This window comes from Malaclemys terrapin, chromosome 3 (genome assembly GCF_027887155.1).
Source record: "Malaclemys terrapin pileata isolate rMalTer1 chromosome 3, rMalTer1.hap1, whole genome shotgun sequence".
NCBI lineage: Eukaryota > Metazoa > Chordata > Testudines > Emydidae > Malaclemys > Malaclemys terrapin.
Genome location: NC_071507.1, coordinates 81,300,184 through 81,418,869, shown reverse-complemented (window position 1 = coordinate 81,418,869; position 118,686 = coordinate 81,300,184). Strand labels below are relative to the sequence as shown.

The window sequence follows — 118,686 nt, the reverse complement described above, 5'->3', positions numbered from 1 at the left end:
TAGTCATTCCCAGGGGCTTTCACTTTGCTTGAAAGTATTAGCGAGACCACATCTGTGTCTTGCACTGCTGATTCATGGAATCAGGAATGCAACAATCCTTCCTTAGCCTACATCCACACTTGGAGCTAGGGGTGTGATTCCTAGCTCATTAAGAAATACGCTAGCTCAATGAGAGCTAAAAATGGTAGCATAGCTACCATAGCATGGACAGCAGCAAGTGGCAGCACAGGCTAACCACCCTGCGTATGTGCCCCCAGGGTCCAGGCAGGTTTGTACTCAGGGCAGCTAGCCTGGGCCATTGTTGCCCATGCTTATTTAGCTAGCGTGAGTATGTCTCTGGAAGCTGGGAATCACAGCCCTAGATCCAAGTGCAGATGCAGTCTTGGTTTCAATCTGTATACTGGATTGACCACAGCAGAGAAGTTATAACATGAAAGACACTCTGCTGTAAACAAAATTATTGCAATCTTAAATGCTTTTCTGAAAAGACTGAAAAACTGGCGAGTGAGCTCCCAAGTGGGTAAACGTTTACAACTAATGATTTTTTTTTTTTAACATTGCACTAGCTTTCACAGTACTACTCAAACACTCTGTATTTACTAAATGTTATAGTTAGTGTGAGGAATCAAGCCTAGCACCTCACTCATTTAATCCAGTAAGTTTTCACAAGGTGGAACTCAATGTATATGTTCAAACTTATTGAAAACAAGAACAGTGACCAGGACCACCACTGACTCCTGCATACTGGAATATTGATGAATTTATCTAGTGCAGTGGTTCTCAACCTTTCCAGACTACTGTACCCCCTTTTTAGGAGTCTGATTTGTCTTGCATGCCCCAAGTTTCAACTCACTTAAAAACTACTTGCTTACAAAATCGGACATAAAAATACAAAGGTGGCACAGCACACTAGAACTGAAAAACTGCTTACTTTCTCATTTTGTCTGTATGAAATTTTAGTTTGTACTGACTTTGCTAGTGCTTTTTATGTAGCCTGTTGTAAAACTAGGCAAATGTCTAGGTGAGTTGATGTACCCACCTGGGAGACCTCTGTGTACCCTCAGGGGTATGCATACCCCTTGTTGAGAATTGCTGGTCTAGTGAAGCCACTTGATTGGAAAGACTAATGCTGATCAACCCTATATCTCACTTGTGTATTCTTTGAAAATACATTTGGAAACCGAAGTTGCAGGTAAAACTTTTTTTTAATTATAGGATGCAGTAATTGCAATATTTATTATTGACCCAGACCAACATCCATAGAAGCCAACTGACAAATTCTTATGAACTAAAATTAGCTTTGCATTGGGTTGGGTTATCATAAGTGAGTTTGGAAATGAATAATCATTTTAAACGTGGACCAGCATCCAAAGAACTATAAAATGTTAACCCTAACAAGTGAGAAGATAATTCTTTGTTATATTTGCTTTCTAGTTGATATAGAAATATTCTAAATTATACCTATCACTTATTAAATTAACAGAACTTACCTTAAAGCACTACTAAAATATCTGATTTTGTGACTACGGAAAGCCAAATCTTGAAAAATCCACTCACTCCTGATTCTTTTCCAGGCTAGTGCCATCAACATCTTTAGAAGCTAGTTTTTGTTTAAAATTTCCAGGCCCTACCAGTTGGGAAGAGAACCTTCCAAATTCTGCAGACAGGTGTATCTCCATATTATTATTATTATTATTATTATAACTGTCTCATAGAACTGGAAGGTCATCAAGTCCAGCCCCCCGCCTTCACTAGCAGGACCAAGTACTGATTTTGCCCCAGATCCTAAGTGGCCTCTTCAAGGATTGAACTCACAACCCTGGGTTTAGCAGCCAATGCTCAAACCACTGAGCTATGCCTCCCCCCTCTCCCTCCAGTTGAAGTGCCTCTGCTGATGCTCAGAGCTTCCCAAGCTGCTGCAGAGTGAGAACACTAAACAGTCTTATCAGCTCCACTGATGCTATTCAGCAGGTAAGTCAGTTGCTCCTTGGGAAAGCTCTGAGCAGCAACAGGTGACAAATGGAGCTACTTCTGAGATAGGAAAATCCAAAAGTGAAGAGTTTAGGACATGTGTGGTTGTGGAGACATTCCCAACACAGCAGTCACATGATATTGTGGAGGTGATTGGTGGGCTTCAGACTTTGGTCTAATTAGTTGGAGGCAGATGTGAAAGATGAGCCCCTGAGCAGGGTCCAAGGAAAACAGTGTTAGGAATCCCTGCACCTTTCTCTCTTTCCAAGCAGGAGGGAGAACTGGCTTCTCACCTCAATACTGGTTTCTGGCTAACAGGTTTACTTCTCTAGCTATCAGGTAAGATTTTCAAGCCCTGTATGGATGAGGATGGGCAGGAGAGATAAATGGCATAAATTAGAAGAGTAGCACAGATTTTGGAGAAAGAGCAAGTTATATGGGCTACAGAGCGAAGGGGGAACACTGAAACCAATCCAACAAAGAATGTCATGATAGAACAGAGGAGGAAGAAAGTGGATTGATAAGTTTTTTTTTCATCCTGAGTAGTAGGCTTACTACTCTTACTAACAACTGCAAAGTTAGCTCACAAAGAGTAAAACTGGCAGCTGTAAACTGAAGGGTAATTCAATCTATTACATGCTGTCAGTCAAACATTTGATCTACTGTGCAGCATTCTTTCTGGTTTTTCCATTTATCAAACCAAACCCATATCCTAACCAGTGAATGCATGGGTTGCACCAATTTCATCAGGAAACACAATCACTTTTCAAATCCCAGCAGTACTGTCTGAAGGCAGCAAACATTCAACATTTTGATAGTTAACTTTTGTTAAATTCTTTTAATAAGACAAATGTCCCCACAATACAAGTAAATCAGACTGGTTACAACTTAGATTACATAATGCAGATTTAATTGACAAGTATTCTGAATTAGTCTTTCCGTAATTGAAGTGTCTCCTCCTTAATACCATCTTTTGTGACAATGGAGATCTTAAGTGCATCTCCAGTGTATACATCTCTCTCAGCTGCAGAAATAAAGACATCTTTAACTAGTTGCATAGCCTTTTCCAGGGACAAAGGTACATGCTCCACATTTTGCATATTCTTGAAGCCAACCTAGGAAAGAAAGTGACATTGGATTACTTTGTTTCACAGGTTTTTAAAAATTCAAGTAAAGAGAAATTGTAAAATTAGTTTAGTCAGACATCAGAATTGCCAGGCTTAAGTGTGAACAGAAATTCTAAAACAGATCAATCTCTTCCGAACACCCAAACACTTGCAAAGGGATTTGGTTCAACAATTTAAACTTTAATGTAAGGCTGCTCAAAAGCTGGTGCAGTGTGTGCGCGCGCGCGCGCTAGTAATTCTATTATACCTACTGAGTAGAGAGCTGGAAATTGAGCTCAGGATAAGGCAAGCATATTTTTTCTCATCTCCAACGAATATACAGTAGTTTTATAAAAACCACAATGAACATTCAAACCGAACCAGTTCGTACAGAGGCTTCCCATTCTAGCACTGCTCAAGAGAACTATCACACTCACAGCATTATATGCTGGTCATCCAATAGGACACAAATCTGTTTACACATTGCTTTGCAGTACTCTAAGAACATTAAGAATTTGCACAAGTGTGAAGATTCAAGTTTCTAAAGGTTGTCCAAGACTTTCACTTTGTTACATTTACCCTTAACAGCACAGTGCATGGAAAGAACCACAATTCCACAGCCTAACTATGTTACAGCCCTATTACATAGGAGCCATGGTAAAATCGTTCGGAAGGAATGACACAGAGGTTACCAAGATGCAAAATAAATATTTTTTGACCAAATAAATATCAAGACTACTTTACCTGGTTGTCAAGTAGGGGCTGTAGCATGGCACTTGCTGAACCACCAGCTTTGAAGGCATCTCTCTGGTATGAACCTACTGGGTCAAAGCTATACACTGCTCCCTTCCCTTGAAAAGAAAAAAGTTTATATTAAATCTACATGCCAGAAAGTTATTTTCTTAATGATATACAAGATCTACTGCAAAAACACTACATATACTAGTTTTCAAGCCATCCTGAGACAAGATTAATAACTTGACCTCTGAAGAAAAAGTTATTAGATGTTTGAGGATAAAGACCATCTTGGATTCTTGGTCAAAGCCATAGAATAGAAGATCCTAATGGTATTGTGGCTGGAGCTCAATTAAATAATTGGAAAAGCTTAAAAGCCAGAGATAAGAGCATGCTTCTGAGGTGCTAAAAGTGTCAGTTACCTTCCAAGTTTTATTAAACTGCTACTTTTGTATAATCCATATCTCCAAAGGTTTTGATTTGAAACAGTGTATTTGTTAATTTCACAGGCCATTCTGAAAAGGAATATGCTGCTGGAACAGCTCTGCCTACCAATAATGATAAAGGATCTGAAGGTAAAGTTAGCATTAAGATGTGAGTTGGTAAAACATTTCATCACTAAAAATATTTCATCTTTAAACTAGATGTATATGCTTGGCCCCCAAAACAGGCAAAGTCCTGTGAACAATGGCAATCCATGCCATTGGCATTCCAGTGTTCTGCACTGTTGCTTTTCCAAACAGCCTGAAATACAAGCAGTGTATTCCAATCCACCTTAAAATATTAAACATGAAAAGACAGAAAGGTAGAAGTCTTTTTAGCAAAGATGTTATTTCAGCTGTTTATAAGTCATTTGAAAAAGTAGGATTTAGCCATCTTTAGATTTTGGAGTTCATACACACTCAGACTCTTCAGAGACTGACGCAGGTATATATCAAGATGTTGGTGAAAACTATAAGATTGGTCATATAAACTGTGCATTAGATTACCTACTAAAAGGGATTATAATACTTACCAAAACTAATTTTATAAAGTGCTGAGATACTCAAAAAAAAAATTGTAAGTGAAGAACAACGTTATTTCACGTAAGAGAATCAAGCATACAAGCTTCTTCAAACTGTACCACCAGTCTGCTTCAGCTGAAATGATTGCCCTTCACCTGCAGAAATCAGCCGCCTCTCCCTTTGCTCTCCACAAGCAAGTCTAAGTCTTTACCTTCTTCATCGAGCCCACCAATGATGTTGTAAACGTAGTACGGAAAGAAGCGCCGAGAATACAGGATTGTAGACAGCATCGCTGCAATAGCCCCAGTAGTCATGGTCTTGTTATTGGAATGCTTGTACATCTGCAAGCACAGAAAAAGGTGGGTTAAACAATAATATTAGAATAGTAAGTGGACATAACCACTGTTTTTATAACAAGTAAATTTCAAACTAGAAGAAAAGAGTGCATAGCAGGAGTATAATTCAAATACATTTAATGATTATGAAAATTCAATTAGTAATCTAAAAACAAACTATCGTGTTTAAATGTGTGTGTACATATTGGGTTTCTTAAAGTAGTTTAGGCACAAAATGTAGGTTTCATACAGAAGTTTTTTATAAAACAGATGTCATCTGGTCACCAACACTAAAATATTAAAATTGGTTTTTTTTAAAATATGCCTTTACTCTTCACAATTTGTGTGTTCTAAGTGCCTTTGCATTTTACTCAGTTTGGACAGTAAATACATATAAGTATTTCTAGTTCTTTCACTAGCAGTGCTACAATGTTTGGGGTATAAACACTTTAGGGGAATGTTTGAAACAAAACAGCTACCTGTACTTTGTTACATTTTTATTTCAGTTCCTCCACCTGGTCTAATTATTGCTCTCTTCTCTAATATTTTAATAAGGGTTTATTACTTTCATTTATACATACTAATATCAAATTTAGCTACCTTTAGTCTTGCTTCGATAATTTTAGTCAATGTAAGGCAATCTCCATGAAAACCACTGCATCCAATGACTGTTTGATCTGTTCTGTAAAATGCAAAATTTGATAATATTTCAATGCTATCAACTACACCAGTTTCTTACATTGACAAACAACACTAGGAAAGTACAGAATGTATTCTTAGCATTTTTTAATGCAATGCATCAGCGGGTAACAATGATCAGCTAACTCTCTATAGACTATTAGCAAGTGATTTGCAAATCAATATCGCTCTATATTCCAGTTTGGGAACCACTTATCTAGCAGTTAAGTGCAAGACTGTGAGAAAGGAGAAATAGATTCTATTCCCAGTCCTGTCAGCTAATTTTGTAATACCATGGATATGTGATTTAACCTCTGTGCCTCAAATTGCCAATCTAAGATTGGAACAACAGGATTTACACACCTTACAGGGCTATTGAGAGGTTTAATTAACATTTTATAAAGTGCTTTGAGATCACTGATTGAAAGAGCTATAGAAATGCAAATCAACATATTAAACTTTTATATAAAAGAGGGTCAATAGTCATTTCAAGCCTAACTATTTACAAACTATACCATCTAAAAATTGACAATATATTTTATTCAAAGCTGTTAAGTGTTTAACTTTAACAACCTAAAGTGAAAGCTTTTTCTCTTACTACAAGACTACATCAATGATCAGCAGCCACCATATTTCAGCAGACCGAGATGGTACCAAGGTAACTCACCTCTGGACACTACCAAGAAGTTACTGATATGCTAAGGGGTTAGCCAGGAGAAACTTGAACTCATGTGAACTGTCAAAGAAGACAGAGGATTTGCATCTGTAGCTGGTGGCAGTTTGGAGTGTAAGTGAGGCATTTGCCACATTTAAAAGCATATAATGATAAACTTCTTAAAGGGGACACTATCCAGGTACACTGAAGGAAATATAGGAGGAATGTGAAAGAAGATTGATAAAGGAATTGCTGACATTAACTGCTGATTTCTGCTAGGGAGCTCTTTGAAGTGCCACATGGTCTACTGAAATAATAATGGACTATTGACATTCCTGATATACAGCCACCAAAGGAAACACTTTGGCACCCCAACTACTGGGTGTCAGGAACAGGCAAAGCTATTCACAACAGCAACTCTAAATGCTGCTACAATTAGCTACACACTCTTAGGGGTGCCCATCAAAAAAAGCAGATCTACTTACCTTGTGTTTAGGAAATCAAAAACATCAGGTGTCAGTGAAATTCAAGCAGCAAAACACAAACTAAGACACTTGATCTCATTTACAGCATCACAACAGAGCCCAAATTAAACCCTTACAAACTTGCATCTTGTCTTACTGGAATTTTTTCTAGGACAGCAAATGAAAATTCTGGTCATTCAATCTCCCCAAGATGCCATACTACAAGATTAAAACTTACAGTTTATAGCATTTTGGACTGTCCCGGCTGTGAATTGCATAACCTTCACTCAGTCGCGTGTCTGAGGCAACAATAGAAAAGTCTTCTCCAGCAATTGCCAACACCGTTCTTAAAGAAAACAAAGACTAATGTATAATCATGATTTCTAACAAATACTCACTGAGGTGATAGGGAAATGTAACTAGTGCATGTTCTCAAACTGATTTGAGAAGCTTTGTCACAACAATGGAGCTTCTTTCAGTCTTTAAGCAATTATGCTTCCTACTAGATGTCATACTGTCCAGGACTCAAGATTTCCAGAAGGTTTTTTTAAAAAAGATAAAAAAAAAAAATGCATTCATTCATCGTAAGTGGCTGCTTCATGTCTATATACTTTGGGTGGTGGTGGGGGTTATCTGTGTAAATTCAGTCACAATCAAATTTATAGACAACACGGAGAAGGACAGCACACAAGTAGGATGGCAAAAACTTTATAGGGACCTGTGCAAAGAGGCTGAGGATGAGTGGAGTATCGATCCTGATGAGGTTCAACAAGGACAAGTGCAGAGTCCTGCACTTAGGACGGAAGAATCCCATGTACTGCTACAGACTAGGGACTGAATGGCTAGGAAGCAGTTCTCCAGAAAAGGACCTAGGGGTTACAGTGGACGAGAAGCTGGATATGAGCCAACAGTGTGCCCTTGTTGCCAAGAAGGCTAACAGCATTTTGGACTGTATAAGTAGGGGCATTGCCAGCAGATTGAGGGATATGATCATTCCCCTCTATTCGACATCAGTGAGGCCTCATCTGGAGTAGTGTGTCCAGTTTTGGGCCCCACACTACAAGGAGGATGTGGGAAAATTGGAAAGAGTCCAGCGGAGGGCAACAAAAATGATTAGCGGGCTGGAGCACATGACTTATGAGGAGAGGTTGAGGGAACTGGGATTGTTTAGTTTGCAGAAGAGAAGAATGAGAGGGGATTTGATAGCTGCTTTCAACTACCTGAAAGGGGGTTCCAAAGAGGATGGATCTAGACTGTTCTCTGTGGTACCAGATGACAGAACAAGGAGTAATGGTCTCAAGTTGCAGTGGGGGAAGTTTAGGTTGGATATATTAGGAACAACTTTTTCACTAGGAGAGTGGTGAAGCACTGGAATGGGTTCCCTAGGGAGGTGGTGGAATCTCCTTCCTTAGGGGTTTTTAAGGTCAGGCTTGACAAAGTCCTGGCTGGGATGATTTAGTTGGGAATTGGTCCTGCTTTGAGCAGGGGGTTGGACTAGATGACCTCCTGAGTCCCTCCCACCCCTGATATTCTATGATTCTACAGGTAAAATCTTACACAAAGGAAGTGAAAACAGCTCAGACATATATGATGGGAAGATGCAACTAAGCACCAATATCTTCACATTTGAGAGTTTCATTTTCATCTTGTCTTAATACTATCCTAGTTTTTTCAAATAACCAACTGCAGTAGTTGCCACAAGTAAGTTGCAGAATCAGAAGACTGGAATAGGTGGTGGGAAACCCAAGGATCTGTTTTTAGAAGTGGTCCAACATTATGAAAAATTCTGTGAACCAACGAACTAGTGTACCTGTGTGCCCAGATCCCACAGTCACCTAAGAAAAGTGTCAGAGTAGCAGCCGTGTTAGTCTGTATCCGCAAAAAGAACAGGAGTACTTGTGGCACCTTAGAGACTAACAAATTTATTAGAGCATAAGCTTTCGTGGGCTACAGCCCATTTCTTCGGATGCATATAGAATGGAACATATACTGAGGAGATATATATACAGTGTATATATACTGTATATATATATATATATATATATCAATATATGTTCCATTCTATATGCATCCGAAGAAGTGGGCTGTAGCCCACGAAAGCTTATGCTCTAATAAATTTGTTAGTCTCTAAGGAGCCACAAGTATTCCTGTTCTTTTTAAGAAAAGTGTATTGATAAAATGTCTAATCCACTGATAACAGTTATCCCCAGGTAGCTTTCAACACAGTGGTTACAACTTTTATAGGATGATGTTGCCACTGTGCTTTCTGAACAATGAAAGGTGGTTTACCTTAAGAATATTGAGGATAACAGAGTCTAAAATGCACATGTTCTAGAAAAGCAGCATGCATCCGAAGAAGTGGATATTCACCCACGAAAGCTAATGCTCCAATACGTCTGTTAATCTATAAGGTGCCACAGGACTCTTTACTGCTTTTACAGATCCAGACTAACAGGGCTACCCCTTTGATACATGTTCTAGAAAGAAAGGGATAATCTGCCAGGATAATTTGTCATTACAATTTCAGAGAAGGGGGATGAGATTACAAATGCAAGCCAGGAGATTATTACACCTTACTTTAGATTTAAATTAGAGCCTTTTGTTGGATGATCCCTTCCAAGTGTAATGGTGCTTCTAAAAAGTTGGACACAACACGGGCATTTTTCATCAGACTAAATGCTGCCTTTTAACGTCCCTTTGCCATGAAAGCCGCTGCACTACCCAGCTCCAATATAGAAAAGCAGTTTCCAAAGCTCCTTTCCTCAACATCAGTCTTTCAAACAACATTCAAGTGCACGGACGGCATTCGTACGCTACCCAGAGATGTGGGGGCAGGTGCTCAACTATTCGTGAAAACAGTAAACTACACGCTGCCACTGAGACATTACAGCCACGAGTCCTCTTTACATGAGGGTCTTTTCATTACGTTGTTCGCCTCCCTTCTCTGCAGGCAAAGGGGGCCCCTGCAGTGTAAAGGAGCAAGAGAGGAGACAAAACCCCACACTGAGCAGCTCAGCGCGGGGAAGCTGCTGCGGGGCTCCGAAGGCACCAGGGTTTCTGTGAATTCCCCCGCGGGCTGGTTCGCGGCCAGGCTGCGGGAAGCAGCAGCGGGAGGAAGCTCGGGTCTAACGTGCGGGGAACGGGAGCGGGGGCTGTGACCCGGACGTGGCCCCCGCGCCTTGGTCCCCGATCCCGGCGCCGCGCTCGCAGGCCGGGCCTGGGGCAGGGACAGAGCGCGGGGCGCCCGCCGGGCTCGGGGATCTACCGGGGACAGAAAGTGAAAGCGACGGGTCCAGCAGCGCCGCGAGCGCCCGGAGGGGCAGAGGCGGGATCGCGGGGCTGAGGGTCCCGGGGGCGGGAGCCCGGCTCTTTACCCTCCGTTGAAGGTGTAGGGGGAGAACCGGTGCTGCACGGGGGCGCCGAGCTGGTGCCCCATCCCGGGCCTGGGCTCCGCGTAGCCGGCTGTAGACAACATCCTGGCGCGGGTTGGGAGCCGGTTCGCTGCTGCTGTCTCACGGTAAAATGGCGGCGCCGGAAGCGGAATTCCTCCCCTTACTAACGGAGTCCGCTCTAGGCTCACGCTGGCCTGGTCTCCACTGCTCCGTGCTCTGCGTTCTCCCGGCGCCGGCAGCGCCGCCTGCAGGCTGGAGGAGTGAACGCCGCGCGCCCGGCCTGCAAGGTTCGGCGTCTGCAATGAATGCTCCCCAGTAGAGGGTGGGCAGAGGCGCGTTGCCTGCACCGAGCCAAGGGTCTCCTCACATGACGTCCCAGAGTCTCAGCATGACACAGGCCGAGTCCGGAAGAAAATGAACTGGCACAACTTGAAGAGCAGCTGCCCAGACATTCAGCCAGCCCCAGCGCTGCCCTCTAAGGCCCTCGTCCTTTCACTGAGCTGATTTGGTTGAGGGAAAGTTTGTTTGGGCAACAGCTCCTCAGTCAGGTGGCATGCTGGAGTTAAAGGGCCCATGGCTGCTGAGAGGGAATGTGGTCAGATATGGGACAGCTGAGGAGAACGCCTGCTTCCTCCTCTCAAAAACAAAAAGCCACCCCGTGTTTAGGAAAGTAAAAGCTTTCAGGGTTAAATCCTAGAAAGAACAGGAGTGTCATGATGTGGTTTCACACTGCTCATCCCATGCTTTTAAGTAGGACAACTGCACCTATGTGATATTGCTGCCTGCCTATATATTTGATACACTCTCTTCTCAAAATCCTGTTGCACCCCCAATTAAGTAAACAAGCATCTCATCAGTCACTATCTCCCCCTGCATAGAACACACAGCCACTAAAGTCACTAGCATTAAGTTATCCTTTTCCTGTTGGGTGCACAGCCCAACACTCACCCAAGCACTCCCAGTCTGCTGCTCAGGAGGTCCAGCCAGGATAAGCCCCTCCCGTGTTGACTCAGAGTCGCCTGCCCGGGGGAGGGCTGCCACGCACCTCCTCCCTCCACAGGCACAGCAGCTGTTCGCTGTTGACGGCGGGGAGAAGGCTGGGGGGAGTCCTCCTCTCTGACCCCCCAGGGCAGCCTGTCTGCTGCACCCCAAACTCCTCATCTCTGGCCCAGTACCACGCCCCCTTCCACACCCCAACTCCCTGGCCCAGCCCAGAACCCGCACCCAGCACTCCAAACCGCATCCCGTACTCCCTCCCAGAGCCTTAGGCAGGTGTGGGGAGGGAGGCAGGACTTGGACCCCTTCCGGGCACCACCAAAAATTATACAAACCTGCCTCCCCTGTTCTTCATTACTGTGGCAACAAAACCTAACTGCACTGACTGTTGGCTCACACCTCAATTAGAAAAGACAACATTATTACTTGTGTAGCTAGGTAAAACAACTTCAACATTTTTTGCAAGGAAGTATAGTTGACTATCAGGCCTTGCTGGATAAATTTGGCATGGTTACCAGTGTGGTGCACCCCAGCAAAATGCCAATATAACACATTTCAAGACCAAATTGCTCCCCGCAGTGGACAGACTATCACAAGTCTATTTTGAGTAGACTTGTTCCAAACAAGCCATCTCCTGTAGGGACACCATGAGGCATAAAATATGGACAAAACTAATGTTGTTAAAAATAAATTTAATCTAATCTTGGACCACAAACACCGGAACACCCTAATCATAGTTGTACAGCTATTGTATGACATAAGAGTTGAGGACTAAGTGCCCTAACTCTGCATTCCACTACCATAATATATATAGATTTCTTTTAAATTGAAACTGAACTCTGAATTTCCTGGGTTTGTAGTGCTTGCTCTTTGGATAATTACAACATCCTGATAATGTTTTTTACTCTTAATTTTTACTTAATTTATGTACTTTCAACCTTAATTTTATATTTACTTAGCTTTTTTCTGGAGATTTATGAATTGGCATGTGTGAATAAGACTAATGAACATTAGTTTCTAGCTTTAATAACATAAAAATTACTCTATAGACCCATCATTATTTTCTGAAATTTGTATTTGCTTGAAAAAAGACTAGGGAGTGTGTGGTGGGGAGGCAGAAAGTTAATGCAGCTAAAGGAGGATAAACATGGGATTATATATCTATTTCAGAGGGGAAAGGTCTGTCTAGGTGGGGAGGAAAGGCCAACTGGATAAAAGCCATCAGGAAGCATGGCGTTAGCTAGGTGCTGTAAGGGATATCCAACCAAGGTTTTTAAGACAGTGACAATGAATCATGACCAGTCTGTGGATTAGAGGAAAAGCAACCACCCAAAACAGCATCAGTTGGATCAGTTTACACTCAGGATGAAACCTGTATTTACATGATCCTTAAATTGAAAACAAAAATAGTCTCGAGTGTTGAGTTTCCACAGTAAGGCACTGCTCTGAAAATTGCTCAGCACGTGCAGTAACTGGAGGCAGCCTGGAGTGCAGATAATTTTGAAAAGGAGCATAAAAGTGAAATCTTTGGTGAGTTTAAACACAAAAAGGAAGCTTACAAGAAGTGGAAACTTGGACAGATGACTAGGGAGGAGTATAAAAATATTGCTCGAGCATGCAGGGGTGTAATCAGGAAGGCCAAAACACAACTGGAGTTGCAGCTAGCAAGGGATGTGAAGGGTAACAAGAAGGGTTTCTACAGGTATGTTAGTAACAAGAAAAAGGTCAGGGAAAGTGTGAGACTCTTACTGAATGGGGGAGGCAACTTAGTGACAGATGATGTGGAAAAAGATGAAGTACTCAATGCTTTTTTTGCCTCGGTCTTCACAGACAACACAGAATGGGGAGGAGGTGAGCAGCCCTCAGTGGTGAAAGAACAAGTTAAGGACTATTTAGAAAAGCTGGATATGCACAAGTCCATGGGTCCAGATCTAATGCATTGGAGGGTGCTGAGGGAATTGGCTGATGTGATTGTAGAGCCATTGGCCACTATCTTTGAAAACTTGTGGCAATCGGGGGAAGTCCCGGACGATTGGAAAAAGGCAAATATAGTGCTCATCTTTTAAAAAAGGAAGAAGGAGAACCCGGGGAACTACAGACTGGTCAGCCTCACCTCAGTCCTTGGAATAAGCATGGAGCAGGTTCTCAAGGAAACCATTTTGAAGCACTTGGAGGAGAGGAAGGTGATCAGAAACAGTCAACATGGATTCACCAAGGGCAAGTAATACTTGACCAACCTGACAGCCTTTTATGATGAAAAAACTGGCTCTGTGGATATGGGGAAAGCAGTGGACGTGATATAACTTGACTTTAGCAACGCTTTTGATACGGTCTCCCACAGTATTCTTGCCAGGGAGTTAAAAAAGTATGGATTGGATGAATGGACTATAAGGTGGATAGAAATCTGGCTAGATTGTTGGGCTCAGCGGGTAGTGATCAACAGCTCGACGTCTAGTTGGCAGCCGGTATTAAGCAGAGTACCCCAGGGATCGGGCCGGTTTTGTTCAACATCATTATTAATGATCTGGATGATGGGATGGATTGCACTCTCAGCAATTTCACAGATGACACTAAGGTGGGGGGAGAGGTAGATATGCTGGAGGGTAGGGATAGAGTCCAGAGGGACCTAGACAAATTGGAGAATTGGGCCAAAAGAAATCTGATGAGGTTCAACAAGGACAAGTGCAGAGTCCTGCACTTAGGACGGAAGAATCCCATGCAGCGCTACAGGCTGGGGACTGACTGGCTAAGCAGCAGTTCTGCAGAAAAGGACCTGGGGATGAGAAGCTGGATATGAGTCAGCAGTGTGCCCTTGTTGCCAAGAAGGCTAATGGCATATTGGGCTGCATTAGTAGGAGCATTGCCAGCAGATCGAGGGAAGTGATTATCCCCCTCTATTTGGCACTGGTGAGGCCACATCTGGAATATTGCATCCAGTTTTGGGCCCCCCACTACAGAAAGGATGAGGACAAATTGGAAAGAGTCCAATGGAGGGCAACAAAAATGATTGAGGGGCTGAGACACATGACTTACGAGGAGCGGCTGAGAGAATTGGGCTTGTTTAGTCTGCAGAAGAGAAGAGTGAGGGGGGATTTGATAGCAGTCTTCAACTACCTGAAAGGGGGTTCCAAAGAGGATGGAGCTCGGCTGTTCTCAGTGGTGGCAGATGACAGAACAAGAAGCAATGGTCTCAAGTTGCAGTGGGGGAAGTCTAGGTTGGGTATTAGGAAACACTATTTCACTAGGAGGGTGGTGAAGCACTGGAATGCGTTACCTAGGGAGGTGGTGGAATCTCCATCCTTAAGAGGTTTTAAGGCCTGGCTTGACAAAGCCATGGCTGGGATGATTTAGTTGAGGTTGGTCCTACTTTGAGCAGGGGGTTGGACTAGATGAGCTCCTGAGGTCTCTTCCAATGCTAATCTTCTATGATAGGACACTTTATTGCATGCTACCCTGCTGGAGGGCCTGTACGGAGTAGTGTGGCATCAAGGACTGTGATTTTTATTGTTTCCCCCCTCCTTTATAGAGCCATTTATAGAGACAAAAGAGCACTGACTGAGGCTTTTCTTCTACTTAGGGTGACCAGATGAGAGGAACAAAATATCGAGACATTGTGGGGGTGGGAGGGGAGGTCTGCGGGTGGAGAAAAAAAAAAAAGCCGAGTGCTGCCGGCAGAGCGAAATATCGGGACAAATTGCGTCCCGACCAGAGATTGGTTGGGACGCAGGACAAACACTGAAAAATCAGGACGGTCCCGATTTTATTGGGACGTCTGGTCACCCTACTTCTACTCCATTCAGGAACCAAATCTAAAGAAGTCCAGATTGTCGCATTATTTTGGCTCCCCCCCATAAGATTGCCATCTGTCCAGGTTTTCCCAGGATTGTGGCTGTCCCAGGGGCTCTGTAGGGTTCCCAGGACACGCTGCCCCCTGCCCGGTTTCATGGCTAAGGACACGGCGGGGGCTGCAGTCGCTGGGGGCGGGGCTGCGTCCCGGGGCTGTTTGCAGCGGAGGGTTTTCGCGCTGGGTTCTGTGGCAATAAACAGCGCCCAAGTGCAGCGGCCCCCGCGCGGCGAGATCGGGGCCTCTCCCCGGGCTTTTTGCTTTATCCGCCCTCCCACCAGCTTCGCCCTCATTCAAGATGGCCACCATGGACAAGCGCAAGGGGAGCTACTGGCGGAAGTGACGCATTATGCGCGCGCCGGAGCAGGGCGCGGGGGCGGGCTGCAGCAGGTGGGGTCGGCGCCGCCGCCGGGTCTGTGCAGCGGCTGGAGGGAGCCGGAGCGGCAGGTACCGAACCCCCCACCCCGGGCAGAGCCGGCGGGGCGCGTGTCTGGCGGAGCCTGGGCAGCGCTGCGGGAGGCGGGTGTGTTTCTCCCCCTGCCCCGGGCAGGGTCCCGCAGCCGCCGCCTGGCGCGAGGGCCCCGTTCCCAGCCAGACTCCGCGTCCCGAGCCTGTCCCCATTGCCCCGGCTTCCTCCGGGTCGGGCCCGGGCAGCGCCCGCTTCTCCCGCCGGGCTGCACCGGCCACGCTTCGTGCGGGGCGGCCCGGGCCCAGGCGCGGCCCCTTCCCGCCGCCTGGGAGCGAGCCCGGCCGTGCCGCGCGGAGGCCGAGGTCAGACAGTCAGAAATGGGGTCCCAGCCCCGAGCTGAGCGCGGCCTTTCTGGGGCTTTCCTCGCACAGGCTTGTCGGAGAAGTGCCGTCTTGTAAAACCCGTCGTGTGCAGAAAAGAGAAGCTGCGCTTCTTTCTGTACGGCTGTTACCCGGCCCTTCCCTGGTGCTCTGGCCTTCCTGAGCCTTTTGGCGTGGCTAGGAGGGATGGAGACGGGGGGGGGGGGGGTGTGACACTGATGAATTCAATGTCGTCCCGATAAACCAATCACTGTAGTATGTTGGCAACAGTAATTCTGATTTGGCCCGTGCCACAGACTCCCTTGGTGTGATGTTGGGCGAGTCACTAAACTGCCTTGTCTCTTTCCCCATCTGCATAATGGGAACAATGCAGTATTGGAAAATCAGCCTCACCCAGCAGCCTGAGGAGGAGGTTAGTTATTTGTTATCCAAATAATATATCCTGGGGTGTTCATGCTTGCCCTTATAGCAAAAGGGAGGGCAAAGCAGGTTTCATTAGTTTTGCAAGGTTGGGGTAACACAATTCAGTATATTATTAGGTTATTATGAAGCTTATTGTTAAGTGCTTTGAAGATGAAAAACGGTATGCAATTGCTAAGTATTATTACAGAGCCAAACCTCCCGTTGAAGTTAGTGGGTTATTCTTCTATGAGAAGTATTGGTTCAGGCTCTCTGCAAGTACATAAGTTCCATTCATGTTTAAACTGCTTCTCTTCGTATGCATTATTTTGTGTTCATGCATAGTAGTACTAAGGGGGGGAAGCTCAGTGGCGCTGAAGGCACGGTATCCTCAGAAGTCCCCTTGCCTGTGGAATTTGTTGCTCGCACAAATGTAGCTGAACTCAAAACAGGCCATATTTACACTGTGTTGCAAGACATTGGTCTAGTCTTTTTACTAACTGTGGGTCAAGGAATCCCTGGTTTAAAAAACAAAAAGCAGCTGAACAGGTTTTCTTCAAACTTTCGAAACACTTACCTCAGGGCTAGAAATGAGTCGGATTTCAGCCCAACAGGTAATTGTTTTAGGAAGCTGAAAGTTATTAGAAGTGTTTGATAGGGGCTATCCTATTTTAAGCTTCTAACTGCCTTGTTGTTAGTGCAGCACTGCCATTTGGGAAAATCAGAAGATTGCTGTGTGGATTAAAAAGAGATGCATATATGTCAATTGGAAAACCCCAATTTTTTTCTAACTTTTTTTCTCCTCTGTATGGTGCATGTAATTCTTTGGTGAAATGTCTCCGTGCTTCATTTTTTTTGGTCTGGAGTTGGCAAAGGAGACCTTTTTCTTTCTGATTTTAATGTTTTGCTGTTAAATCATTTCTAGCAGCTCAGGCTTCAAGAACAATCCCACAACAACAAATGAATGTACAAGCACAAGGACTAGAAATCTTGGTATCAAGCTAGTGAAGTTCCTGTAGAGTAACAAAATAATTTTAAAAACATTGGTGCCATTTCAAAAAAATCAGACCAAACTCTACCCTCAGTTGTACTAGGGCACTCTGACTGAAATCAGTTGAGTTGAACTGGTGCAGTTGAGAGTAGATTTGGGTCTGCTGTGTTTTGGAAGCACTACTCGATATATGATGAGCTATAAATATCAAATTCACTTTATTTAGTATCTTGGTAAAATTTGTGCAATATTTGAGTATCTCATATTAATTTTAATGCTAAGATGTAATCTTTTAGTGGAATATTAAGACACAATTTTAATATTATATGAATAAATCTACAAACAGATTTCTACTACATTATGTTTAAGGCTTAAGTAAAACATATTAAGTGTGTTTTGGTGGCAAAGTTTGGAATCGTTATAACTAAAGGCTTGGCCCTGTGAACACTTAGGGCATGTCTACATTAGAAATGCTACAGTGGCGCAGCTGCACTGCTGTAGTATATACACCAACTACAGCAATGGAAGGGGTTTTTCCATCGCTAGTAAATCCATCTCTCCAAGAGGCAGTAGGCAGGTTGATGGAAGAATTCTCCCGGTGACCTACTGCTTTCTACATCAGGGATAGGTGTAGAAAAGGGGAACTGTGTCTTGGGTGTGAATTTTTCAGACCCCTGAGCAATATAGCTAGGTCAACCTAACTTTCTAGTGTAGACCAGCCGTTAGGCATGTGTGTAGTCCCACTGAATCCAATGGGTCTGTTCATGTGAGTAAAGTCACACACATACATAAGTTCTTGGTGGGAGTGAAGTTTCAAAGGCAGCATAATGTGCACAAAGAACTATATTTAAGGACTGCTATGTTACATGGCAGCTGGATGTAATCATACAAGTTGTTTTAAACATATGGTTATCAAGAGACTACTTTTTCCCTTTCAGGTTTTGGACTGTATTTTAGACTTACTACACAGACTTTTCTGGAGCTGATGTTTTCATAAATCTTCAAGAGTGGCTGAGAAACTAGTTGCTGGAATGCTTTAGGGGGAAAAAACCCATGAGGGTGTGGAATTACTTTTATTGAATTGGTGGAATTATTTCTATCCCGACCAAAGACGTAATTGGAATCATGGATCAGAACAACAGCTTACCACCCTACGCCCAGGGGTTAGCATCCCCTCAGGTAAAAAAAAAAACAAATTATTTCAAATTTACTCATGAGATGAATTTCTTTGTAAAAGAGATTTCAGTGTCTTGAGTAACAATATGGATGCTTATGGATATGAAAGATTGTTTAGAATCTAGCAATATGAATGTGCTTATTTGCTAGAGAAGGGTCTAATATTTGTTGCTTTTGGAACTACGTTATATGATAACAGGTACTAGGATAAAAAGTAGTTGTAATCTCTGGAGTATTGTCCTCCATTTCACCTTCAAACATGTAAATTATATTTTTTTGTTTTAAATTAAACTACAATTTCATTGCAATTGGGTTTTTAACAGTATTCTCATTTTCAAGATGTTGAAGTACAATTATTCTACAAATACCAAATTTTCTTGTGTGAATTGCTTATCTAAAACAGAAGAATATTAATAGGACACTAAAAAAAACCAAAACAATTGACAATTAACTAATTTTTAAAAAAAGTCCACTTTGTGGTAAAGCCCTCTTTCATGTGCGCACACACGAGAAATTTCTTCAGGGTTTTTCTACTGCCCTGTTAATGTTTATAAGGATCTTTTCAGTATGGAAGAAACATTCATTCTTTGATGTAATTCCATTGACTTTAACGTAAACGTGTTATGTAATGGAAAGGGTGAAACTGATTATTCAGATACAGTGTAAGCAAATTAAATAGATATATTTTTGTAAACTTAAGGTTTACATGAATGGAGATTTCAGAAATATATAAATATATGGAATTCTCATTCTTTATTCTTGTTTAGATTTAAGTAAAACAAATGTTAAGTCCATTTTAGTGGCAAAATTTGAAATAATTGAGCCTGGAGTGCCCATCACCCCCAAATATCACTGCAGTTGGCACCCCAATTAGTTTCCTTGCTCAGACAACTGAGCATTAACTTGACATGAGCCTGAACTCCCTTTTAATTTCTGGAGGTTCTCTCCAGGTCACATTTTGAAGCATACCTGCAAGGTGCTATGAGGAAGCTGCCACTGCTAATGCTGTATCTCTTCTTTTTATAAAAGGACAACTTCAGTCTCCAGGGCTTTTAAGTAGGCATTTTCCGCAAGTGCCAAATTCACTGAGTTTGTTTCCTTTTTTGAAGTGAGCTATTAGACGTTAGCATATTCTTCAGCTATTAGACGTTAGCATATTCTTCAGGAAAACAAAGCTCCGGAGTATATACTGAAGAGAATAATCCTTCACTAGCTAGTGGAGAGGAGTACTGGACGGGATAATTTAATGGAGATAAAAATAGTTCTAAGTACTGTGCAGTAAAATGAGCTTCTAAGGCCTGGCCTACACTACAGAATTAGGTGGACGCAAGGCAGCTTATGTCGACCTAACTGTGTAAGTGTCTACAGTAAAATTTCGCTCCCGCTGACGTGACTGCCCTGCTAGGCTGACTTAATACTCCACCTCATGAGAGGCATAGAATCAATGTTGATGTAGCTAGGTCGACGCAGTGTCAGTGTAGACACTGTGTTGCTTACAACGACTGTTACTGCCTTTCAGAAGCTGTCCCATAATGCCTCACACTGACTGTACAATCAGTACAAGTGCTCCTGGTGAGGATGCTCACTGCTGACACAAGGAGTGTAGTGTGGACAAGCAAAAGTGATTTAATTATTGCGGCAGTGGTATGCCAGCATATATTAGGTTGACATAATTTTGCAGCGTAGACATGTCCCAAGAGTATTAATTTTTAACAAATCCCCACTCTAGCTGGAAATGTACAAACCACCATTCTTGTTCTTAACCTCATGCAACAAATGTTTGATTTTTCTCATAAAAGTAAATGGACTCGACTGACCTCAAACTTTATTCTTTATACTCTCTTCTTTAGGGTGCCATGACTCCTGGAATTCCAATTTTTAGCCCAATGATGCCCTATGGCACTGGACTGACACCACAGCCTGTCCAAAGCAGCAACAGTCTATCTCTTCTGGAGGAACAGCAGAGGCAGCAGCAGCAAGCAGCACAACAGTCCACATCACAGCAAGCAACACAGGGAACATCCAGTCAAACGCCACAGCTCTTCCATTCACAGACTCTTACTACAGCTCCTTTACCAGGAACCACGCCACTCTATCCCTCTCCAATGACTCCTATGACCCCAATAACGCCTGCAACACCTGCATCTGAGAGCTCCGGGATTGTGCCACAGCTGCAGTGAGTGTACTTGGTATATTTTTTATTATACAGTCTCTCCCTCCCATACAATGAGCCTTTAAAGATTTAGTGACTTATATGATTTAAAACTTCTGTTAGCGTGGTGGTTCAGTAGTAGAAGTGGGACTTCTTGCTGATCTTTGTTAGCCATATATCTAATATGCACTGGGTTGGGCTGCTTAATGTCATCCTATGTCATTTGCAGAAAAGGACCTAGGGGTTACAGTGGACAAGAAGCTTGATATGAGTTGACAATGTGCCCTTGTTGCCAAGAAGGCTAACGGCATTTTGGGCTGTATAAGTAGGGGCATTGCCAGCAAATCGAGGGATGTGATCATTCCCCTCTATTCGACATTGGTGAGGCTTCATCTGGAGTGCTGTGTCCAGTTTTGGGCCCCACACTACAAGAAGGATGTGGAAAAATTGGAAAGAGTCCAGCAGAGGGCAACAAAAATGATTAAGGGGCTGGAGCACATGACTTATGAGGAGAGGCTGAGGGAACTGGGATTGTTTAGTCTTCAGAAGAGCAGAATGAGGGGGGATTTGATAGTTGCTTTCAACTACCTGAAAGGGGGTTCCAAAGAGGATGGAGCTAGCCTGTTCTCAGTGGTACCAGATGACAGAACAAGGAGTAATGGTCTCAAATTCCAGTGTGGGAGGTTTAGGTTGGATATTAGGAAAATCTTTTTCACTCGGAGGGTGGTGAAGCACTGGAATGGGTTCCCTAGGGAGGTGGTGGAATCTCCTTCCTTAGAGGTTTTTAAGGTCAGGCTTGACAAAGCCCTGGCTGGGATGATTTAGTTGGGGATTGATCCTGCTTTGAGCAGGGGGTTGGACTAGATGACCTCCTGAGGTCCCTTCCAACCCTGATATTCTATTATTCTATGTCTTCATGTGGTAGCTTTATAATACTGTAACTGTTTTTGGCTATATGCAGTTTCAAAAGTCCAAGAAACCGGGAGTGAAATGTAATCTGAATTGACAATCTAATATGTCAAAATACATATAACCGTTAAATATATTCTCAGCTGTAACCTATTGAATGCTTGCATATTGTGACTGTTTTTAAAATAACCTCTGTTTCCTGGTTATACTAGTTTATTAATGAGGCTTATTAAAATTGAAAATGTAAATCTAAAGTGGAAAGGGAATTAAAAGAGGAAAAAACCCTGTTAGTCAACTATAGATGGAATTGTCCCTAATATCTTGTCTTATTTTCTAGTTGACTACTGAGTATGAGTTTATGTTCAGGGAAGAAAAATTTAGAATTAGTTCAAGGTATTGGGTCTGAAAATCTTTTTTCACTGTACTTTGCAATAAAGGGAAAACACTAATTAAAGTCTTTATTTAATGGCAATTTATAGAAAAAGTGCCAGTGGGCATTTTGTACTCAAAACAACCTTATTTTTGAGTGCAGATGACATTATAATATGCTGTGATATAAATTCAACTTGGCTCTCTAAATTTAACAAAAATCCTGTGTTTTTAACTGTTGAGAGAGAGAAGAGAACCTTGTGATACCTGGGGAAAATGGAGAGAACTTTAATATACTTCAGTTTGATCGTTGCTACCACCCCTGTGCTAAAATAATATTTGGTGTAAATCCATCACAGTCAATAGCGTTCCCATAGGTGTATCTGACCCAATCAAACATGCTTGAACAGCAAAATCTCAGTATCAAGTCATGTACAGTTTAAAAAAAGAGAGATCCCAGGAATCCTTCATTAAATCTAGCCTTACCAACTAATCTCTCTAACTTGTCTTCAGGAATATTGTGTCCACTGTGAATCTTGGTTGCAAACTTGACCTAAAAACCATTGCGCTTCGAGCCCGAAATGCTGAATACAATCCCAAGGTAAGAGATGTATTAGATTTGAATGGGGGACAGACTTTTCACTAGCCATCAATGAAACAAGTTTAAGTGTAGTCTACACTTAAAAACTTTGCTCGTAGAGCTATACTGACAAAACCCACCTATTGTTGTTGATGTTTATATGAGGGAAAAAAGACGTTATAAAAAGAGCTTGCCAGTACAGCTTATATTGGTTCAGGAAGTGAAATAGGTTGTACTGGAAAAAGCGTTTTTATACTGGTATATCTGTGACTACACTGGGGCTTTTCCTGGTATAGAAACATCACCCGCTCCTCCCTCCTTCCCCCCCACCCCCAAAATTTACACCCCCAACCAACATTGCTAGATTGGCAAAAGCTTCTTGTGTAGACCTGTCTGTAGTAGTTTAAACAGTGCTTCCTGCTCTCAGGGGTTCCTATGTCTCCACCCCCTACTTCTTTACCATCTCCATCCTCAAGTGTAATTGTAGAGTCAAATGTATTTGTTTCCATTGTGAGTCTGTGTAGTTCAAAGCCAAGAGCCATGGCTTTTTAGAGCGTCTACACCAGCCGTTCTCAAATTGTGGGTTTTGGGGCCAAAGCCCCACTACCTGGGACGGAAGCTGAAGCCCGAGCCCCACTGCCCAGGGTTGAAGCGAAAGCCTGAGGGTTTCAGACCTGGGTGGTAGGGCTCAGGTTACAGGCCCTCTGCCTGGGGCTGAAGCGCTTGGGCTTTGCGCGCCCCCCCCCCCTTGGGCTTGGGCTTCAGTCCCTCCTCCTGGGGTCATGTAATAACTTTTGTTGTCATAAGGGGGTCGCAGTGCAATGAAGTTTGAGAACCCCTGCTCTACACTATGAATTGACAATGTTTGAGCACAGTTGTTAACATGGCTGGCAACCAGTCCCTCCCAAGCTTCACTTCTCTTTTTGGTTCCGTGATATTCAACTGAGATTTGCATTATAGTAGCAGTCAAAGGAGCAAATCAGGGCTCCGTGGTGCTAGGTGCTATGCGAACCCATAAGAAGACAGGTGTGTCAGTTTCAGGGCAACTGCACCTGTATATTCCCCCCCCCCCCCCCCCCCCCAATATGGTCCGCCAAGGGCACTGATTTACAGGTTTCCAGTGCCCAGCCATCAGGCCTTCTGGGCAGAGACCGACATCTCACTGCATTCTGACCAGGGTTTTTAAGACTGCACAGCTCCCTGATTTACACTGATATCCCAGCAAGCCAGACTGCCTACACGCAAGCACTGGCCTTTTTGCTGTCTCTTTGATGGGTATGACCAATGTATTGCCCGCAGTTATAGTTTGCCCCACAGCTCCTACTATGCTAGTACATTTATTCTTAAGGAAAAAACATTTACAGAGAAAACATAACAATAAAAGAACTAAAATACATGCTAAAAAGCTTACCAGAGGTCACTGCCTAACCTAGGGCTCTAGTATGTTTTAGTCCTTCAGAACCCACAACTGGGTTTTCCACATAGTTACAAGTTCATCTGTCTTAGATCCTGAGCCAGAAAGCAGACTGGGCAGACCAGCTGTTCCTTATACAGATCAGGCCTTTGATACTGGCCTTTTGCAACAAGTGATCAGCCCCATTCCTCATGGCATAGCTTCAGAAGGCTGGGTTTTTGCATAACTGGCACTGGGGAATTTGCATTAACCTCTCCGTCGGGATTCCCTAGGAAATCTATTTAACGCTTATTGTCCCAAATGTCCATACTTGTCTGGCATATTTTCAATAGTGTTTTAAACTCCCTGGTCTCACATCTGTCACATCTTTCCCCCAGAGAGGTTACATACAATCCCAGCCCACAGTAATGAATAAACTTAATACAATAAGGTCAATCAAGGATGTTTCAGGAAATTGCTGTATCTGTTACAACAAGGTCCCTGCTCTGAAGGCCTTGTCTTCACTAGTGTGAGGTAGGGAGTGTGTCTAAAAATGTTTATTAGCTAATACACAAGAATGGCCATACTAGGTCAGACCGTTGGTCCATCTAGCCCAGTATTTTGTCTTCCAACAGTGGCCAGTGCCAGATGCATACACAACCCATCTGAGGATGTAGCTCAGAGGTAGAGCGCCTGCTTTGCATGTATGAGGCCCTGGGTTCAATCCCCAGCATCTCCAAATTCTCTTTTCGGAGGGATGGATAGCTCAGTGGTTTGAGCATTGGCCTGCTAAACCCAGAGTTGTGAGTTCAATCCTTGAGGGGGCCATTTAAGGATCTGGGGCAAAAATCTGTCTGGAGATTGGTCCTGCTTTGAGCAGGGGGGTGGACTAGATGACCTCCTGAGGTCCCTTCCAACCCTGACATTCTATCTTTGGAGGGAATGAACAGAACAGGGCAATTATCAGGTGATCCATTCCCTGTCATCCAATCTTAGCTTCTGGCAGTCAGAGGCTTAGGGACATCCAGAGCATGGGGTTGCATCCCTGACCATCTTGACTATTGATGTATCCTCCATGAACTTGTCTAGTTCTTCTGTGAACCCAGTTATAGTTTTGGCCTTCACAACATCTCCTAGCAAGAAGTTCCATAACTTGACTGTGTTGTGTGAAGTACTGCCTGATGTTAGTTTTAAACATGATGCCCATTCATTTCTTTGAGTGACCCCTTGTTCTTATGTTATGTGAAGGGGTAAATAACACTTCCTTATTCACTGTCTTCATGCCATTCATGATTTTGTAGACCCCTCTCTAAACTGAACAGTCCCAGTCCTCTTAATCTCTCCTTATATGGAAGTTGTTCCTAATAATTTTTCTTCCCTTCTCTGTACCGTTTCCAATTTTAGTATCTTTTTTTTTAAGATAGGGCACCCAAAACTGCATGCTCTGTGTGTCTATATATATATATATATATATATATATAGACACACACACATACATACATATATATATACAGAGAGAGAGAGAGGGAGGATGATATTTTCTGTCTCATTAGCTATCTTTCCTAATGGTTCCTAACATTCGGTTAGCTCTTTTAACATGTGTTAACAGGGCAATTAGTATTCTACCATGTTAGCTGGTAGGGGTCAATCATAGGCACTTTCCTATAGTTTACCCTCTACCAAATAACTCAGGTTAAAATACAAATTTCCCTGTTTACACTAGGGAGTTGGTGTGTGTATGTACACTCCTTCTTTCCTAATGTATACATATCTGAAGGATATACAGTCTTAATTAAAGATAGTACATGTGAGTGATTTTAACAAACCGCAAGAGGGAGGGAGGCTGATGGGACAAGAGTAACCTTAAAGACCAGGTTACTCAAGTTATATACACACTTGGGTAAGAAAGTGTCTATAATGGTGTGGTGGAAACTCTCTCTCTCTCCACATTCTAAGCTGCTGGAAAGTGGGTGTTGCTGTTCCTGGACAATGATCGGGAGTTCCATCTTCCATATCATTCCGGGGAGAATACATGTCTGTACTTTAATCCTTCTGTTCCATCTATCTGCTGGAGAAGAAGCAATGCTTTTTCTGTGCTTCACTGCCACCCCAGGGACTTACGGATGTGCAGGGTTCTGCCCCTCCCTCAGCATGGAGTGGGACGGTCTCAGTTACTTCACCTTCCCTCCAATCTCCATTTTTGGGCCTTCTTACTTAGTAGTTCCAGTGTCCTTCTGAGCTGATGTTCAGAGGTGTCTGATGAAGCAGCAAAACTATGGCAGTATCCTGATTTTTTTTTTTTTTTTTTTTTGGTCCATTTTGCTCTTGTCCACAAGATTCTGAATATCCGCAGTAAAAGTTGGTGGCTGTAGTTTACTTTCTCTTTTCTACAGCTTGGGAAGCTCTGAACAGCAAGTAGAGGACCTGGAGCTGTCCTTTAACTGAATCAGGAAAATATAATTGTTCATCTTTTGTACTCATTTCTTGTTAGGAAGGTTCTTTGCAACTACTTTAAAAAAAAAATTCATATGAAAGCTTAAATGTTGCAGAATTGATGTCTCTTGCCTTGGGCAAAAGTTCCTACTTGGTAGGAAGCAACTTGGCAGGGTGTGTGCGGATTTTTTTTTTTTTTTTAAGGCCCTGGACAAGGAAAGTGCTAGTTTAAATTCTAGTCATAGAACAATAAAAGCACACATTTATGTAAATTTGAGATGGTAGCCATAGTTGTACTATAGCTTATTTCCATAAAGGCAAAAACATTAGTTACACAACCACATGTGAGTGGGATGTGACTTCAGCAAGAGTAGTTTTGGGCAACAGCAGGATGCTTGTGGTTTTTAAGGTAGGTAAGCTATGTAAAGTTTGAACTCGGTAATCAAGACGAATCATCAGATTCCCTAGCTGGGAGAAAGTTCAGGGTGTAACAAATCCCTCTATCATCAAAACAATCTTTATCAAACTTTATTGTTTAATCTAATCTAAAAACCTTTTAAGGAATTTATAGTATCTCTAACTTTCAAGCCATTCATCTGCATTTACAAGGAAGTATAGTGTGGTTGTAGGATAATAGCTCCACATTAGATTGGGCGAATGATGGTTTTAAATTGAGTTGGGATATTAGCATGAGCAATAGGCCCAAGGTATGTGACCAAAAAGAATGAGCTCAGGAGAAAGAAGAGTTATGTTGTGACCCTTCAAAATAAGGGTGTTATCTTATTTAAGGTTTGGGTTGAAGTAATAGAAATAAAACACAGTTAATTGGGTACCAGGTGCAGTAAATAATTGGCTATATAAGAAACTGCTTCATTTGGCCTTAGCTAAGTTCTGATCATTGGCAGTGACATCACTTGTTTGTTAAAGGGTATAAAAAAGTAAACTCTTAAAGCGGTTCATATGTTAATACCTGCCTGATCAAGTTGGAGGTGACCAATATGGATCTAAGCACCCCCAGTTTAGTCCATTAGTAAGTACCTTGATCAAATGTTTTGTTACTGCTTGGATGTAGTAAATTGCTTAATATTTAGGCATTTTAGGCATGTTTAGAGTAATTGTATAAATACCATTTGGCCTTTAGATTTAATAAAGGAATTTATGGCTAAATTAATGTTGTGGTAATACTCTGCATAAATAATAATTAAGCAGTGGTGTTGGAAATAATTTTCCTAATAATTTTATTAAGGTTTACCACAAGTCAGTTTCCACACAAGCATTCCTTTATTAAATCCAAAGGCCAAATGATGCTGGTTACAACCAAAATACAAACATAAGCATATCTACACACCCATATTCTATACCCTACCACAATGCAGTTAAGTGTTGTCTAATATACTCACAATCGGATCACACCTGGGAGTCCCTTCCTTTCATGGCATGGTTCCAGAGGGTTAAGGAAAAGCTCTGACAAAACATCTAGAAAGCCTTGCTTTTTTTATACATTATAACCAACAACTGACAGAATTGCTGGTTATTAGGCCTTAGCTGAAGTCAGCTGAAGCAGTTGAGGGCTTCACTCTGCTTTTATTCAGGGTTATTTCCCTTATCTCACTTTCCCATATTTTTCCCAACTACTGGACTAAGCATTTCTAACCAATTATTTACTGCACCTGGTGCCCAGTTAACCATGTTTTCTGTTTTTCCCAAATGTTGAATAAAATAATGCTGGTAATTTGCGAAGGGTCAATACAAGTTTAACGCAAACAATCCTTCTGATGAGTTCATTCTTTTTGGTCACATGCTTTAGGCCTGTTGCTCATGCCAATATCCAAACACAATTTAAAATCATAGTTCACTCAAATGTGGGCCTAAATTCCTACACATGGAGATTAGAGCCCAGAACTATGACTATTGATGCTACTGGTGTATGTTTGCAGTAATTCAGTTGACTTCCATTGACAAGAATTGGTTTCTACCCATAACATAACCAACATTCTGAAGTTGGACGATCCTTCAGTTTCCCTGTTTTAGTTTCTCATCAGTAAAATACAGATGTAAGAGTTGTGTACCTTGTAAGGGTGTTGAGGCTTAAAGGACAAAATCCAACGTCTGTCTGGAAATTATTGGTTGTTACAAGCAATGTTAGGTATAACTGAAAGATTGCAGAGAGCCTGTTCTTTTTTCACATAATTTACGTGGTACATTTAACAACACACTGTGTTCCCTTTTTATAGTAAGATTTCCTCTCTTGTTTGTATCGATCTTTCACACACTAAAATAAACGTTTTAATAAAAAAAGGAAAATGTGATTATAAAACCACATTTTTGCGGGGTTGGGGGTGTGTGTCAGGCATAGTATTTAAAGCTACTTTTCATTCATTTTTAAAAATTGTTTAGATCTAAAGTTGACAGCTTTCAGAATTTAAGAAGGCTGTGTAAGTGGAAAGTTGGTTAATACTGTTTAAAATTTGGTTATGCATTTATTTGTATAGAATTCTTCCAGCAATAATATCACTAACAGCTTCAAGTTATGCATTTCAGCGTTTTGCTGCTGTCATCATGAGAATAAGAGAACCACGTACTACTGCACTTATATTCAGCTCTGGAAAAATGGTGTGCACAGGGGCGAAAAGGTTTGTGTAACTGTAACTTGTAACTGCTCATTAATCAGCTTGTAATTCAGGATCAGTTGACCATTCCAGTCTACAGTGTTTGCTGGCACTGAATATATCTTGACATACAAGCAAGCTGGCAGCCCAGACACTTCTTTCCAAATAACTGATTAAATTAGAACAACATTTTTGGTGCATGTGCCATAGTCCGAATGGGGTGCAGCCTTTAGAAACTTCTGTGGTTTCACCTATTCTCATTAAAACAAAACTCTCATTTTAAAAATGGAATGTTACAGGCACAGAATTGTAGGTGTGCACTAATGCCTCTTGAGAAATGTCCGACTGGGTGGAGGAGAGTGAGAATAGGAGAGCGATTTGACTTCTCAGTAATTTCCCTCATCCATCCCAAATCAATCACAATGACCCTCACAGATTCCCATGTTCAGAGAGACACCCCTCCTCCTGGAGCTTGTCAGTGCTTCTGCACTGGCCAAAGGGGATCCTGTAGAGCAGTGGTTCTCAAACCTTTGTACTGATGACCCCTTTCACATAGCAAGCCTCTGAGTGCGACCCCCGCTTATACATTAAAAACACTTTATATATTTAACACCATTATAAATGCTAGAGGCAAAGTGGGGTTTGGGGTGGAGGCTGACAGCTCACGACCCCTCATGTAATAAACTTGCAACCCCCCTGAGGGGTCCCGACCCCCAGTTTGAGAACCCTTCTGTAGTGAAGTAAGATATGCTCTTTCCATATGCAATCTGGGCAGAGCATGATACCTGAACAGTGTTTCCAGTGCTACCCTCTGATTTTTCCATTAGTATGAATGCATGGCTTAACAAAACGCATGATGCATTAAATCCAAGCAATGAGGGTATTATATTTTTTCACCAGCCAATAACTAAGACACACTATGTAATACTGATAGCTAAGTGACTTCCTAGAGAGAGTATTAGGGTTCTTCATGGAATAAGAAAGCATTGAAAGTATTTTTATAACTTTCAAATGACAATGCACATATTGTTGAATATAAAATTCCATTAAAAGGAAAAGCCTAGTTTAGGGATTTTCTTCAGCTTTTTCTTTAAACTACTTGACTTTAATGTTTAGCTTTAACAATATGGTTTACCTCTATTGTGTTTTGATGAATGTCTAGCTAGAGATATGCAGTGTTGTGGTAGCTGTGTCATTACCAGATTAGAGAAACAAGGTGGGTGAGGTAATATCTGTTATTGGACCAACTTCTGTTGGTAAGGGAGACAAGCTTTCGAACTTACACAGAGCTCTCTTTATTGGACAAAAGTCCAATTAAAAGATATTAACCTCACCCACCTTGTTTCTCTAGTTAGAAATATAACATATACCCATTTTTACTGTAAAAACTAAAGACTGAAGGAATTTAATTTACTAAGTCAAATCACTGCTTGGATAAGGCATATATGTGTTGTCCAACTTTTGTAACTGGCTGCCTTTCATTTCAAGAGATCAAACGTTTGGGCTCTACTACTAATGACCGAGGGCATCTTTTTAGTTTGAATTTTTTACCCAAATTTAATTTTAATGAAGCATTTTTTACTATTGACTTTAAATCATGTTTAAAATCATTTAAATCTTGAATGAAAACAATCCATCCTGTCTGGTTTCTACACTGACTGATCACTGATGTATGTGATTTTAGGCACTTAACCAGTGCCTCAGATTCCCCATTTGTAAAACTATCATATTTGCCTTATAGAGCAGCAGGGGGTTAATGTGCTGAGCACTTGATGGTGAAGAGTTCTATTAGGGTTTATATTTATTTGCTTATATCCGAGATACTCAGACTGAGGCTCGCGAGCCACAAGAGGCTCTTTAATGTGTCTCCTGTGGCTCTTTGCAGCACATGATATTAAAACAGGGTGTGATTTAATTAACCACCAGTCAGGCTGCTTTTACTATGTTAACCAATTGTAGTTGATAAAATAAGTCATTTTGATGTGAGAATAATATATATGTATATAAAAACTAAATATTTCCCTTCATACTGTTTAAATATTAATATATAGTAAATGAAACCATGAATTCACCCTACTGTGGCTCTTTTGGGTAATCTTGATAGCTAATTTGGCTCCTCAAGCACTGAGGTCTGAGTACCATTGGCTTATATAATGCTCATCACTGCTTCTGGATGCTTTACAGAGATTTAAAAATACCGTATATACTCTATCATAAGCTGGTTCATTTATAAGCTGACCCCCCCGCGGCCTCCCCCCCCCCCCCAAGATGGATAAGTAAAAATGGAAAATTTTTATAACCCTTTCATAAGCCGACCCTATAATTCAGGGGTCAGCCGCTGGTGGGCCGAGATGGTTTAACCTTGATCGTCCGCAGCCACAGAGGTAAACCTAAGTAAACAAAGTGTCCCGGCACGCCAGCTGCTTACCCTGACAGGCTGGGACAGCAACTGGTGGGGAAATTTTTTTGGGAGGGAGAAGCTCGGAGTCAGGGAAGTAACCCCTGTGACTACTCCCCACATGACCCCACCCCTAGCCCGGGACCTCCACACTCTCCCCATCCCATCCCTTCCCACCGTATCTGGGAAGGATGTCTCTGGTCTGGCTGGAGCTGCTCCGGCAGGCTAGGCAGCGTGGCCAGTCTGCTCCGGCGGGCCAGATCAGGCGGCGCAGCCACAGCATGGTCCAGCAGGCTGGGTCGGGCAGCACGGCCGCAGCGTGCTCTGGCGGGCTGGGCAGCGCGGCCACAGCCTGCTCTGGGGGGCAGGGCTGAGCGGCGCGGTGGGGCTGCAGCCTGCCAGTCCCGGAGCTGCAGTTGCTTCGGAAGCTGGGGGGAGAGCAGCATGGCCAGAAGCAGGAGACTCTGGCCCTGCCTCTTCCCTTTTGGCTGTGCTGCCTCTCCTTGCTCCCTCTGTTGGGGGGAGGGGCTGTGTCCCACCTCTCCCTCTCTATACCCGCTCATAAGTCGACCCCCTTCTCTGGTGCTTCCCTTTTTTACTAAAAAAAATTTGTCTTATGAATGAGTATATATGGTAATTAAAATAGACCTAGACCCAGTGGCCAAGAAAGAAGCTTTATTCTGTGAAAAGAAGAGCAAAGAACAACCATCCAGAAAGGAAGAGCTAGTAAAAAGGAGGACAAAATAATCAGACTAATGAAGTCAATTGTCTGGTTTTACTAGGCCTTGTAGACTACGGGTGGGTGGGGAGAACAGGACTCTGGCGGCATACTGAGAGGGATTTGTACAGAGTGAATACTTTTATTGTTAATTACATAAACTATAAAGACCAAAGTGTAAAATAATTGTTTTGAGGCTTCTGAAAGGATATTAACAAGATAGAAAGCAATGTTAGTAGTTGCTAACAATGTATACAAGCATTTTGACATACAACTTTACAACTCCTCATTCCCTTCAGTTTTTCCACATATATATATTTATTTGCTTTTTAAAGCTGGTCATTTCAGTGATACTTACATGAGGGAATACAATAAATGTCTTTTCTCCCTTCAGCGAAGAGCAGTCCAGATTGGCAGCAAGGAAATATGCCAGAGTTGTTCAAAAATTGGGCTTTCCAGCAAAATTCTTGGATTTTAAGATTCAGAACATGGTGGGAAGCTGTGATGTGAAATTTCCTATCAGATTAGAGGGATTGGTACTTACACATCAACAGTTTAGCAGGTAAATAAAACAGCTTAATATGATTCATTATTGCTGAATACTTGATCTAGTGATTTCAAAGGGTGTACTGTATTGGTTAGATTGGGCGTATCCTACATCTTCATTCTTCTTGTTCCTTTGCCTCTGGTTTTGTCAGCCAGATGCTAATCCACCACAAATGCCTTCCCCACTAAATCTTTGTGGAGCCCCTTCCTGGTCAGTAAGTTTTGCAGTATTGTACGTGGAAACACAGGCAGGTGGAGCTGCCTGCAACCATGCAATTCTGCAGGGAAGTTGTCAAGCACAAAATGACCTCAAATGAACGAAACAGAAAAGACTGGTATATCGTAACATTCAGTATTGAAAGGGCAGTAAGAATAGCAACATGTAAAATTATCTGACTAATTTAAACAACAAAACACTGAAACCTTTTATTCACTGTATGTGTTTTTGTCCAAAATAGATGAAAGAACATGTTTAAACAGATATTGGGTCATTTTATCTGAGCCAACATGGGAAATCATGGACACTTAAAATACTAGCTTAGAAACTGAGACATAAGTTAAGCAATTAAACTTAAGTCATTTAATATTTAGGCTTGCACTTCTTCTAGCTAATTCCTTGTGAGTATGTTTAACTCTTGGATACCTCTGGTTTTCAGGCATCAGTTACTAGTGCTAAATTATGCCAGGAAAAGCCAATTCTTAAACACCCTTCCCAAAAAAAGGTGGAGGTGGGATAGCTGTTTTCTGTTGCTAAACATGAGAAGAGGGAATCTGATCAACTAATGTCAATTTCAGATTAGTTTGTTTGTTTGCTTGACCTTCTCTCTCTTTCCTTTCAGTTATGAGCCAGAGTTGTTTCCTGGCTTAATCTACCGAATGATCAAGCCAAGAATTGTCCTGCTTATTTTTGTTTCTGGAAAGGTGGTTTTAACTGGTAAGTAACCAAGCCAACAATATTGATGCTTTTAACAGTCTAGGGTTAGGCTACAACACCAGGAGCATACATCTTTCTTACTAAGGGTGTCTTTAGAATGCTAAACTACACTAAATGAAACTTCAGAATTTAAAACCTTTCCAAATCAGAGAAGCATATTATTTACTACTCAGTTTGTTGGCATGGTGGACATGCTGAGAGCAAAAATGGGTTATACACTATCCTTATTTTTACACTGTTATAAAAGCCTTTCTTCTGAATAAAATATGAAGTTATAACTCATGTTTACATAAGGAAATGCCTACAGGAAATCTCTAAACTACAAATATTCAACCCTCAGGTATAAATACAGTTTTACTCTATTGGAAGTGTGAAACTGTATTCATCATATGAAGTACGTGATAATAGAAAACAAGCCAACAAAAATGGTAAATCTAAAGCAATCCCAATAGTGTAGGGAAAGAGGGCAAACAGGGAAGAGAGTGTGAGAGATTGGGAGCTGCCTCATGTGTCCAGTATTTGGATAAAAACTAATAACTAATTGTGAAACATAAGTATGTGTTAACTTTCAGAAAATGTACTTTCTAATTTTTCTCTGTTTCTAGGCGCTAAAGTCAGAGCAGAAATTTATGAAGCATTTGAAAATATATATCCTATTTTAAAGGGATTCAGAAAGACAACGTAACAGTTTTTACATACTTTCAAAGAAATTTTTGGGGTACATTTCAAAAGGTATTGAGTATGGATGGCACAGTAGTAACAAGAGATGGACTTTCAGTTACAAACTGCAACACCAAGACTTGGGAGTGTTTTCCAGTTAGTGCCTACTTCCCTGATACTCATGGGAAACTGTTATTTTTATGGATTATGTCTACTGAGTTACGGTGAATTGCTTTATTGAGCTGTTCTTGGAGCAACTCTTTCAAGTTTTATTTATATTTTAGCTTTTGATTAATTTTAATGTCAGTTCTTTTAGGCACCCACAAATTGGTAAGTTGGTTTGAGACAAATGCAACCATGCCACCCCAAATGTATAAACCACTTCAATTGCTGTGTTTTAACTTTTTCATAAATGTTTTTTATAATCTTACTTCAAAAGTTACAATTTTAAAAGTTTTTTTTTTTTCCATTTGTAGAAATTTTTTTCCCCCCCCGCCAGACATTCCCTCTTTCCAGTGTTCAGCAGGACAGAATAAATTTATTAATGAAAATGGCTGGCTGTATATATTCCCCTTTTTTGGGAAACGAATGTCACGTTTTTTCAGCTATATATGTATATTAAATACTGTTTATAAAACTATGGGAAGACCCTTAATGACTTTTAAAAAGTAACCCTGCTTGACCTTTGCTGCTGTTAATGTGGTAAGTGCATGCTGTAGAAATATGTAATGTACTGAATACTTGAGTCTCTTTTATATAACTTTCTTAATAACAAGCCAGTATTAAAGCAGTGCATTTGCCATGTGATTTTTTTGACCCTATTTTCTCAAAATAGTGATTCCACCCCCAAAATCTGGTTTGGTTATAAGCAGTTGGGTATTTTAGACACCAGTATTAACATTCTGATTTCACTGGGTTTCTTGAATATTTTTTACTTTGACAGAATCTTCTCTTCTGCCTAGTGTTAAAGACTTTTAGTATGAAGTCACTAATCAGTTTAGGTCCATGTTCTGTTTCATCTGAATGACACAATATTTGTGCAGACCAAATATATAGCTAATGCTTGGCTGAAAATGTGAATTGAAATCTTGCTTTAAGTGGTGACGGTAAAGAGATTCTGCTAAATTCAGGCCTAAAATCTTACCTCTTCAATAGACCTGATCTGCTAAAGTCTTGTGTAATGTCACAATAGAGCCTTTGTTGTGACATTTTTCTAAGTACTTTGTCTTCCAGTGCAGTCTCAAAGCCCTCATGTCCCAAATTTCAGCATATAAATAATGAAACTTCCCTTTGCACTGCAGCTGGAGTTCAACAAGCTGAGGGCTGAAGTTAGGAAGATCCCAGCCTCTTCAGAGCAGAGATGGCTCAGTGTAATTGTGGTGGTGATAACCCTTCCAAGCTTTCTGGGTGCCTTCAAATGTTTAAAGATAAAATAGACAGGACACAAGAATGAGAGGCCTGGCTGAATTCATGGTTGCTCAGCTTAATTAAGGGCCAACTTTTTAAACTAGATAACTGTGAAAACTGCTCTTTCCATATAAGTCCAGACAAAATGAAAAAATTGTGAGGCTGCAGTTGTAAAGACAACAACCATGTGGGAAATCTAAACTTAAGGTTGGCCATGTCTCTTTCACTCCTCCCTTCCCCCTCAAAGTGTTGTATACTATCTTTTATAAGATTTAAATAACTTTAATTTTCAAATATATTTTGAGAATGGTGGACAACCAACCACTGCCTTTATTAAAATTTTTTGTTTGGGGGTTTGTTTACTTAAGTGACAAGCACTATTTTAACTGCACATTTTAAGATGCATTTCAGTGGAGCTATGGACTTTTCCATTATTAATGTTTGGACCTGTAATTCCCAACTGCTATGTCTCCTTCAGTGGATGCTGTAGTGTAGTCAGAACTCTAATTCTGGTGCAATTCAAGAATGACAGATTGGAGAGGGTTCAGAGAAGAGCCCTGATAAAGGATTAGAAAACATGCCTTATAGTGATAAACAGAGAGAGCTCCTTGGGTCTAACTTAACAAAGAGATGGTTAAGGGGTGATTTGATTACAGGTTGTAAGTACCTACCTGGGCAACAAACACTTAATAAGGGAATTTAGCTAAGAAAGGTATAACATGGTCCAATGGCTAGAACTTGAAGCTAGCCAACTTCAGCCTGGAAATAAGGTGTACATTTTTAATGGTGAGTAATTTACCCTGGGTTGTGGTGGAGTCTTCACTACCCATTTTTAAAACAAGACTGGATAGGAAAGATCTGATATGGTCTATGGGAGGACAGATTTGTGAGATGATCATAATGGTCCCAGCTGGCCTTGGAATCTCTAAATATGGTTGTGAACTTGAGCAATTTTCATAAAATTAATCTTCCTGACCGATTTTGCTAATAGATGTCAGCTTTGGTAGGATTGCAAGGTTGCTGGTGAAATTGTACCAGAACTTGAAGTTTCTAAACACCAGTATGTTGTAAAGTAACTGACCCAATCTTACCCTGTTCAAGCTGGTCTTATGTTCAGTTCTGATGTCTAGAAAAAGTTAGCATAAAACACTCCATGTATATTATACAATCATGAAATTCTTCTCTAACTTGAAGAGGATATAAAAATACAATCCCATCTGGCACCGATCAAGCTCTTCTAAGTAAAGCTGGGGGTAGGATAGGATTGTGCACGAGACAGAAGTAGATATGAAACTGTCAAATACCTCTTTTGTATATATGGGTGCTATGAGTCAAGGTACTGTGGAGGGAAAGTTGTTCTGAACTAACATATGCCAGATGTAGTAGAGTTGGGATTCAGTTTCTTTTAAATAACCAATTAAACACACACTTGAATAGGGGAAAACTATTTTTGCCTCAGAAAAACATTGCTGTGAATGTAGTTTGTCTTAAGACAGTGGAGAAACTACATTTGCATCAGACCATTAAGCATGCTCGCTCTCTCTCTCAAAACTAGAAATGCAAATCATCTTTTTAAAGCCACTAACAGGTGGGGTAATTTTTCAATTTACTTTGACAGCAAATTCAGTAATTACACTCTGCAACAGTAGCTTATCTTCACCATAATGGAAGTTTTCTGGATTTGATGTAAAAATAGGCAAATAAAGAGGAATTTAACTGCCAAAGCTAAAATACTAACTTAATGTGGCTTCCAACTCTGTAAAGTGCTATCACTATTAAATATTCTTGAAAAACTGTACAAACATGTCATTTAATTTATATTGTAAGTAAGAGCCCCCCTTCCACAATGCTATGCACAGAATGTAACCTTTGGGTAGGGACTAAGTTTCCCTCATAGAATAGAGCCAGGATTAGAGTAAGATTTCCATGCCACTGTTCAACCAGCTGGACTCTAGCCCCTGCAGCAGTAAATGCAAATTACTGTTTCTTGGCCTCATTTCTCATTCCATAGGCAATTCTATAAAGTACACTGTCAAACACTGAGTGATAAAGTACATTAACTCAGGTGGCAGTTTACCAAGTAAATGATGCAGTAAGTGATTGGGTTTCAGATACTAATCACACTCTGCTTATCTCCATTGTTAAGAAAATGCTGAGACATCACTGATTTAAAGGAAACAATGTCTGAACAAGCCTACAATTGACTATAAAAGACAATTTACTGAATCTAGAAGTGTTAGAGTGAAACTAAAAATAGCATTTTTTTTTAAAAAAGCAAAGAAACAATTGCATTGTCACTGCACAAGAAAGTGAACCTTTCATCATTTGGTTTCACTATCCATGATGTAGGAAAACTTAAATGCTCAAGCTCATGTGTACTGGTGACATACACACACACACACACACACAATTTCAACTGTGTCAGTTTTAATGACTTAGCTATAATTTAATTACAATATACACATTAAAGGTGATACAACTCTAGGCTAGTTCCTCAGTATGAAATAATAGTTCATTTACCTTTTTTCCTTTATGCAATGTGTAACACTTCAGTACATGTGTATAAACTCAATTCATTTCTTTACAGAAACTAAAAATAAATTTATAGTAGTTAAGTAGAGTCTGCAGTAATGTCCTGCTTCCAGATGAACTCCTCCATATATCCATTTGCTTGGTTACAGTTTTCAGCACATGTGTAGACTACCAGCGTTCCCCAGTCAATACTTTCTCCTAGGCTATCAACCTTCAGGTGGTTCAGGAGTTGTGGCATAACCTTAGGAACAAGACATGATTTGTAAGACAGGTCAAGAACATGGCTCTGGCTGTTTTGTTTTGGAGTGGAAGAAGAGATATGGTGGTTGATGCACAGTTTGAAATGTGACCTCCAGTAAAAGTATAAATGAATTTTAAATCAATTTCTTTACGTTTGCTAACCTGGGCTGTTCTCTTGTGCTACTTATCTTTCATGGGTTTCAGAAGGCCTCCACTCCTACATGTCAACACACATCTCTCAGGGATGGTCTAGATATACTTAATCCTGACTGAGCAGGAGGGGGGTGGGTGGAGGGATGACCTCTTAAAGTCCCTTCCAGCCCTACATTTCTGTGATTAATAGATTTCCCATCTTTGAATGATGTCTGGTGCAAGAGTGCCACCTTTTAGTCTGAGGATGGAAAAACCATGATCAAGCTATTACAGATATGCAAGGAGACCTAATTAACTAGAACATCCATTAATATTTTATGATTAGAGCAGATTAAATTTTCCAAAGATATTATTTTGTTGGAAAATGCTAATTCAATAATCAAAACATTCAACTGCAATGTTCTGATTTGGTCAAAACTTTCGATGGAAGTCAGACAAGGTACTCTGCTTGCTTAGGAGCCTGCGTTTCCCACATGGCACCTCACCAGGCACACTGCAGCAGAGCAGAGACTGGAAATGTTCAAAAACAAAAATCCATTTTAGTTCTTCCAAAAGTGTTTTTTTTTTTTTTTTTTTTTAAGTTTGTAAGGGATTTAAACTAAACCAAATAAAGCCACTCTCATACCAAAATAAGCATGTCCACACAGAAAGTTACAGATGTACAGTAATTTCTGCTTGTGAGCAAGCCCTCTATGGCCAGCAAAAATTTGCTATTATCCAGCAATTGCTAAGCAAAAGGAAGGTTTGGGAGGCAGGGAAGGAAGTGCCGGGACATGCCTTCTCTGGCTGCAAACCTTCCTCAGGAAAGGGAGGCTGCAGCCCAAACATCAGGGCCTTCAGACTCATGGAGCTGAACAGTATCTTTCCCTGGGCTCTCTACGGGTTGCAGCTCAGCATTTCCTTATGCACAGCCCCCTGCAGAGCACAGCCCAATGAGGGCAGTAAGAGGTCCCAGGCAGCTCCAGAATGCAGGCTGCAAACTCTCCTCCAGCTACTGCTCTGCCCACACCCCCCATCTCCACGTGTATGTGAAGGCAGGTAGGCCAGGCGCAGCCCCCGAAAGAAACACTAGGACAGGCTAGCACCAGCCACAGGTAGGCTTGCGGGACTCCCAAAGGTGGCCTGTCCCAACACTTTCTGTCCCAGCTGCAAGCTCACAAAACTGCCTGCAGATGGGGCCTTCCTCAAAAAAAAAAAAAAAAAGTTTCAAGCAAGCAGCCTGCCATTGCTAATAATTTCATTAACATTGATACTAATGGAAAGGGATTGATTCCCAGCAATATGTTGCCACTAACTGGGAGCTGCTAATATCAGGATTGCTTTTAAGTGGAATCTACTATATAATTATACCAATTTAAGTGGTAAAACTTTCCTGTGTAGACAAGTCCTAAGGTACTGTAGCAAGGCAAAGTATAATATAGATAGAATTAATGTAATGACATGAACTGGTGAAATGAAAGGACTTTCCACTTCCATCCTGCAGCCCAGCATTCAGTTAAGATTTCTTCAGAATGTTTACCAAGTGACACTGTTTTAAATGGAATGTCAAGCTTCTTATCTTGTACATTAAAGATTTTGATAAAAACCAGTTATACTCCGTGAATAACCTTGTGTATTTCAGTACCAGGAAAGAATTTGTTTTTCATTCCAGCATTCCCTCACATTTGGGTTCTACTGCAAACAGGAACCATATTCCCACCACACCGAATCTGCATGTAGAGGCAGCACTTGGTAGTAACTGACAGGAAGAGATTTTCCCCAACAGGTGACTGGGCACATCAGCTACAATGAAACCTAACACTAGATTCCCCTTTCCCTCAGTTCATTTTTTCTACTGTCAGCAATGTGGCAGAACACTCCCTCACACAAACTCTCCCCTCTTCCACAAGGAAGGTTGGGGGAGCATGAGCTGTTTGAACTTCATGGTGAGGTCGTCCGGAACTGGAAGTCTAGCAGTCCACATTAGAACATTTTTCTCTTTAAACAATGAAGTAGTGTCAAACAATTCTGAAAGAGTCCCCCTTCACCCATTACTTTTTTCCATAGAATTCCACATTTAGAAGACATTCACATGACCCTCAACTGGATAGAAAAAGTGTACTATTTTGTTGGCTACAAACAGATCAGGAGGAAAAAAGTGCTATTTACTGCGTGATAAAAATCTCATAAGGAAGGACTGTCACACTAGTAATTGAGGCTTCTACACTTTAGCACAGCTATTCTGTGAACTCAAATATAACTCCTTTCGCTCTAGCCATTGGCTAAACACTACTATTTCAGACTTAAAATAGGTTTTTAATCATACACCAAAAATATATCCTTGGACCAATTCACGTACTTGGAATTCAAACATCCTTTGAGCACCACATGAACAATTTGGAATATCTTTCATCTGAGGAATGTTTTCACCTGAGATCCATATGGGACCTTCTCCTCCTCGACAGTATCTGAGAATCTGAAATTGAATAGAAGTATCAAGTAACTGACAGTCTTTTCAGTTGTATAATTAATAACCAATCACAGATAGCTATGTTTAAATAGACACTGATCAAGGTTATTCCCCCCCACACACACACGCACACACTAAAACTTGTTAGCAAAGTCCACTGTAATTGGGTATAGGTTTTCTTAAATAAATAAACAAAGAAAAGACTTTTATATGGTTTGACTGCTAGAGGAAACAAAATGCCAGAATTTCCCCAAGCCCTCTAGCATTGGTCCAGCAACAAACAGTAATACTTTGCATTTCCATAACAGATAATCTCAAAGCCCTATAACAACAATTTTAGACTCAAAGCTTTGTTTGGGAGTAGGGGAAGTAGACTGATTCATCCAAGATAACAAAGGAAATCTGTAGCAGGTACACCTCTACCCTGATATAACGCTGTCCTCGGGAGCCAAAAAATCTTACTGCATTATAGGTGAAACCGCATTACATCGAACTTGCTTTGATCGGCCGGAGCACGCAGCCCCGCCCCCCTGGAGCGCTGCTTTACCACGTTATATCCGAATCCGTGTTATATCGGGACACATTATATCGGGGTAGAGGTGTACCAGAACAGAACCTAGGTCTCCCAATTCACAGTTCTGTCTCTAACAATAAGACCCCCCCCGTCCCCTCCCCCCGACTCTCATGCTTGAGTGATAGTGATGCAGTTTCACCTTGCAACTTGGACACAGGTTAGAAGGAAAAAAGAAAAACAGGAAGGGAACCTGCAGGGGATGGGGAAAAAGATGATGCTACTCTGCTTGCTTTCTCCCTTTCCACAGAAGGGCAGCAGATCCCCCTCTCCCTGGAGCTCCCAGCTCCACTCAACCCTCCCACCTTAGCTAAATTTCTACTTACCTTGGGTAAGTAGATTTTTCAAAGCCCTAGACGAGTATCTTAATTTGTCAAGCTTTAACAAAGCTGGTCAGCCTCTGTTGTACTTAGACACCTTGCGATAATATCAGGTAGGTCTTGTATCTGGGGACTTTTATTCTATGTTGGTGGGCATGTGGACTGGATGATCTAGTGAAACTTCTCTCCATCTTTGACCTCAGCTATTTAAGACATTTGTGCTAAAGAGGCACAATTGATAGAGAAACAATCAGGATGCTATGTAAGCATCAAGGCTGCAATATATGCTCCAAAAATAAAGCAGGCATCCACCTTTTGACCATTAGGTGATTAGTACTTTAAAAGATATTTTTCCTTTTACCTGTTCTGGCTCTGCAGCTATTCGATTTTTAAACTTTTGGAAAATCTTGTCTTCTCGAGTCTCATGTTTTGCCATTGCCTCCAATACCTCCTCATCTAGTGACTCAAAACCTTCACCTAAGGGGGAAAAAAGGCAACACAGGGTGACATAGTATGGCCAAAGTTAAAGCTTACAATAGAATATTTGTGTTTCTACCGTCCTCTAAAATCAGTTCAAACATCCAGTTCAGGAAAGCAAACTGCAAAATCAGAGACAAGCTTCAGCCTGTTTGGAGGGTCAACAGATTTAGCCAGTTGTGTGACCCATTAGTTCTGTACTATTTTAGGCATACATTTAAATATTAGAGCATTAGAGAGAAGTATGCAAGGAAGACAGGCAGAATTCATCTAGGAAAGTGTGTGTCTGAAACACGGAGCACAAAACTAATGTATTTTCTGAATTTGACACTAAAAAAAGACCAATAAAGTATGCACATGTGGGAGTCAGTAAATTTACAACTTCAAAAATTTAACAATTGAAAAGACCTATGTGTTCGCGTCCCTTATACAATGCTCATCACTCATGCTCAGTGTGGCTGTACCATTCTGTATCTTTACTAAGCCCCACCCACAAAGTTTTAGACAATGTTAAATTACAAGTTTAAAAATGGGCAGCATTTTGTCTCATCACAAACTTCAAACCATGCTATATCTGAATTCAAGTCCAGTTAAGTGGGTATAGTTTCACATGATTCACTCACCCTTCACGTAAAGGATCTAGGATTTCCTGTTTTCCATTCAGAGTTAAGGATACTCCTGGGGGAATTCTGCACCAACAAATTAAAAATTCTGTACTATGTTTTACAATTCTGCAAATTTTATTTGCTAATTTAACACTATATAATCACACCAGTTTCAATTATTTTAGAAATTTATTTCAAAATACTTGTCAGCAACTACGTCTGTAACAATACAGACAACCTCCCCCCTCCAGGAGTAGAGAGTTAAAGAAACCCCTACGACAACACAGTTCCTGTTTCTTTGCCTCCTAACCCCCAGAGCCCAGCCACAAGGTGCCCCCCAGCCCAGATACTTGCACTACCTCCTCCCCTAGAGCCCAGCCACAGCCCAGACACTCGCACTCCCTAGGGCCCAGAGTCTAGTTGCAGGGTGCCCCCCAGCCCAGACACACCCCTACCCTCCCAGAGCCCAGGGATCTAGAGGGAGAAACAGCCTGATCCTGGGCTTGTGTGGAATTTCCTGCATGCCGCCTCCTTCCTTTAGCACATGTGGGGAACTGTAGCTGCCCAGAACCCTCCAACTTTGTCCCCTTCTCCCCCACACCACAGTGTCTTCTATTTGTGAGCTGGCCTCTGATGGATCCAGCGACCCCTAGTGGTGGCCAGCAGCTCTGCAGCCCACTTCCGTGGGGGGAGGGTACGGGGGGGAGGGAGAAGAGAGGAAATTCTGCGCAGAACATTAATTCCCCCAGGAGTATATGGAGAGTTACCAAACCCATTTTCAAAACAGCTTTCTTCTAGCACAGGCCGGATTTTAGGTACAGCTGGGTAAGTAATTTTAAAAAGCTATTAACTACAAGTTGTCTCCAAAAGTAAACCTAGAGACTAAGAGAAGTCTTCAAGAAATTCCCCTACCAAACCAGAACACTGGCACAGTGCTATGAATCTAGTCACTAGTTACCTCATTAGCATGCTTTCAATAAAATTTAAAAATGGTAATTTAAATGAATTATATTACTTTTACACGCATCATAAAGCACATGCACATGGTGATGAACTGTAGTTAACAGAAGCAGTAGCTACAATGGGTTTTTTCCATTTTCTTCAATGATTTGTAGACTAATCCTTTGTAATATGTAGTTTATAGTTAACACTTGATTTAAAATCACTGAATATTTCAATTTGTGAAGTAACATACAATGCATATAGAAAACTCTCTTGGAAGCCCATTTTATTTCTTACTTGCACTGCCTGCAGCCTCCAGTTCGTCATGTTTCTCCAAGTTCTTTTGTGTATCTGCATCTGTTTGACTGTCACCAGGCGTTTCCATTTCCTCAGGTTCTATTACAATTTCATACTCTGGAAAAAGGAACTTGTGATCTGGAATTGCAGTGTCCAGCTGATCTGCAATACACAAGAAAACTACTGTTTTTATCATTTCACTGCTTGATGCTATACTTCATGTTCTCTCCTGCTTGAAACTGCACTGTCGTCTTTAAATAGCCATCTGGGAGGAATTGGTAATAAGGTTAAAAGGTCTGGGATTTCCTCCCCCCCCGCCATGCAGAGTGCAGCACGGCTGATTGGGTGCCTAGGCCTGATTGAGCCGCTCCCATTGGCCTCCAGTAGCCAGAGCCCCTCCCCTGCTCCCCCCCCTCAGTACTCTGCAGGAGAGGGGCTGTGCAGCCCAACAGTGTTTTGCCTCCACGTGGAGCCAGCGTCAGACTGGTATGGGCATGGTAAGGAGAGTCCCAGGGGGCAGTCAGAGAGAGGGTTGGATGGGTCCGGAGTTCTGGGGGTCCTGTCAGGGGGCGGGGAGTGGTTGGATGGGGCATGGGAGTCCCAGGGGTCTGTCTGGAGGCGGGGGTGTGAATAAGGATTGGGGCACCCAGAGGACAGGTAGGGTCCTAGGGGAGCAGTTAGGGTGTGGGGGGGGTCTCAGGAGGGGACAGTCAGGGGACAAGGAGCAGGGAGGCTTAGGTGGGGGTGGGGTCCTGAGGGGCAGTTAGGGACGGGGGGGTTGGGGGTGAGGCGGGGCCTCCCTCCCCCTTTTTTGATTGTTGAGGCAGGACCAAGTAATCCTAGACTAGGTTTACCCTATTTCAGCACAGGGGGCTGGACTTGCCCTGTCGAGTTCCCTTTCAGCCCTACATTTCTAGGATTCTATTCATGCCTTCTTTATAAGCCATAAAGCAGCACAAGGCACAGACTTATTTTCTTTCCTTTGCAAGTCATTAAACCACCAACCAAGACATTTTGACGAGTTGAAAAAAGTTTAGTTTTTGTTACTTCTGCAACAATAATACTGACTTCTTGAACAGTTCTAAATTATTTTGTTTGCAGTACCAGTATTACTACTATTTTGCATATTTTCTTTAACAAATACAATTTATGCAAGACCAAGCAATTAAAAAAAAAATCTTTAGCTGAATTTGTTTGTCTTTGTTTGCAGTGTTGTTTATCATCGTCATACTCTAAATCATTTATTACAATTAAATGAACCAATTCAGATCTCAGATAAGCCATGCTCTATTGTTACACCCAGGTTTCACAAAGCTCCCTTTCCACATTACAAATGCTTATAACTGCAAGGATGTTTTCTGGACCACCAACCATGCCCACAGGTCACCGTGCAAAGCAGGCAGCCATTGTCGGCTGTAGCAGACAAAACCACTGCTAACTCCAGAGTTCAGATCTAAGGAACAGGTTTATTTCAGCATGGATACAAAGTGCCATATCCTAGTGATCTGCTGAGGTACATGTTGCCAGTGACTTGGCTGAGTATACACAGACAAGGTTGTGAAAGGCAAAGACTTCAGTCTGCATACACATTTTTATACCCATGCCACCCTACTTTCTATCACCACCCTTCTTCTTCAAATCACTACATAATAATGATTAACAATATCTATGACCAAATATAAGATTACGCATTACACACTAGATTATATAATGAGTTTATCTTAATATTTAACAGGGACTTCGTTGTTTATCCTGATTATATTTGGCGGGGGAAATTGTGACCCCCTCATTGTTACTTCTTCATTGTTCTGTACTCAAATATCAGGAACATTTCAAGAAGCGAAATAACAGGATGTTTAGCAAGCCAAAAACATTGTTTTGCATTCCTTTCCCCAAAAAGGGTTATTCCAAGGTCTAATGAACCGAACTAAACCAGGCCTATATTCATACTGATTATGCACTTGCTTATATAGATTACTAACTACTGTGTGATATAGATGTATAGACATGATTCATTAAATACACTTAGACCCTTACCATTTTATATGAGGTAAGTTCACCTAATGACTCATCTCTTACATTAACAATCACTTCCCAACACGTGAATGCAGTTCAATTTTGGACTGCAGAAGGAACTTAACCCTTGTGTTTTAACCATGAAATAGTTGAAGCCACAGACACCCCATTATCATTGAATTTGTCCTACAAATTCAATCAAAATTTAGCATTCTCTTTATACTAAAACAACACAGCCTTTGATTTTTCATAATTGTTTACGGAGTTTTATGGCATAATAAAGATGTGGATATTATCTTCTAGTCAATTTAGAAGGAAATACAGATTAGTGTTATTTCTCCTGTGCAATGTACTATCTCTAGCAAAAGGAACAAGAATAATGGTTGACTCTTCCCCACTAGATTAAGAATGTAAGTAACTCTTGTTGGACTTGCATCATACTTTTGTTCCATACTGCACTACATTTTAAGAAGAAGTTCTCTTTAAAATATAAAAGGTGAAAAAAGAAAACAAGCAGCAGCAGCATTGCTTTATCTTCCAGACAGAATCTTCCCAGGTTTATTTTAAATTCCACTTAACTCACCTGACTGCGCACAAGATAGTTTGTGTCCCAATTTCCAATCTACAGTCTGATGATCTTTACTACAGTAATGGGCCCTGTGACATTTGGAACATGCCTTTGGCCCTAAACACCCACAGACTCTGCATAGATGAGCTCCACATTGAAGCTGCAGGCCCACAGGGGGATGCCCTTCAGGAGGGGGCGTTTCAGGTGGTGGATCATAGGAATAGGTGTCATTCTTTCTCGGAAGCTGGTTCCTAAAAACTTGAAAGAAACACAGGAGTGAAGGGAGCAAACGCCATTTGTCCATTGAGCAGCAGCACAGGGCAGTTCCCAAAAGTCCTACGAGTGATGGTTTGGGTTATTCTTTTTTTGCACAGTGGTAGCACCTAGGAAACCTACCAAGGGCCCAGGCCCCCCGTGTTAGGCGCTGTACAAAGGCACACAGACGTTACCCCAAAGAGTTTACACATCACTAAGGGGGAATCATCTGTGGAGGAAGCGGTGGGGGGGGGGGGGAAGGAATTGGCGCCCCGCGTGGAGGAGGCTGTGGGGGGAGGGGCAGGCACCGGGCGGGGGGTCTCAGCCCGGGGCTGTGGTGGCGCGGAGCGGGACGGGGGCGGGTCTCTCACCTCGCAGCGGCCCCTGGGCCCCGGGCCGGTAGCAGGCGGGCCCGCGGCAGCAGAACACGAAGAGGCCGCGGTGGAAGGCGTCGGGGCGGCCGGGGAGCGGCGCGTAGAGCTGCAGCAGGAAGGCGCAGGGCCGCCCGCACCGTCCGCAGCGCAGCTCGGCGGGGCCCGGCAGCCCGGACTCGCCCAGCCACGCCGGCCGCCCCCCCACCTTGCTGGGGAACTGGGCGCTGCTCAGGCGCCACGGGGCCGCCTCCTCCGCGAACCCCAGCTCCACGCGCGACCCCATGAGTGCAGCCAGCACAACACGCGTGCACCGGAAGTGCGCGGTGCCAAAAGTTGTCCGACCAGCTCTTATACCGGAAGTGCGCGCTGTTGCAATTAGCACGGCCCCCTGTCAAGCTCCGGAAGCGCGGGCCGAGGCGGAGCTGCTCGGTCGTGTCCGGCAGCGCGTTCCCCAGGCTCGGGGGAAGCTCGTGTTGTTTCTTTGCTCCAGAATCAGACTCGACCGCGGAGCCGCCTCGCCCCCTAATCCCGCCCATGGAAGCCATCATTAAAGCAAGCTGTGCCCCAGGAAGGGGGAGGGGTTGTTGCTGTTGGCCCCGACCCAGCTCCTGGCAGAGGAGGGCTGATTTGAGGGGGCCTCAAAGAAAAACAGTTTAGACAGTTTAGAACCCCTGTCCTATCGCAACTTCCATGTACACATCCTACACCTTTTACACGTTAGTTATCTGCTACATACGTGGATGTTTAGGCAATTCGTTTTACATGTACCATGCTCTTCATTTAAATAAAACCTCTTAAAACTACAAGCTCCACTCCCCCAGTGACACGCAGTTAACTCAAGGGTAGCAGTCAGCTGATAAACAACACCTGTAGCAGAGAAAATTTTAGATACAGAGATATAGTAAAACTCACTACGCACACAAAAATTAAACACTCAAGTTAGGAAATGCCAGAATTAAAGTGGCTAGTGCCTTTCCCCCCCTAATTTGAGTGTTTTTGCAGCATTACTGTTCGGGGGGGGGGGGGGGGGGAGGTAATTCCCTAGGGTTTTAAAAAAAAATATTTGATCAGTCAATCATCATATTGACACCCCAAATGGTCATCAGCTGGGTTAGAACGCACTGAGCTAAAGGAGCATTGTCATCCTCTCTGTGGACCAGTCCTAGAGAGGGATGAGACACTTTAGCAGTGAGTTGCACAGATGTTTACTGACAGCGGAAGAACAGTCAGACTCAGAATCTTGGTTACATTCTAGGCTTTTTGTCCCAATCTACTCCCCTGCTCCTGGTCCACCTCTTGTCCCCTCTGAATTCAAATAAGGGGCCTTCCTCCTTTACACTGCCAGGCCCAGTAAGGAGAGGAAATCTCTATCCTTTCCGTTCTGGTGCCTAGACCCAGAACCAATGTGGCCCAGAGCAGCCCAGAATGTTTAGGGAACTTAAAGAAACTGTAGCAAGTCTGTTTTGAGCACATATGAACAGATTTTTTTTTCAAAAGCTTAAAACTAAGCCAAATTTAGGCAGATTTTCATGGGACAGCAAGACACATCCCTGATACAAACGCCATCTTAACAGGTGGTGGTGGTGGTACCAGAATATACGTATCTATTTATACAGTATACACACAGATCACACAGTAGTTGAGAAGAGCAGTAACACTGACAAAATGCATTTATAAAGCCTCATTCACAAAGAAACAACAAGGCATTGCAGAATAAGTATTGATACCAATATTTTAACAATTGAAAACAGCGCAAACTGCTTTAAACTCAGTTTTAAATGCTAAGGCAGATTTTGTGCAGAAGCTAAATTCTTGGTAGTCCCAGCTACACATAAAAATAAATACAAATCAAGTTATAAAACAAGTGATAAAGAGAGAAGCAGGATTTTGGCAGTTACAGGACATTTATTCTATGAAAGAAGAGCACAATGGCAATAACATAGATATGACAACCAGCAACATTTTTGTCTAAATATTATGTTTAATGTTAAGTCTTTAGTTCTCAATTATAGTTTCACATTGATGAAATAACCTATTTGAAACAAAACATTTCCTTGTAACAAAACTAAAAAAGTATTTAAAGTAGATGTTTCTGTGCATTTTTTTCCTTAAATATGTATCCAAAAAGATGATTAAATTTAGTTTAAAAAGGAACACAGTAAGCATCAGTACTGACAAAGTTCAGTACTAGTAATGAAAATATTCCAATTGAACAACCTTTGCCCGCCATCTAGTATAATACATATGAAAATTCCCAAATGGAAAAGGCAAGATGTATACTTCTGTACCTAACCATACTCCAGCTGAGTACTTGTCAGTGTTCTTTGCGGATTATAGTGCACACAGTCAAGTCATTCAAAGCCTTTTAATTAATATTAAAGTCTTGCAGTCACAAGTTTCCTTATTGGTATCCGAGAATCTAAGGATGAAAGAGAAGCACATACATTGATTAGAAGGCTACATCCAATGAAAGCTGGAGTTAATCATGCAAGCAAGAACACTTTAAAAACAGCTTATTTTTCATTCAGATCTCACATCAGTATTTTTACTGCATATATTGTAATGCGATACCAGACAATGTGACTTTCAATGAGAATTAGGTATATAACTGTTCTTTGTGACTTTGAACATCTCCCCATAAATACATGTTTAACTAGTATACCAATAAGAAATACACTTACCAAACATTTCTGCTGTTTTATTGAGTGCCTCTTTGTTTACAGTGTAAGTAAATCCATTGGTCCTAGATAAGGAAAAACAAAAACAAAAAACAGTAATAAGGCCGGTTATTCTTTTGGGATGGGAAAATCAATTTTACCCGTATAATCAGCTCTAAAAGGTCTGCTGACACATCACAGATGCTCTTTGAAAAAGCCATACTACAGAGGGATAGGTATGCTTCTAGACCATATTTTTTCTCCTGTATTTCCCTTCCCCTGTTGTTTTATTATATGAGTTTTAACTACCCATCTGAAATCAAGTTAGATCTTGAGCTAGTGTAAATCATCATACCCTGTTTCCCCGAAAATAAGACAGTGTCTTATATTAATTTTTGCTCCCAAAGATGCGCTAGGTCTTATTTTCAGGGGATGTCTTATTTTTCAGAAATGAAAAATGCCTTATTATCGGTGGATGCCTTATTATCGGGGAGGTCTTATTATCGGGGAGATGCCTTATGTTACAACGAGAGGCAAAACTGTAAGTAGGCCTTATTTTCAGAGGATGTCTTATTTTCGGGGAAACAGGGTAGCACCACTGACTTCCGTGGAGCTACACCAATTTACCTCAGCTGAGGATGTGCCTCATAAAAGTTTATTTTTGTAACATATCAGAGGGGTAGCCATGTTGGTCTGGATCTGTAAAAAGCAACAAAGAGTCCTGTGGCACCTTATAGACTAACAAATGTATTGGAGCATAAGCTTTCATGGGGGAATACCTACTTCGTCAGACGTCTTGCGTTTCTATTCACCTACGAAAGCTTATCTTCCAATACATTTGTTAGTCTATAAGGTGCCACAGGACTCTTTGTTGTTATTTTTGTAACATCACAGCTAGGTGCTGTGGAAAGGCTGATACCACAATAGCAACAGTACCTCGCACTGATGTATTCAAAGTGCTCTACTAGTCTTAACTAATTCATCCTTAGCACCCCAGTGATGTAGGAAAGCATCCCTATTTTACACTAGCGTTCCCACCAGTAGTTTGTTGGCAGTCTTGATTGAAATCTGAGTGTTTGAGCTAGAAGGTCACCCAATCAAAGAACTAAGATAGCACACAACTAAGATCGCAGAACAAAGACCGGATTATTCACAATAAATTGGATACATCATTTGGTCAACTGTGACTAGTATGCAAGTTTGTAAAAACGTGTCTATTAACAGACTATTCATAAAAGGGAAAAGGGCTAAATTTGCCAGGTAATCTGCTCACTGCAAACTGTTTGCCCTACTAACACCATAGGAAGATCCATAATATATTTGGAATTTATAAAATATGAACACATTTATGTGTATACACACACTATTTTTTATAGCATTAGCTGATTTCATATTTTATCAGTTAACCCTAGTATTTATTCATAATTAGAAATGTTAGACAGTGTAGCTTAAATTCATGTAACTTGCAATGCTAAAGCAAAAGTCAACACTATGGTACAGTCAGAATGAGCCGTTTACTACATTGCCTGTATACAACAGTAATTTGTGTCTCCATTTTAATAAAAAGGAGATTAAAAAAACCTAGCTATTTTAAAGTGTGTTACAAACAATCTACGCAAACAGAGCAGAATCCTGTTTATCCAAAGGTCTTGGAGGAAAACACTTCAAACCTCAAGATAAAAAAGCAATGGGGTCAAAAGATTTAGAAGCCAGCTAGTGAACTTTGTAAATTCTGTATTTCAGATCCCATAATACTAATATAGAATGAAGAGATGCCATATTTGGGGAACTGGCGCATACAAAGAAGGTGCCAACTTTGTGACTCAGTATGACAGTGGGGGGTATCCCTCTACCTCGATATAACGCTGTTCTCGGGAACCAAAAAATCTTACCACATTATAGGTGAAACCGCATTATATTGAACTTGCTTTGATCCACTGGAGTGTGCAGCCCTGCCCCCCCGGAGCACTGCTTTACCGCGTTATATCCAAATTCGTTTTATATCGGGTCTTGTTATATCGGGGTAGAGGTGTATATAATCAAACTTTAGTTGGCTCAAGTTCAGAAAAATCAGGGTTGTAATATATTGTTTAGTATTTTATAGTTCAACCATTAAGATATCAGATAAAAGAGTCCGATGGTTCTATACGTGAATTATGATATACTAACAGAAGTATCTCCAATGTATAATCACTCATTGCAATTGATAATTACATTAGATCTCATCCTTGGATCTAGTCAGACTCATAATGACAATACATTGTCTGCATTTACCTTCCAACTTTTGTGTCCAGACCCCAGCAAAATACTTTTACTAATAATATTCTTGCAAACCCAAGGGCCTCTTCTATTACTTACGTTTTCATCCTCTTCACTATATCTAGGCGCACAAAAGCTGCCAGGGCATTTTTCTGCAAGTCAGAAGACAAGACTTCATAACACTGAGTGCTTCCTACAGAGAAAGCATAGGGGGCAATTAAAAGTCCATTAATCACTCAAACTATTACATACGTAAGGTATCACAGCACCAACACCACCACACAAAGCAAACGTACCTGTCTCAAGAAGCTGAAAAGCAAAGTTACGGATTCCAAGTATAAACTGCTTTTCGGTAAAGGCCTCTTTTGTTTCTTTTGAAAGATATCTGCTGATTATCTAAAAAATAAAATTTAAAAAAGTGTTCAAGCTTTTCCTCTTATTCTGTAACTTTAATTGGTCTTTAATTACAAGCAAATATTTTTAAAGGAATAACATATCCTCCTAATAATCAATTTGGAAGATATATTTTTAGTAGGCTGACAAATATAACATTATGCAAAGCATTAGAAAATTTTAATATTATTTGGGTAATCATAACAAGAATCTTAGTATATAAAACAAGACTGAATAATAAATCATATTAGAAACTGGTTTATGGTCCTTGTCTTTGAAAAAGTTGCCTCATTGTCAAAAGTGACATTCCTTTTCAGCAACATCCCTTTCACAGATGGGGAAAGTGAGATACCAAAGTCAAGTAACCTGTCCTAGGTCAACAGTGAGTCAGTGGAAGAGCCATCAATAGACGAACAAGCATGTGGACAAGGGGGATCCAGTGGATATAGTGTATTTAGATTTTCAGAAAGCCTTTGACAAGGAACCTCACCAAAGGCTCTTAAGCAAAGTAAGCAGTCATGGGATAAGAGGGAAGGTTCTCTCATGGATTCGTAACTGGTTAAAAGATAGGAAACAAAGGGTAGGAATAAATGGCCAGTTTTCAGAATGGAGAGAGGTAAATAGCAGTGTCACCCAGGGGTCTGTACTGGACTCAGTCCTATTTAACATATTCATAAATGATCTGGAAAAAGGGGTAAACAGTGAGGTGGCAAAATTTGCAGATGAAACAAAACTACTCAAGATAGTTAAGTCCCAGGCAGACTGCAAAGAGCTACAAAAAGATCTCAAACTGGGTGACTGGGCAACAAAATGGCAGATGAAATTCAATGTTGATAAATGCAAAGTAATGCACATTGGAAAACATAATCCCAACTATACATATAAAATGATGGGGTCTAAATTAGCTTCAACTACTCAAGAAAGATCTTGGAGTCATTGTGGAGAGTTCTCTAAAAACATCCACTTAATGTGCAGCGGCAGTCAAAAAAGCAAACAGAATGTTGGGAATCATTAAGAAAGGGATAGATAATAAGACATAAAATATCATATTGCCTATCTATAAATCCATGATACGCCCAGATCTTGAATGCTGCGTGCAGATGTTGTCGCCCCATCTCAAAAAAGATATATTGGAATTGGAAAAGGTTCAGAAAAGGGCAACAAAAATGATTAGGCGTATGGAACGGCTGACGTATGAGGAGAGATTAATAAGACTGGGACTTTTCAGCTTGAAAAAGAGACGACTAAGAGGGGATATGATAGAGGTCTATAAAATCATGATGGGGTGGAGAAAGTAAATAAGGAAGTGTTATTTACTCCTCCTCATAACACAAGAACTAGGGGCCACCAAATGAAATTAATAGGCAGCAGGTTTAAAACAAACAAAAGGAAGTATTTTTTCACACAATGCACAGTCAACCTGTGAAACTCCTTGTCAGAGGATGCTGTGAAGGCCAAGACTATAACAGGGTTCAAAAAAGAACTAGATAAATTCATGGAGGATAGGTCCATCAATGGCGTCCTGAGCCTGTTTGCCAGAAGCTGGGGATGGGCGACAGGGGATGGATCACTTGATGATTACCTGCTCTGTTCATTCCCTCTGGGGCACCTGGCATTGGCCACTGTCAGAAGACAGGATACTGGGCTAGATGGACCTTTGGTCTGACCCAATATAACCATTCTTATGTTCTTATGACCCTGGCCACTATGATCTAGCCAATAACTGACACGGTTTCACAGTGGTGGGAATTTGCTATCCTCTTCTAGCATATTTATTTTATTTAAGAAGTGTAAAGAGTTATTTTGTTTTGGTAGGCTTCGTGGGACGGGAGTAGAATTAAAATAGACATTGACAGGGCAAAGAATTCCCACGCAGGCTTTGGCCAAACATACAACCAACTTCTGCAGTTTGCATACTATCCACTTACATATGCTAAAGAAGTCTTCCTTCTAAGGACTGACAATTAGCCCATTGACAACAGATTCCCTGAGGGAATGATTTGCAAGGGAGGGGGCTAGAGCCAAGGGAACCACGGAGCCTACCCTTCCTCTTTTGGCTGAAAACTTTCTCATTTATTTTTGACTTGGGTGCTATTTGCGCTGGGACCTAAACAGGACAAGGTGTTTGTTGCTCTGGATTGCTCTTCTTAAATAAACTGCACTTCACAGGGCCAGAACACCAACCCTCACATGCAGATTCACTTATATAAAAGATACCACAGCTCCAACTAGCCTGTCACAAGAACCTTAGCACTAAGTTAATTACCCTGTAATTTTTTTTAAAATCTGTGTCAGGAGAGGGAACCAATCTCTTCACATCATTAGATAAAACTTACTACTGCTATGTATCTTCTCCCTTCCACTCCCACCCATACTAACACTTAGTGTTTCTACCATAGAAGAACCATGACTCATGCCATTCCCCATAGAACTTGTGAGTGGGGGGACAGGAGAGAGTAGGTGCGAACTTTGTGAAGAATCGTGTACCTGGTAACCTTCCATAAAAGGCCTGAACAGAGCTGCCAAAAAAACTGCTACAGAATTTCCTCTCTCTGTAACTAAGATTTCCTGGGGAGTCACTTGAATTACATCACATTTTGTAAGCAGAAAACATCCTTCTTCAAAGTCCTGTGGGGCAAAGGAAAAACAGTGTAACTGGTACTTTTCCCAACTAGGACAAGTGCAGCTAAGTCTCCTCATGAAAATAAAGCATACAGCTACCTTCAGGCTGCCACTGAAGTTTCTGAAAGAAGTTTTCTAGACACTCTCAGGTATACCAAGAATCAATTTCTGAACAGGTATTGAGTTCATATTTTCACCAAGTTTATATTCTCAAACTGGGAGGCCTCATAATATAATGGCCTCTCTATCTTCACAGGAAGGCCTCTGGGACCTTGTCTTGTCTAGGAAAGAAGTTGGCATTACATTAGCCTATATCACTTCATCCAGGACTTTGCCCCAGTATGACGGGAGTTAGCTGGTCGTGATCAACCCTAGGCTCTCCGCTAGCAACAATGACAACCATCTAACATAAAACATGTTAAAAGCTCTCTAAAGTAGGGACCATGCCATGGCTGAAGTGGAGTTAGTTATCATAAGGTAAAACGAAATTTCTTTTCCTACTTAAGATAAGGGGGAGATTTTCAAAGACATAAACAACATTTAGGCACCTAATTCCTATTGAAAGTCGCACTGTTAAACAATAATAGAATACCATTTATTTAAGAATATTTGGATGTTTTCTACATTTTCAAATACATTAATTTCAATTACAACAGACTACCAAAGTGTACAGTGCTCATTTTATATTTATTACAAACATTTGCACTCTAAAAAACAAAGAGAAATAGTATTTTTCAATTTCCCCATTACAAGTACTATAGTGCAATCTCTTTATCATGAAAGTGCAACTTACAAATGTAGAATTATGTACAAAAAATAACTGCATTCAAAAATAAAACAATGTAAAACATTAGAGCCCACAAGTCCACTCAGTCCTACTTCAGCCAATCACTCAGACAAACAAGTTTGGTTACAATTGGCAGGAGATAATGCTGCCCATTTCTTGTTTACAATGTCACCTGAAAGTGAGAACAGGCGTTCACACAGCACTGTTGTAGCCGGCGTCGCAAGATATTTACGTGCCAGATGCGCTAAAGATTCATACGTCCCTTCATGCTTCAACACCATTCCAGAGAATGTACATCCATGCTGATGATGTGTTCTGCTCAATAACGATCCAAAGCAGAGCGGACTGACATGTTCATTTTCATCATCTGAGTCAGATGACATCAGCAGAAGGCTGATTTTTCTTTTCTGGTGTTTCGGGTTCTGTAGTTTCCGCATCTGAATGTTGCTCTTTTAAGACTTCTGAAAGCATGCTCCACACCTCGTCCCTCTCAGATTTTGGACAGCACTTTAGATTCTTAAACTTTGGGTTTAGTGCTGTAGCCATTTTTAGAAATCTCACATTGGTAAGTTCTTTGCGTTTTGTCAAATCTGCTGTGAAAGTGTTCTTAAAACGAACATGTGCTGGGTCATCATCCTAGACTGTTATAACATGAAATATATGGCAGAATGTGGGTAAATCAGAACAGGAGACATACAATTCTCCCGCAAGGAGTTCAGTCACAAATTAAATTAACGTGTTTTTTTTTTTAAACGAGCATCATCAGCATGGAAGCACGTCCTCTGGAATGGTGGCCAAAGCATGAAGGGGCACAGGAATGTTTAGCATATCTGGAACGTAAATACTGTACCTTGCAATGCCAGCTACAAAAGTGCCATGCAAACGCTTGTTCTCACTTTCAAGCAACATTGTAAATAAGAAGCAGGCAGCAGTATCTCCCGTCAATGTAAACAAACTTGTTTGTCTTAGCGATTGGCTGAACAAGCAGGACTGAGTGGACTTGTAGGCTCTAAAGCAGGGATCGGCAACCTTTGGAACGCGGCCCATCAGAGAAATCCGCTGGCAGGCCTGGACGGTTTGGTTACCTGTAGCGTCCGCAGGTTCAGCCGTTCCAGGCCAATGGGGGCTGCGGGAATGTGCTAGCTGCTGCTTCCTGCAGCCCCCATTGTCTTGGAATGGCAAACCATGGCCAGTGGGAGCTGCGATCGGCCGAACGCTGCAGGTAAACAAACCGTCCCGGCCCGCCAGCGGATTTCTCTGACGGACTGCGAGACAAAGGTTGCCGATCCCTGCTCTAAAGTTTTATATTATTTTGTTTGTGAGTGCAGTTATGTAACAAAAGAAAAATCTACATTTGTAAGTTACACTTTCACGATAAAGAGATTGCACTACAGTACATGTATGAGGTGAGTTGAAAAATACTATTTCTTTTATCATTTTTACAGTGAAAATATTTGTAAAAATATAAAGTGAGCACTGTATACTGTTTTCTGTGCTGTAACAGAAATCAATATATTTGAAAATGTAGAAAAACATCCAAAAATATTTAATAAATTTCAATTGGTATTCTATTGTTTAACAGTGTGATTAATCGCAATTAATTTTTTTTAATTGCAATTAATTTTTTGGGGTTAATCACGTGAGTTAACTGTGATTAATTGACAGCACAAAATCTGAGTTCTCCAATATATACAAATTTTAGGATTTCTTTCACTGTATTAACAGAATTTTTAGAAATTTAAGACTACTTTCTCTTTTTTCTATGTCAAAATATATTCACACTTCTACACCCTTTGTAAAACTATTCTAGGGGACTTACAAATGTAGTTAGGAATTAAACTTCCTGAAGACTTTTGAAGTGAGAACACCTCAGATCTGCACTCTAAAATCCAAAGCATTTTTGACACACCATATATCGAAAGGATTGAAGGGACTGTAAGAGCGGTTCTTTGTAGTTCCACCATAATTAAGCTTTTCGACAACCAAATACACAACACTTTTAATCTGTGTTTCCAGTATAAACACTTCCTTCAAGTTTGGTGCCATGGTGTGTGTTTTTTGTTTTGTTTTATTTTATTTTAAGAAAACATTACTTGAACCTTTAAGTTAACATATGCAGTCACATAAGCAACCTGGAAGGGTTTCTTTTTTGTATTGAAAAGCTGTGGCTATTTTAAAATAGTACAAATGCAATATAATAATTTGTTACTTTTGTCTAAAGTGTTTACGTAACTTATTTTTTGATTAAAATAAAACTTGGGCAGCTATTTGGGCCCAATCCCTGAACTATTAAATATCAAAACTTCCATTCACTTTAATTTCAGTGGGAGCAGCAAACATATAGCATCACCTAATTCTTCTTGGTATGTTTTCTTTTGAACTAGAAGTCTCAGAAGACATTACATTAAGTTGTATTTACACTATTGCATACTTTATGTACTGTATATAGTTACACAAAAGGGCCAGTCATGACCACATTGAAAGGGCAATAACTAGTTTTCTTAACAATGACTTTTTAAAATTCAGTAATATGCACTGTATTTATGCAAAATGCATGAATCAATGTTGTGCACCATGATAATAAAGACATAGTAGTAAAACATTAAAATAGTGAATATAATTTCTGCAGAGAACAGAGCACTCATTCTATTGTACACCACAATGACTAGTCTACCACAACAGCTTTTTAGAAGTGAGTGAAATATACTAGAATTCCTGGGAGCATTTATGTAGGCAAATGCTGCCACTGCACGCTGGAATTTAACCAGAGCATCAGGATTAACACAATTTACTCTCATGAAAAACAAAGCAACCCCCACCCCCCACCCACCACAGTTTCTTTCACAATCCACAAGAGGTCAGGACAGTAGTTTTACATCTCACCTGAAAGAGTGTTCTTTCAGCAGCACAAGCCCTTTAATGCTATATGGAGAAACTGCTGCAAATCTTACTCATGGTAGAACTTGGCATTCACTGAGTGACCTACACTTGGTTTTCCTTTGAGACGTTCTTCCCAACTCCTGGTTAGATGAAATCTGACAAATCTCAGGCTCAAAGAATTTGCCACAAAACTAAAGCTAATCCATCATGTACCCTTATTTATTTACACAGGATGATTTACCTTCAGTGCAATGCCAGGGAAGAAGATGAACTCATCAAAAAAAATGTCTCGCAAGAAGTTGAAGCAGCTATAGATTTCCTCTGGATGGGGGAGGGGGAGGGGGGGGGAGGAAGAAATAAGGTTAAGGATATAACATTGTTCATTTAAGTCATCTGTAAAATAAGGGGGGGAAAAGCCTTCAGTGTAAGAGGAAACTTCTAACAGGGCACTATTAGCACAAATGTTTGGACAAAAAAAAATATGAGCATGTACACAGAGACTGATTCAACTTGAAATAGTATAATCTATATACTTTATGCAACTAATCTTAAAAAAGGGAAAAAGTTGGTTGTTTTTGTGCAATCTCCTGAACATACAGGAAATACTGTAGATGTTTAAAATTAATCTTTGCCAAAACAAACATTTTCTGTTTAAAAAAAAAGTTATCGCAAGTACTAAACAAGGGAAAAATACTGACTGCTACAATATTTCACTGACACAAGCAAGGAGATGGAGAGAGCTTTACAACTAACTGCACTCTATGGGGAATAAATCTAGGATGTGCTAGAGTATCTGTACATACACTCAAAACACCTGAACAGTCAGAGCAAGGCCACATCCATACTAAACTATTCCACAACCCTATTAAATAGCATTCAGACCCTACTAAAGGAAGTATCTTGTTTCAAATACTGTTCCATATACCACAACTGGTGTGGAAAACTATTTACACTGTTTGCAGTAGTTGATCCTCCCAGGCAAACTCCAAATGCAAATCAGAATGCCAACAAGAGAAAGGCCTGCAGGGTATCTACTTTCAGGTCAGTAATATGTTGCAGATCAGTATAAATAATGTCAGGAATCATGAGAGTCACATTACCTTGTCCTGTGACTTAATACATTGCAAAAAGATCTGCTATGGTTCCTGGAGGAATGCTGTAACATGGCTGTGAAAACGGATTAGCTTTGTGCTAGTGTGAACAGGGCATTAAAAAAGCTGCAAAAAAATAAAAATCTGATGCCAGTGGGCCTCACTCTGAATGTTGGTGTAAGTATTCAATTTGATTAGCATCCCGTGACATCAGCAGGCACTCCAGGTGCCCAACACGTTTGAAAGTCAGGTCAAGCTCCTTTATAATACGTTAATATTATGAAGTTACCTTTTCTGAAACTTTGCGTCATCTGCAATGCTACTGCCACCAGAGATGGGCGCACAAACACATTTAGCAACTGGTTCCTGTAGGCTCCGCACATGAGGATGGAGAGGGCCTGTTTAAAAACAAGATCCTCTGTAGCTCCATCCTCCATTCCCACGTCATTTAAAACCACTTGGCCATTGACAAGGCTCACAATGTTGGAGTGCAGGGCAAGGCTGGACGTGACTGCTTTCTTGGCACATAGATTATCTAGTAAAAAGACATAACACTCAGGCAAATGCTAAAGGAAAAAGTAAGTGCAGAATGTATAATATTACATTATATTTTGCAACCTAGAATAATTTACACCTCTAGGAACACTTAGAAAACTATTCCAGGATGATCCATGTTGGAAAGAGGCAGAAAAAAGCATAGGGTGAGGTGGAGAGAATAATTTCAGACATTCCTGGAACTACAACCTAGACCTTATCATTAGGGTCCTACCAAATTCACGGTTCATTTTGGTCAATTTCACAGTCATAGGATTTTAAAAATAATAAATGTCATGATTTCAGCTATTTAAATCTGAAATTTCAGTGTTTAATTTTAGGGATCCTGACCCAAAAAGGAATTGTGGGTGGGTCACAAGGTTATTGTGTGGGGGAGGGTTGGTTGTGGTATTGCCGCTTTTACACTTCTGTGTTATACCAATAGAATAAAAACCAGCAGGATTTTATTAAGAGGGATAAGGCAAAGATGCCACATTTATTGTAAATATACTGATAAAGCAAAAGATAAAAGTAAACAACGTTGTTTGACTACTTATTTTTTATACATACACACATACATACATTATATATATATGACTATATATAGAGAGAGAGATTTATTTACACAATTATTTATTTAAGTTTTGTATAAGTGTTATAGTTACCAGCCTAGAAGTTGCTCATGCCAAGTTACTGGCCAGGTATCTTGGTCATGAGGATGGAGCCGAGTTTGTGTCAGGTGCACCTGATGCTCCTGGAGGTTGGCAGCAGAACCAGAGACTCAAAGTTATTAGTCTTTAGAGTTTATTTTTATAGGAATTAATTTCTATGTTAGTTTATGGGGAGCTGTTTTATTTTACTGTTGCTGACTTAATTAGCAGATGGCACACATTTTTGTTTAAAGTGGCACATTTTTGGTGGCTTCACACTGTTTAAAGTTTGTGGTTTTTATTTTTTCAGGTGATGGGGTGGGTTCCAGTTTACCCTTCGGGGGTTTCTGGTTATTTACTTGACACATTTTTCGGCCGATGGATACTTTTTTTTTAGGCTGGCACCTTTTTAAACATTTATGTATATTAAGCATTTATTAGCATACATTCCATCCCTTAACCATGTTTTAATTTACTGTTTTCACCACTGTTAGGGTGTGTGCTAATTTATTTGAGACTTTCGGCCCTTTAATTACAGAGGGTGGGGGTCTGTCCTAGGAGCAGTTGAATGAAGTGAATTTTAAAGTATGGGGGCCAAATTATGAGGGGGTTACTGTTGGATTTTAAAGTATGGGGGCCAAATTATGAGGGGGTTATTGTTTCTTGGGGGAATCACTGTTAGTACCTTTTTTAATATCCCTGAGTACGGTTATCCAGCCAGTTATGCACCCACCTTATAGTAGCCCCATCTAATTTGTATTTGCCTAGTTTATCGATAAGAATATCATGCGAGACCGTATCAAATGCCTTACTAAAGTCTAGGTATACCACATCCCCAAGCAGCTAGTGGCTTATCTGCTGCTTCAACGTGTCTTGTCCTAACTTTGCCAGTGCACTAAAGTTGCCCAACAGGGTGAGAAGTGGTGAGGCAGATAGGTTGTTTTGCAATCCTCTAATATAGTTTTCTTACACACTGGTACATTTCAACAATAGATAAATAAGCCCAATGTATTAGAAACAGCTAGTACGACAACACAGAAACAACTAGGAGCTAAAGTTGGGGTGGGGTTGGGAAAGAGCTACGTGGTTTATATAGACTACAAACCACAGACTTTGATGGAGTGTCCAAACTGGTTTTTACAAAAGGTGCTAACGACTTCAAATTAATAACTCAAAGTAAAAAAAACCCAAATGTATAATCATACCCAGGGCTTGTCTATGCTATGGGGGACTATACCAGCATAGCTACATCACCCCGGCTATGCTGGCGTAACCTTGTAGCAGAGATGGAGCCTACACTGACGGAAGGGGTTTCTCTGTTGCTGTAGGAACACCATCTCTTGGAGCAACAGCAGCTACATTGATGGAAGCATTCTTCCATCAACCTAGCTGCGTCTACACTGGGGGTTAGATTAGCATAGCTACATCACTCTGGGATGAGGATTTTTCATACCCCTGAGAGAGACAGCTATGTCAACCTAAAATTTAAGCATAAACCATGCCCCATAAAGTGGCCAGCACAAAATAGTGGAATCTGCTCTATCATCAGTCCTTTGTCTTGCATTTTGACAATATAGGCTGCTTATTTGAGCAGTAAATGATTCTGCCATTTAGTTTTACAGAACATGGGGGGGCCAAAGAGACCTCTACTAGCTGACACGGTCTAGGGGATGAGTACCATGAGCCAAGCTAATGTACCGCTACTGGCTGCAGGCACATCTCTGTGGCCCCTGGGTGGGGGAAAGAGAGGGAGGTGGCTCTGTCCACTGCCCCCACCCCCAGCAGCATCCCCACAGCTCCCATTGGCCGGTTCCCATCCAATGGGAGCTGCGGGGGCGGAGCTTGTGGGCATGGGCAGCACACAGAGACACACTGTCCCTCTCCCCACCAGGGGTGCGCAGAGACGTGCCAGCTTGCAGGAGCAGCGTGGGGCTATGGCAGGCAAGCAGGCAGCCTGCCTGAGCCCTGCTGCACCGCTGGACAGGAACCACCTGTGGTAAGCACCTCCCGGCTGGAGCCTGCACCTCACACCTCCTCCTGTACCACAACCCCTTGCCCCAGGTCAGAATCCCCTCTTGTACCAAACTCCCTCCCAGAGCCCACACCCCTCATCCGCTCCTGTACCCCAACACTCTGCCCCAGCCTGGAGTCCCCTCCTGCACCCAAAATCCCTCCCAGAAAGAAACTAATATAACAGCTATTCTAAGGTAAGAAGTAGGCTATTTTGAATTAACTTAATTATATTCTACATGTTTTAAGACTGAAATGTAACCACAGAACGGCTTTATGTTAATTAAAAGGCAAATTTAGTATAGTGTTAATAGCCTCAATGCTATAATTGTAATAACTTTGTTTTAAATTAGGAAAAAGACTTGTATATGGGGGCCCCACAAAATCTAATAGCCCCAGGCCCACAGGAGAGTTAATCCGGCCCTGCCTGCGGTGTGTAAAAATATTCCCCCTTTTGATTATGTACAAATGAGCATTAGAGTAAAGACCTGCTTGGACTATAGTTTATATTTGAGAGATTTTAAAGGGAAAACTGTCGTCTTAATAATATAGCGTAAACGAAGTTTTTTATGTATGTTACTACTTATACACTGAAGCACAAGACTGGATTATCCTCATCTTTTTGGCTTGCATAGCTCTCCATATGAAGTAACATGAGCCACTTTAAAGAGAGGTTAAATATAAAGAATGCTTAATTTAAAGAACTGGGCAGGGGAGCAGACCCTGAGGCAGGCGTAAACGTTCTCAAACTATGGAATAGGAGAAAAAAAATCAAAATCAAAGCTGTAATGTGATTTTCTGTGCACGTGTTTGGGAGGGTTCTTGATTACAGGGGCAGTTTACATTACACTCGATATCAAACTTTAGACTCAGTACTATACTGAGCTCCTGTTGCAGCTCAGATAACGTGCTGTGACCTGTGCTTTCAAAAGTTAGAGTTTGGATAAAGAAACAATATTAGGCAAATCTCAGCACTATTTTAATATAATATACTGGAGTTTCTCCCTCTTTACCCCTTCACACTCAAAAAAGTAGCACATCTGTTCTGTCTCCACATGACTGGATTTTCAGTCAAAATCTCTTGATCAGGACTAAAACCCCTACGCTTGGCTTTTAGTACTACTTCAACATAAATAAAACTCACTTCACAGTGTAACTTTCCTAAGAAAAAGGAATATAACTTTCTCCGCGTACCAGGCCACTCGAGGAATCCTCCAAAAGCCTGTGTTAAGCCTTTCAGCCAAAGTGTCTTTTCAACCAGAAGTTCAAAATCTATGGCTGGCAAATTCTGGAGCAGGACAGAAGCAATTAATACCCAGGGGCTCAGAACCATGTTTTCTATCTGTAGAAGCTCCATTTTGTAGGCTACATCAGTGACAAAGTCCTGGATATCCTCAGATAGCCTTTGGGGAAGATGCCTGAAAGGAAAAGTCCAAATGACAATATATATTACAAGCAAGAAGCAGCTCTACATCCTAGGATATAATTTATATCCTAATCCCATTAGTCCTGTACTGTACCCATATATGTATGTTCTCTCACGTAGATACTCTTCTGCCCATTTTACCCACAGTATAGCACCTAACACATTTGGGCAATTATGCAAGTACACGACACCTAAATTATGAAGCAAGGCCTCCAGATATAAGCAAGAATTATGTTAACTGATTACAAAAAATAATTCAAAACCTCCCACTTTATTGAAAAGATTCCAAAAATACTATACAATGTGAAAATATATTGCTAATGCAGATTATTTGTTTGCATTATAGCAAAGAAATATCACACCTGCCAGGATAAAGCAGCTCAGAAGGAGGGGACCTTTCTGGACTCTATGTCCAGCTTAGGGAGAATGGTTGTTTTTGTGGATTTATGCAATATAAACAGATATTTGCAACTCCATGGGAAAAGGTAAATTTTGCAGCTATTAACGTGGTTACATACTTGAATTATGTATGGGGCTTTGATTTTGGGTATTAAACAACGGTAAACTCTTCACTCTCTCCAGAATGCTCTATTGCATAAACACTCTCTCACACACTTAACTCCTTAACTACATTACACTCCCATCACACCATCTCTTTTAGACACTCTAAATGATTGGAAGCCAAAGTTGGTTTGTAAAGAGAATGTAGTAAATTTCCAGAGTCGGCCTGAGGTTCTTTCTGCCCCATGCAAAGTAGAAAAATCTTTCCTCCTTACAGCTGTAGTGTCTGCTTTCCCTGTGTGTGGTAGAGAGAGACATGGATGAATATGAGCTGGAGGAAGCAGAGTCCAGACAAGACAGAGGTGATGATAGCATGCAGGGGGAAAAGCATCTAGATGGTCAGAATAGCAACTGTATTCCCTACTATTGTGGGGATTCATCCATTCTTTGCCCAAGAGGTGCTTTTAAATATCCAATTTCACATGGATTTTTAGGAGAAGTGGGCAGCTAAACACTGAAATCCAGGGTGGATGAGAATTGATTTTAATTTTTTTTAATTGGATTTTTTTTAAATTTAAGTAAGTTTCTTTTCAAAAATAATTTATTTAATATTAAAATTATTAATGCCTAAATTTATTATAATCTCTTAAAACACTGAAACAGAAAATGGATATGCTGAATCCATGAGCCTCATCAAAACGTTTGAGTTAAAGTCTGCTTTTCCGATATAAAGAGAATCAGGGCGGGAAAAAAATCTAACTTTTGAAGTCAAGCGTTATAAATAGGTCATGTACTATATTAAAGGCTTGATCCTGTGGGGGATGCAGGGGCTGTACTTCTGAGTGCAAGAGACTGGCAAAGTGATCACCGGCATTGTGACCCAGGGCCTCTGATTCCAGGAGGCACCATCACATATCTCGACAGGATCATCCATTGAGCTCACCTGGGTGGTCTCATATTTCTTGTTTTATAGCTTCTCTCTACCTGAGCTCTGATTGGCTCAGTTCTCAATTTAAAGACAGTCACATCACTGAACTGGGAGAAGTCACTAGCTAACTACCCGGAACCAGAGTTTATCGCAGTGCTAAACCAGCAATTGACAGCAGTAGCTGCTTCCACAGGCACAGAAAGAATATTTTCTTCATTTGCGCTAATTCATTCAAAGTTGAGAAAAATCGATTGGCAGTTCAAAAAGCAGGAAAACTTGTCTCTCTCTTCCTGTCTATGAATAAAAATTAAGATGAAGGGGATGAGATCTACTAGTTTTAAAAGACTGGAGGACAGTGTAAGTAACTTAGGACACTGTCTAATTTTCAAGCAACTTAGGCAAGTAGGAACTTAAGCTCCAGTCACTTCCACTTAGGCATATTTGAAAGTTTTCCCAGGCTGACCTGAAATAATTAGTTTAATTCACAGACCACAGTTAATCTTTCTGTTTAATAAATCATTTAGTTTTACATGTGCTATATGTTTTGATAAGAAGTTTATGTACCCAAAATCTTACATACTAAAAATAGACAATTAAGTATCTGAAAATATTAAGCCATATAAAATTGTATATAATTATAGTGTATAGTAGCAAAAAGATGTTCCAAACCTAACCTAAACACTCTATTTAGTTGTAAATCAACATGTTTTAATGGTTATATCAACCAATGAAAATGCACGTTTAAAAAAAAAAGTCACTGAAGTATAAATGGAAAAGTTGATTAACATCAATGGATTTAAATCAAGGCTCTCCACTTAGTGATTTAAATCAATCCACCGTGCTTACATCTGCATCCAGAAATGCAGTTGTGATTCTCTCTCCAGTGCAGAATTTTCCACACTTACAAATGCCACTGGGACCTCTAGTTTAGAATATTGCAACATGCTTTATGTGGGGCTCTCCTTGAAGGCCACTTGGAAGATACAGTTGATGCAGATTGCCGCTGCCAGTCTATTTGGAGGTGCCAGACACAAGGAACACAGTACCCCAGTTCAAAGACTGCACTGGATTCCTAATTGCTCTAGGATACAGTATTGATCTCACTCTATAAACAGGAATCCCTACATACCATAGTGCTCTGGTACAAGGGCATATAGGGAGGGTTGAACCTGCTGCCACTCCAATTCCTTCTCAGCCACGGAAGTCAAACATGAGACTCTGAGGTAGAAGGGAAGGAGAGTGGGGAGTGGAGCACCCAAAGAGAGACCCACATCTCAAAGATCTCCAGTTACTGTCCAAGGTAAGTAACCTCTCCTCCTTCCTAAGCAGTAGCAGCACAGAGGAGGGTGCTGAGAAGGTGGATTCAGTACAAATCACAGAACAGCATCATCAAAAGCTGCGTCAGCTCTGGAAGCAGTCACAAGAGTGTAGTGTTGGGAGAATGTGTGTACTGAAGCTCAGGTGACTGCCCTGCAGATGGCTTGGATAGATGTGTTTCTCAGCAGGGCTACAGAGATAAATTGAGCCCTGGTGGAGCGAGCTACAACTCTTGGAGGGCGGCTTTGTCACAGGTTAAGATGCATCCTGCAGCCCCTTTGGATAGTGTTTGAATGCAAATTTCCTGTCCTTTCACACATTCTACAATTGAGATAAAAAAAACTGAGTAATGCCCTAAAAGGACCTAATCCTGTCTAGGAAAAAGGCAAGAGTTCTTCTTATATCCAGTGTATGAAGGCTCATTTCTTCTCTTGAAGAGTGAGGCTTGGGATAAACACACCAGTAGGTGAATCTCCTGGCTGATGTGGAATTCTGAGGAAACCTTAGGGAGGACGAGGGTGTGGACATAGTGTTACCTTGTCACAGAAGAACACCATGTGCGGCAGGTCAGCCATCAAGACTCCATACACCCCTGCCCTCCTGGCTGAGAAATGAGGTTTTATGAGACAGATGGAGGAGGGAACAGTTCACCTGACAGGTTCAAAAAGGGGGTTTCCTCAGTACACTGAGGACTAAGTTAACATCCCAGGACATCCCAGGATGGAGTTGGTTCTTTAACTGGAGGGAAGAGGTTGAAGATACCTTTGAAAAGCCTCATCATAGCTGGGTGGGTGAAGACTGAAAACCCGTCAATGGGAGAGGGGGAGTCAGAGGATAAGCATATAGCAGTACGCAAGGCCAAGAAATGAATAGGGAATCTCCCATTGAGTTGCGGCTGTACCCTCTTCTTGAACAGAATCAGCTGCACTTTGCATTGGATTGAGTTGCAAAGAGAACTATCTGTGGATGGCCCCAGGTAAGACATATCTTCGAATACCTCATTGTTCAACTCCCACTTGTGATCGATGCTGAAGTGTCTGTTAGAGACTCTGCCACTGTGGTCTGTAGCACTGGTAAATAAACCGCTGAGATCTGTATGCGGTGCAATATGCACCACTTCCATAGTTTTATGGATTCAGTGGATAATTATCAGGGTCTTGCTCCCGTCGATTGATAATACATTGCTGCTCTGTTGCCCAGAATTATTCTAATTGAGTGGCCCCTGATGTGTGGAAACAACTGCTAGCAAATGCAACAAACCGCTCTGAGCTCTAGTACATTGATATGAAGGATAACCTCCTGAGGGGTCCACTTGGCATGATTTATGAAGTTTTGAAAGTGTGTGCCCCATGCTGTCAGGGAAGTGTCTGTGGTGATGATCCTTGAAGGAGTGGACTGTCAGAAGTGAACTCCTATGCACGCTTTCCACCAGTTTAGAGAATTGAGGTATGGGCATCTGCTTGTATAGGTTGTGTCTGTTGGGTGTGTAAATGGTTGAGCACCAGAACTGAAGACACCTGGAGTGCAGTCTTGCTAAGGATGTTACAAATGTACTAGCTGCCATATGGCTCAGAACTCAAGGACAAGTTCTTGCTGTGGTTTGTGGGCTCTGTTGTACTGTTCAGATGAGGCTGGATATAGTGTTGAATCTGCTCCTCGGCAGGTAAGCTCTGGCAGTACAGGAGTCTGTAGTGGTCCTGACTGAGTCTATTCATTGAGTGGATGAGAGAGTAGCCTTTTCCGCATTGAGGGGAAGGCCCAATCAGTGGAACAGAGATTGTGTCCTACTGGTTGCTGTCTGAGCTTTGAGGAATAATGATCTTTCAGGAGCCAATCATGCAGGTAGAGAAAAATGATTACTCCTATCTGACAAAGATGAGCTGTGGGGGCAGATAAGACTTTGGTACATACTCCTGGAACGGTGAAAAAGCTGAAATGTAGGATGTGATACCGACAGTGGTCTCTGCCCACCACAAAGCATAGGATATGTCTCGGTGAAGGATACATGGCTAAATGGAAATAAGCATCCTGGTGGTCAAGGGAGACAAACCAATCCCACAGGCCCACAGAAGGAATGATCACTGCTAGGGTCACCATTCTGTAATGCTGCGTGTGGACAAAGGTGATGAGTGTACTGACATCCAGAATTGATCTCCACCCCATTTTTCTTTGGGACCAGAAATCACATTGAATCCTTTCCCAACAAAGTCCGGTGGGACAGGTTTGATCGGCCCCAGTGTTCGGGGGATTGTACCTCCTGCCTCAGAAGACTCTTATGAGAGGAGTCCATGAAGAAGGGGAGGGAGGAGGCAAGGGAGCAAAAAAGTTGAACTGGATGGAGTACCTGTAGATACAACTTCCAAGATCCATCTGTCCGAGATGACGAGCTCCCAGGAAGACAGAAAATGACAGAGATGGTCCCCCATCAGAGTGAAGAGGAGATATGAGCAATGTAGAATGTGGAGCAGGAGCAAGATGATGACCCTCAACCAGTAGGTCAAGATGGTCATTTTGAGGATGTCACTGACTGGGAGGTCACAGAAGATGACGCTTTCCTAGTGAATGGGGGACCCAGTTGTTCTTGTGAGTTGGTAATGTAGCTGATGACAGCATTGAGTCATCTGTGATCTACTTTACTTTCCCTTTGCTGTAGGTGTACAGATGGCAAGAGGTCCTAGCATTGCCCAGGAGTCCTTAAAAGAGTGAAGGGAGCCATCTGTGGTATCACTGAATCACTTGTGTCCCTCAAAGGGAACGTCCTTGATAGTGTTTTATACCTCTCGAAGCAGATCAGAGGACTGCAGCCAAGAAGCTTGGTGCATGAACTGGCGTAGCCATGGATCAAGCAGCTGTGTTGGCAGCATTAAGTGAGGCCTGGGGAGATACCTTGGAAATTGTCTGGCCTTGTTATGAGGGCTTGAAATTGTTCCCTCTGATCCTGTGGCACATATTCAATAAAAGATGAGCATTTGAAATAGTTTGTAAAAATTGGACTTCACCTTCAGGGCTTGGTAATTGCCTACTCTGAACTGCAGCATGGCAGAAGAGTAGCTTTTTTGTCCCAAAAGATCAAGTCTTTTTAGTTTTTTATTGGAAGGCATAGAACGGAACTGGTGTTTTCTGTTCTACTCATTGACGGGTGCAGGATGGGAGAAGAGACATGCCCATCCTTTGAGTGCTATGCAGTATTTTTTATCTGCCCATTTACATGTAGATAGTATAACAGCTGGGATTTGCCACACAAAACATGCAGGTGCCAGAAGAGTATCATCAATGGGTAAGGCAATTTTGCCGAGGAGGTGTGTAAAGAATGTCTAGCAAGGAGTGTTGGGGCTCCTATACCTCCTCCAACAGAATGTGCAGGGTCTCAGCTGTAAATTTCATAAAGTCCTGAAATCGTCAGCATAAGACAGTGGGAGGCATGACAGCCTTGTCTGGTGAGGAGAAGGATTTGGCGATGCTCCTTCTTCTGCAGTTGGCTCTTGCTCCCCTGTAAGATCCTGCTGTGTGGAAGGACCCAAGGATGGCAGTAGTTTTTCTTGACATGCTCTCTTATGAGATGGGGCCGTGTATAAACTGGTCACCATAAAGGGCCTAACAGTTCCAATAAGCCCACTGTGGTGTAGCACAAAGGAAGGGAGCAGGACCCAATGGTTGTCCTTGCCAGAGTTGTTGGGTGCATCCCCTATTAGGACTTTCATCAAGGTGTACCTCAAGTGAGGGAGGTTGAAAAGGAGAACCTTGTATAGACACTTCTGAATCAGATGAAGTGTCATCTTCTGTGTTAAGTGGAGGGGAAAATGGCTTTGATACTGGTGGTCAAGCCAGTATCAGGGCCTGGAAGGGATTCTGTAATTGCTTTGATACTGGAGCTTGAGAAGAGTGCTGAGTTAGTATCGACTGGAAGTGTGTCTGTGTACCCTCAAATAATTTTTGAGGGACAAGAGGCCCTGGCAGTATCAGAGGGTGAGACACAATTAAAGAGGGTAACATAGGGTAAGTAGGCTCTGGAAGGTGAGACAATACCGGTGTGAAGTGTCTCTTGGTACCCCTCAGCAATGGTGATTCAGGCTCCTCCAAAATCTGAGGGTTTTCCTGGGTTAAAAAACTGGACAGTACTGGGGGCTCCAGTTAAGAAACATTTGGAGCCAGAATGTGCGGTGGTACTGCAGATGCTACCAAAATATGATCGGGGCATCCTTCACCTCTGGTTGCTGGAAGCAGTACTGATGACAATTTCAACTTTGGTTCTGGAGTCCTTGTGTCTTGGAGAGACAGAGTCTGGTGCCAATGCAGGTACAGTTTCTCAATATGCAGCATGATATTCTTAGCTGGTGCTATCTCAGTACTGGAGGGGATGGGAGCCTCAGCTGTACCTGTAATGGGATGCAAGGTCTCCTGAGACCCAGCCTGAGGGGGTGACTCTTCTTCTCCCTCATACAAGGGCCTATATGCCTAGGCACAAGGATGTCTAGGGCGCAGGTGCAGACCCATGGACACTGCTGACAAAAGTCTCCAATCCAAGTGCATGGGCGTGAACATATCCTGATGTGAGGCCCTCTGAGGGATGCTACTTGAAGAAGCGACAAAGAGTCTTGCGGCACCTTATAGACTAACAGACGTATTGGAGCATATGCTTTCATGGGTGAATACCCACTTCGTCAGACGCATGTCATATTCACCCACGAAAGCTTATGCTCCAATACGTCTGTTAGTCTATAAGGTGCCACAGGAGACTCTGTCGCTTTTTACCGATCCAGACTAACAAGGCTATCCCTCAGATTCTTGAAGAAGAATTACCATCTTCCAGGATTTTTCCTAATGAGCATGATTGTGAGGTTAGCAATTTGGTTTTTGTCACATGTTGAGGATCAAAATACTGTTAAAATTTGCATACCAACAGTCTTTGGAAGCAAGGACATGAAAGGTTAATAATATGATTGCCTGCAATACTATACACAAACATTTTCTAAATCAAAGAAAAATGAAGTAGGAAAACACAACACTATATCAAGTATTCCACTTTTCTGTTATATTAGTGCAGCATGTGCAACATTCATAAAAATACAGTTGGGAATATTTTGTTAAATCTTAATGCCATTAAAACAATAGCTTCATAAAGACACTAAATGCTTGGGGCTATAACATCTGTTATCCTCAAACAAAAGCCATGAAAATCTTAAATTCCAGATATCAAATTGGGAAACCATTCATCTTGTCAGAAAATTACCACTTCTTGACACAAGGACACACATTGTCTGCAATGATGAAGAAGGCAATGGGAGGGGCCGGGGAGGGGAAGTTTTGAAATGGTGAAACAACTGAGATACTTCAGTTACTGACAGCTCTTAATGGTAGAGTCTAGCATGGCACATACATCACCATAATCTTGAATAGGGTACTCAACAACATTCACAAAACAAGCAACAAATAATGAGCTTCTTCAGAAATACCTGATCATTTGAGTCACACCATCTCCTGACTTTTACAGAAACATGGCTGAGCTGCCAGAATAATCAGATCAAGTAGAGGGGAGGAGAAAGAAAGAACCTGACCTGCTCAGAGCATGGAGATGAAAAGAAAAATGCTACTCTCCAGCCTTAGCTATTTTACATGAGTCAAAAAACAAACAAATGATAGATTTGATCACAAACTGTTGGGAGATCAGATGTTCTGGTACCTTGGGACCAAGCGATAAGGACACCGATCGATTCTCCCAGAGGCCAATGTTCTGAGCGACACAGGCTGCCCAAAATACACATGTATGCTTCCAAAATTGTCGCTGAGGATTTTTCTGGCTTTCAACAACCCCTGAAGTGTGAAGAGGGGAAAAATGTGAGTTGATATTATAGGGATATACAGACAGGCAAATACACTGTATTATTATTGAATATATTTACATACAGATGTAGACTCTTTTGGCTTAGGGACTCCTAAAAGTTCATATGCATAGAGGGATTCTTCTAATATCCTCTCATAGCTGATGCTGATTGGAACAAGGTAGGTGTCAAAAACCTCTCGTTTAAAAAATGGCTCCATCACAATACTGAGAAGACCTGTAAATAGGTGGGTGAGAGGGGGGAAAAAAAAAACAAAAAAAACAACAACAACATTCTGAGTCTTCTGGAAAGGAAATTAAGCCAAATTGCAATTGAAAGGAGGCATCTGGTTGTGTACTAATAGACAAAAACTATGTTATAAGATACACATTGTGCTCACACTATGCAGATGCAAGCATAAGCCAAAGTTGCTGTCTGTACTTTAAAACAATGCAAATGAAAAGTTACATTTGATCAAATACCTGTGCTGTATTTACACAGCAATACTACTGCTTTGCATTCACATAGCATATTCCATCCAGCGACCTCTCAGCACTTCTACAAACGTAAGTTAAATTTCACAACACTTCTGTGATGATAAATAATTGTTGTTACACCCATTGCAGATGGGAAGCAGGGAGAGGTTAAGTGATTTGCCTCAGGCCACACAGGGAGGCAGTGAGAGCCAGGAATCTTGTTCGTTTCTAGTATTTGTATTGCTGTTACATCTAGCAGCCCCAGTCACAGACCAGGAGCCCCTTGTGCCAGGATGTGTACAACACAACACTAACCTGTAGAGTAGGCTGGTCTGGAGGCCTACAGGAAGATTCCATACAGCTCCTGAATTTGTCCACTCCACAACAGACCTGCTCTACAAAATGGTGTCCTCTGTGCAGTGTGACCTCACACACACCTGATGTGTGATGTTCTGCTGTTTGAAGCACACCCTATTGCTTCTGTATGTGGCCCGCAGAGGTGCCGCACAACTACACATGGTCACTGAAGATGTTGGACCACCTTGCTCCTCTCCCATGTTCTATTGTTTTGGTTCTCCTCTCCCCGCACATAAAGACAATAAGAACATAAGAACGGCCGTACCAAGTCAGACCAAAGGTCCATCTAGCCCAGTATCCTGTCTACTGACAGTGGCCAATGCCACGTGTCCCAGAGGGAGTGAACCTAACAGGCAATGATCAAGTGATCTCTCTCCTGCCATCCATCTCCATCCTCTGACAAACAGAGGCTAGGGACACCATTCCTTACCCATCCTGGCTAATAGCCATTAATGGACTTAGAACTGGATAAATCCATGGTGGTTCTTTTAAACGCTGTTATAGCCCTAGCCTTCACAACCTCCTCAGGTAAGGAGTTCCACAAGTTGACTGTGCACTGTGTGAAGAACTTCCTTGTATTTGTTTTAAACATGCTGCCTATTAATTTCATTTGGTGACCCCTAGTTCTTGTATTATGGGAATAAGTAAACAACAACTTTTCCTTATCCACTTTCTCCACATCACTTATGATTTTATATACCTCTATCATATCCCCCCTTAGTCTCCTCTTTTCCAAGCTGAAGAGTCCTAGCCTCTTTAATCTCTCCTCATATGGGACCCGTTCCAAACCCCTAATAATTTTAGTTGCCCTTTTCTGAACCTTTTCTAGTGCCAGTATATCTTTTTTGAGATGAGGATACCACATCTGTACGCAGTATTCGAGATGAGGGCATACCATCGATTTATATAAGGGCAATAATATATTCTCAGTCTTATTCTCTATCCCCTTTTTAATGATCCCTAACATCCTGTTTGCTTTTTTGACCACCTCTGCACACTGCGCGGACATCTTCAGAGAACTATCCACAATGACTCCAAGATCTTTTTCCTGACTTGTAGCTAAATTAGCCCCCCATCATATTGTACGTATAGTTGGGGTTATTTTTTCCAATGTGCATTACTTTACATTTATCCACATTGTTGCCCAATCACTTCGTTTTGTGAGATCTTTTTGAAGTTCGTCACAGTCTGCTTTAGTCTTAACTATCTTGAGCAGTTTAGTATCATCTGCAAACTTTGCCACCTCACTGTTTACCCCTTTCTCCAGATTATTTATAAATAAATTGAATAGGATTGGTCTGAGGACTGACCCTTGGGGAATACCACTAGTTACCCCTCTCCATTCTGAGAATTTACCATTAATTCCTACCCTTTGTTCCCTGTCTTTTAACCAGTTCTCAGTCCATGAAAGGACCTTCCCTTTTATCCCATGACAGCTTAATTTACATAAGAGCCTTTGGTGAGGGACCTTGTCAAAGGCTTTCTGGAAATCTAAGTACACTATGTCCACTGGATCCCCCTTGTCCACATGTTTGTTGACCCCCTTCAAAGAAATCTAATACATTAGTAAGACACAATTTCCCTTTACAGAAACCATGTTAACTATTGCTCAACAGTTTGTTTTTCTAGGTGTCTGACAATTTTATTCTTAACTATTGTTTTGACTAATTTGCCCGGTACCGACGTTAGACTTACCGGTCTGTAATTGCCGGGATCTCCTCCAGAGCCCTTTTTAAAATATTGGTGTTACATTAGCTAACTTCCAGTCATTGGGTACAGAAGCGGATTTAAAGGACAGGTTACAAACCTTAGTTAATGGTTCTGCAACTTCATACTTGAATTCTTTCAGAACTCTTGGGTGAATGCCATCTGGTCCCGATGACTTGTTAATGTTAAGTTTATCAACTAATTCCAAAACCTCCTCTAGTGACACTTCAATCTGTGACAGTTCCTCAGATTTGTCACCTACAAAAGCCGGCTCAGGTTTGGGAATCTCCCTAACATCCTCAGCCGTGAAGACTGAAGCAAAGAATCGATTTAGTTTCTCTGCAATGACTATCGTCTTTAAGCGCTCCTTTTGTATCTCGATCATCAAGGGGCCCCACTGGTTGTTTAGCAGGCTTCCTGCTTCTGATGTACTTAAAAAATATTTTGTTATTACTTTTGGAGCTTTTGGCTAGCCGTTCTTCAAACTCCTCTTTGGCTTTTCTTATTACATTCTTGCACTTAATTTGGCAGTGTTTATGCTCCTTTCTATTTGCCTCACTAGGATCTGACTTCCACTTTTTAAAGGAAGTCTTTTATCTTTATGCTTCTTTTACATGGTTGTTAAGCCACGGTGGCTCTTTTTTAGTTCTTCTACTGTGTTTCTTAATTTGGGGTATACATTGAAGTTGGGCCTCTATTATGGTGTCTTTAAAAAGCGCCCATGCAGCTTGCAGGGATTTCACTTTAGTCACTGTACTTTTTAACTTCTGTTTAACTAGCCCCCTCAGTTTTGCATAGTTCCCCCTTTTGAAATTAAATGCCACAGTGTTGGGCTGTTGAGATGTTCTTCCCACCACAGGGATGTTGAATGCTTTTGTATTATGGTCACTATTTCCAAGCGGTCCTGTTATAGTTACCTCTTGGACCAGCTCCTGCGCTCCACTCAGGACTAAATCTAGAGTTGCCTCTCCCATTGTGGGTTCCCATATTAGCTGCTCCATGAAGCAGTCATTTAAAGTATCGAGAAATGTTATCTATGCATTTCGTCCTGAAGTGAAATGTTCCCAGTCAATAAGGTACTCTAGTGAAAATCCCCAAATTCAATAAAGATTTTAACTTTTTCAACCAACGTACCAAACTTTGGAGTCAAAGTCTTCGCTGTGCGGCTTCTGGTTCCCTCGAGAAAAAATTCAATTGGGGCATAGCCATTCTTCAAAACAAAACAAAAAAATAAGTTGGGGGGAGGGGTGAGAGAATCAATATGATAATGTTTCATCTTCTCTCTCCACATAGTAAAAAGGCTTATTTTAAGCTGGGAGCCACGCAAGTCTAATATCAAGCATCACTAAACCTACATTCATCCATCACCTCCAGTACAGCATATAGTTAAATTAACCAAATAAAGTTTTTCGCTTTAATGTATCTTTCAGAGAATGCATGTACCAGTAAGGTCAACTAATGCTTTAAAATGTACTTTTAAAAAAATTGTTCAGTAATTTATTTACCCGTAACATTGTTTTTACATATTCAGCAAAAACTGCCCAATAGAGTCTGTTCCCACCGAATGTACGTCGTATAAAAAAGGCACCTGACCTTCGTAGCAGCTCACCAACTATTTTCATTCCTAGGAAATCTGTGGGGAAAAAAACAAACACAAAACTCATTGATTGACTGTGCCACCTAATATTAATCTGTTTCCCTAAAGCTCTGACCTCCGCTATTGCCATAAAGGACTAATCCTTTGGGGATTTATTGAAAATATCTTCTATTAGCTTTCGAGCACCACACACACACACACACACACAAAATCTACAAACAGTGGGTCAAGTTTTTGGATTCTGCATTTATATGTGCAAAGGGGCACTTACAGTCTCAATGATCTCTTCTGACATTTAGATGATCAGACTTGAAAATCTGGTCATTGTTATACTGACTCAAAGTCCATAGTAGTTTCAGGCTTGGTCTATGCTACCAATTTATCTCAGTGTAACTACATCGCTCAGGGGTGTGGATTTTCCACACTCTTGAGCAACACAGTTATACTGACTGAACTCCCACACAGCACTATGTTGACAGGAAGGCTCCTGCTGTTGACATAGCTACTGCCTTTGCGGAGGTGGCATACTTATGCCGATAGGAAGAGCTTCTCCCTTCGGTGTAGGTAGTGTCTTCATTAAGCACTACAGTGCTGTAAATGCAGACAAACCCTCAGTAATCCTGAGAGAGCGCAACACGTCCATTTAAATATATTCGAATAGATCCATAGCTGATGTCAGTTGGCCTAGCTCTATTCAAGTCAATGAAACCAGGCCCATTTACAACAGTTGCTGGCTCATCAACTTTATGAAGAAGGGAAAATAGGAACTCGAAAGTACAGCTGTTATGTGTTTCCTAATCTTGAGGAATCAGGATTACCCCTTTCTGGGTTTTGGCAAGTTAGTTAGAACACTTGAAATATAACAATGAATTGTTTGGGGAGCCACATAATGCAGTTTGAAAAAAAAGTTTAACCTGTTAGATTCTAGGATCTTCCTCTGACGCACTATATTTGGGAACCTTTTAAGGTTGCACAGTGAATGTCAAAGTCAGTAAATACAAAAGTTACAGTTCCAACAGCAACATGAACTTGGTTGCCGTGAATATCTTGTATAACTTTATAGTACAGTACAGAGTAAACTATGAGAAAACACATATTAAGCTACACATCTCACTAGAAAGAGAGGAATAGAACATATACACGTGCAATACAGTCAGCTCAAAATTTCAACCTTAATTTCTGGTGACTAATCTTAACATATTAAAAATACATTTGGGATTTAATGTCTTAGGTTTAATAAAGAACAAAATCTGTAATCACCATTAGTGCTTAACACACCTTAAAACTTTAGTGTGTTGTAAGGCACAGTAAGTTCTTAAAACAGCTGAGGATCTAGCGTATATTGCAGTGCCATAAGTGATTTAGGGTGCATTCATTTTGGTCTAACTCTGCTCCCATTAACTTCAATGGGAGGAAAGTTAAGCTAATACAGAATTTTGAAAACTTTGTAAGACAGTACCACACCTATCATACAATGATAGGTGTATACCTAATATATAAAGTAATTGCCACATCTACAGCACCTTGCATGTGAAGAGCACAAAGTTAAGTCCCTAAGACTGATTGGTACCTACTGACATACTGAAAAGTGCATAATAAGGTCTCAGCTAAAGCTTGTTCAAAGTTCTCTCGTGGAATATTTTTCTGCTGGAAAATGCTAATTCGTCAAAAGCAAAACGTTCTGTGAGAATGTGTTGATTTTGACAAGTCTTAACAGAAATCAGAACAGGTTTCCAATTAAACCTTACGTGGTTCCCTGCCAGCTCGCCTGCCCCCCCCCCCCCCCCCCACCTTCAACTCCCAAGCAGCCTGCCTGGTGGGCTACAGGGAGCCCAACCTTCCAGTTCTCCACAGTTTGCTTGTTGCAGAGCCATGGCTTCCAGGACTTCCAGGCTCCTGCCTCCTCCTCCACAGCTTGCCTGCTCTCAGGGCTTCCCAGACTCCCAGCAACCCACCTAGAGAGCTACTCGGGCCTCTCATGGCCTAAGCTCCCTGGCTCCCCTGCAGCTTGCCTGGCGGGCAGCTTGGCATTTCATTTGTACAAAAATTTTCAAGATTTTGGATTTTCATCACAATTAGAGATTAAATTTTTTCCAAAACCTCACTTTTCTCAGGAGCAGTCAGCACCTTGCACCAGGTGCAAGGCACTTTACAAGATGAGATGCTTACAGGGGCACTTAAAAAAAAAAGCCGCACACAGCACATCTAACTGCAAATAGATATATGAAAATGTTCTACTGCACATATGCAGCTGCCAGTATTCAATCATGCCTAATCATCCTCCTCCAAACCAATTTTCCCCCCAAGTTGGTCAAGTAGGTACTCTTCAGTAAGTAATATTCACATACCAAGTTTTAAAATCCAGCCATTCAATTATCTGCATGTATGGGGAAAAAACATGGCAACTTTTTAAAGTGACAAATATTTCCCCCCACTATTACTGAGAAGTTAGTGGGGTTTTGCTCAAAAGTGCTATAAAAAAAAAATCACCATTTGGGCAGATACATTCTGAAAAGCTTCATTTGGGCAGATGTGTTAACCATATGAAAATGGGGGGTTATTACAGAAAGTGTTTCAACCTTAATGGTGGTAGCTAGTACCAGGCACCTGCTATAATAATATCTCTGCATCTTGAAAATGGATTGTTAAAAGAAATACTTGCCCATTCCTGCAGCAATGACAGGCAGAGCCAAGTCATATGTGTAAAACAAATAAGATAGCATCAGAAAATCTATATAGCTTCGGTGACTGGGCAGCAGGACAACTGGATGCTCCTGAATGGCCTGTTGTAACTAAGAACAAACACAAACAATATTTATGGGAACCCCTTTCATGGAAGCCATCACGGCAAATACCAACAAGATCTCAGACTAGAATGGTTTTTGTTTTTAAGTTTACATTATAGTGAATTTCATTAGAGGGTGGCCCTGGTGTTTATCAGTAGTCTAATTCTTTCAGTTTTTGCTGACAGACAACTTGGAGCTACAGTAACACTAGCACTGGACCCCATATCAATGTAGAGTTTCTGAAAACTCCCCTTTAATCATAAATCTAGTAGGATCCCTGGATAGTGGGAGATGAGTCATGGAGGACTGCTGACATTTCACATGTGTTCTGATTGCCTTAATGAGTCACTACATTTCAGTATTTTATTTTTGGGGCATTCTTACAACATATGGAGAAACATGACCTTTACTTTCTATTCCTTCCAACACCTCTCTGAAGTGCTTTAATATATTTTGGATATTTACTGGTTAGATATAATTGATATCGATTATAGTGAAATTATTTGAAATACATATTGATGAGCTAGCTTCTTATTCTCTCAGGCATACCATATACCCATCAGCATGGTGTAACTCCAACCAGGTTCCCATGTTTCTATTATTCACAAATCCCATTCTTCAGTGCTTATGACCATATCCCACTTTATCATGGGTCCAAACTTTACTTCTAGAACCTGTCTTTATTAGTGCCTACTACTAAAAGTAAATTAAACAAAAAATGGGCTTATGCCTTTTAAAAACAAAACTTCTTTCATAAAGTTTCCCCATCCCCCAAACACCCTAGAGAAGTTACTCTTATGCTATTTTATTTTAATTTAATTTAATTAGGAATTCAGGCCCTGTTCAGTAAGACTCTATACTGACCCGAGAACTAATAAAATGGTAACATCACAAGAGTGAAAACTGAACAACTGAGAGCAGGAAAATATTTAGACAGACGGTGTCTTTGTTTTGTTAACTATTTAACGTCAAAGACTAATTAATATTCTGGAGAACGGAAATCTTCAATAAAGATTACTCCCACCATTTCAATAAATGCAAAAGCTCACACACAGCTTCTGAGCCTGCCAACAAGTCCTTGGTGGAGGGCATGGGGGAGGGTAAGGAAAGATCAGACTTGACATTCTTGATATTTCCCAGAGAAACAACAAGAAAAAACCCTGTTAGGCCTTTCTTTATACACAATCAAGAGTTCAAGCACAATTTAAAAAAAAAAAAAAAAATCTTTGTAGGTCATCTTTAGGAGTTATTGTTTTCTCTGTTTCAAAATTTATTCCAGTCACAAGCCTATCTAGTTGCTCTGCATAATGGGATAAAATGCATTAATTATTTAAATCTGTGATACTTGTGTACTGAAATTACTAGTTTAGAGTCTCCTTTGAATTCTTCATTCACATCTAGGTTTCTCCCTTTTTAATTGTTGAAAAGGATAATCCTAGTTAACACAGGCCTTGCCACTTTTATTCTTTACATCTTTTGGAGTCTATGCCTGAGTGAGTAGTATAACCACCAGTTATGTCAGCCTTTATACCAATACTTACTTTCTGAATTCCTTCTTCATTCACACAAACCTTCTGGAAAAGGCGTTTAAATATTTTGCTCAAACTAAAAGCAAAAAATCGAATAGCTCCTATGTGTAAATTGTGACCCATCTCATCCAGGATTTCAATGGCTTCTTCTTGTATAATATCAGTGGACTCACCCATCTCTTTTGATAGCTAAATAAAAAGCAACAATAAGATCAAAAGTCATTTCCCATAATTTTTTTTTAGAAAAACTGTTCCACAAACTATACCTATTATTCTGTCAAACTAAGAGAAAGGTATTAAAGTCAATGCAATGCAATACATTCTAAATGTCTCAAACATTATTTTAGGGAAATATGGGTTCTGCTTTATATGACAGGCATAAACCTAATGTTACTGGTTCTGTTTTATTTCAACAACAAAAAAAGTAAAGCCTGAACTCCTCTGAAACACAGTAATTTAAGTGATCATCTTCTGAAACATAAGTTTCATACAAAGGCTGTATTGATATTTATAATAAGCCATTAGGATGCATTGGCATATATACGTTGTACTAGATTTGTATCTTTTTTAGGAAGCTTACATTTTAGAAGAGGATTTATTAAATTGCCTTTCTGACAAATGAATGCTTTGGTCTTCTTTCACTGATTAATAAAGTTAATTTTAAAAAGCCAGTATTCTTATTAGATACATTTGTAGAAAAATTTTAAAATGCTTTTGGAGTAAGTTTTTAGAGTTACCCGAGGGATATCAACTCCATTACTCATGCACCTCTTTGTAATGTATCCTTTTGGCAATGGCTGGCTGAAATGCATACAAAGTACCATCACTAGAAATGTTGCATATTGATGTTCAGTTTTAATTGTTGCAAATCTTTCATTTGGGAGATTGTTACTAAGGAATTAGAGAGTGGAAATCTCCTTATTCAATATATTGACTCAAAAAACATTTAACCTAAAAGATACTCTTTATGAGTAAACAACAACTAAATAAGGAACATGCATGTTATAAAAGCATGGAGGATGCAGTGAACATCAGTGAATAAACCATGTCTCAACTTAGAGAGGTGTACACCTTATTAGTTATGTTTTCACTTCTATAACAGTCAAGAAATTTCTCTTCTCCCACCATCCTCCATCCCAATCAAGTGGCCATTTCACTGTCAAATTGATGCATTCAAACTTCCTTCTCTACATAATTTATTTCATCCTGAATAGTTTCAAGTCTAGCAAGTCTGATTATTTTAGCAACACAGAAGAAACCAGTTACTGCCTTCTCTAACCCCACCAAACAAAAATCAATATTTAACAGGAAATATATTTTTATTATTTATTCAGGGCAGGCACTTTCCTCTCATTCATTCGTAAAATGCTTACCAGCACACTTCTTATCCTTCATGAATAAATAATTATTAAGGTATAGAGCGCATATCTCCTACAGCAGCTAGTTACTTATTCCATAAAATTAGAAAACAAGAAACCCTATAAACCACAAAAATCATACAAAAACTAAATCAAACAAATGCAACTCAGCTCATACCCTGAAACTTGCTAGACCAGCTCCAGCAAATTGCCAGGGGAGAAAATTCCAAAGATGTGGGGTGGCTCATTCAAGTGAGTAAGTTTTCTCCACTCAAACAGGAGACTGTTGTATTCTATACCAGCTGTAGCTGGTAGGTATATTCCCAAAACAGCCCCAAGTAGAGCGTCTTGCAATAGTCTGAAGAAGAAATGTTTGAGACTGGACTGTAACTGGCAAGATCATTAACCTCCAAGGATAAGTCTACATTGCAGCTGGGAGTATGCCTCCTAGACCAGGTAGACAGACTCATGCCAGCTCTGCTCAAGCTATCATGCTAAAGTAGCAACCTGGACGTTGCAGCAGGGGTAGCAGCGCCCAAGTCCAAGCTCACCGATCCCTGGGTCTGAGGTTGGGTGGCTAGCCCAAGCCACCACCTCCATATTACTATTTTTCGTTCACTAATTCAAGCAGAACTAGTGTGAGTCTGTCTCCCTGGGCTGGGAAGATTGCTCTCAGCTGCAGTGGAGACATACCAAGTGCTTTGAGGGGGTGGGGGGTTCTTAGCAAGGACTTCACCACCACTTGTTTCAGCATTGCTGGCAGCTTGCCCTCCTGAAGGGATGGTATTGAAATTAGAGGAGGAGCTGGTAAGTAACCCTTATGTTTCAGCTGCTTAACACTTTCCACTATAAAAATAGTCACAAGAATCTTTTAGAAAGAAACTAACAGATCCATGGTTTGCAGCAGGCCTTTAAAATGCATCTGGGAAAAGCCGTTGAGCTAGAGAAGGTCATTTTCTTTGTCTCATGAAATTCCATGCAGGGTTAATATAAGAACGGCCATATTGGGCCAGACCAATGGTCCAGCTAGCTCAGTATCCTGTCTCTAATAGTGGTCAGTGCCAGATGCTTCAAAGTGAATGAACCAAACAGGGCAATTTTGAGTGATCCCTCCGTCAACCAAACCCAGCTTCTGGCAGTTGGAGGTTTACAGACACGTGGCGCAAGAGGTTGTGTCACTGACCATCTTGGCTAATAGCCATTGATGAACCTATCCTCCATGAATTTATCTAATTATCTTTTGAACCCAGTTATACTTTTGGCCTTCACAACATCTCCTGGCACAAGTTCCATAAGTTGTGTGAAGAAGTACTTCTTTTTGTTTGTTTTAAACCTGCTGCCTATTAATTTCATCAGGTGACCACTAGTTCTTGTGTTACATTAAGGGGTAAATAACACTACCCTATTAACTTTCTCCATGCCATTCATGATTTTATAGACCTATTTCATAACCCACTTTAATCATCTCTTCTCTAAACTGATCAATCCCAGTCTTTTTAATCTTTCTTCATATGGAAGCTATTCCATATACCTCTAACCATTTTTGTTGCCCTTCTCAGAAAATAATATATTAGAAATGGAAAAAGTACAGAGATGAGGTAACCAGAACTGCATGTAGTATTCAAGGTGTGGGCATATCATGGATTTATAGAGTGGCATTAGATACTTTCCTGTTTTATTACCCATCCCTTTACTAATGATTTCTAACATTCAATTAGCTTTTTTGACTGCTGCTGCTCACTGAGCGGTTGTTTTCAGGGAACTAGCCGAGATGACGCCAAGAATCTGTTTCTTGCGTGATAACAGCTAATTTATACTCCATCATTTTGTACATATAGTTGGGATTATTTTTCCAATGTACATTACTTTGCACTTAGCAGCACTGAATTTCATCTGCCATTTTTTTTGCCCAGTTTAGTGAGATCTCTTTATAACTCTTCACAATCAACTTTGAACTTATCTACCTGGTGTAATTTTGTATCATCTACAAATTTTGCTATCTCACTGTTCACCCCCTTTTACGTATTATTTTATGAAGATGTTAAACAGCACAGACCCCAATACAGATCCTTGGGAGACCCTACTATTTATCTCTCTCCATTGTGAAAATTGACCATTTATTCCTACCCTTTGTTTGGTTAGCAGTTATAAAGTGTTAAAAACTGCCATTTCCCCTACATTGCCATTTGTTCTTATTACCATCCCCTCTGTGGAACTAATACATTATCCAAGTGTTCTACCCCACCTGGGAGCACCAGACAGGGCAGGAATTCCTTTCACTTCTCAGGAGGGGTGGGAGGGAGGCAGCCAAGCAAGGCTCCCACTGACAGCCTCCTGGATCCAGCAGCCCACCCCAGTCTGGGATAACTGCCTTCTCTTGCTGCCTGCTAATGCAGTGAGCTAATGTAGCTCAAGCAGTAGCAGGCTGTGCTGAAACGCTGAACGTTCAGGCTTCAAAACCTGATGACGACGATGATGCATGATGGGAAGGAGTTGTTACAGTTGTTTTTTAAAAAAAAATTCCAATTTGTTTTTACCATTCTCCTTTAAAGAAAGCTAGGAAATTACATTAAAATCTATGCTTATGCATTTCATAATGTTGCTTTTTTCCCCCCAAGACCCATAAAAAGAGTCAAGCAGAGTGGATAAACAGTGCAACATACTGGCATGCCTGCAAAATCAAAACACTGCTTGGAGATCATCTACCATACCCCTGCGGGTAAATCAATGTATTTATTTTGCCTGCTAGCAAAGTGTAGTGTTCAAGTTCTTGATTTACTGGTCTTTCCAACAACAAATAACCTGTTTGACAGAGATCAGAAAACGGATTCTCCCCTCCCACACAATGTCTATCTGGATTTCACCTACTATGAATTAGAGACTCCGTGTTCGGTCTCACCTGTTTGATAACATACTGAAGTTGCTCAGACTGCAGAACACTATCTTTAATGGCACTTGGCTTGCAAGCTGAAAGTCCTTTGTAAATGACAGGAGTGTAACATTTCATTGCATATCGCAGGTCACTGGACTGCCGTCTCTCCTCCAAGATATCTTCAAACTCATCCCTTTTCTTTGATGTGAGTTCTTTCTGCTGGGAATATGCAAAGACAGAATGAGACCATATCTTCAACCAGCCAATGGTATTCTTAGATATATCAGGTAAGCTTTATTCAGCTGTCATGTAATATTTTTGCAATGTTTATTTGAATTCTTGAACAAATTCCCATGCTTTGAGTGCATATACAAATATTACATAGATTTAACCTTCCCCACCAAAAAGAGCTTGGCAGAACAAATGGGCTTTGAAAGTCGACAGGGACCACAGCAAAAGCGCCTTGCCTCCAGCATCTTCTTAATTAAGCTAATGGGTTGTGACTTAAGCACTTCTGATTTCAACTGTTACAATTACATGCAAGGAATGAAGTGATCTCTGTGATATCCGAGATGCAACCCATCTAAGGCTAAGGATAAAAATTAACACCTGAAATTATATCCCAAATCAAACTGGAAGACAATGCAAATCAGGGAACATAGGTGTAAAAGGAGTCCTTGAAGGAAACACCCTTTACCTGGTGCAAAATGCGATGGCCAGTTTGTTAAAGTTTCTGGGGCACTTAAAGCGTAGGCTCATGCAATATGTGTTACATTTATCCATCTGGAGGTGAGAAAGGCATGGATCACCATGGTAAGCTCCACATATAAAAGAAAAGGACCTGACCTCCCTCTGGCCAAACACAAATAATAAATAGGTTTTTCGGCCGCTGATATTAACTCAGTATCCTGAAGCAGCGGTGGATCCAACAAGACCTCAGGGAGAAAACCTGAATGACAAAAGGCATTTGTCTTCCATTTGAGACGGCTATTTTCTATACCAATAGCTCTGGCTAGTCCCCTTAGTCTTGCTGGGGCTGTGTTTCAACCATCTTGAACCCATCCAAACTCAAGCAGCAGCAGCAGCAAAACACTAAGAAAATAAATTAACTGCATCAGCTGGACTCAAATGAAATGGAAACATAAAACTGACAGTCATCTGCACATTGGAGATATAAGACTTCATGTTGCCTCAATGTATCCCACAGAGGCCTCACAAATATGCTGAGCAAGAAGCATCATGAGATAGAAGTCTGCAGCAACCAACACAAGAGGACCCTTGAGGCAGACAGGCACCACTTTCTGTGCTCTCTTGGCCAGAAAAGAAGTCACTCATCCCTGCCAGTGACCACAGCAACACCTTGTGGTCAACACAATCAAAGGTAGCTCACAGACCTAGAAAGGCATGGGTCCAACTTACAGTGGTGGCCTGAAGAAGAGAGATATAAATGTTCCCATGTTGTATTTAGGAACTAAAATAGTATATCTATTCATACGACAAAATTCACCATATAGCCTGCATCCAACTTTTCTGCCTGTATCAGGTATATGGAAACTTCAAACTCACCTGACAGAGGTGTGTATACTGTCAACTCTTTGTTCGGGGTGGGGGAAAGCTATATTTTCTACCAACACCACTAGGCACATGATATACCAAAAGGCACCGTAGCCTCCTGCATGCATCCCAAACTCGCAGCTATCTCAGTACTGCAGTAAAACCCCCAGCTGCTCCTGAAATAGGACTTGATTCAAGTCCTCTGAAATCAATGGGAATCTTTCCAAGACTTCAGTGGCCATGGACGTGGCATAGTCCCCAGGACTTTGTTCAGAATTGAAACCATGTGTCAGGGGTGTGCAAATCGTAGAAGTCCCAACTATATTGAGATTGCTGGCAGCTACTATCTAAAAAGTAATAAAAAAAATACTGTGTGAGATGTGGCTAAATTAACCTTGCTATTAGAACCTTTACTCTTGCAACTTTGAATGCAAATAAGGAAAATGTAACTAATGTAACTACTACTGTAGTTTTTTGCATTTTGTTTCTCTTTTTTAACATAAAATAAAAATAAAGCAAAGTGCCTTAGGCTATGGCACTATAGAGATGCACAACTGTGTTGGCACAACTCCACAAGTCTTAAACTGCACCAAATGATAGTTACACAAAAATCTGAAGCAGCAGCATTATACAGCTATTACATAACTCAGATCTGTGCAACATTAAAGTGTTGCAGATATTATGAAACTAAAGCCTAAGAAAATTGTTTTACTGTGTTTACAATGAAAGCAAGTTTACAGTTGTTTACTACTATGTTATTTCAAAATCCATTTGATCATGCTTACCAAACAACTCTTGCAATAAAGGTGAAGTTCTGGGAGATTTTAAAGTTCATCCATTCAAGCTACTTGTACACAAAACAAAAGCTTGATTTTTTACTTAAATGAAACAGAAGTATAATTTTTTTTCACCTGCTTATCTAATTTCACTGGTCTACAATTTTTCAGAAGTCGTCTGCTTCAGAGATAAAATGTGCTATTTATTATGTATTTTGATGTGCTGAATTCAAATATGACAATTAAAACAACTGATTGGCTACTGTTTCTAAGATATTTAAGTTTTTACATTTTATGTCTATGTATATTGTGTAGATAGAGTTTTAATCATAAATTGTAAACCTAGGTCTTTTCATGCGTTTATGGTTGCTTTACATGATAATATTTCACCTGTCCTGTTTATGTAACACTTTAAAAATCAGCAGAAGGGTTATATAAATAAAATGTATTATGAAACAAAAGGCAAAAAACTATTATGTACATAGTTTAGTCCTATTCAGTGTCTACTTGGCGCTTCTTGGCTTGTCTCTTGTATTCATTAAATGGAGCATCTCTTGTCACTGTCCAGCAATAGTCTGCAAGCATTGACGGGCTCCATTTGCCCTGATAGCGTTTCTCCATTGTTGCAATGTCCCGGTGAAATCGCTCGCCGTGTTCGTCGCTCACTGCTCCGCAGTTCGGTGGAAAAAAATCTAGATGAGAGTGCAAAAAATGTATCTTCAGTGACATGTTGCAACCAAGGCTTTTGTATGCCTTGAGGAGGTTTTCCACTAACAACCTGTAGTTGTCTGCCTTGTTGTTTCCGAGAAAATTTATTGCCACTAACTGGAAGGCTTTCCATGCCGTCTTTTCCTTGACACGCAGTGCACGGTCAAATGCATCATCTCGAAGAAGTTCACGAATCGGAGGACCAACAAAGACACCTTCCTTTATCTTAGCTTCACTTAACCTTGGAAATTTTCCACGGAGGTACTTGAAAGCTACTTGTGTTTTGTCAATGGCCTTGACAAAGTTCTTCATCAGACCCAGCTTGATGTGTAAGGGTGGTAACAAAATCTTCCTTGATTCAACAAGTGGTGGATGCTGAACACTTTTCCTCCCAGGCTCCAATGACTGTTGGAGTGGCCAATCTTTCTTGATGTAGTGGGAATCTCTTGCACGACTATCCCATTCGCAGAGAAAACAGCAGTACGTTGTGTACCCAGTCTGCAGACCAAGCAAGAGAGCAAAAACTTTCAAATCGCCACAAAGCTGCCACTGATGTTGGTCATAGTTTATGCACCTCAAAAGTTGTTTCATGTTGTCATAGGTTTCCTTCATATGGACTGCATGACCAACTGGAATTGATGGCAAAACATTGCCATTATGCAGTAAAACAGCTTTAAGACTCGTCTTCGATGAATCAATGAACAATCTCCACTCATCTGGATCGTGAACGATGTTGAGGGCTGCCATCACACCATTGATGTTGTTGCAGGCTACATGATCACCTTCCATGAAGAAGAATGGGACAAGATCCTTTTGACGGTCACGGAACATGGAAACCCTAACATCACCTGCCAAGAGATTCCACTGCTGTAGTCTGGAGCCCAACAGCTCTGCCTTACTCTTGGGTAGTTCCAAATTCCTGACAAGGTCATTCAGTTCACCTTGTGTTATGAGGTGTGGTTCAGAGGAGGAGGATGAGAGAAAATGTGGGTCCTGTGACATTGATGGTTCAGGACCAGAAGTTTCATCCTCTTCCTCGTCTGACTCAAGTGAGAATGATTCTAGTGCATCAGGAACCGGCAGTCCTTCTCCGTGGGGTACTGGGCGTATAGCTGATGGAATGTTTGGATAATGCACAGTCCACTTTTTCTTCTTTGACACACCTTTCCCAACTGGAGGCACCATGCAGAAGTAACAATTGCTGGTATGATCTGTTGGCTCTCTCTAAATCATTGGCACTGCAAAAGGCATAGATTTCCTTTTCCTGTTCAACCACTGGCAAAGATTTGTTGCACAAATGTTGCAGCATATGCGTGGGGCCCACCTCTTGTCCTGATCTCCAATTTTGCAGCCAAAATAAAGGTGATAGGCTTTCTTAACCATAGTGGTTATACTGCGCTTTTGTGATGCAAAAGTCACTTCACCACAAACATAGCAGAAGTTATCTGCATTGTTCACACGAGTACGAGGCATCTCTGCTCACTTTGGCTAAACAGAAATGTGTCCCTTTGCAATATCAAACACTGACAAATATGAGAGCACGACACTGTATGATTTCTAGAGCTGCTACAGGGCAATTTGTTCAGCAGAGTGATGTAAGCTTCGTTATGATTGCATCATCCATGACTTCTAGGAATAACATGATGCAATTCATATCATGTATGACGCAATACCAGCTTCAGATTGCATCAGTCATTGTTTTGCCTAAAAAGCAAGTACTGTCCAAACCCAGTCATAGATTTATTCATAGATCCAGTCAAAAACGTATTTTAGTCATTTCTGGTTTAAATTGAGATCCCTTCCCTTTATAACTTACTTATCCTCCGCCATTCCCAAGTCAAGGGTTGCATATACTGACCCAATAGCATATCTTGAAAACTAGAGCCAATCAACAATTTTAAGCATCATTTTCATTCTCAGTGACCCAGAATTAGTAAAGTTTGACTACATTTATTTCAGAAGCATTTTGGCTGTAGAACAGTGTTTTTTAAAAAAAAAGCAACAGAGTTTACGCAATCTATCCAAAGCAACTCGTATTTGTGTAAAGACCAAACACGAAAAGAACGCATCTTCACTACCCGCCATATCGGCGGGTTGCAATCGATTGATCCCCGAATGCGCTCACCGTTGACTCCGGGACTCCACCAGAGTGAGCGGCAGTAGCGCAGTTGATGGGGGAGCCGCACACATCGATCTCTCGCCGTCTGGACCCCAGGTAATTCGATCCAAGATACTTTGACTTCAGCTGCACTATTCACGTAGCCGAAGTTGCGTATCTTGGATCGATCACTCCCCCTTCCTCCCCCCCAGTGTAGACCAGCCCTAAGAACATATGTGCTATGACTGGTATTAGCATGTGTAGTGTGTCAGCTGTTGCCACTGATCTCTCTACATCAATCCTCCTGCTCAAAAATAAAGCAGGAAAAGAAGAATCTATAAAAGGGGCTCCAAGACCTAAAATGAGAACAGCAGGGGGTGAGGAGGGGAGAGGATAGGGCATAGCATAGTGCTAGTTCATATATTAAATATATGTAAAATGACAAAATATATTGGTACATAAATATAAGTTAAAGTGAAGTGTGGCAGCAACACTCAAACTCTCCACAGTGCTGTGGAGTGGCCTGGCCAAGAGGGGAACCACAGGGGTGAGAAAATCTTCACTTGTTCTTGAACTCAGAGCCAGGAAGCAACAGCCGGTGCCCGGGCATATCGGAAGAGGGAGTCTCCATGAGCACAAAGAGCAGTGAAAGGGCTTTTGTTGCTGTTATACATGGCCAGGAGATGGGAGAGAAGGGGCCGATCTTCAATTCCCAGGACGCTTGCATGGGGACTTTTCATGGGAGTGGGGAAGGGCAGTCTTCACTTCACACGCTAAACTCTGATGGTACCAGGGAGTGCTAGGCACAGATGATACAGAGAAATCTGCACTCAGAGGGACCATCCTTGGGGCCAGGAGAAAACTCCCATCTTTTCCATAAAGCCAGAGAGCAGCTGCTGAGTGCCTGTGAGGGTCTCCCTCCCAATAGCCTGGGAGGTGAGAAGCAGCTGCAGGAGCCAAACAGGTGCAGAGGATTCTCTGAATCCTGCCACAGGCCTAGCTGGCTGAGGATTGATTACAGTGGGAGTCAAGTGAGAAGCAATGGGAGGCTGGGGATGTTCCCCTTTACTCTTCTTCGGGACTAGAAGAGATGAGGAGCTCACTTTCTCTCCTTTCCCTGACTGCATTTGTTTTAGTCCAGATGATACTTCATGCTTATTCACAGCACTACAGCATAGTCCTCACCAGCTGTGAGTTTCAGGTCCACACCTACTTCTGTAATTCACACACAAAAAACTTCACTAACAGGGATTTAAGGTCTTAGGCCTTTAGTACTGTCCTGTGATCCTCCTATACACAGCCACCCAGTCTTGGCTCCAACTTCTTTGATCCCTTCCTTAAGGAGCTCATCCGGGCAAACTCAGTACCTTACCTCCCTCAGCATCTACCAACCAGCAGCAATACATCCCAGACCAATAGTCTGCACACAGCATGGTGATAGTCCATGGAACTGTATGACTAAGATTGCTGATTTGGAGTTGTGGTGGGCACAGTGTAAGTGGTAGGTTTGTATATTGAGGGCTATGGTACTGTTATAGTCCTAGTTCCTACTGCTGTGCCCATAAGGGCCAAGTTAGGGTTGTGCTGTTGGGGTGTGCACTTCCTGGTTTTTTAATGTCTGAGTTTTGGGAACTCTTACACTCTGTCAGGGCATGAGGAACAAAAGGCAAGTGCTGAGCGCCTACAAGCTCAACTTCATGTTAAGGATTGTGTGTGTATATGTGTGTGTGTGTGTGTGTGTGTGTTCACATTCCTTGTTTTTTTTCAGAAATTAGGAGCAATGAGGAGGCCACAATTAAGTAGGGGCAACTGCAGTATTAGTAACTCTTCTGAGTTTATCACAAGTCACACTATTCGGTGTCTCTCAAAGCCACAGCTTCTGGATTCATGTGATTATGTCAGAAGCTCAGCTTTCATTTTTTAAAACGTTAGTTTCTAGCACTAATGTTGACAGAGAAAGACCTTGAAAATGTCAATGCTAAAGGCTCCAACAGCAGAAGATAAATGAAAAAAATCCAAATGGTTTCACTTTTGGGCTCATGATTTTTAAGCCACTCGTGATTTTTGGACATTTGACTCTCGAGATTTGAACACCTGGGTTTGGAAATACTGCAATAGGAGAACAGAAGAATGGCGATACTGGTCCACATAGCCCAGTATCCTGTCTCTGACAGTGGCCAGTCCCACAAGCTTCAGAGGGAATGAACAGGGCAATTTTGAATGCTCCATCCCTGATCCAGTCCCAGCTTCTGGTAGCTGGAGATTTAGGGATTCCTGGAGCATGAGGCTACATCTCTGACCATCTTGACTAACAGCCATTGATAGACCTATCCTCCATGAACTTATTCTTTTTTTAATCCAGTTATAGTTTTGGCCTTCACAATATCCCCTGGCAATGAGTTCCACAGGTTGACTGTGCATTGTGTGGAGAAGTACTTCCTTGTGTTTGCTGCCTATTAATTTCATCGGGTACCCCAAGTTCTTGTGTTATGTGAAGGGGTAATTAATGCTACCCTATTCACTTTCTCCACACTATTCATGATTTTATAGACCTGTATCAGATCCTCCCCCTAGTGATCTCTTTTCTAAGCTGAACAGGCCCTGTCTTTTTAGCCTCTCGCTGTACTGGAGCTGTTCCATCCCCCTAATCAGGAGAAAGGTGCTATAAGGAGATTACCTGGGCACTTCTTACAGTCCCTCAGATACCACTGAGGAAATGTCCCTGCGAGGTAAGGGGAAAGCAGATGAGAAACCTCCATTTCAGTGACAAGAAACTGGACAAAAGGGTGACTGGGAAGAATCTCATCAAAGGATTAGAAGCAAGAGGGAGGGACCCTGCATTTGCTAAGAAGGGTAACAACAACTGAGCTGAAAAAGGAAAGGGAAACAGGAGCAGATGGCAGTGCAGAGCAAAGGAAGTGGATGGGCGGAGCAATCCTTGGTGAAGCTGAAGTCAAGCGAGTGGCTGTTTGGGAAAATGGAGATCCAGACCTGAAAGTCTAGCAAGACGGTGAGGAGAGGAAGGAGGCTGAGGGGCAGAAGGGATGTCAACTTGGAAGCTGAAGTTACTGAAGATGAGGATGGAGGATTGCAATGATAAATCACTGCAGCACAAAGGGGAGAGCCTCTCTCTGTGCCAATGTGGAGCCCTACTGACGATAGTGGGACTACACATGGGCATAAGAATACACGGATCAAGTTAGTCATCACAGATTCAAGAAGCCATTCTGCTTTGAGGTTGAGTTCCAATCTCCTTTCTAGATTCCATACATGCACACATCTTTCAGCTGTTCCTACATTTCTCAAACAAATTCCTGTTAGTCTGAAGTTCATGATTCTGTGTGTTGGAAGGAAGAGAAGAGATGGAGTAGATTTTTAAAATGTTGAACAAATTTTACTGTTATTTGAATGGAGAACAGTTTATCCATATGTTCTAAATAATAAAAAATTGCATTAATTTAGGTACCTCAAAAATTGGCTGATGCTAGAAATGTCAAACTGCGCTTGTTTTGTAGAATCCTCACTAGGAAAGGGGGAACAAAAATCAAGTTTTACAATAAACAGTTTTATGATAAAAAATGCTAAAGCAGGGAATTTTACGCATGTGTAACTGCGCTGGAGAAGCAGGGCAGATTCCGCAGTTAAAAGAAATACTGCTTAACTGATCCACTTAGAATCACCCTAGTACTGCTATCCCACTAGACAGGCACAAGGTGTCTAAGGGTATGTCTACACTACGAAATTAGGTTGAATTTATAGAAGCCGGTTTTATAGAAATCGGTTGTATACAGCCGATTGTGTGTGTCCCCACATAAAATGCTCTAAGTGCATGAAGTCGGCGGACGGCGTCCTCAGTACCGAGGCTAGCCGTCAACTTCCGGAGTGTTGCACTGTGGGTAGCTATCCCACAGTTCCCGCAGTCTCCGCCGCCCATTGGAATTCTGGGTTGAGATCCCAATGCCTGAATGATACAAAACAGTGTCACGGGGGGTTCTGGGTACATGTCGTCAGGCACCTCCCCCTCCGTCAGAGCAACAGCAGACAATCGATTTGCGCCTTTTTACCTGGGTTACCTGTGCAGATAACATACCACGCCAAGCATGGAGCCTGCTCAGCTCAGCTCACCGTCACCATATATCCTCTGGGTGCCAGCAGACGTGGTACTGCATTGCTACACAGCAGCAGCTAATTGCCTTTTGGCAGTAGACGGTGCAGTATGACTGGTAGCCTTCATCAGCGATCTGGGTGCTGGCAGACGGGGGGCTGGCAGACGTAGGGCTGCACTGCACACAACAGCAGCCCCTTGCCTTTTGGTAGAAGATGGTATATTACGGCTGATATCCGTCATCGTCGTCCTGCAGTGGCTGTCAATCATGGGCACCTGGGCAGTCTTGATGATGATGGCTATCAGTCGTAGTATGCTATTTTCTGCCAAGTGCCCAGTATTTTCTGCCAAGCACTCAGAAGATGCCAAGGGCTATCACTCATGCTGCACCGTCGTCTGCCAGCTTAAGATGTAAAAAATAGATTTGTTCTGTATTCATTTGCTTCCCCCTCCCTCCGTGAAATCAACGGCCCGCTAAACCCAGGGTTTTGAGTTTAATCTTTGGGGGGGGGGTGGCATTCTGTGTGACAGTTGTTTGTGTTTCTCCCTGATGCACAGCCACCTTTCTTGATTTTAATTCCCTGTACCTGTACGCCATGTCGTCACTCGGACCTCCCTCCTTCCCCTGGTCCGTCAGATACTAGTTTCGCGCCTTTTTTCTGACCAGGCGCCATAGCTAGCACTGGGATCATGGAGCCCGCTCAGATCACCGCAGCAATTATGAGCACTATGAACACCACGCGCATTGTCCTGGAGTATATGCAGAGCCAGGACATGCCAAAGCAAAACCAGGACCAGCCAAGGAGGCGATTGCAGCGCGGCGATGAGAGTGATGAGGAAATTGACATGGACATAGATCTCTCACAAGGCACAGGCCCCAGCAATGTGGAAATCATGGTGTTACCGGGGCAGCTGCATGCCGTGGAACGCCGATTCTGGGCCCGGGAAACAAGCACAGACTGGTGGGACCGCATCGTGCTGCAGGTGTGAGATGATTCCCAGTGGCTGCGAGACTTTCGCATGCGTAAGGGCACTTTCATGGAACTTTGTGACTTGCTTTCCCCTGCCCTGAAGCACCAGAATACCAGGATGAGAGCAGCCCTCACAGTTGAGAAGCGAGTGGGATAGCCCTGTGGAAGCTTGCAACGCCAGACAGCTACCGGTCAGTCGGGAATCAATTTGGAGTGGGCAAATCTACTGTGGGGGCTGCTATGATCCAAGTTGCCAGGGCAATGAAAGACCTGGTGATATCAAGGGTAGTGACTCTGGGAAATGTGCAGGCCATAGTGGATGGCTTTGCTGCAATGGGATTCCCAAACTGTGGTGGGGTCATAGACGGAACCCATATCCCTATCTTGGCACCGGAGCACCAAGCCACCGAGTACATAAACCGCAAGGGGTACTTTTCAATGCTGCTGCAAGCCCTGGTAGATCACAAGGGACGTTTCACCAACATCAACGTGGGATGGCTGGGAAAGGTACATGATGCTCGCATCTTCAGGCACTCTGCTCTGTTTCGAAAGCTGGAGGAAGGGACTTTCTTCCCGGACCAGAAAGTAACCATTTGGGATGTTGAAATGCCTATCGTGATCCTTGGGGACCCAGCCTACCCCTTAATGCCCTGGCTCATGAAGCCGTAAACAGGCAGCCTGGACAGGAGTCAGGACCTGTTCAACTACAGGCTGAGCAAGTGCCGAATGGTGGTAGAATGTGCATTTGGACGTTTAAAAGCATGCTGGCGCAGCTTACTGACTCACTCAGACCTCAGCGAAAAGAATATCCCCATTGTTATTGCTGCTTGCTGTGCGCTCCACAATATCTGAGAGAGTAAGGGGGAGACATTTATGGCGGGGTGGGAGGTTGAGGCAAATCACCTGGCCGCTGATTACGCGCAGCCAGACACCAGGGCGGTTAGAGGAGCACAGCAGGGCGCGGTGCGCATCAGAGAAGCTTTGAAAACGAGTTTTGTGACTGGTCAGGCTACGGTGTGAAACTTCTGTTTGTTTCTCCTTGATGAACCCTCTGCCCCCCCCCCCCACCCGGTTCACTCTACTTCCCTGTAAACCAACCACCCCACCCTCCCCTCCCCACTTAGAGCACCGCTTGCAGAGGCAATAAAGTCATTGTTACTTCACATTCAGGCATTCTTTATTAATTCACCACACAACTAGGGGGATAATTGCCAAGGTAGCCCAGGATGGGTGGGGGAGGAGGGAAGGAAAAGGACACACTGCAGTTTAAAGCTTTAACTCTTATTGAAGGCCAGCCTTCTGATGCTCGGGCAATCATCTGGGGTGGAGTGACTGGGTGGCCGGAGGCCCCCCCCACCGTGTTCTTGGGCATCTGGGTGAGGAGGCTATGGAACTTGGGGAGGACTGTTGGTTACACAGGGGCTGTAGCGGCAGTCTCGGCTCCTGCTGCCTTTCCTGCAGTTCAACCATACGCTGGAGCATATCAGTTTGATGCTCCAGCAGCCGGAGCATTGACTCTTGCCTTCTGTCTGCAAGCTGACGCCACCTATCATCTTCAGCCCGCAACTTGCTCTGTTCATCCCGCGATTCAGCCTGCCACCTCTCATCTCATTGATATTGTGCTTTTCTGAAGTCTGACATTGACTGCCTCCACGCATTCTGCTGTGCTCTTTCAGTGTGGGAGGACATCTGGAGCTCCGTGAACATATCGTCCCGCGTCCTCCGTTTTCTCTTTCTAATCTTCACTAGCCTCTGTGAAGGAGAAACATTTGCAGCTGGTGGAGGAGAAGGGAGAGGTGGTTAAAAAAAAAAGACATTTTAGAGAACAATGGGTACACTTTTTCACGTTAAATTTTGCTGTTCACATTACACAGCACATGTGCTTTCGTTACAAGGTTGCATTTTTCCTCTTATAGTGAGGGCCTGCCGGTTTCGTGTGAGAGATCACTCACGCAGTGCCAGGCAACAGATTTCGGCTTGCGGGCAGCCATGGTAAGCCACAGTCTTTTGGCTTTTTTAACCTTCTTAACATGTGGGAATGGTTTCAAACAGCAGTGCCCTCATTTCCCATATCAAGCATGAATTGGGTTGGCCATTTAAAATGGGTTTGCAAAGGAAAAGGAGGGGCTGCGGTTTCCGGGTTAACATGCAGCACAAACCCAACTAATCCCTCTCCCCCACCACACCCAATTCTCTGTGTGGATCTCTTCACCCCTCCCCCCACCACATGGCTAACAGCGGGGAACATTTCTGTTCAGCAGAGCAGGAACGGTCACCTCTGAATGTCCCCTTAATAAAATCGCCCCATTTCAACCAGGTGACCGTGAATGATATCACTCTCCTGAGGATAACAAAGAGCGATAAGGAATGGATGTTGTCTGCATGCCAGCAAACACCGGGACCATACTCTACAATGCTTTGTTATGCAATGATTCCAGACTACGTGCTACTGGCCTGGCGTGGTAAAGTGTCCTACCATGGCGGACGGGATAAGGCAGCCCTCCCCAGAAACCTTTTGCAAAGGCTTAGGGAGTACATGAAGGAGAGCTTTCTGGAGATGTCCCTGGAGGATTTCCGCTCCATCCCCATACATGTTAACAGACTTTTCCAGTAGCTGTACTGGCCGCGATTGCCAGGGCAAATTAATCATTAATCATTAAACACGCTTGCTTTTAAACCATGTGTAATATTTACAAAGGTACACTCACCAGAGGTCCCCTGTGTCCCCTCAGGGTCTGGGAGCACGCCTTGGATGAATTTGGGGGTTACTGGTTCCAGATCCAGGGTGATAAACATATCCTGGCTGTTGGAGAAACCGGTTTCTCAGCTCACAGCAGCAAGCAAGCGATCTACATTACCTCCATCCTCATCTTCCTCATACCCCAAACCCTCTTTCCTGTGTGTTTCTCCAGTGAGGGAGTCATAGCACACGGTTGGGGTAGTGGTGGCTGCACCCCCTAGAATGGCATGCAGCTCCGCGTAGAAGCGGCAAGTTTGCGGCTCTGCCCCGGACCTTCCGTTTGCTTCTCTGGCTTTGTAGTAGGCTTGCCGTAGCTCCTTAATTTTCACGCGGCACTGCTGTGCGTCCCTGTTATGGCCTCTGTCCTTCATGGCCTTGGAGACCTTTTCTAATATTTTGCCATTTCGTTTACTGCTTCGGAGTTCAGCTAGCATTGATTCATCTCCCCATATGGCGAGCAGATCCCGTACCTCCCGTTCGGTCCATGCTGGAGCTCTTTTGCGATCCTGGGACTCCATCACGGTTACCTGTGCTGATGAGCTCTGCGTGGTCACCTGTGCTCTCCATGCTGAGCAAACAGGAAATGAAATTCAAACATTTGCGGGCTTTTCCTGTCTACCTGGTCAGTGCATCTGAGTTGAGAGTGGTGTCCAGAGCGGTCACAATGAAGCACTGTGGGATAGCTCCCAGAGGTCAATAACGTCGAATTCCGTCCACACTACCCCAATTCCGACCCGCTAAGGCCGATTTTATCGCTAATCCCCTCGTTGGAGGTGGAGTAAAGAAACAGGTTTAAAGGGCCCTTTAAGTCGAAAGAAAGGGCTTCGTCGTGTGCACGTGTCCAGGCTTAATTCGATTTAGTGCTGCTAAAGTCGACCTAAACTCGTAGTGTAGACCAGGCCTAATACATTCTGGGCCTGATCCAAAGCCCAGTAAAATCAATGAGAGTCTTCCAGTGGGCATGAATCAGATCCTTTGACAACAAAGACATCTTTAAAGTAGTTTTGGTGTCCCATTTCCCCCCCCCCCCCGCCCGCCCCATTCTCCTTCAAACAGACAAGATTAAGTGCAAAGACTAGCATTACTGTAATATTAGATTGAGTGTTTGACTTCTCAAAAAGTCAGGACATTACAAAAGCTAGAGTTGCAATCATAACATCTTGTACATATCACAATATTGATTAAACAAACAGTAATACTGCAGGCTTCCATTTAAAAAGGAGGTGTTTGTATATCTGCAATAGAAACCTTTTTGTTGGTGATAGAGAATGTCATTACAATTTCATTCCAAATACTTTTCTTAAAAAAAGAATTTTTTTTGATGGAAAATAAGTCTCTTGTAAAGGGTATGGAACTGAAATAAGTAACCACCTTCAGATTTAGAAGCCTATAGGGATGTAGTTGATGGTTTCTGGACAGAACCCATACAGCAGAATCACAAATTTAGTGAATGTTAATTAACATTTAGATGATAGTAAATTAGTGTTAATTATTGTCAATGTAAACAGCAATCATACTTCCAAATCTCTTTCTTGTTTGGACCTATTTTCTAGTGTGTGGGTGGTCAGATTAGCCTATAACAACATACAGCCATCTTCATACCAGTACCATGTCTTGTCATTTATAAGGGTGCATTTATTACCTCATCCCAAAGTATTTTCCCCCTAGGCTATTAATTGTAAGATGCTATAGTTACATTTTATGGGTTTTAGTTGTACTAGACATTTATATTCTGTTTGGGAAGCTGAGGCAGAGAGAAAAACCTATAGTGACTAAAAGGGACAGGGGGAAAGATTTCAAACAATCCTGAATGAGAATGTCAAACCAGAATGAGAAAGCAAGTCTCACTGAAACACACAAGCAAAACCATTAGAACAGAAGGCAGGAGGTTGCATTCAATAGTAAGATGGGCGGTGAGGGGGAAGGGGTAGGAAGAGAAGAGGACGACTAATTTCCTGCCTCAAAAAAAAACCCTCTCCACCTTTCCTAGTGGGAAGACCAGATGAAAGAGTTTATAATACACAGCAAAATCCTGCCCGCTCCAGGACAGAGAGCGGCTCCAGCTCCCCACTCTGCTGCACCCGAGGGCTGGCAAACATGACCACGGTGTGTGCAACCACCCTCCACCAGAGGGGAACTGGCCGCGCACTGCGGGCTGGTAGCGGGCACAGCACCGCGGCTGAGCAGCCAAAGGGGAGCGCGGCCATTTGGCTCGGAATCGTTAGGGTTCAGAGTGAACGGTGGCGAAAGAGCCCCCTCGCGTGCGCTCTGCGCGGCGTCTCCGGAGCAGTTCAACTTGCCCCGGAGTCCGCGAACCGAACCGGACCGGGCCAGCACAGCCCCACCGCGCCAGGCGGCTCCGCAGCGCCCCCTTCCGTTCCCCGGGGTAGGAGACCCGATACCCGCCCCCCAAGCGGCTGTCGGCGGCGCCCGGAGCCGGGTCGAGCCCAGAGGCGCGGGGAAGGGGCGGGCAGCCCGCGCCCCCGGCACTTACCGAGTACATGGGGGCCCAGAGCCGGGAGCGCCCCGCCGCCGCCATCCTGCCCGCGCTACTGCCGGGCTGAGCCCGCCCCGCTTTATCGGCCTCCGCCTCCACCTGGAGCGCCCATTCCCCCGCCCGCCTGCCTGCCTCGCTCTGTCTAGCGGGTGGCTCCGAGCGGGGGAGGGGAGAAGCGACCTGTGGGTGCCGCCATGTTGGATACGACGGCGGCCGCATGTGGCCAAAACCGTGCGTGCGTTCGTTCGTTCATTCTTTCGTGCAGCTGCTGGGTCGGGGGAGAACGTGGCCCCGGGGATGAAGCGGAGCCCGGGCGGGTGCGAGCAGGAGGAGGAGGAGGAGGCTGCGCGCTGCTGCCTGCTGGACGCGGTGCTCAGCTCCCTGTATGATCTCGGTGGGTGAGAGGGGGAGCCGCGTGTAGGGCCGGGCGTTACCGTCCCCTAGGCAGGGCTCGGGGCTGCTCGCTCCGGGGCCCCATTGTAGACCCTGTGCCCCTTGTGGGAGGGGGCAGTGCAGCTCCTGCAGTTCTAGTGACCCCAGAAAGTTTGTCCGTAAGTCGTTCATCCCCTTCCCCTAGAGACCCGTAGGCTTCCCCCGAGCCGTGTTTAGGTAGCAGTCGATTCCTCCCCAGATCAGGAGCTCAGTCTCTCCTTTGACTGTAAATTTCATAGGCTCCTCAAAATAGCTGTATTACCTCCTTTCCCAGCCCGGTATCTCTGCTTAGCATTTAGACTTTACTAGGCTAGCAGTCCTTTACTATGTGTCCATCATGTGCCCATCATCACTGTGGTACATAGACACCCTGTGGTCCCTTGTGCAAGTAAACCTGCCTGTTGATTGGGGCTATACCAGTGGCTCTCAACCTTTCCAGACTACCGTATATGCCTTTTGGGGATCTGATTTGTAGTGGGTACCCCAAGTGTCCCCTCACTTAAAAACTACTTGCTTACAAAATCAGACATAAAATACAAAAGGGTCACAGCACAGTATTACTGAAAAAATGCTTATTTTCCCATTTTTACCATATAATTATAAAGTAAATCAACTGGAATGTAAATATTGTACTTACATTTCAGTATAAACAAGTCAATTTTTAGTTTGTACTGACTTCACTACTGCTTTTTATGTAGCCTGTTGTAAAACTAGGCAAATATCTAGATGAATTGATGTAACCCTGGAAGATCTCTGCCTACCCCCAGGGGCATGTATACCCCTGGTTGCGAACCACTGGGCTATACAAAAGAGAGTGAAACATTGTGAGGGGAAAACAAACACTAAATGTCTTAAAGTCTGATTATTGGGTACATGAGAAAAGAAAGCTGAAATGTTTGTTTTGAAGCACAGGAGAAGAGCCGTTAGTTAAAAATGAAAAGAAAAAGATCCAAAAGAAAAATGTGGAGAACAAGATGGGGTCAGAACCGTCCAGAACAGTAATGGAAGATAGAGATGCATGCCCTGATTCAGCAATCTCAGGCAAAAGGAAAAGTGCTTCCAGTTTCTTTGAAAAACTGAAAAATGAGATGCATCATGACTCTGTTGATTCAAAACGAGCCACCCCAGAAACCAGGGCTTCTAATGCTGTGTCACCTGAATCTACGCAACAGGGAAAGACAACAGAGGTGGAAGTTGTGACATTTCGTGGTCGGAATAAAAAGAAGAAACCTAAAATGGAACTCACTCAGGACAGTGTTTCAAAGGTAATGAATGGGTCATTCATTCAGATCAAAGCCAGGGCTCTGAGGTGGTACAAAGTATTCTCTCTTTCATGTACTTGGCTGTCTGGTGTTGTTCACATGCTCAGGGTGGAACTGATTGCCATAGGTAGAGTCAGGAAGGAATTTCCCCCCAGGTCACATTGGCAATGACCTGGGCGGGGAGGGTTTCTCCTTCCTCTGCAGCATGAGGTCTGGGTCACTTGGTTCATCTGGGTACATCTCAGTTAATCAATTTCCTGCCATGTCAGGAGCCTCCTGCAGTGGTGCACCTCATTCGCTCCTACTAGTCTCTGCCTGTCAGATAATAGTTTAGTCTCCTGAGGAGTATAATACCTTTGTCTAATTTCAGTGATTGGGTTTAGTGTGCGGGTGCTGGGTGATGTTGGTGACTATGGTATACAGGAGATCAGAGTAGATGATCTGGTGGTCCCTTCTGGCCTTAAATTGTACGACTTTCTGAAGTCTTGAAACAGCAGAGACTATACTAGGCCAAATCCCTCCCTGGCAAACTCCATTGACATAAAATTAGATGAATTTGATGGTTTTTGACATAAAAAATTGCCAGTATTTTTAGACTATGTTTTGTCCATTATTTATATTATAATAACACAGTAGGCTAGGCTTTTTTCTTGCACATTGCTGACAGTGGCTACTTCTTAACATGCCACAAATTTGGTACTTGTTGCTGTAGTACATTATAAACATATTTCCTTACAAATGTAAGATTTTCGTCCATATTTGCTTTGACATTCAAATTTATAATGTAGTGATTTCAGTTCCTCAGTTAAATCTATTAACTAAGAATTGCTTGAACGGAAGGTGCATTAAGGATGAGATTTGCATAGCCATCTAGAAGACTAAAAGGGCAACAAAAATGATTGAGGAGAGATTAATAAGACTGGCACTTTTCAGCTTGGAAAAGAGACAACTAAGGGGGGATATGATAGAGGTCTATTAAATCATGACTGATGTGGAGAAAGTAAATAAGAAAATGTTATTTATTCCTTCTCATAACACAAGAACTAGGGGTCACCAAATGAAATTAATAAGCAGCAGGTTTAAAACAAACAAAAAGAAGTATTTTTTCACATAACACACAGGAAACCTATGGAACGCCTTGCCTTGCCAGAGGATGTTGTGAAGGCCAAGAATATAACAGAGTTCAAAAAAGAACTAGAGAAGTTCATGGAGGATTGGTCCATCAATGGCTATTAGCTATTGGGCAGGGATGGTGTACCTAGCCTCTTTGCCAGAAGCTGGGAATGGGCAAGAGGGGATGGATCACTTGATGATTACCTGTTCTGTTCATTCTCTCTGAAGCACCTGGCATTGGCCACTGTCAGAAGATAGGATATTGGACTAGATGGACCTCTGGTCTGACCCAGTATGGCTGTTCTTATGTTTTTATGTTCAATGTCTAGTTTTTGTTAAAGTTAAAAGGAACTGGACATCCAAACCCCTTAAATGGCTCTGAAAATACCACCATAGAAGTACAAGGTATTATTATTAATCTGTTGTCTGTCCGGGCAGTGAGCTTATCTTGTAATTTGCCACTGTGAATCATCAGTCAGACACACATCAGACATGCTCTCTATGCCTTCAAGTGTGCTTTTAGTAGGGCTGCCAATTAATCGGAGTTAACTCACGCGATTAACTCAAAAAATTAATCGTGATTAATTGCCGTTTTAATCACAGTGTTAAACAATAGAATAAAGAATACCAATTGAAATTTATTAAATATTTTGGATGTTTTTCTACATTTTCATATATATTGTATTCTGTATTATAATTGAAATCAAAGTGTATATTATTTTTGATTATAAACATTTGCACTGTAAAAATGATAAACAAAAGAAAGTACTTTTCAGTTCACCACATACAAGTACTGTAGTGCAATCTCTTTATCATGAAAGTGCAACTTACAAATGTAGATTTTTGTTGTTGCATAACTGCACTCAGAAACAAAACAATGTAAAACTTTAGAACCTAGGTGTCCATTCAGTCTACTTCTTGTTCAGCCAATCACTGAGACAAACAAGTTTGTTTACATTTGCAGGAGATAATGCTGCCCACTTCTAGTTTACAATATCACCAGAGAGTGAGAACGGGCATTTGCATGGCACTTTTGTAACTGGCATTGTAAGGTATTTACATGCCAGATATGCTAAACATTCATATGCCCCTTTATGCTTTGGCCACCATTCCAGAAGACATGCTTCCATGCTGATGATGATTGTTAACAAAATAATGTGTTAATTAAATTTGTGACTGAACTCCTTGGGGGAGAATTGTATGTCCCCTGCTCTATTTTACCCACATTCTGCGATATATTTCATGTTATAGCAGTCTCGGAAGATGACCCAGCACATGTTCGTTTTAAGAACACTTTCACTTCAGATTTGACAGAACACAAAGAAGGTACCAATTTGAGATTTCTAAAGATAGCTCAGCACTCGACCCAAGGTTTAAGAATCCAAAGTGCCTTCCAAAATCTGAGAGGGACGAAGTGTGGAGCATGTTTTCAGAAGTCTTAAAAGAGCAACACTCCGATGCGGAAACTACTGAACCCGAACCACCAAAAAAGAAAATCAACCATCTGCTGGTGGCATCTGACTCAGATGATGAAAATGAACATGCGTCGATCCGCACTGCTTTGGATTATTATTGAGCAGAACTTGTCATCAGCACGGACGCACGTATTCTTGAATGGTGGTTGAAGCGTTAAGGGACATGTGAATCTTTAGCGTATCTGGCATATAAATATCTTACAACGCCGGCTACAACAGTGCCATGTGAACACCCTTTCTCACTTTCAGGTGACATTGTAAACAAGAAGCAGGCAGTATTATCTCCTGCAAATGTAAACAAACTTGTTCGTCTGAGCGATTGGCTGAACAAGAAGTAGGACTGAGTGGATTTGCAAGCTCTAAAATTTTACATTGTTTTATTTTTGAATTTTTTTTTTGTACATAATTCTACATTTGTAAGTTCAACTTTCATGATAAAGAGATTGAACTACAGTACTTGTATTAGGTGAATTGAAAAATACTATTTCTTTTTTTATAGAGCAAATACTTGCAATCAAAAATAAATAGGCAGTGAGCACTGTACACTGTGTTCTGTATTGTAATTGAAATCAATATATTGATTGAAAATGCAGAAAACATCCAAAAATATTTAAATAAATGGTATTCTATTATTAAACAGTGCGATTAATCACAATTAATTTTTTTAATCACTTGACAACCCCAGTTTTTAGTTTTGTGTGAAAAAATATGGTTACTTCTAAGACCCCAGTTCTGCAAAGATTTATGCATGTGCTTAACTTTATGAATAGTTCCATTGTTTTCAATGGGACAACTCATAATAGTAAAGTTAAGCACATGTGTGTCTGTAGGATTGAGGTTCATTTTCCCAGTTTAAGGGAGATGTTTAAACAGATTTATTCAAATTTATAATGCTGGTGGAATACTTCAGGCACTTGCACAGACTAACAATATTTACAACAAAATTTAAATAATAATCAATGTATAGAACTTACAATGCTACAGTAAAAACAAGCCTGCCAAGTGATAGATAAAACAGTGAGTCATACCCCTTGTATTCCCAGCCCTCTTATACAAATAGTATGAGTTAAGCTTTTATAAGCGCCTTGTTCAGTAGAAATGTTTGTTGCTTCAGTTATAGTCTTCAACAAGCAACGGCAAAGATGGGTCTAGTGTCCTAAAGACAAAAGTCTGTCTCTCAGACTCTATGTACATGTTTTGTGTTGTCACTGAGCCACCAGCTGGCTCTGCTCTGATCTTGTGAGGTGGGATAGAAATGACATCCATAAGGATTCTTCCTCTTCTCTGGAATCACAATCTTCTACAGTCAGTGCTGTGTTTGCTCATATACAAGTTTGGAGAATCAGATAGCTCAGGGAATTGAGGATGAGAAAATGGAGTCTTTTAGGTTGTTGGCTTAAATCCAGACCTGGTCTGCAGTTGTCTGGTGGTCTCAGTCCATTTCTTAATGGTATTCAGATCCCAAAAGTCACCATCCTAACTGGCCCACTTGTTGACAGAGTGAGCAGAGACAAGGATTGACAGAGCCTGGCAACTGAACTACCTCCTATGCCTAGAAGAGGTTCCCTTCAGTTATTAATTAGTTACAGAGTTTTGGGGTAGCTTATGTGTGTATTTCAAAAATAGTGTTTATTGCCATAATCTTTAAGGTCCTGATGCTAAATTGAGCTTTGCCTGGGTGGACCCCTGTGCCCGCATGGAGTTCCACTGCCTGAAGCAGGGCTCTGCGCAGGTCCAGGGTTCTGCTGAGGTGGAGCTCGTTGTTGGACTTGGACCAAAGTCATGAACAGCTCGTGAGAGCTGCAAACCACTGTCCATTTTACAATGGGTTCTGCTGTTCATCCCTCTGTTTCTAGGAATCTCTTTACATTGTTTTTCCCCCTCCCCAACACACTCTTCTCCCTCTTCTTCGTGTTTATGGTTTTTCGCTTATGGAAGGTTTTCGCAAATAGCATGTTACAGAGTGCTTGTCATTTCCAGAACAATCAGATGGTTGAGTTGTGACGTTTCATATCTGAATTTTGCCAAAGTTTAGGGGTATTTGGGTTTGATGTGTTGAGTTAACTTGATACAGAGAGGAGCTGTGGCATGAAATTCAGGTTTGAGACGAAAGGGGGTTAAAACTCTGGGCAGAAGGTGGGCAGGAGAAGAATCCTTTTGCATTTAGACGGTAAAAGTTGAGTGGACGCAACAGTGAACTGGTCTGAATTTTCCAATCCAGAGTGCCGCCACGCTGCATCAGCCTGCTTAGGAGCTGGCTGAGTATTGGCCTAGAGAGGTTCTGCAGTTTGATGTGACTGCTCCCTGATTGCCAAACTCAAGAATTAAAAGGAGAAAAAAAAAGAAAAGAAAAAGAAAAAAAGACAAACTGAAATAACTGCATGAGATTTATTACCAGTCTGAAGTGCACAGAGAAACTTTCAGGGTCCAACATGAATGCATTACACACCTTTGCAAGTAGCACTGTATCCTGAAAAGAGCAGAAATCTTACATGAAAATAGCCTGTGTAGAGACAGTTGATGCTGTTCTCAATTTGTCAATTCGTGCTGCTTCGTACCCTGCCATGACATCTCCTTCCTCCAGCAACTGAACCATCTCAGAGTTGTGGGATTTTTGGTTAAGTCTGCAACTGTAGAACCTCAGGCAACACAGCCTTCCAGTCACAGCTGAGGCATGTTGGCAGGGTAATGTGAAGAAGCATTCATTGCTGCTGCCTCTGCTGTGCCAGTTCTTTGGTTAAACCAAGTTATTCACTTTCCGGGACTGTCCACCCAAACTCCTTTCACGAGCATGAACTTTATCTTTTGAGGAAAAAAAAAAATCACACAAAGCCGAGCAGATACAGGGCTCTGAAATGATCTAAGCTTTGGGTGCATGAGTTGCTTAGCAGAAAAGATGTAGTTTGTATTGTTCTCATTGTGGGCAACTAAGAGTAGATTTCTTTATTTTATTTTTTTTAAATAGTGCTTTTATTGGCCTGCCATTGTTGACGGTGCTCCTGCATAAGATTTTTCTCTTGTATCCATCATTTAAGATGGCTATATACATTAATATATTTGTTTGTGCAAACAACTATAAATTGAGCATTGTCCTGCATATTACCACAAGTTGTCAGGCAGATACTGGTACCACTGTTCCCTCGAGGGATACACAGTTTTTCCATGGCTGATGTACAGTTTGTTTTGACCATTCTGTGTGTCCCATATTTAATGTGTGAAATAAGTGATTTCAAGCTTGTATCCTCTTCTTATTCTTTCTTTGTAATCTTATTACAAATTAGTAATAGAAGTATGTAAGGTAAAGATGTATTTTGCCGGCAGTATTTTTTTTTCTTTCTGACAAACTGCAAATTAAATTTGAACTTTTAAAGCAAGTCTGCATTGCAATTGTTATGCAGAATGTGGCCAGCATATTTTTAAACGGTGAGTAATTGTGGAATACCAGTGTCCACACAAGATGAATAGAGTCTGCTTTTACATTATTTTTCTTGTGTGACATTCACAGTGGTAAAAGACTATCAAACAGGAACGCACACACAGGATAAAGACATATGCATTTTTAGATTTCATACTCTGGACACTACACAAATTCCATATAAAAGTCTAAAATGTCTACGTATTGTAACAGACACACAAGAGGTTCCTACTGAAAGGCTCTATACTCTTTCTAGCATTTTATTGCCATTCAAATACCTCTCGCCATTGGCACACATTTTACATCGCTGCTAGTTGTCAGATTTAAATGGAAACATTTTCTTTTCTTTATAGACAAAGATGGCTATTCCAGAGAAAAATGTGGATGGACAAGAATTTAATTTAGAAAAAGTAAGTTACTCTGGCTTATCTAATCATACATACAATATGATGGGAGCTAATTTAGCTACAACAAGTCAGGAAAAAGATCTTGGAGTCATCGTGGATAGTTCTCTGAAGATGTCCGCACAGTGTGCAGAGGTGGTCAAAAAAGCAAAAAGGATGTTAGGAATCATTAAAAAGGGGACAGAGAATAAACTGAGAATATATTATTGCCCTTATATAAATCGATGGTACGCCCTCATCTCGAATACTGCGTAAAGATGTGGTCTCCTCATCTAAAAAAAGATATACTGGCACTAGAAAAGGTTCAGAAAAGGGCAACTAAAATGATTAGGGGTTTGGAACGGGTCCCATATGAGGAGAGATTAAAGAGGCTAGGACTCTTCAGCTTGGAAAAGAGGAGACTAAAGGGGGATAAGATAGAGGTATATAAAATCATGAGTGATGTGGAGAAAGTGGATAAGGAAAAGTTATTTACTTATTCCCATAATACAAGAACTAGGGGTCACTAAATGAAATTAATAGGCAGCAGGTTTAAAACAAATACAAGGAAGTTCTTCTTCATGCAGCGCACAGTCAACTTGTGGAACTCCTTACCTGAGGAGGTTGTGAAGGCTAGGACTATAACAGCGTTTAAAAGAGAACTGGATAAATTCATGGTGGTTAAGTCCATTAATGGCTATTAGCCAGGATGGGTAAGGAATGGTGTCCCTAGCCTCTGTTTGTCAGAGGATGGACATGGATGGCAGGAGAGAGATCACTTGATCATTGCCTGTTGGTACACTCCCTCTGGGGCACCTGGCATTGGCCACTGTCGGTAGACAGGATACTGGGCTAGATGGACCTTTGGTCTGACCCGGTACGGCCGTTCTTATGTTCTGTTAATGAATGCTTTGTGTGTGTGTGTTTGATTGGGAAAGTTAAAGTCGAGACCAATTTGGAATGTTCTTAGATAAGTTTATCTTTTGCAAACAGAGCATTCCAGAATATATTGTTTGGTGCAGGCGTGTCAGAGGACTGCTAGAGCTGTTGTGTAGGGCAACCTTTGAAGATAAATGTATCACTGTTGTTCCATGTCCTCTTCTTTCTAATGTATTGGTAGCCAATAACGAATGGTCACTGGCTCACTCTGTGTGAGCTTCTTATAGCTCCTCTCCCTCTATTTGTTCTTTAGTTATATTATTAAACTAAAATAAAAAATGTGTATTTATTAATTTCTCCTCTGCATGTGTACCCAGAGACTGGGTGGAAAAAAATAAACAGGTAATGATAGGTGTTCCACAGTAGTACCACATTTGATTAGTCTTATTTTATAACATGTTGATTTGCCAAACATTTGTTAAGCATTCTCTGGAATAGATTTCTTTTGTGGCGTGCCAACCATTGTTTTGTGATAGCTCATACCTTCTCTGAAATGGTTTCAAATTTCTGTAACGTTTTAGGCTCGTCTGGAAGTACACAGGTTTGGAATCACTGGATATGAAAAGAAAGAACAGCGGATATTGGAACAAGAACGTGCCATCATGCTGGGAGCCAAGGTATATAAAGATGGCACAAAATGTTGGTTTTTGTCACTTTCTAAAACACTTTTTTTTTAATCACACCCCTGCTTTTGTATACGTTTGGACAGTCTCTGGATGATGGGAAGAATTAGTAGGTGTATGACATCAGAAATGCCCAGAAAGTGAAAATATGATTCAGAGGGAAAGTGATTTCTATTGAGGCCATTTGAAATTTAGTTTGTGAATTTTGTGGTTTTTTTTAACCCTTACTTAACTTGTTTTTCTCCCAGTGTTTCAGTTAAGGCCTTAGGGAGCTTTCCATCTACATTTCCGAGTGGTCCAAGAAACCACCACCAAAAAAGGAAAGAAAATAACAGGCAGAAATTCTTTTTCTTTTAGGGTTTGTTTGATTTTGGGAGTTCTTTTATTGGGGAGGAGTGTGTGGAAACCTTTTAGACTTTCTTAATAAGCCCCCCGTGTCCACTCCCCAAAAAGGACACAAACCTATTTATTCTGTTTCCCTTTGTAGGCCCTCATGGAAGCTGATGCTGTGTAGAAGCATGTAGATTTTTAGAATATGTTTGAATCTTTCTTGTAATGATAGCTTTACTCATCTGTTTCACTGCAGCCTCCCAAAAAGGAATATTTGAACTACAAGATTTATCAACAGAAAATTAAAGAGAAGAAAACAGTGAAGAAAGAAGATCGTAGTATGGTTTGTATGCGATGTTTCCTATAAAATAACAAGGGGCAGGTCGCAACTAGCCCAGTAGCTTAATGGGATAATGACCCAGGTTTCATTACCAGTTCCAGCCTCTTATTACTTGGGCTGGCACTCTGCCTTGAAGATGGAAGGATATTGTTCCAGTCAGCTGCAACTCGTTAGATTGTATTGTGGTATTGATCTTCTACAGAGTGTCCCATCCTATCAGAAGGACAGCAGCCGTTATATCTAGCCTCAAGAGTGGGGGTTGTAGAGGATTCTAACAGAAATAGAGAGGCTGTCACATGCTCCCTGTCCCATAGATCTCACCTCTCTCCCCCTATTCCCCCTAAGGTTTTGTGGCAGGACTGGGAGATCCACTGAGGTTTGTAGTAAGCTTTACAGAGATTATACAGTAACTCCTCACTTAAAGTCGTCCCAGTTAACGTTGTTTCGTTGTTATGTTGCTGATCAATTAGAGAACATGCTTGTTTAAAGTTGTGCAATGCTCCCTTATGTTTGGCAGCTGCCTGCTTTGTCCACGGCTTGCAGAAAGAGCAGCCCATTGGAGCTAGCTGGTGGGTGATTGGAACCAGGGTGGACCAGCAGCCCCCCTATCAGCTCCCCTAAGTTCCCTGTGCGGCAGCCGACCAGCAGGCTATCAATTGCTGGGCAGTTCAGCTGTCCCTCCCCCCACTGCCATGTGCTGCTCCTGCCCTCTGCCTTGGAGCTGCTCCCGGGAGCCTCCCGCTTGCAGTGCGAGGGGGGCGGGGGGTGCTAATGTCAGGGTGTCCCTCTCTTCCCCCACTCCTTTACCCCATCAGGCCATTTCCATAGAGTGGGGTGGGGGGGACAAGACAGGGCTCAGGACAGAGGGAGCTTGCTGGCAGCAGCTGCTGTCTCAACTTGCTGATCTACTTAAAAAGGCAATGTACTTAAAGTGGGGTCAGCGTACTTAAAGGGGCAATGCGCATCTCTCTCTCTCTCACACAGGGTGTGTGTCTCTGTCTGCCATGCTGTCTCCCCTCCCTCCATTTGTGCTGCCTTGTAAAGTGTGAGGCTACATTAACAACAATGGGTTAAGCTTTGAGGGCTCAGCCGAGTACTAGTTCATCATTTAGCAGTAAGGCATTCCCTGGGAAATATCCCACCCTCTGACTTTACCACCTCAACCAAGCTTCACAATCATCATTGCTGTGTACAGTATTAAATTGTTTATTTAAAACTAATTTCCCTGGAACCTAACCCCCCCATTTGCATTAATTCTTATTTGGGAAATTGGAGTCGCTTAACATTGTTTCACTTAAAGTCGCATTTTTCAGGAAGATAACTACAGCATTAAGCAGGAGTTACTGTATTTGTAAATTCCAAAAGGTGTGGGAGGACTTCTTGGTAACTCAGTGGAGCTGCCGTTGATGCCGATCAAATCTTTTTCCTTGGTCTTTCCAAGGTCTTTCCAAAACTGCCTTGTCCATCTGTGGAATTGTGAAACAGATCGCCATATTAGGAGGGGAGCCTAGAGTTTATTACTCCACTTACTCCCATGAGTTATTTGTCCTGATTCTAGCAGGGCTGTTCCCATCAGTGAGGATTGTTCACATGGTTATGGAGGATGCAGATTTAGGATAATATATTTGGTTTAATTTCCCACCCGCCAGCCCCACTCTTAAAGTTGACAAACTGTTTAAATCAAACTAGCAGTATCGCTTTCACCTTTCAAAAGAAACAGAATTAACTTTAGTGGATTTTTACTGCACGTTGCCTAATTACATTTGGCCAGATCCTCAGCAGATGCAAATCTGCATAGCACCATCAAGGATCCAGCCCATTATTTAAGCCACCATGAAACAGTCCGCTCCCTAGACACACAATATGCAGGAGCCTTTATGTTGTGGACTGCTGTTTAGCCAGGAGTGTCTGTTCGTTTTCCACTGAAATATTTATCTTTAAATCTGATATCAGGAATATAAATCTGATTCTATCAAGAAAAAGAAGAAAAAGGGTCAGGAGCAGAGGTGAGATATTTTAACTAAGTATTGATAACAAACTTGCTTTTGCTTAAGCTTTCCTGGTGAATTGCCTGTAATTAAAAATGCAGTCTTATGGAAAAGCTGTGCATATCAAAATGGAGTGTATTTTTCATATACATTGTAGAAACTCCTCACTGCAACTTTGTGATCTTGTTTTGTCTAACCTTTTAAACTTGTTAATTTAAGCATTCTCAATTAAACTGCCTTAGTTCTGCCCTGACTTGTCAAAAGGTTTTGAAATAATGGTCTGAGAATAAGGTGAGGCACTTGATGTGAAATCTAGTGCCTTCCCCCCCCATCTTACAAAACAGGGCATTGTTTTTGTCCCTGAGGAAATGTTTTGCAGGATAAATTTTAAAAACCACATGACATGCTCAGAAGGTGTAATTGCATTTTTAATTGCAGTGTAGTTGGTTCACTGGAACTATTTCTGTATTTCTCTAAGAGCCTTTATGCTTTCTGATTTTATTTATACAAATATCTGTGTGTGGTTAGTTGTTAAGACAAAATTTAATCAAATGCATAAGTGTTTGCAGGATTGGGCTATATATTTGTAAAACTTTTCAAAAAATATTCATGGCATAACTAGGACCATAAAATAAGGAAAAAGTACATGGAAAAAGGCTACCTTTGACCTAAATGAAATAATGTACTCCTAATATTTTTCTTATTTTTGTATATATTCTTCTAGGGGTGGTTGATTTTAAAATTATAACTGACTTTAGGGAAGGGCTAACCTTCTAATTTTAATTTTATTTTTAAAATTTGTATCATATTTTTGGAGTTTGTGTCAATTTAAAATTTGTGTTTATTTAATGTATTAGATGCAATGGCCTGTAGCTAAGACTCTATATTAATAAACTTCAAACTACTACTATTGCATAATTATAGGTTATGAAACAGGTGTATTTTCACCTTAAATGTAGCATTTTTTGCAGATATTTTGGGTGCTTTGGTTGCAGGGCCGGCTCCAGGCACCAGCCCAGCAAGCAGGTGCTTGGGGCGGCCCCTGGAAGTGGGCGGCACATCCGGCTCTTCAGCGGCGGGTCCCTCAGTCTGTGTCAGAGGGACCAGCCACTGAAGAATGAAGCGGCGGCGTTAGAGTTCCCAATTGCGATCGCGGCTTTTTTTTTTTTTTACTTGAGGCGACAAAAACTATGGAGCCAGCCCTGTTTAGATGATGACTTTTCTTTATCCTAATTTTATTTTATTTTTTTAAACCTAGGAAATCCAAAAAGAAAAAATCAGCAGTCAGTGTTTTGCCAACAGGACAGGTTGGAAAATTTACAAATGGGACATTGATTCTTAGAGGTAGTGACCTAAAGAAAATTAAATCATCAAAAGCAGTTAAATGAAGTTGTTACACCACATCAAAACAGAAAGTGAAAAATGAGCTAGAATTAATTTCCTAACTGAAAAATGTCTACATAGCCAATGTTTCTTTGCTGTATTTTAATACCTGTCGCAATACCTTGAGGGTTTTTTTAACCTCAACATCACCGAGTTTCCACTCTGGGGAGAACATAAAATACATTGTTACATCATAAAAATTCTGAGTAAGAAAAAATAAGTTATTTTTTCCTAATGACAAGTAACCTAAATAAACTATTACTTTCATTGGCTAACAAAGGTATTGTACTTTATTCGTCTGAGAACTGTTCACTTTGTGAGCTGAAAATTACTTAGGTGTTGTCTCAATGCAAAATGTTTGTTTGGGTTTTTTTTAACTGAAGCAAAAAGGTTTAGCTGTTTATGAGTATGAGGACAGTGAGGAAATAGCCCAAGCTTTCCTATTTAAAAATAACATTCTTTGGATGTTTGCACTTTTTTTTTTAAAACCGCTCTTGCACTGAAATACAACCATAGATGGGCAACTCAAGTTTAGCAGGGAGAATAACCCTCACTGTGGAGTCCATGCTTCTGAATGTCCTGGTGACAATTGGCAGGCAGTTGGTCCAGTAATGAGAGTTCAGAAAGCACACTTCATACATGCACAGCACCAGGGATGGATTAAGGCAATTTCGGGCCATGTGGAAGGCATGACAGAGCCCTCCAGCTTGGCTCTTCTCTCCTCACAGAGAAGCAGGGGCATCAGCATGGGATTCCCTTCTCCCCAGGAGTGGCGTTGTATGTTGTCCTCTCTTCAGCAGAGGCAGCAAGGGTTCACCCACTTCTACCTCCCCAGCGAAAGGACAGCAGCCGGGGCTCTCCAGTACTTCATCCCAACAGCCCGGGCATATTTATTAAGGGGTTGTCCTCTGTGGGGGTGGTGTTGGGACAGTCCCCCACAGTAGGGTCTTGGCATTAATGCCCCATTGAAATGCAAGGGGCAGTTCATACCTCTTGTAGCTACTGCTTAGGGTTCTCAACTAACTCAGGCAAACATAAGAATGGCCATACTGGGTCAGACCAAAGGTCCATCTGGCCTAGTATCCTGTCTTCCAAAGTGGCCAATGCCCCTGTGCTTCAGAGGGAATGAACAGAACAGGTAATCAAGTGATCCATCCCCTGTCGCCCATTCCCAGCTTCTGGCAAACAGAGGCTAGAGACACCATCCCTGCCCATCCTGGCTAATAGCCACTGATGGACCCATCCTCCATGAATTTATCTAGTTCTTTTTTGAAACCCTGTTCTAGTCTTGGTCTTCACAACATCCTCTGGCAAAGAGTTCCACAGATTGACTGTGCGTTGTGTGAAAAGCATCACTGCATTAATTACTCTGTTCATGTTTTCAGGGGCTATTTTGCAACCCTAAAAACTTTTTATTTTATTTTAAAATGAGAGTTCCGATCCTAACAATCGCCTGACTCCTGAGGTGGGGGTCACAGGCACATGCCCTGCGTGGTCCTTGAGCTGTGGTTTGTTTAGCCACTTTCACCACCGTTCTAAACAAAGACTAAATTGCATATCTGTTTGGGCTAATAGGTATGCAGAGTCGTTTCTGCATATTGAGCATTGTCCACTGAGCATGCTTGGTAGAAAATGTTAAATTGACATTATATGCTCAGAGATGAGTTCACTGCAAAGCCAAGTGCTTGTGTTTCAAAACTGGTTAAGGCAGCAGTTGAGTTTCGCCTCCCTGCTATGTTATAACTTGAATTTTCACACTCACTGCCAACCCCTCTAGCCCACTTCTTCTCTGCTCCACCTTTGAGTTAAGGTAGCTCAAGCTTTTTTCCTTGGCTTCAGTTGCTTAGACCTTAGTGAGCTTAGGAAGCTTATAGGGATGTAGCCACCTTAAAACTTATGCAGGAGCAAAGCTTCAGTCATACGGAGCTCCTAATCTTTGCAGAACTAGAGCGCAAACCTTGTGGGATCTGTTAAGGAGCTGAGCAGCACTGGATCCAACTTTTTTCTTTATATAATCCCTCTCCTCCCTACAAAAAAACCCCTAGAAAATGAAGGTCCAAAACCAACAATGTTATAGTTGCTCATAAAAGCCTTACACTCCGGAAATGCAAAAGGCTGAACACACAAGCCTAATTCTTCCTCTTGTATTATGACTGAAAAATCTCCTATGCTCATACTGTTTGTCAGTATAACATTTCAACAGCAACTCTTAAGGTAATTATATTACACATATGAAGAACTCTGTGTTTCTGGTTAAATATGTAGCTTTAATTGCTGTTAAGTAAAAATGGTAAAACTTATGTAATGAGCAATGCCATTGAGTAAACGTTGCTGTGAAACCTTAACTTTTTTATGTATTTCATATTGTATTGAGAAAACGTAACTAATGCATGGACACAAGGGGGAAGTGGGTAGTTGCATGTTCATCCTGTACTTTGTATGTAATGTTGTAGCTGTGTCGGTCTTAAGATATTAGAGAGACAAGGTGGGTAAGGTAATATATTTTATTGGACCAACTTCTGTTGGTGAGAGAGAGAAGCTTCTGAGCTACACAGAGCACTTCTTGGCTTGAAGAAGAACTCTGGGTAAACTCAGAAGCTTGTGTCTCTCACCAACAGACGCTGGTCCAATAAAAGATATTACCTCACCTGTCCTGTACTTTGTCATATGCTGACGTGAATGTTTCACTGTGCAACTTGAACAGTGCATTTATTGTTTTGTCTTTGATTTCCTATATGGCTGTAATTTTCAAACTGTGTGTATGATAAGGGGTGCGGTAGGCTCTTGCAATGGAACAGCAATCGAGACAGTGTTGGTGGTAGAAAACACAATGAAATGTGAGAGGTGTACAACCAGTACTGACTGGACTAGCAGCAAAAGAAAGCTGATGACTTACTTTATTCTGCCTTCTTCCTGGGTAAGGGAGGGGGAATCTCTACATCCTGCTGGAATTGAGAGGTTCCCTTTCCTTAACTGCTCTTCCTTCTAGCCCTCACATCCTAACCCCAAGCTTTCTGACAATCCCCAGAAAGGCTGCAGCTGTCACTACTGAGTCTTCCCTCTTCCAACACCTGTTTCTTCCCCACCCACCTTTTACCAACCTGTGGAGTCAGGGAATGGGGCATCAAACCTAGGTCTCCTGCAGAACGCTACCCTGACACCATGATTCCCCCTGCCTTTATGCTTGAGTCCGGCCACCATCTCCCGACAAGGTGTTCCCACTCTAGCTCACTGCTTAATAATATTAATAACTGTGGAAGCCTCACAAGGAATGTAAGGTACTTCCCTTCCCCTAGGGGGTGAGTTCACTGCCTCCATAGCATTTCTCAGTCCCTTGCTAGCCTGAATATGCAGTTTCATGTACTTTATATGTGGCTGTATGCAATGTGACTTCAGTAGAGCCCAAAGGTATTAAGAACATAAGAATGGCCATATTGGGTCAGATCAAAGGTCCATCTAGCCCAGTGTCCTGTCTTCTGACAGCGGCCAATGCCAGGTGCTTCAGAGGGAGTGAACAGAACAGGTAATCATCAAATGATCCATCCCCTGTCACCCA

At 41.9% G+C, this 118,686-nt stretch overlaps 5 protein-coding genes and 1 non-coding gene across 14 annotated transcripts; 3 read left to right on the top strand and 3 right to left on the bottom strand.

The window, feature by feature from the left end:
* Positions 1 to 2,789: 2,789 nt before the first annotated feature.
* Positions 2,790 to 10,496, bottom strand: PSMB1 (proteasome 20S subunit beta 1). The gene is made up of 6 exons (XM_054023922.1): positions 10,323 to 10,496; positions 7,187 to 7,294; positions 5,752 to 5,833; positions 5,028 to 5,157; positions 3,822 to 3,928; positions 2,790 to 3,086 (listed from the first exon to the last, which is right to left on the bottom strand). The coding sequence occupies exons 1-6, from the start codon at positions 10,421 to 10,423 to the stop codon at positions 2,901 to 2,903; spliced, it is 714 nt and encodes a 237-aa protein (XP_053879897.1). The 5' UTR covers positions 10,424 to 10,496; the 3' UTR covers positions 2,790 to 2,900.
* Positions 10,497 to 15,556: 5,060 nt separating this feature from the next.
* On the top strand, positions 15,557 to 35,043 carry TBP (TATA-box binding protein). 3 transcript variants are annotated; one of them, XM_054023017.1, is made up of 9 exons: positions 15,557 to 15,627; positions 16,343 to 16,381; positions 18,298 to 18,538; positions 20,386 to 20,711; positions 22,479 to 22,566; positions 28,913 to 29,004; positions 32,491 to 32,658; positions 33,482 to 33,576; positions 34,182 to 35,043. In XM_054023017.1, exons 3-9 carry the CDS (start codon positions 18,485 to 18,487, stop codon positions 34,259 to 34,261), a joined length of 903 nt encoding a protein of 300 aa, XP_053878992.1. In that variant the 5' UTR covers positions 15,557 to 15,627; positions 16,343 to 16,381; positions 18,298 to 18,484; the 3' UTR covers positions 34,262 to 35,043. The 3 variants fall into 3 exon arrangements, with proteins under 3 accessions (XP_053878992.1, XP_053878994.1, XP_053878993.1); XM_054023019.1 differs by lacking the exon at positions 16,343 to 16,381; XM_054023018.1 differs by lacking the exon at positions 15,557 to 15,627 and having other exon boundaries at positions 16,266 to 16,381.
* On the top strand, positions 24,606 to 24,677 carry TRNAA-UGC (transfer RNA alanine (anticodon UGC)). The gene has a single exon. It is a non-coding gene; the product is annotated as a tRNA-Ala (tRNA).
* A 3,010-nt stretch (positions 35,044 to 38,053) lies between the features above and the next one.
* PDCD2 (programmed cell death 2) lies at positions 38,054 to 48,311 on the bottom strand. Of its 4 annotated transcripts, none has more exons than XM_054023014.1 (6): positions 47,440 to 48,282; positions 46,829 to 47,064; positions 44,230 to 44,391; positions 42,270 to 42,385; positions 40,907 to 41,023; positions 38,054 to 38,416 (listed from the first exon to the last, which is right to left on the bottom strand). In XM_054023014.1, exons 1-6 carry the CDS (start codon positions 47,988 to 47,990, stop codon positions 38,255 to 38,257), a joined length of 1,344 nt encoding a protein of 447 aa, XP_053878989.1. In that variant the 5' UTR covers positions 47,991 to 48,282; the 3' UTR covers positions 38,054 to 38,254. The 4 variants fall into 4 exon arrangements, 3 of the variants coding, with proteins under 3 accessions (XP_053878989.1, XP_053878990.1, XP_053878991.1); XM_054023015.1 differs by having other exon boundaries at positions 46,829 to 47,071; positions 47,440 to 47,788; XR_008444411.1 differs by lacking the exon at positions 38,054 to 38,416 and adding an exon at positions 41,915 to 42,129 and having other exon boundaries at positions 40,938 to 41,023; positions 47,440 to 48,306.
* Positions 48,312 to 49,094: 783 nt separating this feature from the next.
* GNPAT (glyceronephosphate O-acyltransferase) lies at positions 49,095 to 101,743 on the bottom strand. Of its 3 annotated transcripts, none has more exons than XM_054022932.1 (16): positions 101,445 to 101,743; positions 86,026 to 86,217; positions 81,781 to 81,957; positions 80,116 to 80,245; positions 77,362 to 77,489; positions 76,991 to 77,066; positions 73,402 to 73,553; positions 73,178 to 73,308; positions 64,520 to 64,743; positions 60,421 to 60,666; positions 59,282 to 59,361; positions 55,239 to 55,379; positions 52,655 to 52,754; positions 52,458 to 52,551; positions 50,124 to 50,185; positions 49,095 to 49,861 (listed from the first exon to the last, which is right to left on the bottom strand). In XM_054022932.1, exons 1-16 carry the CDS (start codon positions 101,664 to 101,666, stop codon positions 49,818 to 49,820), a joined length of 2,199 nt encoding a protein of 732 aa, XP_053878907.1. In that variant the 5' UTR covers positions 101,667 to 101,743; the 3' UTR covers positions 49,095 to 49,817. The 3 variants fall into 3 exon arrangements, with proteins under 3 accessions (XP_053878907.1, XP_053878908.1, XP_053878909.1); XM_054022933.1 differs by having other exon boundaries at positions 86,026 to 86,214; XM_054022934.1 differs by lacking the exon at positions 101,445 to 101,743 and adding an exon at positions 87,565 to 87,626 and having other exon boundaries at positions 86,026 to 86,214.
* On the top strand, positions 101,663 to 115,499 carry C3H1orf131 (chromosome 3 C1orf131 homolog). 2 transcript variants are annotated; one of them, XM_054022935.1, is made up of 7 exons: positions 101,663 to 101,841; positions 102,792 to 103,144; positions 109,498 to 109,554; positions 110,988 to 111,083; positions 111,676 to 111,762; positions 113,713 to 113,765; positions 115,006 to 115,499. In XM_054022935.1, the coding sequence occupies exons 1-7, from the start codon at positions 101,745 to 101,747 to the stop codon at positions 115,133 to 115,135; spliced, it is 873 nt and encodes a 290-aa protein (XP_053878910.1). In that variant the 5' UTR covers positions 101,663 to 101,744; the 3' UTR covers positions 115,136 to 115,499. The 2 variants fall into 2 exon arrangements, with proteins under 2 accessions (XP_053878910.1, XP_053878911.1); XM_054022936.1 differs by having other exon boundaries at positions 101,757 to 101,841; positions 102,787 to 103,144.
* The last annotated feature ends 3,187 nt before the right edge of the window (positions 115,500 to 118,686 follow it).

What these genes read in the sequence shown, in the direction of transcription:
- PSMB1 (XM_054023922.1), bottom strand. Translation starts at nt 10,423, where the DNA reads ATGTTGTCTACAGCCGGCTACGCGGAGCCCAGGCCCGGGATGGGGCAC. An exon ending in CCCTACACCTTCAACGGAGG is followed by an intron (nt 7,295 to 10,322) that starts GTAAAGAGCCGG and finishes GTTTTCTTTAAG; the next exon opens with AACGGTGTTGGCAATTGCTG. An exon ending in TGGTGGGCTCGATGAAGAAG is followed by an intron (nt 3,929 to 5,027) that starts GTAAAGACTTAG and finishes TTTCTTTTCAAG; the next exon opens with GGAAGGGAGCAGTGTATAGC.
- TBP (XM_054023019.1), top strand. Translation starts at nt 18,485, where the DNA reads ATGGATCAGAACAACAGCTTACCACCCTACGCCCAGGGGTTAGCATCC. An exon ending in AGGGGTTAGCATCCCCTCAG is followed by an intron (nt 18,539 to 20,385) that starts GTAAAAAAAAAA and finishes TCTCTTCTTTAG; the next exon opens with GGTGCCATGACTCCTGGAAT. An exon ending in TGGAAAGGTGGTTTTAACTG is followed by an intron (nt 33,577 to 34,181) that starts GTAAGTAACCAA and finishes CTCTGTTTCTAG; the next exon opens with GCGCTAAAGTCAGAGCAGAA.
- PDCD2 (XM_054023014.1), bottom strand. Translation starts at nt 47,990, where the DNA reads ATGATGGCTTCCATGGGCGGGATTAGGGGGCGAGGCGGCTCCGCGGTC. An exon ending in ACTATCTTGTGCGCAGTCAG is followed by an intron (nt 44,392 to 46,828) that starts GTGAGTTAAGTG and finishes TGTGTATTGCAG; the next exon opens with ATCAGCTGGACACTGCAATT. An exon ending in AAAGGATGTTTGAATTCCAA is followed by an intron (nt 38,417 to 40,906) that starts GTACGTGAATTG and finishes CTTGTTCCTAAG; the next exon opens with GTTATGCCACAACTCCTGAA.
- GNPAT (XM_054022932.1), bottom strand. Translation starts at nt 101,666, where the DNA reads ATGCGGCCGCCGTCGTATCCAACATGGCGGCACCCACAGGTCGCTTCT. An exon ending in AGCCAAAAGAGTCTACATCT is followed by an intron (nt 73,309 to 73,401) that starts GTATGTAAATAT and finishes TTCACACTTCAG; the next exon opens with GGGTTGTTGAAAGCCAGAAA. An exon ending in GACGCAAAGTTTCAGAAAAG is followed by an intron (nt 59,362 to 60,420) that starts GTAACTTCATAA and finishes TCCCCCATCCAG; the next exon opens with AGGAAATCTATAGCTGCTTC.
- C3H1orf131 (XM_054022935.1), top strand. Translation starts at nt 101,745, where the DNA reads ATGAAGCGGAGCCCGGGCGGGTGCGAGCAGGAGGAGGAGGAGGAGGCT. An exon ending in CAGCTCCCTGTATGATCTCG is followed by an intron (nt 101,842 to 102,791) that starts GTGGGTGAGAGG and finishes TTTGAAGCACAG; the next exon opens with GAGAAGAGCCGTTAGTTAAA. An exon ending in CCATCATGCTGGGAGCCAAG is followed by an intron (nt 111,084 to 111,675) that starts GTATATAAAGAT and finishes GTTTCACTGCAG; the next exon opens with CCTCCCAAAAAGGAATATTT.